The sequence below is a fragment of the Euleptes europaea genome, chromosome 8 (assembly GCF_029931775.1).
Source record: "Euleptes europaea isolate rEulEur1 chromosome 8, rEulEur1.hap1, whole genome shotgun sequence".
Classification (NCBI taxonomy): Eukaryota; Metazoa; Chordata; class Lepidosauria; order Squamata; family Sphaerodactylidae; genus Euleptes; species Euleptes europaea.
This window is the reverse complement of record NC_079319.1, coordinates 53,255,121-53,399,299: the sequence shown is the minus strand read 5'-3', so window position 1 is coordinate 53,399,299 and position 144,179 is coordinate 53,255,121. Positions and strand designations below refer to the sequence as shown.

At 41.4% G+C, this 144,179-nt stretch overlaps 4 protein-coding genes and 1 long non-coding RNA gene across 6 annotated transcripts in view; 3 read left to right on the top strand and 2 right to left on the bottom strand.

Annotated features, from left to right (window-relative positions):
• Positions 1-72,164: 72,164 nt before the first annotated feature.
• YES1 (YES proto-oncogene 1, Src family tyrosine kinase) lies at positions 72,165-89,798 on the top strand. Its single transcript, XM_056854191.1, has 11 exons — positions 72,165-72,434; positions 77,793-77,892; positions 79,748-79,846; positions 81,378-81,481; positions 81,575-81,724; positions 81,927-82,082; positions 82,597-82,776; positions 84,817-84,893; positions 85,590-85,743; positions 86,106-86,237; positions 89,397-89,798. The coding sequence occupies exons 1-11, from the start codon at positions 72,170-72,172 to the stop codon at positions 89,603-89,605; spliced, it is 1,626 nt and encodes a 541-aa protein (XP_056710169.1). The 5' UTR covers positions 72,165-72,169; the 3' UTR covers positions 89,606-89,798.
• Positions 89,799-97,027: 7,229 nt separating this feature from the next.
• ENOSF1 (enolase superfamily member 1) lies at positions 97,028-116,812 on the top strand. Of its 2 annotated transcripts, XM_056854449.1 has the most exons (16): positions 97,028-97,122; positions 97,779-97,887; positions 102,477-102,592; positions 103,576-103,662; positions 105,134-105,160; positions 106,942-107,014; positions 107,476-107,514; positions 108,030-108,112; positions 108,448-108,482; positions 109,759-109,846; positions 112,564-112,698; positions 113,412-113,453; positions 114,021-114,150; positions 114,665-114,764; positions 115,178-115,259; positions 116,700-116,812. In XM_056854449.1, the coding sequence occupies exons 1-16, from the start codon at positions 97,039-97,041 to the stop codon at positions 116,808-116,810; spliced, it is 1,341 nt and encodes a 446-aa protein (XP_056710427.1). In that variant the 5' UTR covers positions 97,028-97,038; the 3' UTR covers positions 116,811-116,812. The 2 variants fall into 2 exon arrangements, with proteins under 2 accessions (XP_056710427.1, XP_056710428.1); XM_056854450.1 differs by lacking the exon at positions 105,134-105,160.
• A 2,984-nt stretch (positions 116,813-119,796) lies between these two features.
• On the bottom strand, positions 119,797-128,199 carry LOC130481684 (thymidylate synthase-like). The gene is made up of 7 exons (XM_056854451.1): positions 128,001-128,199; positions 125,647-125,720; positions 124,010-124,184; positions 123,152-123,253; positions 122,309-122,484; positions 121,867-121,938; positions 119,797-120,011 (listed from the first exon to the last, which is right to left on the bottom strand). The coding sequence occupies exons 1-7, from the start codon at positions 128,197-128,199 to the stop codon at positions 119,874-119,876; spliced, it is 936 nt and encodes a 311-aa protein (XP_056710429.1). The 3' UTR covers positions 119,797-119,873.
• Positions 128,200-135,249: 7,050 nt separating this feature from the next.
• LOC130481685 (uncharacterized) lies at positions 135,250-137,254 on the top strand. The gene is made up of 4 exons (XR_008933483.1): positions 135,250-135,297; positions 135,859-135,988; positions 136,643-136,742; positions 137,155-137,254. It is a non-coding gene; the product is annotated as an uncharacterized LOC130481685 (long non-coding RNA).
• Positions 137,255-141,554: 4,300 nt separating this feature from the next.
• The window catches only part of LOC130481656 (thymidylate synthase-like), an 8,190-nt gene continuing 5,565 nt past the window's right edge, over positions 141,555-144,179 (bottom strand). Inside the window, exons 6-7 of the mRNA XM_056854401.1 lie at positions 143,441-143,512; positions 141,555-141,813 (exon numbers count right to left, since the gene is read on the bottom strand). Of these exons, the coding sequence (XP_056710379.1) occupies positions 141,676-141,813; positions 143,441-143,512 (210 nt within the window). The 3' untranslated portion in view covers positions 141,555-141,675. The remainder of the gene's footprint in view (positions 141,814-143,440; positions 143,513-144,179) is intronic.

Here is a 144,179-nt window from a genome sequence, read left to right as displayed (position 1 = left end):
AATGGCAAACCACCTCCAAATGTCTCTTGCCTTGAAAACCTTATGGGGTTGTCATAAATCAGCTACGACTGGATAGCGCTTTCCACCATGAAGCCTTCATATAAGCCCCTAGGAGTTCTTGTTTGGATCAGGACAGCTTCAAAGCAAAAGCCCAATAAAATATGCTTTCCAAGGGCCACATTTCTGCCACTAACAAAGAAAGAGAAAGGGATAAATAATAGAGAAAAAAGAAAAAAATCTGTGAAACGTTTTATAGGCATTGATTTTTTTTTTTTTTAAGATTAATCTTCAAGGTATTGAGCTAAGTGAAATATTTCTAACCACATTCATCCACAGAGGACAGAAATACTGGCAAAGTCTTCTCAACTGAATAAAGATGTCCTTCACCAGAACATTTCTCTCCTTTGTTTTGCCTTTCTGTGTTGATTCGGTGGCTGCTGCTGAGTTTGTCATTCCACTTAGCAGTGAACCAGAGCCCTACTACTTTAACGAGATAAAAGAGAATCTGAATCACTGAATCCTATAAATATGTTTCTTTCTAAATAAACAAAAGCATTCGTTTCCATTCAGGGACATGGCTGACATCAGTCAAAGTCATAATTTTATTTTACTGGAAGCTTCTTCAGATATTGATGCCATTAGTCAACATCTACCCAACTTGGAAAACTTTCTTGGTTGACAAGAGTACAGCAATGCATTTGTCTGAACGGGTTTACCCACAATCCACTAATGCAATTCTAAAAACACATCGATGAAGGATATGCTCATAGTACTGAGAGACATAAGGGTTAATCACTCCCATCAAAGCAACAAGGGATGGATTAAACAAGTGAGGAGTAAAGCTATTTCCCAGAGCAAGTCAGGAGAGCAACAGTTGCCCGGCCGGGATCCCTTTCTGGTACTGTGCTAGAGAAATTCACCAAACATACAACAAAAGGTTCTATTTAAAACACATTTTTAATATTGAAACAGAACATGCAATATAATAGAAATCACATCAATAGTTTAGATCATATAAGTTTTAAAAAACTGTAAGAATCAATATATCCCTATTACACCAAATATTCATTAAATGAATAAATGGAGATGATTGCCAGAATGACTCTAGATGGTTTCTGTCCTTTCTTAGTTGGAGAAGTGAATTAAGCTTGGGCGTTACAGTAATTTTCCAAGATTTAGGCTGCAATCCTAAGTAAGCCCCACTGAATTAAAAATGACACTTACTTATGAGTAGACCTGCTTAGGATCTTCAGCTATTCAAATTTTGTCAGCTATCACAATATTATTGTTGTGCTTGGCTTACGCCAAAATCTTGAATGGTCCAAGAATATGGTAAAGAGGTCTGGCTGTGACTTTGACTCACCATCGTTTCAATCACTCCTAAAACTATTTTCCAAAAAGCTCTGTATTACAGGAAAATCCCACCATGTATGAAGAAAAATCCTTTTTCATTTGGGAGGATCTCCAATATGTAACTGTTGGTATGGTAAATCTAGTGTGGTTGATGTGGTTATGTATTAGCAATGTAGTAATTTACAAAAAAAAATCTTTTAAAATTAATGTATGGGGGGAAACCTGGAGCATTAAATATACAGAACATTTGACACATAAGTCTGAAATATGAGTTTTCAACATCTTTTCCCATTTCAATTTACAATTGTTGCCAAATTGTAATAGTTACTCTGAACAATGTGATAAATTCGGTAACCTTTTCCATCTTTCAGCTTTTTCTACCCATAATTCAAAGACTGTAACGGCTATTCTCCCTGTTCGTCCCTCTATGGTGTGGAGATATCTAAAGGCTGTGAACGACCTTCAGGTATTTATGCCAGCATTTTCTCCTAAGCCATTCAACCGAAAGGGGATTCACTGAGAAACATAGATCCTTCGGTGGCCTCAGTGTGGTACTAAAATCCATTTTCAGGTTGGTTATTAAAAGTCTGGGAAAGCTCAATGGATGATGGCGAGAAAATACATCCTTGTTTCTCTGTATAATTGCTTTATGAAAGCCACTAAAAGGATCTTTTCACACCACAGTATCTTTCAAAGGACACTTGTCATCGTGAACAGAGAAGTTTTACTGAAATTTTTTTTCTAAGCATTCAGACTGTTCAAATTCTGAAAGACATTCACTTGAACTTATGTTGCTCACTGTAGCCGTTTATTCCTTTTCACAATCAATATGTAGCAGAAACCGCAATAATCATAACTCCATGTTAACAAGAAAATACCTTCTGGAAAACAAATAGCTTACATTTCGCAAATGAGATCTATGTTTGGTGAAGAATAGTATAGTCCCAAGAAGTTACAGCAAAAACTGAAAGTTAATGCATGCATTAATATTAATTTACATTATATACAATTACATTAATTAATATGCCTTAATACAAATACATTTTAAAACATACTTGGACATGTTCATTTCACTGACCATCAACATTTTCAAATGTATATAAACAGTGAGCTTCAAGACTGAGTAACAGCGGCAAGAGTAACAATTGCGTTCAACTGGAAAGTAGAAAACATACCTTCAATTGAGGAATGGCTGGGGAAATTAGCAGATTATGCAGTGGTGGCCAAATTGACAAATATAGAAAACAGAAGGCCGATGGAAGATTTTCGGAAGAATCAGAAGATGTATTTTGAGTATGTTACAAAATAATTTACATGTAGACACAAAAATGTTATTATAAAAATAACATTAGATAATTCTTACTAGACAGACAGACATATATTCATATAGATTTTAATTATCATTAGAGATCATGCTGACTACATAGGTTGTTATATATACATACAATATTAGACAATTTGTTATGAAGAAATATCTGGCTTTAATGATTGCATAGAAATATTGATTATTAGACTTAGTGAGGAGTACTAATATTTCCAGGCAATACAATATTAAATAAGATAAATCGTTTAGATTAAAGGCAGGATATAGAATCAATGTTTATATATCAAAATAATTGTATTAGATGATACAGAATATATTAGGACTGCTCCACTGGTTTTTTGTTTTGTTTTTGAGGAGGATCTTGTTGTAGTCCTGGACTATGAAGAGTGTATGATGTAAGTGAATAATTAGAAAATTATTTTTAAAAAGACTGGGTAGAGATTTAAACCTAGGGCTTGGATTCAGACTATACTGGCAATTTCCACGAGTCCCCCCTTCCCTCTCATGTCACTGCTCAGGGTCCTCAGCCCCCCAGGAGCAGCATTTTACAAAGATCAGTAGGCTGCAGAGGGAGGGAGGAGGCAGGAAATATCTGAGCTTTTGGTGGAAATTTTAGTGCTTATACAGCCCCAGGTCTCCCCAACTCTAGACCAGACCAACGCTTAACTTTTACTGACCTGCACTAACAAAGAGCAGAAAACTCCTTATTCTCCAGGAATGAGCACAGCTGATGGGGTCCATTTAATTAACTGAGGCTCAGGACTGGGTCTTTGAGAATTTCAAACTGCTGGGTCAGTGTCAGTCAGACTTTAACTCTGCCTGGGACTGGAAAAATCACATCCACTAGCTTAAACATAGAGGGATAGGCCAGGGGTCGGCAAACTCATTAGTCAAAAGAGCCAAATATCAACAGTACAACGATTGAGATTTCTTTTGAGAGCCAAATTTCTTAAACTTAAACTATATAGGTAGGTACACTGTTTATTAACTTAATAAACTTTAATTAAAGTTTTAAGTCTTAGTTAAACCATAGGTACACTGAATAAAACTTGATATCATACTTAATAGTGATCTTATTTATTGATAAAAATTAAATTGTAAGTCCCTGCCATTTCCCCCTCCCCGTCCGGAGTCCTCGTCTGGAGGCCTGGTCTACCGCCATAAAAGCCTATTGGTAGACCTGGCCTACGGCTGAGTCCCATTGGGAGGCCATGTCTACCCATTGGCTTTCTTGGCAGTAGACCTGGCCTCCGGAGGCCCGTAGAAGCAAATTGGTAGACCTGGCCTCTGAAGGGGGACTTTTCCCCCTCCTCGGAGTCCAGGTCTACCGCCAAGAAAGCCAGTGGGTAGACATGGCCTCCCAATGGGACTCAGCCGGAGGCCAGGTCTACCAAAGGAAGCCCGCCCCACCCAACAGCTGATAGGGCGAGGGGGGGCAGGAACTGCTGAGCCACTCGCCCAGCAATCGCACGGCTAGAGGGGAGGGGAGGCTTTATCCTCCCAACCATTGAGGGCAAGGGAAAGGGGGACCTGGCCATTCTCCATGGCAGGGGTGGGGAGAGACAGCGCGCCAGCTCACCTGCTCTCTCACGCTCTCTCGCTCTCTCTCTCAGGCTGCCGGCTCCGCAGCCTGGCTGCCGGCGCGAGAGCAGGGGCTCCCAACCAAGTTCGGAGAGCCGCACTCAATGGGCCAAAGAGCCACATGTGGCTCGGGAGCCACAGTTTGCAGAGCCCTGGGATAGGCCAATCTCATCAGATCTCAGAAACTAAGCATGGGCAGTACGTGGATGGGAGAACATCAAGGAAGACTCTGCAGTGGAACGCAATAGCACACCACCTTTGCTGCATCACTTGCTTTGAAACCCTTTACTGGAGTTGCCATAAGTCTGTTTTGACTTGACAACACTTATATACGTAGATCCAGCACACTGCCTACCTTTGTCAACCATATTATAGGGACCCCCTGCACTACCATAACCAGCTGTTTATATGCATCAATATTTCAAAATCACACAATCCCTCTACACACATTCACCGGTCCTTCATTTCCTTTTTCAGTTAGGGTTGCCAACCTCCAGGTACTTCCCAACCTACAGCTGGCAACTCTACAAATAAGCCTAGTCCAACAGCTATAGGACAGCAAAAACATGCAGTAATCTCATTGGGGTGGAAAAAACATGCAGTAATCTTAAGCCCTTGGGCAGCCATTCCACTCTGAACATTGAGGCACTGCTATCATCACTCTCATTTGGATTCAGCTTCAAGTACTCCAATGGTGCTTCCCAGGCCAGTACAGTTCCCTAACCAGTCACCACCTGGGTCTCAGCAGTTGCTGCTTTTTTAACCTAAACCCAAGTTTTCATTTAGTCCATGCCTCTTACACTTCTTTCTCTCAGATGACCAGACGTATATTTTGCTGGGTTTTCTGCAGCAAGAATATTTGAAAAGTCAGCTATAGCTTCTCAAGGATTCACAGAGTAAACTAAGTTCAAGGATTCACCGAGTAAACTAGACATGTGCATAATCTTTCCATCTGGCAGACAGGTGCAATGTTTGTTCCACTATTCCTCTGTAAGTAAATGTAAAAAGTAAGACCCCAGCTCAGTCAAGCACTTCTAAGTGTTTGCTGCAAATTCAGAAAGAGTAACTGTTTTCTTAACAGGTACAATTTTCAAGAGTATCTCCGATACAAACCCTGTTAGAATAACTGTGCAGGGCAGATGCCTCTATCATATCCCCTTCATTCACCTCAGCAGGGCTCAACAAGTGATTCTTTCAATGGATTGAGATTATTACATACAAGAGGGGGGACCCACAAAGAGAGTCATTTTCCCCTCCACTGCTACTTGTTCTCTTCTTTCCCTGGCATTCCCCATAACCTTTCCCCTTTTTCTACTTCCTTCTCTCCTTCCCACCCACCAGCCAACTTACCTTTGCCTGCCCTCCTGTGTTTAGCTTTACCTCCTTTCCTCCTCCAGCAGCCTCTCCCTAGGAAAAGTCTGGCCTAGTTGTGCGGTGCCAACTTAGCCAGGCCCAGTTGTGTGATGAGGAACATGAAAGGACTTGAGGGGGTATCTCACTTTCTCCTGTATTCCCTGCCCATGCTATTTCCTCTTTCCCTCCTCCTGGCAGCTTCCATATCATCTCCTTTCCCTGCTTCCTTCTTCCCACTCACCAACCAATCTACCTATCTGCATTCCCATCTTCAGCTATATTTATTATTTATTTACTTCATTTATACCCTGCATTTCTCCACAATAGGGACCCAAAACAGCTCACATCGTTCTCCTCTCCTACATTTTATCATCACAACATCTCTGTGAGGTGAGTTAGGCTGGGAATGTGTGACTGAAGTCACCTAATGAGCTTTTACAGTAGAGTGGGGATTCAAACTTGGGTCTACCAGATCCTAGTTTGAAGTTCTAACCTCTCCACCACCCTGGCTTTTGTGGGATGGCTGTTGTTGAACAGTAGCAAGTAGCTGGGCCAGGGTGAGTTGGGTGGCCTGCCCCCAATGAGGCCTGCCCCAATGAGGCCTCCCTCAAAGGCCAAAACAGCCCTAACTCCCCCCTTTGCCTTTTCCTGACAGAAACCAAGTCTTTAGAATACTGTTTTGGCTACCTAGCAACAGCCACAGAGTGCATCCATTTCTTAAAGCCACAGTTGCTCCTTTTATCATTTTGGAGGATTTTAAATCTACCCTCATGTATTATTTTTAGATTTTTCTGTAAACCTGTAGCTTTTTTAGGTTTGTAAAAAGCTCTGTCTTTTCTGTCCATGCTCCAATCACCAGATTTAAGTATCCACACATAAGGCCGAGTTGAGAAGTAGATATATTAATGGCAGTCTCCACCCCCATCCCTTTGATTGGAAGCAAGCTGTTGAAAAGTGCTCTGAGGACTTGGAGTAGTTTGGACAGGACACCTCTTCTAACCCGCTCAGACCCTCAAGATATGGAAGATATCCAAATGAATGAAGGAAGAAATGTTCCAATAAGACCTTTCAGTCAGAACAGAATTTAAGACTTCAGTAACCTTTAACTTAAAACATTGTTCTTTGTCAGGTTGAGAGCTGATAACGTCCTGGATGACAAAAGCAGAAATTGTAATTCACAAGCAGTGATCTTTTTCCTAGCTACCAAGATCATGAAACTAATTTATGGCCTTTTACATCTTTAATGCAAGACAGTTTTAGTCATTTCAGCAAGAGATAGATGAGTTCAGTGTGGGTCAGTCCCTTCAGGGCAAGTTGTTAATTAGGAATCCACACAGCTGTGTTCAGGTACAGCATGCATGAAAATACTGTGACGAATGGGGAGTTGTGGCATAAAGAAGCCTCACTTCTGAATGTCATTGTTCCAGCTTTCATTAAAGAGCATAGGCATTACAAAACATAGTAAACCGTTGCAATTTCCCCAAAGACTTCATTGAAAAGTTAGAACTTTGGACCAAAGTTCACTTTCCTTTCACATGTTTGTGAATTGTATTGTCAAATATTGTATTGTCAAATAAACAGAGTCATCTTAGTATTTGAATTTGGATCTGACTTTGACATTCTTTTGAATTTGTCTTTTGTTATCATGTAGAAAGCTACATTTACTGTACTGGCAGACCTTGGGGCCTTTTAAGGTCCATTACATGCAGTGCACATAAAATACCCCAGATAAAATCTATGTCTTTTTTTATCCATGGACAATATTTTCCTTTGATTGAATAGCTTGTCATTAGATATCTGTATTTAATTTATGACAATGATCTAATGTGAATCATTTGGTCAGAAAAAAAGATGCTGGAAAATTAACTATTAAAGCCTTCTACACTTCTGTGGAAAAGAAGATAGCTAAACCCCCATGCCATAAATCCATTACAAACACTTCTGGGTGTTGCAGTAACAAGGTGTGGTATTGGCAAACAATTCTCAGTCCATCAGGACTCTAAATAAAACCTTTGGAAAGAAGTTAAGCTGAGATATTTGCAAGGATGTCTTAGAGAGAGATCTGAAATAGTGTTTGTTTGATGCCAAAGTGCTCAATAAAATCATGCATTCATTCCTTTCCACACATTAAGAAAAGCTACTTGTCTCCCTGTTCTGCAGAGATAAAAAAGATAAACAATTACTCTCTTGTTTTTAAAAATTACTTCCTGAAACAATTGCAAGTGTGGCCAAAGGAAGTAGTCAGCATAGGAGAGTAAGTCCACAGCATACAGCCATTATTTATAAGAGGGACATATGACTGGTATTTTCCCCACAATCACTTCATAATGATTAAGTAGCTTCCAGTAAATGATATCCTCTTCTAGTAAGTAAGTTACTTTTGTGATATCATCATATACCTCTTCACTGCTAGGATATAATATTTGTAAAGAAAATGTATTAGCTCACAAGCCAATTCACCACACAGGTTTCAATTTATTTCTAGTGTAACTCCAATAGTTAAAGTAAAGGTAAACATTAAAAAGTGGAAGGCATAAAGAAAAAAGGACGGAAAGATCCTGACAACCACAGAGAATCAAGGGCCATCAAGAACTGTGAGATTCTGTTTCTTACCCTGGAAAATGATTTGCTATAAATAAAACCATGGAGTTGGTATGGCCATCTAATGCAAACATCTTCACAAAGGTGAATCATCCAAACTTCTCTCTCTCTCTCTCTCTCTCTCTCTCTCTCTCTCTCTCTCATACACACACACACACACACATACACACACACACACACACACAACTGCCAAATTATTAGCAAGTCTCTTCTTTTAAAAGGATGGCACCTGGACTGCTTCGTGCATTTTTGCATAAAGCAGATTGTTTGGATCCTTTCCAATCTGGCTTCAGGCCTGGATATGGAAATGAAACACCCTTGTTCTGATGGGAGAGAGACCCTTGAACATGTCATTTTTGACTGCAAAATTTATAATAAAATAAGAGAAGACATTTCCCTTGTAATAGCTGGCTACCCAGGGAGAACTAGAGCAACTCGTCTTTCTAACATGCTCTCAAATAAGGACACCAAGCTAACCTTTAAAATAGCCAAATCTGGATGGCGAGTTATGAAGACTAGGCGAGCATGGGATGAGTGTTTTTATATTTATATATGGACTGTAACTGTGTTTTATTTAAGCTTAGTTTTTAATGGTTCTCTTATGAGTGTGTGATTATGTTTGACAAGTATTTATTGATCTATACAGCTATTATTCTTTCATTATGTAAAAGTTTTTATTGTTGGTCTTGGACCGTATTAAACTAAATCTGAATCTAAACAGCCTTGGTCACCCTGATGGATGACCTGTGCTTGGAGTTGGACAGAAGGATTGTCACCGGGTTGGGCTGGATGGTCACCAATATGCAGATTACACAATATCTCATGCATCTAGTCCATCCCAGAAACACTGTAGAAATTGTGAACCAGTGCCTGGAGGAGGTTTTGGAGAGGATGCAAGCTAATAAAGAGCAGCTTAATCCTAAGGAGATGGAAATGCTACTGGTGAAGGGAAAATCTGACCTGGGATTTAAGGCAGGTGTCACCCATTCTGGGTGGCAGGTCCATTTAAGGAACAGGTCCATAGTTTGCTTTTAGACTGAGGCCTTCTGCTACATAAGCAGGCGGCAGCTGTGGCCAGGAGTACCTTTTAGTAGCTTCGACTGGTTAGCCAGCTGCAGCCTTTCCTGGGCAAAAAAGATCTGGCCATTATGATCCACACCTTGGTTATATCTAGTTTAGATTACTGCAATGTACTCTACATGGGCTGCCCTTGAAAAGTTTGGAAATTTCAGTTGGTACTGAGTGCTGCAGTGAGGATGTTGACTGAATTATAAGGCTGCCAGCAGGAAGTTTCTGGGGCAGAGCCTGAGGAGGGCAGGGTTTGGGGAGGGGAGGGACTTCAATTCCATAGAGTCCAATTGCCAAAGCTGCCATTTTCTCCAGGGGAACTGATCTCTATCGGCTGGAGATCAGTTGTAATAGCAGGAGATTCCCAGCTAGTACCTGGTGGTTGGCAACCCTACATAATGTGCTATGTGACACCTATGTGACACCAGGCAATGTACACCCATGAAACTTTTAATTAGCATAAGCCTTCCACCCTTATTTTTCTGGGGGACAAGGGAATTGGGGATCAAAGATAACATCTGCATACAGTCCTCAGCTCAATAGTGGTAAACCTATACCCCTAGCTCAGTGATATAAGTATGTATTGATAGATTCACATATTGCTTGATATGCACATGTCATCCTCTCCAGGATATTGCAGATATGCCAGCATGGAAGCCAGTCTGAACATACGTATTACCTTAGAATGATATTAAAAAGGACAATCATAGCCACCAGCTTCTTTTAGCTATTCCTGTTGCTTAATAGAATTGACCAAGTAATTAGCATATCAAAAATTATGAATATAACATGCATTAATTATGTGGGCAGATTTCTTTGTACAAATCTGCCAGTTTAAAATTCCCCCTTCCCATAAAAGACATTACAAAACATTCCATCATCATTCCTTCATAATTTAAAGATGATTATAAGGAATAGGAAATGTGAAATCCTACATTTTGTTGCCTGAAACTCCAATTCCTTCAAAAAGTTTGTTTTTAATTAAAAAAAATGTGTGGAGAAGACATTATTCCCAGGGTAGCATAATATCTGCTCAACTTCTCTTTTCCTCAAGCTATCTATGTAAATAATCTTCATCTACTTTTAGGTAATGACATTTGGATATAAAAGAATGGATTTCCTGTGGGAAGACTTCTATTTCGGATGTGCTATTCAGTTTGGGAAAATAGCAATTGATCAGTGATGGTCAAACCTATAGAAACCTTATTTGACCTTACCAGAAATTAGTCACTCAGCAGTCTCTTTTAAAAATGAAATGTCAATAACCAAGGGACTTTTTGGTATGTGCATAATATGATATTGCTCCCTCTTTGCAGAGCTCAGATCTGACATTTCTCCTCTTCTTTTTCAGATTAATAGGCAAGCGGCGCAGATAATAATACTAGTGAGAATTGCATTAAGGCAGGGACAGAATGTACTGAGTCTTTGCAACCAACACATACACAAAAGTTAAGTGACTAATTAGTAATTTCCATATAGCTGGGGGGCATTCATTGCATGGTGGCTTTGTTTCAGAGAGGAGAGACAGAGGAAAGCAACAACTGAGATCAGAGACTATAGTATAAAATAAATCATGAGCAGCATTTCAGGCTGGTTCCAGAAAGTGCCGCAGTAACTGAATCAGGCATTGATCATAGCTCCAAAACCAACCCAGTGCCCCAGAAGAACCTCCATGTTCATTTTGTTCAGAGCACCTAGAAGGGGAAAGCATGAATCCCATCAGTCTGTGCAGTGCTGTTGATTGCACTGTACTGTAGTGTTTTGAATACATGAAAAGTAACCCAAGAGAGACATTGTGCCACCACCAGCCATTCCTGGGAGTTGAATTGAAAACTACCCATTAGATGGGGGAAACCTCATGGCAAGCTGCTCTATGCATTATTTATTGGAGGAATTCATATACTGCATGCTAAAAATTTGCCTGAGGCAGTTACTCCTGCAGCATGTCGCTGCTGCCACATACAAGCTTTTCTCAGTGGCCTCTCGTGGCTATTTAACATGTACATTGATTCTAAGAGCAGCTCACAAATGTATTAAACATCTGAAGAACTGAGGCAGTGCTCAGTTGACATTTTATACAGGAATACAGAATGTCTCCTGTCTTCTCATCAGGTCTGTAAAATTCAGCTCTAATCCCTTTAAAATACACAGGAACATGATTGTTTTCACTCTCTGTACGTGCAACCTCCATATTCATGAGATGCACATGTACTTTTTAATTGAGTTAGAATTATATCGTATATTTTAAATTCTGTTGTAGAATGTACCATTTGTGAGCATTTGTGAAAATGGGCTGTTTACAGCCCACTTTCAAATATGTCCATATTTGACACGTATGCAATTAAGCATACAGATAGTTTTAGTATTTTTCTAATGCAAATGCACCTATCAGTGACAGCCATGGTTTGGCTAATCTGTGGATATCTAAATCTGCAAATTGGGCCCACAACAGAAAGGAGATTTTTCTCCATGCTTGGGGAACACCCCCCCCCCCCGGTTTGCAGAAAAATCTAAAAACAATTAAAAATGCATTGGGGGTGAAATCCAAACAAAAGTGTCATCTGCAAGGAATCTTAAAAGTATCTATCCAATTACAGTATTAAATATAATGAGGCACATTTTCCCCAAAAGGGATGCTTACGATGCAGAGACATCCCAAGAGGGCAGACAATTTTACAAAGTGGACACAGGAAAGCACAAGAAGTTTCCTTTCCCAGTTCACTCCATTGCCCCTGCTCCCTCCTGTCCTTACAACTCAACTTCAAGAGAATCGCACCTCACTTTTGCGTCCCAACCAACACTTTGAGAACCACTACTATGGGCATTGCATCATGCCTGGAAGTGGAAATACTGGGAAAACTGCAGGCCACTGTTTCCTAACAATGGGACATATCTGCTGCGCGGCACTGAACAAAAGGTCTCTGCCCACTTGCCATTTTGTGCACTCCGCTTTCTCGGCTGCAGTGCAGCATCTATGTTCTTAATGCAGCAGTCTATTCTTATTAAAATGCTTCTTAGGTAAACCTGTTTCCAGACAACTGGAATAATATCTATGAGACAATCAAAGTCTCAGAACCATTTCACAGTTTAATTCCCTGATTCATAATGAATCATCTCTTGGGCCCAGAAGGACTGGAATTATCACTCTGACCACAAGATGGCTCCTGGAAGCTATGAAAGTAGCAAACAAAACCCGGAAAGTACTTAACACAAACTTGGAATAAATCACCAGTCTTTGTAGAAAGCTATTTATATATACACAGGCATCTAAAGTCCTGGCTCAGTTCCATATAATTTTGTTTTAGTCATACCTGTAGGTATTTGCAAACATTACCCTTGTAAAATAATCCCAGATGGCTGGCAATGTTAGTCTGTGGCAGCAAAGTAAAACCAAAAGTCAGTGGCACTTTAGAAGAAGAAGAGTTGGTTTTTATACTCCAACTTTCTCTACCTCTTAAGGAAGACTCAAAGCGGCTTACAATCACCTTCCCTTCCCCTCCCCACAACAGACACGCTGTGAGGTAGGTGGGGCTGAGTGAGCTCTAAGAGAGCTGTAACTAGCCCAAGATCACCCAGCTGGCTTCATGTGGAAGAGTGGGGAAACCAAACCGGTTCACCAGATGAGAGTCCGCTGCTCCAAACCATCGCTCTTCATCACTACACCATGCTGGAGACTAACGTCATTTGTTCCAATATAAACTTTCACAGGTCAGAGCTCACTTCACTAGTTGTATGAAGCGGGCTTTCATTAGGTTGATTCATTTATATACACAACAGCAAAGTGGGCAGGGGAGAGATGTTGCAAAGAGAAGTCGGTTTGAAAAAAAGATCCAGTCAAAGGAGTTACTAGCTCACTTCAGAGAGAGTGACAGCCACTCCCAACATAAAATCTAGTGCAAATTAAGATTATGTAAAAGTAGTTACAGAGGCACAGATGAAAAAAATTAAACCCATAAGGGGTGGGATTTCCAATATATGAGCACTTGGGGAGTAAATCAACTTGAACCTATTAATGGAGGAATGTACTTTGAAAGTTGGCACAAACTGACTGGGCTGGTTCTCTGTGTTCAAGCCACCCAAGCAGCTTCTTGGGGTGGCACAAGGAGGAAGGCGTTGGCAACTTGCTGGTGCTTGGCTTGGTTTCAGCAGTGCAGGAAGAAGTGCAGATGGCAAAAGGACTGAGTGATCTTCCTGGCTCATATGCATACATTTCAAAGAATGTGTTGCGATGGTTACTAGCCTCATTAAAGAAGCCACGTAACCAGATACCCATTCAGTGATTGTGCCAGCATCTGGGACATGGGGCATCCTGGCTTGTGTCTTTCACACAGCCCAAATAATGCACTTTTAATCCACTTTCAATGCACTTTGAAGGTGGATTTTACTGTGTAAACTGGCAAAATACACTTGCAAACGATTGTTAAGGGCCTATTATGCATGGGTACTTGGACTCACGTTCACTCGCTGTCTGACTCGGATATTTCTTGGAATTATGCACGTGTTTTCCTTCCATGAGAAATGAGATCGCTGACAGCCCTAACAATGTTTAGCTCTTCCCGTTCCTCTGCTAATCCGACTTTTCCCTCTAACCTGAGCTCAGCCTGGCTCAAATCTCAGTGTAGATGGGAAAGAAGGAGGAACAGCCAATCATGAAGCAGCATGTAAAGAGGCGGGGATTCAAGTGCTTCCTGCTACCTCGGAGCTCTTTCTGAGCAAAAAAGGGGGGGCTTTTTAAAAACGAGGCTTGGATTTCTCTCCCCCCTTTCAGATTGCTCCATTTTTTGTTTTTTGTTCTTAAAATGCTTTTTTATGCGGCAGTTGGGTTTTTTTTGGGGGGGGGATTATCTTTCACGGCAAAGTGAGCCAATTACAGAGCGGCATTTAAAGGGACGGGGCTTGATTTGAGCCTGGGAGGCTGCCAATGCATAAATTCCCAATAGGAAAGTGTGAGTCCAGCGAGCAACGAACCTCAGGTAAAATGCCCATGCAAAAATGACCAAGGTGCACTGAAAGTGGATTGAAAGTGCATTATTTGGGCTGTGTGAGAGTGCCTGATAAAAGGTGCCTGGCCAAAGTTCCTGAGGTGTACCCATCTAGTTTTGGTTCTGTATATATGTGGGTAACTCCCAAGGAAAAGTTGAGGCCAGCAGGAAAAGAGGAAGACCCAACAAGAGATGGATTGACTCAATAAAGGAAGCCACAGCCCTCAATTTGCAAGATCTGAGCAAGGCTGTCAAAGATAGGACATTTTGGAGGACATTGATTCACAGGGTCACCATGAGTCGGAAGCGATTTGACGGCACATAACACACACACACAACTCCCTAATAATCCTGTTTAACTCTTTCTGGTATTTTCTCATGGGGTCTGGTCCTAGGGCTTCTTGGAGACCACATTTTCCAAACCACCATCTTCAGACCTCACAAAGGAATGCCACAATGAGTTGAACATAATTCTGCACCCATCATTACCTCTCGTTCTGCCACTACCTAGGCCCAACTTGAGCCCCTGAGGTGTTGACAGCACTAAAGGGGCTTGGATTTCTTCAGTCTGGTGGATACCCAAAAGGTAGTGCAAGCCATAGCATATAAATAGTTCAGTGCCTGAGTCACCACTGGTTAGGTCTAAACGGACATCCTACAGTGAGGCCAACGCCACTGTTTTGTCCAGAAGAAGAGTTGGTTTTTATATGCCAACTTTCTCTACCACTTAAGGGAGACTCAAAGTGGCTTACAATCACCTTCCCCTCCCCACAACAGACACCCTGTGAGGTAGGTGAGGCTGAGAGATCTCTAACAGAGCTGTAACTTGCCCAAGGTCACCCAGCTGGCTTCATGTGTAGGAGTGGTGAAACAAATCCAGTTCACCAGATTTAGCGTCCACCGCTCATGTGGAGGAGTGGGGAATCAAACCTGATTCTCCAGATCAGAGTCCACTGCTCCAAACCACCAGTCTTAACCACTACACTAACCTGGGTAACCACTACACGGACCGTGGGTTTTGGAATCCAGGAAACAGTGAAAAGGGTGATACTAGATAAAAGGGGCTAGGAAATCACAGTGTTCTTGAAACTTGAAGGGGAGAGTCTCATTTTTTTTCTGAGAAAATGCTTAGTTTGTTATCCAACATGCCTTTAATTCTCAAGATGACTGGTCGGTTTGGACAGCCACTGCCTTCCCCTTGTGAAGATAGGTGTGCGGTTCATAGGAATCACTGTTTGTAAAAGATACCTATCCTTCCCCAGTGCTAATGCATTTTATGTTGATTGTAATGCAATGACAAATGTCAGGCTGACAGCAGATTCTAAATTGGGGTGTCCTGCTGTACACATAAAGTAACTTAATGCATTTCGATCTCTGAGTGCCTTCAGCGTTGTGGTATAATCTGAGCATATTGTCCTAGCTGTAATAGGAATAGATTAGCAACCGCCACAGTCACAGCAGCTATTACTAATACATTTTTATGTACGTTTCAGCTGGTAGATCACAATTTAGAAAGCATGGGTGGGCAGTTTTCTGCCCTGGCCCACAGGATAAAAGCACATGAGTTCAAAAGACTATGCTTTTTTGTAAATTTCTGCAGAGACAATCACATTCTAATTATAATTGCTTAGTATTAGCTTTCACTTCATGCCCTTTTTAAAACATCACAAAGTATATTCAAAGAAGTTTGTTAAAGTCCTGCTATATGGATCAAAGAACAGCTAATGCAAATACTGGCCAGTCACAGGGAATTCAAGAGTGGTGGGCTTGAAAGGGATAAGGTGCTGCTGGATAGCAATTAAAAAATGTAAATGGGACTATGAGAGAAGGAGATGGAGAAACAAAAAGAGAAATTTTAAAAAGCGCAGCAACAAAATACATTGATTTTCAGGAGGGAAATAATGCCTCAAGCCCTTCTGTTTCAAACAATAAATCCTTAGCTCTAGTACAAAATCATATTCATCCCCTGTATATTGACCAGCACAAGTATGCCTCATTTGGGCTATGGCTTCTACATGATCTTCTCTTTATACAGAAGGTTACTTGATTATTCAAACTGCCATTTATGTACATTCATTTCGGAAGAGCCGCTCAAATAAATAAATAAATGGAGTATGATAATTAGAAGTTTCTAACAAGCACCACCAAATGTATGATTATGAGCAAGTAAAGCACATGCTCGCATGCATTCTGAACATGCTAAAGGGAAGGGAGGGACTTCAATGCCATAGAGTCCAATTGCCAAAGCGGCCATTTTCTCCAGGTGAACTGATCTCTATCGGCTGGAGATCAGTTGTAATAGCAGGAGATCTCCACCTAATACCTGGAGGTTGGCAACCCTAACTTCCATGCAGTCTCCTGGTCCTCCGCAGGGGTGACCACACAGAGGAAGTGCCCAAGTGAACCCTTCCTCCCGGTGATCAGCTGCATTCCAAAATCACAAATATACACATTTTCTCTTGCTGTACTCAGTAGATTGCAGCATTTTTCTCCCAGCCTGCCTGCAGTCAAGTATATGTTACTATACACAGCAGACTACAAAGTGCCAGCATAAAAGCCATTTCCAATTGTGCCTACTATTGTTATATTTAGTAACTGGAGTCGTTTTCAAAATATTAAAGAAGAGCAAGGCTTTAGTACAGATTTAGTTAATTTCTGACTATGTAAATGCACCTTCATACCAACTAGCTCATACTGCAAAAAAAACCCTCAACCAAGAATATATCAGCCGCTGCCACCCTTATGATCTAATTAGACATAAAACACTCGCCTATTATTGTCTGGAGTCACAAGCTTCCTTCCAAAAGTGATTAATGGGCCCTAATTGCTGCTGTAAATTAATAATGCCATAGCTAATGCACAAATGATTGAAAAGAAAGATAAGATGATCTGTGTATTTACTGTTCAAGTATGAGGTTGCTGTCATCGTATTCTCAGAAAAACTGTTTCCTCATAAAAATCACCTGCGAAACAAGTTAGGAACACAATTTACAAAAAATATGTACAGTCATTCTCTAATATGCAAAACTGTAGCATTTCTTCTGAGAAATATATATCTTTAGTTTCAGCAAACAACTTTAGACTTATATTCACATATATTTTAAATTTTGTATTTAAGACAACTATGGTAACATAGGTCCTTTATGCATGGGTACTTTGACTCACGTTGGCCCCTGGACTGACTCTGTTGTTCCTTGGAGTTTTCCATCCCTCACACCCACCTTGCACTTTTCTCGGGTTTTCCCAGTTCTGTTTTGCCACGGATTTAAGTCTGCTCCGAGATCAACCTGGTTCAAATTGTAGCCATTTGTGTGCATAAGGCAATTTCTAGGTTTCCCCTCCTCCTCCAGCCAGCCAGCCAGCCAGCCAAACTGGTGGAGGAAAGAGGCGGGGAGGGAGCAAGTTTTTGCATACTCAAGAACCAAAGTAGCTGCATGGGCTCAATTGAAATACATTACAGAGCAATAACAGTTGCAAAGAAAATGCAGAATGGATTTTCCATTAAGCTCACTTGGCCCAGATAGACTACTCTGGCACTGAATTGACAGCCCCCAAGAGTGGAATGACAGACCCAGGGAAAAGAATCTGTGCTCTGGGACTGCAATGACAGCCCTGGAGTGGAATGACACCCTCTGGGAGTAGCAGAAGTGTTCTGGGACTGCAATGACAGCCCCAGAGTGGAATGATGGTGCACTTTGGGGGCTGTCAATCCAGTGCCAGAGTACTCTATTTGGGCCAAGTGACCTTAATGGAAAATCCATTCCACATTTTCTTTGCAACTGTTTTTGTGCTGTAGTGTACTTCAGTGGAGCCCATGAACGTCTATTGGCAATCCTGGCTAGGACTGGGAGGTTAGCTAAACAGTTCTTGTCAATTATAAATGACTGTCTTGTTGGAGATCTGCAGCCTCTGGCTTGCAAAAGAGGTGGCAATAAGACCACTATTTCAAACTAAATTGTGACCTGGGTATGGGTGGGGTTGCCATTTGTCCACTGACGGTGGGTAAACTCTCACTCTCAAATTAGAGCAAATACCTAGTGACACATCCTCCCCAAACTCAACCCTCTCCATGTCCTCACAATGTCTCAGCATTTACCAAGGCAGCACTGGCACCCATAGGTATGGGACAGAAACTGCCTTAATTGCCCTATTAGATTATATTTAGCTTTCTATGGACAGGAGTGTGTTGATTCTTCTGTCCTTGTCAGTGCTGTAACTGACAGTAGTTTCCTTCTAGGCCACCTGGCAAGTTTGGGGCCTAGCTGATACTGTCCTGCATCAGTTTTGATCTTTCTTGGACAGCAGGTCACAGAAGATATTTCTGGGGGGGGGGGTTATAGTTCAGCCCCTCGGCCATTAGGCTATTGGGAGGGGCCATAGCTCAGTGGCAAAACATCTGCTTGGCACACAGAAGGTCCCAGGTTAAATCCCCGGCATCTCCAGTTAAAGGGACTAGGCAGGTAGGTGATGTGAAAAACCCCTGCCTGAGACCCTGGAGAGCCGCTGCCAGTCTGAGTAGACAATACTGACTTTGATGGACCAAGGGCCTGATTCAGTATAAGGCAGCTTCATGTGTTCATCCCCCACAGGTTTTCATGTTTAAATGAGCCATTAAGAGAAATCATCCAGAGTTTTGGAGCACAGTCTTACCAATATGTCGAAAATACCCATTTAACTCCAGAGAGGTAGTGGAACTACTGTCTAGATGCAGTACAAGACTGAAGTGAAATCAAAATTTTGCAGATAAAGCAGAGATGCTTTGCTTTGGAATTGAGACAGATGGGAGAGTAGGTGTACAACCTGTTTTCAATGTCCCCTGAAACAGCAGGTACTCAGTGTGGAGGTGCTCTTGGATGCTTTGCTGTCAATAGAGAGACAGGTGATAGAGGTACCTAAGAGTGTTTTTTTTCCAGATTGGGTGGGTTCACCAGCTGTGGCCATTCCTTCAAAAAGCCATCTTGGCACAGTCATGCACCCCTTAGTAACATCCAGATTAGTCTATTACAAAACACTCTACACGGGGCTATTGTTGAAGGCAGTTTTTATGCTTTACTTGTTATAATGAATTCATAATACTTTTTCTGTTACAACTACATTGACTTTCATTTTGCAACCAGCCCCAATACAAGGTGCTGGCTGTGATCTTTAAAAAACCTCAGTGGGTTGTATTTGCAATATATACGGGACCATTGAACACATAAAGCTACCTTCTACTGAATCAGACCCTTGGTCCATCAAAGTCAGTTGTCTACTCAGACCTGTAGCGGCTCTCCAGGGCCTCAGGCAGAGGTCTTTCACATCACCTACTTGCCTAGTTCCTTTAAATGGAGAAGCCAAGGATTGAATCTGGGACCTTCCGCATGCCAAGCAGATGCTCTACCACTGAGCTACAGCCCTCACCCCACATTGCCTGCCGTATCAACTTGCTTGAACCTTGAGATCAAAGAAAAACAGAGTTTCACTTACCTGTAACTGTTGTTCATCTGATGGTTCTTCTATGCAGTAACACATTGGGACTGCGCAGGCGCAGGCCAGCCACAGATAAGAATTGTCAGCTTCTAGCAAATTCTAAAAAGAGTGCTCCCCCTCCCCTCGGGGCATGTAATCTCCCCGCCCCTCCGTCACATGACCCAAGGAGGAGGGAGCACTCTTCCCTCCAGTTCTCCAACCTGCTGCCACGGAACCAACCACTTAGACTATTGGGATGGTCCCACAGCGGGGAACGAAGGAGGGAATGTGTTACTGCATAGAAGAACCATCAGATGAACAACAGTTACAGGTAAGTGAAACTCTGTTTTTCATCTGAATGGCTTCTATACTCTCCACATTGGGAGAGTAGCAAGCTCGCTTACCAGGATGGTGGGTGTGAGACAGTCACCGGAACAAGGACTGCAACACTGCATGTCCTACAGCTGCATCTCTCGCTGAATCCACATCCACAGCATAATGTTTCATAAACGTAGAGGGATTGGACCAGGTGGCAGCTTTGCAGATGTCCCGGAGATCTATCTTCGATGAAAAGACTATAGAAGTCGCATCTGCCCTGGTGGAATGTGCCTTGATCATAGGGGGGCATTCCTGATGAGCAAGATCATAGGCGAGCTTGATAGTAGACGTAATCCACCTCGATAAAGTCTGAGGAGAAGCGCGACAACCTCTACAGCTTCCCCCGAAGCACACGAAAAGGTTGTCATCCTTATGAAAGGACTGAGACCGTTGAATATAAAAAAGGAGGGCTCTCCTGACATCGAGGGAATGTAAGGCCCTATCAGCATCCGAGGATGGGTGAGGGGAAAAAACTGGAAGGACAATGTCCTGTGACAAGTGGAATGCTGAGACTACCTTGGGTAAAAAGGAAATCTTTGGCCTGAGGACCACCCTATCTGAATGAAATCTAGTATAGGAGGGGAGTGCGAAAGTGATGATAAATCACTCACCCTCCGTGCCGAGGTAATTGCGAGCAGAAATGCCGCCTTAAACGAGAGTAGAGCCAATTCGTAGGTAGCCAATGGGGGGTCTCATCAGGTGAGAAAGAACTAAAGACAGACTCCACTGAGGAACTGGTGAAGCAACTGGAGGATATAGATTAGTAAGACCCCTTAAAAACTTTTTGGAAAGGAGATGAGAAAAAACTGAGAAGGAGTCAATGTCCGGGTGGAAGGCCGATATTGCGGCCAAATAAACTTTAATGGAGGAATTAGATAAACCCTCATCTTTAAGGAATAACAGATATTCAAACACAACAGACAGTGGGCAATTAATTGGTGAAACATTCATACCCTTAGCCCAATCAGAAAAACGTTTCCACTTTGCGTTATAGGAGTGTCGTGTGGAAGACTTGAGAGAGTGAAGGAGGACCCTAGCTACCCTGTCTGACCACTGCCCTGGGGTAACACTCTCCAGGCGGCTAGCTGAAGGTCAGGAGGGGAGTGGGAGGGATCTTTCAGGAGAAGGATGTAATTCCCCTGCGCAAGTGACATGAGCACTGCGAACCAAGACCTCCTGGGCCAAAAAGGAGTGACAAGGATGGCATCTGTCCTGTCTTGGATTATCTTGGCTAGGACCTTTTGAAGTAGAGGGAACAGGGGAAAGAGATAAAAGAAGGCTCTGTTCCAAGGTATCTGAAAGGCATCCCCCATTGAGCCCGGTCCGGCTCCTGCCCTCGAGCAAAACGTGGGACACACAGCGTTGAGGTGCATTGCAAACAGGTCTACCTGGGGGTAACCCCACTGCTGGAACAATTGATCGAGGCAATCGCTGCCCAAGACAATCTCGTTTGCTTGGTTGGGAAGTCGACTTAGAGCATCTGCTAACGTATTGCTCTTGCTTGCAATATGAATCGCCAGTAGAGTGGCGTTGTGATTTATGGCCCACTCCCAAATATCGGTGGCCTCCTTGGAGAGCAAAACGGACCCTGTGCCGCCCTGCTTGTTTAAGTAATACAGGGCGGTGGAGCTGTCTGTGGCGATCTGAATGTGCCGTCCGTCCAGGTGTCCTGTAAACGAAGACAGAGCGAGACGGATGGCACGGAGTTCAAGCAGATTGATGTGCAACTTAGATTCTGAATGAGACCAAACACCTTGGGAGGTCAGGTTACCACAGTGGGGGCCCCATCCCAAGAGGGAAGCATCAGTGAACAGGAATCTGTTAGGGGATGGTTTTTGAAAAGGTACGCCTGCCAAGGTGTTGACGTCGTGAACCCACCACTGTAGGGAAGAGATCACATATCTGGGGATGGAAAGACGTTTGTATTGTGGGTCAACGTTGAGCCTGAACACCCAAAGGAACCAGTTTTGGAGTGGGCACATACGAAGCCAGGCAAACTCCACTACAGCCATGGTGGAAGCCATGAGGCCTAACAGCTTCTGTATATTGTGCGCCGTCTGAAACCTTTTCTTCGTAAATCTGGTCACCAGTCCCCTAATGGCACAGGCTCTTTGGGAGGGAGGGAGGCTCTGGCTGACCGAGCGTCTAAACATGCACCAATGAATGTTTGGGTTTGGGCAGGAACCAACCTGGACTTCTCAAAATTAACTAAAAGACCCAATTCATGGAGGGTGGATAGAATTAAATCCACTTGCGTGGACAATTCTGACTGTGAATGGGCCACCACCAACCAGTCATCAAGGTAAAGAAATATCACGCATCCCTTGAGGGCCAAGTAAGCCACCACAACTGCGAGACACTTGGTGAAGGTTCTGGGGGGCGTTGAGAGCCCAAATGGTAACACGTTGTACTGGTAACATTTATCGTCACATCTAAACCTTAAATATTGGCGACACTTCTCGTGAATCACTATATGAAAATAAGCATCACGAAGGTCTAGTACCACGAACCACATGTGACTGTCTAAAAGGGGAAGAACCTCTGGAAGTGTAAGCATGCGGAACCTCCTGGTCTTAACAAAGATGTTGAGGTCCTGGAGATCCAGGAAGGGGCATTTCCCTCCGCCCTTCTTATCTACTAGAAAAAAGTGGGAGTAAAACCCATGATTCTGTTGTGAGGGTGGAATCTCCGAGATGGCTCCCTTAGACAGGAAAGTGTGAACCTCTTGAACCAGTAGATCAGGGACAGGTGACAAGGAACGGCCCATGGGCCTATAGGGAGGTAACATGTCAAATTCAATAAAGTAACCAACTTTTATTATTTGAAGAACCCAAACATCAGTAGTGATCAAAGACCAAGTGTGGGAGAAAGCCGACAGGCGGTCACGAAAACAAACAGGCACGACTAGTCATGCCTGCTTTGGTTTGTTAAAATTACCAGGTGACCCTCTCGGACCTCTACGAGCCCTGTTCTTGGGAAATTTCCTATCCTGTTGTGGGCGAGGAAAGGATGGATGGAAGGAAGGTTGGTGAAAGGAACCCTGAGATCTATAAGGACGAGTAGGCTGATTAGCTTGACGACCGAAGTAACTCCTTTTGGCATCGGGAGCCTGATGGGTAATCCCTAGGGATTTGGCGTTAGTTTTATTTTTCTTCAAGTGATCCAAAAAGGTGTCTGTTTGGTCGCTAAACAAGGCCTTCTCTTCAAAGGGAAGGTCCTCGATACGGGCCTTGGTGTCATGAGGGAGTGCAGACTGACGCAGCCAGGCGTGTCTGTGGATAACAATGGCGGAGGCTATGGCCTTGCTGGATGAATCCGCCACATGTCGAGCAGCTGCTAACTGCCTCGCTAGGGACATGCCCTCTGATTGAACAGCTAATGCTGAGGGGCATTGCTCATCAGGAATGAGAGCAATTTGTGGTGATATGCGATCCCAAAGGGAATATTGATATCTTGCCATCATGGCAAGGAAATTAGATATGCGGATGCTAACCGCGGTCGAAGAATAAACTTTCCTGGCGAGGGTATCTAATTTGCGGCCCTCTGCGTCACGCGGTGAGGAGTGAGCTCCCGACCTGTACTTGCCAGGCAAGGCTTCCACTATGACTGAGTTAGGGGGGGATGTTGGTAAAGGAACTCCCCACATTCCTTACAAATCTTGTACAGATTCTCTAAACGTTTGGTGGAAGAAGGGACTGAGGCTGGCTTAGCCCAGTTGGCATGAAGAACCTCTAAAACACTCTTTAACATAGGAAAAACCGCGGGGCCTAGATCAGGATTGTGTAGGATGTCCATTACATCATCAATGGGACCTGTCCCCTCTGGTTTGAACTCAATCTTAAGGGCCTTTGCCATACGGATTAACTGTTCCGCATAAGAACGGATATCCCCAACAGGAGATGAGGATTTAGAATCCCCAACAACGTCTTCCGGTGATGGGAGAGATGTGCGGGTCTCTTCTTCCTCGTCCGAGTCAGGCGAGAAGGAGGGATCGTAATCGGAATGATCAGTGTCCCTTAACATAGAAGGAGACTCGGTTGTAATCAGCTCAGGAAGGTGCTCTTGCCTTGAAAGATGGCAAGACGGTGTACGCCAATGCTGCTGAGGGGACTCTCACAGGAGAACGGGAATGCCGGGGACTGTGAGCGTCGACCGGTGAGCCCGAACTAGCCGATGGGGTCATGTAACAGCGTCAACGAGCATCTCGGCGTCGACAGGAAGAAGACCGATGGAGGGAACTGCTCCGACAACTGGAACGGCTCCAACGACTGGAACGGCTCCGACAGCTGGAACGGCTCCGACGACCAGAACGGCTCCGATGACCAGAACGGCTCCGACGACTGGAACGGCTCCGACGACGGTCCCGACGGCTGGATAGGCTCCGACAAGACAAGCGGCTCCGATGACTAGAGCGGCTCCGACGAGTGGAACGGCTTCGATAGGTGGGTCGGCGCCGACGAGTGTATCGGCTCCAACTCGAGGATTGGCTCCGACGATTGGAGTGGCTCAGACGAGTGGATCGAGTCCAACGGGTAGAAGGACTCCGATGGACGGAACGACTCCGACGAGGAGTACGGTTCCGACGGGGAGACCAACTCCGACAAGCTGATCGACGCCTGTGAGATCGGGATGAAGCCAGACTAGTGGAACGGCGCCGAGAGTTAGAGTCTCGACAAGGCTTCTGGCCAGGTTCAAGCCGGGACAAGCCTTTTGACGAATCCAAGTTAACCTCCTCCGCTGGTTGACGAGGTTCCTCTTGGACGACTTCACGTTGGGACTTTGTTGGCTCCAGCTCAGGCCCCTGGGCCACCGGTAGTGGGGGTTTCATGGGCACTTGAGGCACATCCTTGTAAAGACGAAGGAGGTGCTCCGTAAATTCCATCGAAACCTTCTGGGCCCTGCTCGGATCTGGAGCCGAGGGGGTGGCCAGAGAATGAGGAGGTGAATCCTCAATAGCAATGGTCGGCTGGTCAACCCCTTCAGGGGAGCGGGAGCCACGGAAGGAGGCGCCTTAACCTGAGCTCGGTGCCTTGATGGCATAGAGGGTGATCGGCACCGAGAAGATTTCGGCGACCTCGAAGACGAATGGCGCCAACAAGTCCCCGGTGATTTGGAGGATGAACAGCATCGAGAGGATTTCAGCGACCTAGAAGGTGGATGGCGCCTGGGAGAGTTAGAGTGGGAAACGCGCTTAGATGAACCACGGCTGCGGCCATCTTGTGAGCCCGGAGCAATGAATTTTGCTGGACGGAGAATGACCGAGGACGACTTTTTAGAAGGGGCAGCCCCGCTGGACTTTTTGGCCGGGGCACCCTCCACAGATTTAGCCTTACCGGTCGAAGGGCCAGGCTCTGCAGGACTATCTTGCGGGCAGAGGGACTCCTTGTAAAGGTGGGAGATGAGGCAAGAGGAACGTACCCTCAAGGCCTTGGCAGTAAGTTTACCACAACTCTTTTTTTATAATTTTTTTTATTTTTCTTAGTTCTATCACATACATTTAATTAACATTGTTAACATAATTCTCTCTGTATCTACAGTATATCTATATTATATAGATCACCTAAATTCTATTTTCTTACTTCCCCATCACCCTCCTCCATCTCTTACAGTCCCAGATATCCTCTTTACGATTAGTATCTAATTCATCATAGTTCATTATACAAAATTTTGCTTCAGCTTAATTTAATTACTTAATTTTCTTCTCCCTCTAAGAATGAGGTTTTTGCTATTTAGCAGTTGCATTAGAATAAGTCATAACCTTTTACATTTTTGTCGAAGGCTTTCACAGTCAGAGTTCATTGGTTCTTGTAGGTTATCTGGCCTGTGTAACCGTGGTCTTGGTTACACAGCCCGGATAACCTACAAGAATCAATTTTACATTTTTCATTTTCAGTTCATTATCACAATATACAATCCAGCTCTCCCACTCCCTCAAAAATTCTTCGTTTTCATCCTGATTTATCAACGCAGTCAATTTCGCCATCTCCGCCAGTTCAAACATTTTCAGGATCCAGTCTTTTTTCTCCGGAATCTCAGATGTCTTCCATTTAGCTGCATAAACTAACCTTGCAGCCGTGGTAGCATAGAGCAAAAAAGTACTATGTGTTAAAATATAGTAGGTATAATACTTAGCAACATCATCTCAGGTAATTTAGGGATATTTTGTTGTAATATTAATCTTAGTTCATTATAAATCATATCCCAGTAGTTCTTAGCTTTGTCACAAAGCCACCAAACATGGTGGAATGAACCAATTTTCTCCTGGCATTTCCAACAAATTGGCGACATTGAACCATACATTTTAGACAGTTTTTTTGGAGTAAGATACCATCTATAAATCATCTTGTAGATATTCTCCTTTAACGACTGAGAGAGGACCTTTTTCATATCTCTCGACCAGAGTCTTTCCCAACAGTTCATAGGGATATTATGACCAAGTGTCTGAGCCCATGTTATCATTGTAGGTTTAATTGTTTCTTGTTCCGTATACAATACCAACAGGAGTTTGCACATCCTTGAAATTAAGTGGTCTGAAGTGTCCAATAAACCCTGTTGAAAAGTTGATTTATCTTTATGAAATCCTATTTTCATATCTTGTAAGTATACAGATTTTATTTGATAATATTGGAACCAGGTTAAGTGTTCTTTGACATCCTCAAAATCCTTCAAGACATATTGTCTATCTTCCCATTTTAAAAGGTCCTGATATATAATAAATTGGGATGGTCTTAGTGGTCGTAAGGTTAACATTTCCTGTGAAGAAATCCACAACGGTGTCTTAGCTCCAACAAATGTTTATATCTTAACCATATTTTAATCAATGATGATCTAATAATATGATGTTGAAAAACCATGTGTACCTTAAGTTTATCATACCACAAATAGCCATGCCACCCAAATCTATTATTAAAACCTTCCAAATCCAATAATCGAGTATTTTTTAACATCATCCAATCTTTTAGCCAGACCAAAGCAGAAGCCTCCGCATAAAGCTTAAAGTTCGGTAGAGCAAAACCCCCTATTTCTTTTAAATCCACTAAGTATTTATAGGTGATTCTTGGTTTTTTCCCTTGCCAAATAAAGTTCAACAAGTCTTTTTTCTACCACAACTCTTGCAGGTCGCAGGGACATGGCCTTCCCCCAGACAAAGGAGACATTCCTTGTGAGGATCAGTCTTTGCCACCTTCGCACCACAAGAGGAACATTTCTTGAAAGGAGGAACCTTCTTGGGCTCCATTGCTAGAGACGAAGCTAAACATATTCTCTCTCCGTGGTGGCAGAAAGAGAACTGGAGGGAAGAGTGCTCCCTCCTCCTTGGGTCATGTGACCGAGGGGCGGGGAGATTACATGCCCCGAGGGGAGGGGGAGCACTCTTTTTAGAATTTGCTAGAAGCTGACAATTCTTATCCGTGGCTGGCCTGCACCTGCTCAGTCCCAATGTGGGACTGCATAGAAGCCATTCAGATGAACAGGGCTCTCATGTGGGAACCTGCCTTGTCTGAGGCAAGACTGGCAAGGATTTGTGGTAAGATCTTTTCAGCTGCCATCACCAGGTTGTGGAACTCCCTCAGCCAGGTGAGGATGACTCCATTTCTTTTCTTTTTTTTGCCTTCCTCAAAAAGGTGAAAACATGATTGTTTCAGAAGGCTCCAGAGTTAATGGATCGATTATAGGGCTAGCTGTTTTTTTACTGTGTTTTTATTATGTCCTCTTGTCTATGATTTTTAAACAATATTTTAAAATTGTGCGCAACCTTGGGCTAGGGTTGCTAGGCCTCCTGCTATGGCGGGAGACTTTCCACCATCGCCTCTTATTATCCACCACCACTCAGAGAGGTTGCGTAAGGAATTTTTTTTTAAAAAAAAATTGGCATTGCATGGGGTGTGATGTCACTTCCAGGGAAAACCAACATGATGTCACTTTTAGACATGGCCTGGCCTAACGGGGCCCAAAAGGTGGTGTGCAAATAATGACAATTAATGTCCATTTTAAACATAATTTTATTATTTTCTTATATTTTACTTTATGAGCTGCCTCAAGGAGACCTTTGGGCAAACAACATATTCTATTTATTTATTTATTTTAATTAACCAACTGGGAACTACATGGGTAGCCCATTCCTGAATGGGGGGGGGCTTATCTGGAACTGGCATGAACCCACACTGGCGTAGGTGCCACTTTATCATGGAATAAGTTGGCATCTACACCCGCACAGGAGTAAACACACCAGCGTCCCTGCGCCACTGGCCTGCTGCCAGGGCAGCCACACTGGCAGGGCTTTTTCAGAAGGAAAGCCTGCACCGGCCTGGGGGAAGCATTCCTATGGCATTCCCAGGGGTGGAGCTGCCTTTAGGCAGCTAGCCCAGCCTTTTCGCCCTGGGAACGCCCCCTTGTGCAACGGCGTGGATACACCACCTTTTTGGGGTGGCGCAGCCTCACTGTTCTCAATGGGGCATTTCTCCCTTTTTTCCTATTTTAATTTTGAAAAATGCTTTTTTCCCCTCCATGGGTGCTGGGAAGCCTCTGAGGAGGAGGCATGGCTCCGCCACTCCCAGCCGCCATGGATCTACCCCCCCCTTCAGGATTGTGCTCTTAGTTGGGATCCTAAACAGCTGCCTTCAGGACATCACTTCATCATTAAAAATCAGGCCACCTTTGAATTTAATTTCAACTTCCATTCAGTAGATGGTGCTATATTGTCACTGGTTTAAAGGGCTCTACGGTGTCTTTTAATTCAATTATATGTGATTTTAGCCTCAATTGTTCTTTTTTAAAAAGATTTTTAAACTCTTCCCCCTAAAAAGGGGTATTCTTTTTGTTTGTTTATCTGATGTTGCAGAAAAATACTGAATTAAGACAAGGTGTTTTAAACAATGGTGACACGTTAAGACAGCCCCCCTGTATATATCCATTAAGTGTATATACACTTAAGTGCAAAGATTCATTCTGCTATCTGAAAGAAGTCCTAACAGAATAATTATCATTGAGATACAGAAAGAGGAGTTTCATGGCATATAGGAGAAATGAATTCTTATGTTTTTCCTCTGATTTGTGCTTCACTGCCCTAAAAAAAAACGTAATGAACTTTTCTGCCAATGGATTTTTCCACCAGTGTCAGAAAGGTTTTAAAATACAAGCAGAGATCGTTTCCTACATCATTCCTTCATACTAGTGTTTTGAAAAATAAACTTTTGAAGGTACATTACATTACAACAGTTGCTGCATTTGTGAGGCCATACCTGGGATTTGCCTCCTTAAAGCATTGTGCACCAGAGTTGGCATAATGTTATAACACATTTATTTTCTGTTTTGCGAAATGTATATCCAGCCTTTCTGCCCTTACAAGGGCAGTCAAGCTGGCTAACAATTTAAAAGATATATGAGATATATCACTGACAATACAGCAGTGTTGTCAGCCAGAGGGGTGCAAGAGTGTTGGACTTCGATGTGAGCAACCTGGGGTCAAATCTTTGCACACTTTTGAAGCTCACTGAGTGGTCTTGACAGGGGTGGTCTTAGCCACAGGGCACCCAGTGCAGCTGCCTTGGGCCCCAGACTGGCTGGGTACCCGACTTCTTACAGTCCTGCCTCTCCCCCAATGGAGGAGAGAAGAAGAGCCTCCAGGGCTTGAGCAAGCAAGCAGTAGCTGCTTGCAATTTTAATAAACAACCTCCTGGCTTTTGTACTGGTAGAAGACAGGTTGTAAACTAGGTAAGTCCCCTTCTGTTGCTGTCTTCTACCAGCAGGTGACTTTTTTGTTTCATCTGGTGTTCTCAGTGATCCCTTCTTCCTGCCCTGTTTTTGTCATTTTATGTGCGTGTATTTTATTGTATTGTATATGTATTTTAACTTGGTTTAATTGTTTGAATGACATGTTTTTGTTTGGTTTTAATGGTTTTAATGGTTTTTAAGTTGTGTTTTTATTATGTGTGTTTTATTAGCCACCTTGATGGCCCTGATAAGGGCAGAAAAGTGGGGTGAATAATAAATGAATGAAATCAACACAGCATGCAGAAATTGAAGCAGAGCATTTAGCCATGTGTCATAGGGGGGTTGGCCAGTGAGTGTAGTTATGAAGATTGGGGTATTACACTTGTGTACAAAAGCTGGTGCATGTGGTCCCTCATGTTTGAACATTGACAGTCTCAGATACACAAATGAAGATTGACAGTCACCTAAATGTGATGATCAGCATTAGTAATGTATGGGGAAATATGTATCTATTTTCAGACATTCATGAAAGTAATCTGGGATTGTCAGCAAGCGTACACAATGTCTGCCTTCACCAAATTTTGGGCAAATGTTGTGTGTGACCTTTCATGCAGCTATACACAACCGCCATTTCAAAAGGCAGAATAAGCAATATTTTGTTGAAGGCTTTCATGGTCAGAGTTCATTGGTTCTTGTAGGTTATCCGGGCTGTGTAACCGTGGTCTTGGTATTTTCTTTCCTGACTTTTCGCCAGTAGCTGTGGCAGGCATCTTCAGAGGAGTAACACTGAAGGACAGTGTCTCTGAGTGTCAAGTGTGTAGGAAGAGTAATATATATACCTTTAATACTTTGCAGGACAATGACTCAGCTCAAACCCAACCCCCTTCTGACTATATATTACTCTTCCTACACACTTGAGACTGACACTGTCCTTCAGTGTTACTCCTCTGAAGATGCCTGCCACAGCTGCTGGCGAAACGTCAGGAAAGAAAATACCAAGACCATGGTTACACAGCCCGGATAACCTACAAGAACCAACATTTGAGGAAGTCTGGAAAACGTCAGATATATTCTTGGCAAATATACCACTTAATCCACCCAGAAGAAGTTGTCCAGTGCTTTCCCTAGGGGGGAAGGATTATACACAGGTCTGCTTGCTCATGTGTTCAGTGGGTGTGGATAATATTGTCTTACAAAAATAGAGCATGTATGCAAGGGGAAGTGAAATCCATGCACCTTATCTCTTAGTCCTCCACTATTTCAAAAGTTTACTTTTCTACAGACATAAAGTACAGTTACATTACAGGCTGAAAGACAAATGTTGAAATGAACAAACCAAGGTCAAGGTTAAAGTTTGCTGATTAGGTTTAAACCCCCCCCCCTTCATTTCTGCTTAAAAATAGTCCTCATCCCAGCCATATCAGGATTTGAAAAGTGGGAAATGATAGAGAACTCACATCATGCCTCCACGTACCTACTCTGCAAGGGGAGAATTTAATGGCCTCTAAAAATGGATAGCTTTATCAGAAATTTGGCAGGGATAATCCCCTGGGTAAGGGCTGCAATCCCTGAGAAATTGATCTCAACTGAATGAGGTTTTTAAAAAAAGATTAAAGCCAGGAAAATACTGAGACTTCTTTGCCTTCCTCTAGAATAGTCTTTTTTCCTAGCTGTGTGAATTTGGGAGAGCTGGATCCTCTGGGTGAGGGATCCAGTCCCTGGGAATTGCATCTTGATTGGGTGGCTGGGTAAGGAACCACATGAACAGAAATCTGTTTCCATTTAAACAAATGGAAATGACTATTAAAACTGTTAACCTAAACATACGCCCTTCCAGTATTGAAGAATCCAATCAAAATTAAGAAACAAAAATAATTTACTCAGAACCCAAGTAAATGCATATCTGTACATCACTAGTACATTGACAAAATACACAGAAATCCCAGTCTATCTAGTGCCCTTTATTACTTCATATTGCTGAGAACAAGTAAAAATTATTAAAAGAACAAATGCAAATACATGCACTTCATTTTGGTTGGGGGTATAGACAATGGACTATACCATTGTGTATAGGATATATTTATCTGTTTGTTGCACGTTCCTGTTGTCACTGCATTATTTTCTACAGATGTGGTGCCATTTTTCTGCAGAGTGCAATCTGCACTCTGCATCATGTCCAATATGCTATGCTTGTTCAGATTTCTGTAGTTGTAGTACATTGCTTATTAGAAATCTCATCACCTTGATTGTATTGACTTAGTAAGGTATAGCTACTGCTGTGTAGCTACTGCAAATCTAGCACTCATCCATACAAATTGGATTTCTGTTCCAAGCAACATATACTATAAATACTGGAATTCAATTTGCATTAAACACCTATTAGAACAATAGCTGCTAAGAACAGAGAATATAATAAGAATATAAATTTAAAATATTTAAAATATTGAAATATAAATTTAAAATATTAAGGAACAAATAACCCCAAATAAAATTTCTGTGAGTTTTATGTGGAAGAAGTCACAATAACCTTCTTAGAAATCATTCTTATTCTCTGTGAAGAAATGTAAAAACTGCTCAATTTAGATTCTTCCTTGTGTATAGCTCAGTTCAGGAGGCTGGCTGTAGTAACTAGGGCTGCATAAAGTGACAGATGGTCTCAAGAGCAGCTCTCAAAGGATCTGCAGCTGACTTTGGACTCTTGGTAAAGCTGAGGCTATATTATTAGAATGTTTAAAACAATAACCGGGGGGGGGGGGGCTCAAAGCTACTGCTTTGTCTAATCCTGCTGCTGTCCAGACACCGGCTTTTGCTTAAGTTTTACAGTAATTCAGTCATATTGAAAATTACTCTGATTCTAAAAATATTTACTTGGAAGTCTTTCTCACTAATTCCCATGGAAACTATTTGCAAGTTAACTTGCTTAGGATGATAGTTGTGTGATAATGCACAAGATATCGTCCATGACCTGTTTATGTGTACAGGCTGGGGGTCTCACAAAGAACTGTAAGAATGTGGAACAATTTTGAAATCTTATCCCATTGTCGAATCTCCCTTTCTAGGATGCCCTCAGGAGCTTGAACAGACGAATTCTTATGCACACTTCTTTTATTTTCACTGATTGTTTGCTGCTCTCAGCATTACAAGCATGCTCATTTCAGTTTTTTCTTTTTGACAACTTTTACAAAATTGCATTTGTTCTGCATACGTAGGAGTCTGCCAAGTACACAGAAACCCCTGCCTTGTCGGTGCTTTTGGTGCTTTCATAATCACAATCCATCTACTTTACTGTTAGATGTAGAGATTATTCATCATTATAACAAGCAGAAACTGAAGGATAGTGGGCAGATGGTTGCCAACTCTGCTTGGGAAATTCCTGGAGATAGGGTGGTGCCTGTGGAGGGTGGAGTTTGCAGAGTGAGCACAGCAGAGGTGAGATGCCGTAAAGTCTTCCCTCCCGAGCTGCCCTTTCCTCCAAGTGAACTGATCCATGTATTCTAGACGTCGTTGTAATTCCAGAACTGCAGGCCCCACCTGAAGGGGGGTCTGTGTAGACTGCAGGGACTTCCGGGGAAGGGTCAGAATTAGGGTTGCCAACCTCCAGGTGGTGGCTGGAGATCTCTCACTATTACAGCTGATCTCCAGGCGATAGAAAATGGCAGCTTTGACAATTGGACTCTATGGCATTGAAGTCCCTCCCCTCTCCAAACCCCACACTCCTTATGCTCCATCCCCAAAATCTCCAGGTATTTCCCAACCCAGAACTGGCAAACCTGGCCAGAATGCATTTTTGTGCATGTATTGCATAAATACACATAGGGTCCCTGACAGAAAACACTGAACTATCAAGTGTCAGTGGCTAAGGACAGATTCTGCGCATGTACCAGAGGACTTTTCAAGCACTCCTTTAACTTCTCCTGTAGAAGAGAATGGTATTTTGGTGTTAGCAGAAAGGGGTGGTTTGAACTTTACACCACCTAACACAGCCAAAGCTGTCTCTTGCTTTTGAAACTGTCCCTAGAACAGAATTCTCCTCTGGGCTGTTCATAGCTGCAGTTTTATACATCTAAGAAGTTTGAAGGAAAGTGCTAGTATCAGGTTAGGGTGGTGGCAGAGTCAAAAGTTCACTCCATCTCAACACCTGTGGTTTAGTAAAAGACTTGTAAATTTGTCTATTGAAAAACCTACCGTAACAAATTCACTAAAGGGTTTCAGTTCTATGCACAATTATTTTATTTTGAAGTGCTATGGCATAAACTCTGTTCTCAGTTTGAACCCAGAATAGCTCAATTTTCTTACATTAAAATTATACTGGTTTACGGCAAGTACTTGATATTAATGAGAATTCTCCCAAACATGAAATTTAGGAGTTCAGCATTAGCATGAGAGTTAAAATTGTACCTAGGCAGAGTTATCAACATTTCATAATTGCATAATTTCTCATACTTTTTCTGCTATAAGTAGTGTTTCTAAAAAAGACTAAAACCCTACTTGCTTTACTAGGACTATGTGAATATGTACAATTTCCAGAACTGATTTCTGTAATTTAAACAGAGTTTTTCAGATTTATTTCACGTATTTCAGATTTAACATATGCCAGACTAACAACAGATGCATTACTGCTCTAAGAATCAGTGTGAGGCGCTCATTACACATCCCACTGCCCTTGAAACAAAAACGAACAAAGAAGTGGTTATTTTAAGTAACCATAAGCAATGCTCATGTGCCAACAAACGGAGACAGGATATAAAGAGATAAAGATTAGAGAACAGCAATACCGTTTGCTTTATATATCGTAATCCAGTTTGTCTGCTGTAGTTGTTTGTGACACAAATGTGAACAGCAAGTTGTCTAAAATCAATATGCAAAAAAAGGTTAACATGCTTTTCAACTGTGAACAAAGTGTCACTTTGTTGAAAAGTATCGTTTTTCATATTTTTTTAAAATGTTGGCTAGAAGCCAAATGAAAAGTGAATGTTTTGAATGGTTGCATGGATGATTTGTTTATCAAATCCGTGGTGGCTGGAGCAAATAAAATATTCGGTAGCAGATGCTGCCTGTGCTTAACAAAAGGACATCTACTCTGTTTTCAAGGCAAATTATTAGAATTATTGCTATGAAGTATTTTTGATAGGGATCATTCTTCACTCTTAATAACGCCATTTTAAATGCAAAAGCAACAGTGGTACAACTTTTAAGTCCAGCTAAAACATCTCAAGATATCAAGAGCTAGCACAGCATAGTGCTTAGAGGGTTGGACTAGAATTTCAGAGTCCCAGGTTCAAATCCTCACTCTGCCATAGGAGCCTGTTGGGTGACATAGGGCCAGTCACATACTCTCAGCTAGGCCTTCACCAAAGTGTTGTGGTGAGGATAAAATGGAGGAAAGGAGAACAATGTAAGCTGCTTTGGATCCCCTTTGGAGACAAAGTAAATGAAGTAAAAATAAATAAAATAATGAACCGTCTTCCAAGTTCACAAAAAAGGGAGGCGAGAGGAGAAAATGTCGTGGATGATGTTGAAAGAGCTCCAGTGTGCAGGTAGAAAGGTATAGTGGAGGTGGCATTATGCAAACGTAATTACGTTACAAGGTGCAAAGTATAAAACAATATCAGGCTGTACCGAAAGCTCCGGGGGAAAGCAAAACAATGGCTGGTCAAAGTATTGAACTAGGATCGAGGAGACATAGGTTTGAATCCCCACTCTGCCCTGAAGCTTGCTGGGTGAGCTGGGGCCAGTCAAACTCTCTCAGCCTGACCTACCTCATAGGGTCATTGTGATGGTAAAATAGAGGAGGGGAGACCAAATGCATGCCACCTCGAGTTTCTTAGAAGAAGGGCGGAATAAAAATGTAGTAAATAAATAAATAAAAGCCAGCAATTATTTGGATAAAGATAATAAATGTATTAACCTACTACTGCTTTTGGGTTTTTTCCACTAATGGACAAAACTACCAGTAGCAACTTTTGCCCACTTTAAACAGTAAATGAAGCTCCTAGTGAGCCCTTACTTAAGACCCATTGAGATTACTGGGGGCTTGTATAAAAGTAAACATATAGTTCCAGCATTGAACTAGCTTCACAGGCTAATATGCACAAGGCAGTGTGTAACATCTGGGTAGTAGACTAGGTTATTAGCCTTACAACTGAAAGTCTAATTCATAATTCTAAAACGTCCAAAGTTTTTACCCTTCAAACATGTAATGTAGAAATATTATGTTCCTGAATAACTTGGGTGTTCCGGTCTTTTGTATCACTTATTTTCTTTCCTTTTCAGTACAAATCTTTTAAACTGAGGCATCTATACAAATAACAAGAGGGGGACCTTGCAGGGGGAGGAAATCCTATCCTCCTGCTGGCCCCTGCTTACTCCCCTCTTGTTCTGCCCCTGCTCAACCTCCTACTGAATAGTTGCCTTCCTCCAACCCTCTCCTTGTCTGATCCCTACAACTCCAGTTGTGTGGTACTTGTAATGCAACTGTCTGTGCATGTGCAGATGTCAACAGATAGTGGGGTGCTGGGAATTTAATCCCCTGTATATTTTTAACTTTTTTAACTATATTTTTTTGCAAACCTAGCATTCTTCATCTCTACCTAATCACAGAATGCAATATAAAGCACACTCTAGCCACAAGAAATCAAGTGGGAAAGGATTAAATTAGTTTTATTTCTGTTGGTATATCACAATAGGGTCACACTTTGTCATTTACCATCTCTGCAAATGTGAATGCAAATCTGGTATCTGGCTTAGAACGTTTTTAAAACTTTCGTATTAAAAAAAAAGCCACTTCAAATTATACTGAATGGGCATTCTAGTAGAACTCCAGAGGAAGCTGATTCATGGAAGCTCATGCTGGAATAAATGTTAGTTTTTAAGTTGCCAGTGGATTTCTGTTTTATTATTCTAGCAGAAGCAAATTATTTATTCCAGAGAAGGTACAGAGATTGTCTTTGGGAAATTAATATTTGTATAACCTTAGACCAGTGGTCTTAAGTGTAAGGATGTGTCACTGGCAACCAAGATCAAGTTAATTCATGCCATTGTAGTCCCTATTACGTATGGGTGTGAAAGCTGGACACTGAAAAAAGCTGATAGGAAGAAAGTAGATTCCTTTGAAATGTGGTGTTGGAGGAGATTGTTACGGAGACCGTGGACTGCCAAAAAAAAACCAAATCAGTGGGTTCTAGATCAAATGAAGCCTGAACTGACCTAGAAGTTAAAATGACTAAACTGAGGCTATCGTCACTGGAAAAGGCAATAATGCTAGGAAAAGTTGAAGGCAGCAGGAAAAGAGGAAGACCCAACAAAAGATGGATTGACTCTATAAAGGAAGCCACACCCCTCAATTTGCAAGACCTGAGCAAGGCGGTTGAAGATAGGACATTTTGGAGGACATTGATCCATAAGGTTGCCATGAGTCGGAAGCAACTTAAAGGCACTTAACACACACACACAGGGGTCACCAACACCTTTTCTGGCGCCTACCAAGTGCTTTTAGAAAGTGGGCTGGGTCAGGTGGGGCTTTTCCCAGCAAAGCTCCTGACTGGCCACTGGAGATTCAATTGGCTTTTAAAAATATTGCTTTGGCAGCAGCTGCCATCACAGCACAACAATCTTCACTGTGTGACTGAAGGTAAGCAATTCCCTATATGTTTTAATAATAGTTATGCTCATAATCAAAAAAGCATATAGTCAAATATTGTGTAGTGGCAAAAACATGATTTCTGAAAAAAGTTCATCCACATTCATCACTGAGTTTCTTTGACTTACAGCAAAACACATGCGCACACTTCCTCGCTGGCATTACCAATCTCATTAAAAAGAGAGTCTGCTTCTATTTTTATCAAGAACAGCCTCTTAACCATTCATGCTAATACTACATGAGGGACCATGAGAAAACAAAGCAAAAAGACAAGAATCAGTGGAGTAAAGACTGAAAGGAAGGACTGAAAAGTGCCAAGTCTCTGGCAATATGATAACATTGGTGTCCTCAATAAGACACTTCCAAAATTGCTTGAATTTGTATGACCAGTAATTGCTGACCTGCTCTTGAGTTGATGCTGTTTTAAGACTCAACATTTCAGCAGTCCATAATTTCTGTAGCTGAGTTAAACAAAGGTGAGATGTCTGTTATAAACTTTCTGAATTTACTGTTTTAGCTATTTTGCCAAGATTGTGACCTTTTGTTAGATTAACAAATATATATACACACACACATATCTATCTATATATATTCTTTTACATTCTTTACACTTAAAATGTATAACAGTCAACAAAAACTAAAGCTTTAAATTATTCAAAAATGTGCTTAAGTGTTATTCTTCCATCATTCCTTTCCATGCTACCGATGTTGCTTATCACCTTGATAAGCATTTGCATGCTGATAAACCTCATAGGAACAAATCCAATCCTTTGGAAAACGGTTGCAAGTGTAACCATAGTTGCATATACAACTTCAACCAATTCATAGTGGTGTTAAAGGTAAAGGTAGTCCCCTGTGCAAGCACCAGGTCATTACTGACCCATGGGGTGACATCACATCCTGACGTTTACTAGGCAGACTTTGTTTACGAGGTGGTTTGCCAGTGCCTTCCCCAGTCATCTTCCCTTTACCCCCAGCAAGCCGGGTACTCATTTTACTGAGCTCGGAAGGATGGAAAGCTGAGTCAACCTTGAGCGGGCTACCTGAAACCTACTTCCACCGGGATCGAACTCAGGTTGTGAGCAGAGCTTGGACTGCAGTACTGCAGCTTACCACACTGCACCACGGGGCTCTTGTTAGTGTTAGAGGAAAGTTTTATGGACACCATGGACCGCCAAAAAGACAAGTCAGTGATCTAGATCAAATCAAACATGAACTCTCCCTAGAAGCTAAAATGACTAAACTGAAGCTATCTTACTTTGGTCACATTATGAGGAGACAAGAATTGCTGGAAAAGGCAATAACGGTAGGAAAAGTTGAAGGCAGCAGGAAAAGAGGAAGATCCGACCTGAGATGATTGACTCAATAAAGGAAGCCACACCCTTAGGTTTGCAAGACCCGAGCAAGGCTGTCAACAATAGGACAGGATGTTTGGGAGGTAATTAATTCATAGGGTCACCAAAAATTGGAAGCAACTTGAGGGTATTTGACACACACCTTCATTTGTTGCAGCAGCACCACAATGACAACAACTGAATTTGGGGCACGAATTAGTAATAATTTGAGTATTAACAGTTGGTATTGTTGGATAAACAGCATTCAGCGCAAACATTTGATACAATCTTAACTTTTCTGTTGCGATATATTGGTTGACGTCAATTCGAACCACTACTAATTCTCCCAACCTGTCTCAGCCCATAAAAGAGATGGTTGCCATTCCAGAATGCGCAGCGATCATTCCAAGATGCAGTTGTTGCTAAAACAGAATTGGAGCGGTCGGCGGATAGTCTGACGACGCATGTCGTTCATGTGCCTTCTTATTTTTAAAACACATCTATTCAATCCCACAGTCGTTTTAATCCAATTGGATTGAACGTGCAAACTTTTTCAGTTTTGGGAAACTCAAACTCCAGCTTTTGTTTTAGTTTTGGGAACTCGAGATCCAATGCCCGGCCCACACAACGATCCTAAGCCTTTTAGATGGAAGGAAGCTTTGACTGAAAGCAACAGGACTTCCGGCCGAGTTGGCTCAGGAGCCAGATTTGACGGGGTCGTGTTTATCTCCTCTCCTCGTTTCCTGAGACGTACTGATAGGAGGGGACGGACTTGCCACGCTGGGAGGACGAGAATCCGGTGCCTTCAGAGTTCATTTGAATTAACCGCGTCGTGTAGGTGACCCTGACACGAACTGACGACACCCCGCCGCCCACCCCAGGGCCCCTGTCCCCCAAACAGCGACGCTTCTCGCCCAGCTGTCCTTCCCGAAACTTTGGCCGCATGACGAGGCGACAAGAATTGCTGGGAAAGTCAGTGATCTAGATCCAAAAGACAAGTCCGTGATCTAGACCCAAACCAACACGAACTCTCCCTAGAAGCTACAACGACTAAACTGAAGCGATCTGACTTTGGTCACATTATGAGGAGACAAGAATTGCTGGAAAAGGCAATAACGGTCGGAAAAGTTGAAGGCGGCAGGAAACGAGGGAGATCCGACCTGAGATGCTTGGCTCAATGAAGGAAGCCGCGGCCTTAGGTTTGCAAGACCCGAGCAAGGCTGTCAACAGTAGGGCAGGATGTTTGGGAGGTGATTAATTCATAGGGTCACCAAAAATTGGCTCCCCACCCCCGCCCATCCGCGAATATCGATCTGCCTCATCTTCCTCCCGGGGTTCCAGATCGAGGGATCTCCTCGGCGAGCGGGTGGATCAGGGCCTCGTGCGCGGCCGCCAGGAGGACGGCGCCGTCGGCCGTTGGCGGGCTGTGGAAACGGCCGAGGCGCCGCGAGCGAGCGAGAGCGCGAGAGCCCCGCGCGCCTTCTCCTCAGCGACAGCTGCTGCCTGCAGCCCCCTCCCCCCGCCGCGCGGCTCCTTCCCCGGTCTCCCGCGGCCGCCATGTTAGGTCGGTGAACTGGGCTGAGGGGGACGCGGCCTCCCGCCCGCCCCCTGGCGCGCGTGGAAGTGCCAAGTGCCCCGGCCGCGGCTTCCCGGCTCCTCCCCCTCCCTCCGGCCTGGGGTTGTGACGGAGCCTCTGGAAGTGGCGGCGGCGCTCGCTCTTCGCCCGAGCAAACCCGGCCGGGGCTCATGGGGCGGGCGCGGCGGGGCTGAGCGCGCCGGGCGGGGAGGAGGGGGTCTCTCGCCGGCCCCTCTCGGGCGGCGCGAGTTTGCAAGCGCGGGGGGGGGGGGCTGGAGGCGGAAGCGCGAGCGCCCTCCGCCCGCGCTCCGGGAGGAGAGGGAGTAGCAGCAGGAGGAGGAGGCGAGGGGGGCTCGGCGCTTGCCCGGGAGTCGGCGGCCCGCCGAAAGCAGGTGAGTCCCGAGCGCTTCCCCCCCCCCTGGCCGCCCCTTCCCTGGAGAGCGCTAGGCCCCGCGCGCTCCCTCCGCGTCCCGCCTCCTCCTGGGGCACGGGGCACCCCCCTCCTCCGGTCCTGCCTCTTGCCCCGTGCGTGCGAGTCCGTGTCGGCGGCGGGGCCTGCCCCATCTACCCTCGTCCTTTCGCGCTCCCTCTCCCTCGCAGAAAGTTTTCCAGTAACTCCCTCCTCCCTTTCGCCCATTAGTTTTCGTCGAGGCCTTTTTGTTTTTTAGTCGAAAGCAAGTTTGAGCGAGACCCACCGTGCAGGGTGGGAATGCCTCTTCGCGAGGCATTTTCAGGGGTCTCCCCACACACCCCCTCCTCCCCAGTGCATAAGTAGCAGCCTGGCAGGCGACGCGTCTTCCGACTGTTTGCTACTTGAAGCCTGATAACAACTGTTGTGAACAGAAGGTTCCTCTAACCCCCCCCTCCCCCCGTCCCTTGATTTGATTGACTAGCCCAACAAGTTCCATTGTTAGACTTTGGTTTGGGGAAGGAAGGGTAGGAAGGAGGAAAGGTGGATTCAAGTATCCTGTGTTCATTTTCATTCCCTTCATTTCAGCGTTTTCAGCTTTATAACTCGCTGCTCTTGCTTGGTGCTCGTTTCTAAGGATAGTCTCTCTCTCTCTCTCTCTCTCCTTTGTTTAAGCATATGTTCCTAGTTATCTAAGGGAGATCTGTTGGTTCTTTTTAATGTTAACTTGATTTTGTATGATTTACCGTAACGCAAACTGTATATAAAACCATATATATCTTCAACAAAAAACTATCGCTGTGATTAGAAGTTCAAAGTCATGTAAACAAGGAAATTGAATATTGGAATCTTAGCCCGTCCTTTGGTCTTGATACATATTTACATTATTTGATTACGCACTGTGCTAGAGACTTTGAGCAAGGTTCCGATAACTTCCTGCAGTCCCAAAAAACACTTTCCCGGGAGTAAGCCATTTCTGATTAGACATTCTTGGAGTTGCAGTCTCAGCAGATACACTCTGTTCAGGACTGTCTGGTAGGGCTTACTTCAAGGAAAGTGTTCTTAGGATTGTACTATGAGACCGTTAAAGGCAATGGGCTAGAAAGGTTTAACTCTACTTAGGATGGCACTGTAAACCATATACTTAAAAATTATTTAGGTTAAGGAATACGTCTAATAAAAACAAAGGAGCGTTAGTGATTTGTTGTCAGGTTACGCCTTGAGACACACTACGTGAATAGGCATTAACCATTGTTCCAACACTTTCAAAGCTTTTCCTTTTAAAAGGTGGCCAGGGTAGTTTCTAATAAGTGTCTTGCACATTCGACAAATTTAGAAAGACTTTGATTTTGAAAGCGAACAGCTGTGCAGCACTAGGACCTGTGGGCTGGGCAAAACCTGGAGTGCATGTAGAGTGCTCCTAGGAGTCTGACTGTTCTACCATTGAGAGCATTGCCTTGACAAGTTTAAATATTTACTGGAGTTTCTTAGAAAAACAGTCTGGAAACACTTTGCAACATGATTTTAAAACGAATGAAGAAAATCTTTGCTCATATCAGTACTTTTCCATAATTTTGGCATGGTTTTAAATACTGCATTAATTTAGTAAATTTCTCTAACCTCTTTGGGCCTCAGTTCTGCAGTGCACATGTAAACTTAGTGTATTCCTGAGGAGAGTTACTCCAGTCTAAGCCCATTCATTTCAGTGGGCTTAACTGGAGTAACTCTCCTTAGGAATGTACTGTCAATGTGCTATAGGCATTGTGCGTGCAACAAGACCATCCCTTGAATTCCCAAGCATAGTATTAGGCAGATCTGTATATTTTGTAGAATAAAGTATGTGTTGCTGACTGGGAGCATATTGATCATACAAACAAAGAGATTAGAGAATTCATTGAGTTTTCAGACACCAATGGTACAATGCTGGCAGTTAAGTTTATAAATGTGTATGATACTGAATATTGTATGAGTATATTACTAGCATTGAGACACATGACGCTGCCATACTGATTCAGACCATTGGTCTATCAAGGTTAGTATCATCTGTTGTGACTGGCAGCAGCTCTCCAGAGTCTCAGGTCTTTAATATCACCCACTCCTTGATCCTTTCAAGTGGCGACACTGGTGATTGAACCGGTGACTGTGTGCATACAAAGCAGATGTAAATGCCACTACAGCCATAGCCCATTACAGAGTCAAATCTGTTTGAAATCTGTTGAAAATACATTTTTGTTTTATTTTGTTTACTTTGTTTCAAAGACCTAGTGAATTAAAAACTGAAACTGGTAGCCTGAGCCTTATCCAGTGCATATTTATTCAGAAGTAGGTCCTAATAGGTTTAATGGAATTTACTCCCAGGTGAATGTGGCATCCGTGGACTGCTGAACTGTCACAATAGTTTTATAGTTAAATAGGGATGTTGCAGGCTAAGATGTGCTAAAAAAAAGGTGGCTGTGGCGCTATCCCATAAACTTCTTACCCATTCTTCAAATTTAGGAAGATTTCAGCTTTGAAAGCAAACCGCTAGGAACTGTGGGCTGGGCAAATCTTGGAGCACATGTGTAAGTGCTTTTATGAGTTTGACAGTTATTCTGTTGAGAGTGTTGCCATTCAGCGGAACAAACAAAGGGATTTGTATTTTGGATTTCTGTGAGATGCAGGCTGCTCAGTCTGGATGGCATTCACCTGAGAATTTTTAAGGAACTCATAAGTTAATTTTAGTAAAAGTATGCAGCATCACTAAAACTGGCCTCCTCACAGGACTGGAGGTTAGTCAAGTTAGGTTGATTTTTTTAAAAGGTGACTCAGAGAAGCCAGAAAAGTAACCTTTTGGTGTTTGAGAGTGTCAACAAACATGTCAATAGAGCTGGTCCAGCGTACATCACATAATTGAATTTACAAAAACCATTAGTACTCTTTCAAAGACTCCTGAGTAAACTTAGCACAGGTCTTGACTAACTTTCTTTAGATCTAGGAACCAGCCCACAAATTTGAGCACCAGACCTATACATAACAAATTCAATGTTTTTATTGTCACCATTATGACTTACAGATGATTGGGATTTACAAAAGCTTACACTACCTTTAAACCACATAAGGTATAAACAATGTGCTGTGAAAAATACTATCCATCTGGTGTTCATACATGGACTTACTAAAATCCACTTGTCATTTTTCAGATATTAGAGCAGTAGTTTCAGAAACCACAGCAGAGCAATCAAGCAGTGCATGAAGTGGATTATTGACATATAATGATGCTATATACCAGTAGATCCTCCCTCCAGAAAAATAGGCAGGGAATGTCTAGAATCTGTTTGGAATAAATTTATTTATGCATTTATTAGTGCATCTTTATTCTGCCCTTCTTCCAAGGAGCTCAGACAGCATACATTATAAAGCTCTGTTTTTTTGAACAGGTCTGAAATATGTACCGCCATATATACAAGGCTAAAAGCTATATTTTACATACACAATTATTAACCCATTTCCCTATGAAAAAAATGTTTTAGAGCTCCAAGTCGAGTAATTAAACATCATTGAAGCTAACTAATACATAATAAAATAAGTACTGAGTATAAGAAGACCTTCATATGCACAAGCAAAATTTAACTAGAATTCAACTGTTGTTTTAAGAAAAACTCTGCCTATATTATACATGTACAGCTATTAAACAGTCATTTGGTGAAAGGTGTTTATCCATAGATGCAGTCCTCTTTAACAATAGATGGTGGATTTTTTTTTCTGTCCTAAAGAGAATCTGTATAAAAAGCTTACATAGTGTTTGCTGCTTTACAAATAATCCTTCAAGAGAGCTGTTTTGGCATCTGGAATAGAAATCAGATTGTACCTTTTACTTTTTTCCTCCCTCCTCCAAGCCACATCTCTCCAGCTGACACCTCTTTTGAGCTGCTTTCAGGCAGGAGCCTGCTCTGTTTCCTGCATTACTGGCCACCCATCACTTGCAATGCACCCCTGTTTACATCTGGGGGAGTTGCTGGCACGGGGACAGTGGCATTGAAAAGCTGGCAGTGGGTGCCACATTGGTGATATAGATGCTGTGAAGGGATCATAGAGACCTGGATGGTACCGGGACTTGTTTACCCCTGACTTAGCAGTTATGAGATGAAGGCAGGTCTTTGTATGGATCAATAATTGGCAGAAAGCAAAAGGACTAAAATAAAGCTTTTGTATAGGAAGTAAGTAGGCAAAAGGGCAGAGCAAACATCCTCCTCTGCTTGTCTGCCAGATGAGCAGAGGGGATCCCTTTAGTGATTTGTTTGGTATCCCCATCTCAAAAAGGATACAATGGAGATGTGAAACTTGTAGAAAAGGGCAACCAAAATGATCAGTGGGTAGGAGCATTTTCCCTATGAGTGAAGTACTGGAAGCTTTCTAGTTTAGAAAGAAAGCGACTTCGTTTTGAAGAACACTCTGCATGAATTAGAGAAAATGTATAGAAACATTTTCCCTCATCTGTTCTATTACTAAAATTTGAGGATCATCCCATGAAATTGATTGGCACTAGATTCAGTTTGGACAAAAGTGCTGCTTCTCACAATGTATAATTAATGTGTGGAATTTGCTGCCTAAAGAAGTGGTGATAACCACTGGTTTAGATTATTTTAACAGAGTACTTGACATTTGTGGAGAACATATTGATCAATGAGTGTTAACCACAAGGTGGATAAAAATCAATGCTTTTTTTAAATTAAAACAGATTTTTAAAATTTAAATTGGATTTTTAAAAATTAAATGCTTTTTGAGGAAAAAGCTATCTAAAGATAGTTTTCTATTTAAGATGCATTGAAATAAGGGTTAGTTTTTAATTATGTAGCTTGAGACTGTATATTCATGCAATGTTTAATTTTTTTGGTAAATTAATTAATCCATTCACAGTGTCATGCTGTTCCAAAGGTTTCTGTAAGATTATTTTGGGCAGTTTTTCTATCTAGGAGATGTTATCACAAATACTTGGTTTTACAGTTCTCAAAACTGTGAACTTCTGTCTGCAGAGATAACATGCCTCTTCTTCACTGCATAAATGTTGAGAAAAAGACCTTAATCCCATTATTCCTTTGCAAATCTGTGTACACAGAATCAACCCCTTAAGTGCTGAGTTTCAAGAAGTTCAGTGAATAGAAGATAGTTTGGAATAGATCTGCACAAGGAGCGAAGTGTAAGGAGGGAGGAGCAAACAGTAAAAATGAAAGTGACACTTTTTGAGCAAAATGCCCCACATGTTTTGAGATCTTTTTGTGTATAGCCTGAGGTTTATCATTATTCTCTCCCTGGAGGAGAAAATCTATAATGACAGCAGGCCATAAAAAAGACTCAGTTTGGGAATATTTTAATGAAGTTCCTCCACTTATGGGTAAGGCAGGCATGTGTGCAGAATGCAAAAACTGCAGTAAATAAATGCAAGACCTGGCGACCCAAATGAAACTGGAGATAGTTCACCTCACAATAGTTTCATAATTATCTATGTTTTTCTAATAGTATAACCAAATCAAGTAATTTTTTTGATATAGCTGTAAAACTAATCTGAAAAATTATTATTCTAAAATCGAAACCTAATTATTCTAAAATCGAAACCTACATCTGGTTGTAAATAGTAAGATTATACCAGCAAGAATGAGTCTTTATGTAGAAAACCATGATTTAAATCTAGTCTTACTGACTAGTCTTACTGACTAGTGATTTAAATCTATTTGATTTAAATCGAGAAATATGCTCAGTATGCTTGTTTGCAGTCTGGTGCCGCTGCTTAGAAACCATTGAAACAGTCCAATGACTGTGGTATAAGATTTGTGCATTCCATATGCCCCTCTTTCACAATACATTTCCATTTATTTAGTACATTTAATATGTATAGGGTTTGTGAAATACTGGTTCTGGGGGTATTTTGTTTCAGTGATGTATGTTTAGCGCTGGCATGAATGCTTCCAGCTGACCACAATTCTTTGCTAATGTGTTGTTTTCAAGGAAACACAACCAGGCCTTTACGTGTTACTTGTTGTCTCTGAGAATATTGATGATATTTATACTGATGTTCTTGGTGGTTTCGTGGCAACTAGTTATTTTTCCATTTTATTCCATTTTAAAACAGCCACACATAAAATGGTCAGCAGTTTTACATTCTCAAAAATGTCATTAATTCTTTTCTCAATATGAAGACATATCTCTCATTTAATCCGCAGAATAAATTGCCATCCATTAAATGCTATTGGAGAATTCTTCCTTCCTTTTGATGTTTGTATGGGTTAGGAGGTAGGATTCCCACCATCTCAGCTTCATGTGACTTCTGTTAATTTAAAGATCTGGGCATAAGGAAATGTTCTGCAAGTTTGTGCCTCGTGCTCTGGTTCCTCTGAATTTCCAACTCCACATCCTGCTGTGTATCTGCTTTCCAGTTTTTGCTGCAAAGAGCAGCTTTAGTGTTCCCTTCCCAATGCAGTAGATCACTAGAATGGCAAACAGGGCCATACTGATCTATTCTGCTATGTTGATGGCTGAATGGATCCAGTTTTCTTACTTACTTACTTCTGGGGCACTAGTAGTTGTTCCACCCGTTTTCAAAGAGCTGTTTGTATTATAAATAACTTATATTGAATGTAAGCAACTTCATAATTTATGTATAGAAGCTGCTGCGTTTTGGATAATTAGTATGTTAGGAGAAATTAATTCAACTAAGTATAAAAGGGGTATCTTTCTGTTACGAGTCACAGTCCTTTCTTCTTTTGCAGTATAAAGAATTGGGAGGGGGGAGAGAATTTGGCTCAGGGAAGGGAACTTTGTTCCCTCCCCCCACACAGTCCAAGAAACTGTGCTTTTCTTCTCATAGTTTAACAAATCCTTTGTTGATACATTTGGGCTCATAGAATGCATGCCTAAGGGTGTATATTCTGATATCTGAACTAAATTCATGTCTTTGATGCTGAGGACTGATGTGAGCAAGCAGGAAGCCACTGATTTTCCTTCAAACTAATCCACAATCTAATGGTTTGCACCTGTATGTTTCTCTTTCATATTAATCATCATAGGAAGCATAAGAATAGTTCCTTGGCCAAGATTTTTTTTTTTAGGTTGGGGTGTATGTGTGTGTAAAATTTCCTGAAATGTTGAAGCTGTCCATTGGCATTGACTGTGTATTGTAAACATTGGTACTAGTGTATGGAGCATAAACCACATTGGAATAGTGTTGTCCCCCCCCTCCAAAAAAGCTGTTCTTGGCCATATCTCTGTGATGAACCAGTTGCACTGTTTGGTTTGCAGCATGCATGCCTTTCTGCTCTCCACAGTGTTTCAGGTTTCGTGGGTGCCTGCTAGAGTTGCAATCAGGATAGATCCTCTGGGCATCATTGTTATGCCTGTTACCTAAAGCTGTATGTGTGTGAAAGTATAGAGCTCATGCTATCAGTTTAAATAAATTGCCATTAAAAAACCCTCTCTGTGTATGTATTACTATCAACCAAAACAGCCTTGAACAGAAGAATTTAAAAGTTTTGAGAATGACCTTGTTTAACAGAAAGCATGCAGAAAAGTGGCAAATATTTGAGTTTTACATTCAAAGTAGAAACTCTTACTTGCAGAGAACTGCAGAAACATTTCTTCATGAATAGACTATCCTACCCATAGCAGGGGTTGCAAGACTTTTAGAGCAACTATTCTGAGGGAATAACAATGTAGACCTTCAAATGTTGGAATATGCAAACACTAAACATTGCAATAGGGAACCGTAAGGGGAATTGACAGTAACCTTTGATGAAACTTTTTCTTGATGCTGATCACACACACACACACAAATACACAAATTCTTTCTGGTCCATTCCTAGACTCTGACTGGCAGGGGGTGTTGGTCATCTTTAAGTTAGGTTGAGTAACAAGTTGTTGCAAAGGATATTTTTGGTGCCACACAGATTATATGCTGTTGCTGCTGTTGCAGGAAAAGTGGAGGCTTGAGCGCTGGGGAGTGTCAGGAATATGCCCTTGCTCTGCTACATCATCCCTTTCACCTTCCAGACTCTCCCCTCTCCCTCAGCTCTAGCCAGTGCCTTGTGCTTCAATCTATAGACAAGAACGAAACCGACTTCTTTGCTCTTTCCTCCTCTTTAGAAGCCTGCTGAATTTCACATGCACAGGGAAAGAGCGGTCTTTTAGCATTTGCATAGTTTTAAATCCACTTTGGGGTTTCTGTAGGTTATAAACATAATTGAGGGAGAAATGAAGTCAGAGGAAAAAGGGAGCAAGCTTGATAGCAGGATCTTTTTGGTTTTGTTTTCAAACAGGAGCAGCTACGGTTGGGAAGATGTTCAGAATTGTCATCTGCTTCCCATGCAGTTCTATTATATTTCCATCACTGCCCTAGTGGAAATGAGGCCTGTGGCACATTCCACATGTGGACTTGGGAGAGCAGAAAAGAAAACAAGACAGAGTGGTGATGAATATTTTGAGCTCTTCTTCACCTGTATTAGCATAGTATGCTGGTGTATTACTCCCACTATCTTGGCCTAGAGAGGCAATCTCTGTCAAACAGAACGTCTCCCTGGATACAGCAGAGGTGAGGATCTCCAAATGTCCATGGAGTGCATACTTTGGTACTGGATTGTGGGCTTCAGGTGAGCTTCGGTGACTTCCTTGAGGTTTTCCCCTTCCTCCAGTCCTCTTAGGAGCCGTTCTGCTTGTTTAGGAGCTCGCTCAAACTCCTCCCGCTCATCCAGCTGAATATACCTAACATTGCCAATAGGGTTAGCCCCAGTCATCAACTACCCTGAAGCTGACCAGTTAGGGCAGTCTTTGGCACAACAAGTGAGTTATTACCCGGGTGGTTTCTTTGCAATCATAGAGGCAGCAGAGGGGTTCTTCTTACTGCCCATGCTCAGCTGCTTTGAAGCTGGGCTCTGCATGGTGCTGGTGATGGGCCTAAGAGCAGACTGATAAAGGGGTGTCTGTATAACGTATGTATGCATGAACTGCCTATTGTTGGGATGTCTGAGTTCATACAAGTTCACACAAAACAATAGTTAAAAAGAACTCTTAATAAAAACTTCAAACCATTATATCAGTTTCTGGTTCAACAGACTCTAACTAACCTTGCTTTAATCAAACCATGGTTTCACATAGTGGCTTGGATCCAAAGGTGCCCTTGCAGAAGTCCTAACAGAATTTTAGGGTGAACATGGTCCTATAGTAGGAAGTGGGAGATGGGAAGTGGGAGATGGGAAATTCTCATTGTTTGAGCATAGCTTTGCTTGCAAATTATAGATCCCACACTTTATGACTGCAAGATAACTTTTTAAAACCATGCTTGGAAGCAATGAAATAATAATAACATCCTTTTCACAAGATCACTTCAAGCGAGTGAGTGACTCAAAAGGACTTACAGTATGTCCTGAAGGGGCCGGCAGAACTCTCTTGAGCCACAAGGGAAGTGTTTTTCAAGATTAAGGCCGATTTCTTTAGTATTTTTCACTTCTGCCATTCAGACTTGTCAAAGCACAGACTGTCGGTGGGAAAGATTTCTTTTATTATAGGATATGGTTGAAGAATGGAGAAGTTACACTAACCACAAAAACCTCAGAATAGAATCTAGCTTTACATTCTTGTTTCTGCTGTATGTGGCAAAGGAAATTATATAATGGTATTCTTTGTGGACAATGGCTTTGTTTCTGTTATTTCCCGGGGCAGACACATTTTGCTTAGTTTTTAAAAATATATATATGTAGTTCTGTTGTGTGCTGTGCTGCTGTTTGTTTCAAAAGTCAGAAATAAAAGGCAGTTTTTTGTTTCAATAGACAATTATAGAGAAAGACATAGAAAGTACATCTTAAACTTTTTGTTATAAAAATTAAAATTCTTGTTAAGCTTCTAGAAGTTTGCTGTTCAGAACAAAACATCCTGTAGATCTAATTTGAGTAGTCTCAGAATTAAGTTCTTTGTTACTTTTTCCAAAATAATACCTAAACACATCCTTCATCTGCCAGTATCACTGATCTCGTATAGACTTTAATTGAACAGCACAGTTTACAATTACTTATTCATACACATCTTTATTGGTCCAACAGAGATGTTTTGATCTGTAGCACAAAGGAAAGTTCGTGTCAAATACTGTTCTATTACATGTAACACGACTTTGTTATTTGTACCTATATTATTAAAATAGCATTTTATGGACAATTAAGGTTGGAACTCTTGTGTGATAAAATTAAATATGAAAGCTTGATATGTTTAATATTATGTATGCTCAGATGTTTTTGTTGAAAGTTGAGAATGTATCACCTTCCTTAAGAATGATTTTACTTTAGAGGCAGAGGAAAAAATTAAGAAACTCCAAAAATGTAAATGCAAATCATAATTCTTTTTTCCTTTATATTCATTCATCCTTTATAATTGCACTACCATAATATCTGTAAATATTCATACTTAGTCTGCTGGTGTGTTTGGTTTACATGTTTGATCCAAATTGTATATGCTGTGGAGTGTGATTCTTGGACTTGTACACTCCCCTCCCACACATACATACACTATATAGAATGTCATACATTTATGGCCCATGCATCCCTAAATATGTACTAGCACTCAGTGATACATAATCTACAGGGGAGAAAACAATGCTGATTGTGTAGGTGAGGCATCTACACCAATTGCATATGATGTACGTGTGCTGGATTATATATCTGAACCTGAATCTCTATTACTCTATGAACAGGCCACATACTTCTGGGATGAAGGATCTGGCCCTAATTTGGAGGTTGGTAGTCCTGATGGGTAGTATTGAGATTGGCAGGAATGGGCCACACTATGAAGAATCCCTACTAAAAAATAAATACCTCAAAATACATGCATTAGAAGTGCTAATACAATTTTAGCTGCCAGAGTAGAGTCTGGATTCTTTGTTCGACTCACTTGGTTAAGTATTTGTCAACAAATTACTTTAAAGAAGGCCTATGTGTTGAATATCTTTCATTAAATGATTTCAAGCACAGGTAAGAAAATTAATGTCGTTCTTATATAAGCTCCTAAGTACTTTGAGTCAGAGATAACTTCAAGTTTATTGAACAAATCCAGTAACTTCAGAAATGGAAGTGTGCTGTTACAATGAACACTTTTATCACCAAGATGTTCTGAGTAGTTTCTAATTCTGAGTCTAGAAAAAGAAGAGTTGTTTTTTATACCCCGGTTTTCTCTACCATTAAGGAGACTCAAACCGGCTTACGATTGCCTTCGCTTCTTCTCCCCACAACCAACACCTTGTGAGGTAGGTGGGGCTGAGAGAGTTCGGAGAGAACTGTGACTGGCCCAAGGTCACCCAGCAGGCTTCAGCTGGAGGAGTGGGGAAAACCAACCCGGTTCACCAGATTAGAGTCTGCCGCTCATGTGGAGGAGGGGGGAATAAAATCCGGTTCTCCAGATTAGAGTTCCCTGCTCCTAAACCACTACACCATGTTGGCTCACCATCTGGCTCCAAATTCCTACATCATATTTAACATTAATACATTTATCTTGGAAGAATTTTATAGCTATGAATATTTGCTAGACGTGTAGCATATTGTTACTGTACGGTCTGTAGGCATTACCTCTGACATTGATTAAACAGCCTCATATGTCTGTGAAATTGAAATAATTATGATTAACCAGGAGGAATTATAATTTTAGACTTATTTAGAGCTACAAATGCATGTTTACAAATGCAAACATGCATCACCTGATTTTGTATATTTCTCTAAAAATGCTGGACAAAAAGCAATTTGTTAGGCATCTGTATCTTATTCTACAAATCATATTGTAGAGAATTAGCTTTAATTTGGTAGTGTAAAAATAGCATGCATTTTCATAAAAGAACAAGAAAGGGAGCTACTGAAAATATTTAAATGGTAATTACATTCTCTGATAAAAACTTGTTTTGTTTTTAAACTGTTGCTTAAGTCAAAAGGACATGGAACCTTCAACCTCTTCCGGAAACATTTTTTATTTTGTCCTCTTCAGCTAGCTTCATCTATTGAGAGAGCCACTGTGATTTTCAGAAAACCTTCCTGAAACTTCTTTGTGACTGAAGCTCATTGTCAGTCAACCCAGTCTTCTCCATGCCAGCCAACTGCCCCTTAATGGAGCGATTCAGCTCAGTGAATAGGGCTCATGCGTTAAGGAGACAGTTAGCTAGCAGATCAAGTGCCAAATTGATTTAACTTTGCACAACTGTAAAAGAATTTGCAAAAAGACACTGTTGGCTAATGTAGGCATAAAGTTCCAGCTGTCTGAAAACTATTCTAAATTGACCAATACACTTTTTAAAACAAATGTGTGTGTAATCATTTACAATATACTATTTTTTTGTGCATTTTAAAGCAGTTTTTGTAACAAATCTTATCTATTTTCCTTCATGAACTACTCATGAAGTACTGAAAGTGTACGTAGTTCTTGTTGTCTTAGCTGACCATATGTAGATGTAGAGGTGAAAAATTAAGGGGTGGAGGAGGTGTCTTTTTACTGAAAATACCCACATTTTTTCTCTGATGTCTCTGCTGCTAAAAGAACTTCATAATACCTCCTGGAATTGTTTAATTCTGTCTAAAATAAGATAATCTGGAGTCTCTGTGGAAGACCTGGCTTTAACTAGTGAGGCCCACATTTTTAAAATTGTTAAACAGCGTTTCTTGGATATGGAGTGTCAGACGTTACTCCCCACTCAACCCTTGGTCTGCTCTCCAGCAATGCTGGGCCTCAAGAATTTAACCAACAATATTCCCCATTATTTTCATACGCTGGACATCCCACCCCTCCGCAGAGCCTTCTCTCTTGCTAGGGTTAATGCCTTTCCTTCAAGGATGCTATATGGAAGGTATCAACAAATACCAATCCAGGATAGGACTTGTCCCTGTGATACCTATTCCCTGGACTCAATTGATCATATTCTGTTGGTCTGCCCCTTATATGAAACACCCCATGGGAAATGGTTAAAAAATTGGCTTCTTTCCAAATATCACCTATCTACCCAAGCAAAACGTCAAATTTATTTATTTTATTTTTTTTATTAAGTTTTTATTTTTTATAGATGAAAGGGTACAGGAAAAAAAAAGGGAGGGTAAATCGTTATATATTTATATAAAAACAATACAGTGTTGTAAAGATTTTCTTAATAAAACATAGTTACAAAATACCATTCAGTTATTCTACTTGTGTTATATTAATATTTTTTTATCAAATATTCTAAATTTTTCTTAACCATTAATTAACATAAAGAATAATGCACTACTTGTTATAAATATTTAAACCAACATACTTCATTCAAATTATTTGCAGTTCATATAAGTGTAAAATAACGCCCACTTCTCATCAAATTGTTCTGTAGATTCATTGGATTTTAGGTTTAACTCAAAAGTCATTTTTGCCATACTAGCATATTCTAAGAGTTTTTCTTTCCAGTCTTCTATTTCAGGTATATGAGTTAGTTTCCATGTTCTTGCCAACACCGTTCTAGCTGCGGTTGTAGCATATTTAAAAACATCATGTAAATTCAAAGGCAGGTTTGGTGGCACTATGCTGAGTAAGTAAGATTTGGGATCAAATGTTAACTTCATATCTAACATCAACTGGAGATCTCGATGAATTCTTTTCCAATATATTTGTAATTTTGGACATGTCCACCAGACATGAAAGTAGGAACCGTCTGTGTCTTGGCATTTCCAACAGGCGCCTCTTTTTCCAGGGGTAGTCATCTGGGCGAGCATATTGGGGGTCAAATACCATCTGTAAAATGTTTTGTACCAATTTTCTTTCACTTCTTGACAGACAGTATATTTCATTTCAGAGGTGCAAAGTTTTTCCCATGTATCCATATTAATCATTTCTCCAAAATTTTGCATCCATTTTATCATATTGATTTTCACTTGTTCTTCTTCTGTATCATATTTCAAAAGGAGCTTGTAAATTTTTCCTAATAGGTGAGAGTCATTTTTGGATATTAACTGCTCAAATTCTGTTAATTCACGGAATGGCTGAGGATATGAACAGTCTTTTTGTAAGTTGGATCTTAATTGTAGGTAAGTCAGCCAGTTCAATTTTTGAAATTTTTCTTGAAGTTTGCTCAGGCTTTTGATTTCTCCTGTGGGCTCTATCATTTCATTGTAAGTGAAATGGACACCCGGTTTGGGTTTAACGTTGTCATGGTATGCTTCGGTAGGTGACATTATAGATGGTGGAGAAAAACTTATTCTTTTCTTGTACTTTTTCCACACTTTCATTAACGCTATTTTGACATCACAGTCTTCTGGTGCTTTATCTTTTGGAATTTTTGTTGTAGAATCCCACAAAACTTTGTGGAAACCTTGTCCAAGGTCCGCACGTTCAAAAATGACATGTCTACTTCTGGGATGTTTTATCCATTCTGTGATCCAAGTTAGACAGGCAGCGTAGTAATATAGCTTAAGATTAGGTAATGCCAATCCACCTCTTTTCTTTTCATCTTGTAGCACTTTGAATCTGATTCTCGGTTTTTTTCCATTCCAGACAAATCGGTTTATTTGTTTTTGCCAGTTTTCTATTATTCTGTCAGGGATGTCAATCGGTAAAAATTGAAATAAAAAGTTTAATCTGGGAAGTACGTTCATCTTTATTGTCGATATTCTTCCCAACCAGGAAATGTTCATTTTAGACCACAAATTTAAATCCTTTTCTATTTCTCCTCAGATTTTCAGATAATTTGACCTTAGAAGTGTCTTATTTTGTGAAGATATATTGACACCCAGATATTTAACTGGTTCCTTGGCAATTTGACAACCAAAAACTTCTTTGATATACTTATCTTCATCTGTTGTTGTATTAAAAGTCATAATTTTCGTCTTTGTTTTGTTAAGTTTATAACCGGAAAACTTTGCATATTCGATAATATGGCTGTATACATATGAAAGTGTTTGCCCGGGATTCTGACAGATTAATGCTACGTCATCTGCATAACTTTTGATTTTGTGTTCTTCGTTTCCTATTATGAGACCTTTAATTTTTGGATCATTTCTTATATAATTCGAGAGAACTTCCATTGATAAATCAAAAAGAAGTGGAGAAAGTGGACAACCTTGTCTAGTACCTTTTGTAATATTGAATTCTGTTGACAATGAACCATTGATCAAGAGACGTGCTTTCTGTACCGAATATATTGTGTCAAAAACTTTGAGAAGAGTCCATTTGTTGTAATGTTTTAGAAATAAAGTGCCAAGAAACATTGTCAAAGGCTTTTTCTGCATCTAAAAAAATCATTGCAGTTTTCAGTGATTTTGACTTTGTATATTTGATTGCGCTAAGAACCAGTCGTACATTGTCTCTCATAAGTCTCTTTGGGATAAAACCGGTTTGATCTGGATGTATTAATTTACCAATATATTTTTGAAATCGTTTGGTAATTATAGAGACAAAAATTTTGTAGTCAATATTCAGCAATGAAATTGGTCTATAAGCTTGAGGAAGATGTTGGTCTGTACCCTCTTTTGGGATCAAAGAAATATGTGCTTCCTGCCAGGATGGAGGAATCTTGCCATGTTCAATTACTTCGTTGTAAAGAGAAAGTAGAACCGGAGTTAATTGTTGTTCAAACAGCTTATAAAATTGTGGTGTTATTCCATCCGGACCAGGTGCCTTATCCGGTTTCAAATTATTGATGGCGTCTACAATTTCTTGGGTTGTTATCTTCTGATTAAGGCTCTTTTGTTCTTCTAATGATAACTTAGGTAGATGTGCATCTGCCAAATAAGTTGTTAATCCACACTCTTGTAGGTCATCCTTCATATATAGTTGCTTATAATAATCGACAAATATTCTTTCGATTTCTTCTTGTTTATTGTAAGTTATCCCGTCAGCTTTGGCACCAATTATCTTCCTTTTCTTCTCTTGTTGTCGAAGTTGATTAGCTAAAAAATGACCCGGTTTGTTTGCTCTTTCAAAAATTCTTTGCTTGGCATATCTAATTTTTGTTCTGATCTCTTCTGTTTCTATTAAGTCAATTTGATGTTTGGTCAACTTGATATCATGTAAAATAGTTTTATTTGATTTGATTTGAACTTTCTTTTCCAGTCTTCTAAGATGATCTTGGAGATCTTTAAGTTTCTTCTGTTTGTCTTTTTTAATTTTAGAATTCAAAGCTATCATTTTCCCTCTGATAAATGCTTTACTGGCGTCCCATATGACAAAATCAGACATGTTTGCAGTCTTGTTTAAAATATAAAACTCTTCCAGGTCACGTTTGCATTGTTGAAGTGTTTGCTTTCGCCGCAATATTTGGTCATTCAACCGCCATCTTCTGATCCCAATTCTGCCTCTTAGCAAAGTCAATTCAATTGGATTGTGGTCTGATAGTATTCTTGGTGCAATCTGTATCTTCTCCACACTTGTTATCATGGATCTGGAAGTCCAACACATGTCAATTCTTGAGTGTGTTCCATGACGATTTGAGTAAAAAGTAAAATCTTTTGTTCTTGGGTTTTTCAATCTCCATATATCTATTAAGTTAAATTCTTTCATTAATTTGAGAACATTCTTCGGCAGCTTTCCAGAGGTACTATTATGAGTCTTATCAATCGTTGGGTTTACAACTGCGTTAAAATCTCCTAAAATTATAATTTCTCCTTGATGACAGTCTGCAAGATTCTTGAACAATGTTTCATAAAAAGTTTCTTTGGCAGCATTCGGAGCGTAAATGTGTACTATTGTAAAACAAATTCCGTCTGATCCGTAAAGAATTAAGATCTGGTAACGTCCATCTGGATCTGCTATATGAGTCTTGACGGTCAAAACTTTCTCATTAATATAGGTAGCTAGGCCTCTCTTTTTCACTTGAGCCGATGCAATGTAGGGAGTTCCGAGATGATTTATCTGTAAGATTTTTTCATGTTGTTTTTTGATATGTGTTTCTTGAAGACAAACAATGTCTTTCTTTTGCTTTTTTAGGCTATGAAAGACTCTTTCTTTTATTAGGGGAGTTGAGACCGTTGATGTTCAGTGATACAATCTGTAAATGATTCATAATGAAATTAGAGTCCAAATCTACAATGCAGCTGCTTGATCTAACTTGTCTCCTTCGAAAGTCTTCTTGTGTTTTCTGAGTTCTCGTTTTTCAAGTGGTTGTTTTTTGTCTTTCTGGGTCTGTTGAGACTTACTGGGCCCTGCTTCTGGGGTGTCAGAGTCTTTTGGAATGGAGTCTTCTGATGTTATTAATTCTTCGAGTAAATCTTTTGCTTGAAGTTGGTTGTGAATTATTCTCTTCCCTTGTGGTAGTGAGATCTCTAGAGAATATGGAATAAGCCAACGAAACCTAATTTGTCGTTTAACCAATTCTTGCTTTAAATCGTTATACTCTTTTCTTTTAGTTAGGACACTACCCGGAAGGTCAGCTAAAATCTGTATTGAACTCCCTTCCCAAATCAATGGGTCGTCTCTTTGTGTCCTTAGCAACAAGTCTCTGGTTCTTTTATGAACAAATCTCACCAGTATGTCCCTTGGTTTGTTGTACTTGGTAGCATAAGAGGAGTTAATTCTGTAGCAAAATTCCAAAAGTGTATCGTCTTCCTCAAAATCGTAATTATCATGAAGTAGTGTCCTAATATCTGACTCCAGACTATCTTTTTCAAAACGTTCAGGAACCCCACGAAATTTAATATTTTTGTCCCTGAGCCTCACTTCATGTGCATCAGCTTTGGTTGAAAGATCTTGAATTATTTTCGATTGTTCCAGAAGCTCTGTAGTATGTTGTGTTACTGAAGTCTCTATTTCGTCTTGCTTCTGTTTGATTTTAATAATTTCTTGAGAGTTAAGTTCAAGTTTTCTTCAACCTTCGCAATACTTTGAAGTACCTTCTGCTCTGAGTCTTGTATTGATTTCTGTAGAGAGGTTTTCATATCCAGTATCATCTCCTGGGTACGGAGAAAAAAATCTTGACTTTCTTTAGCCATAACCGGAATCTTGTTTTTTTTCTGTGAGGTCTCTGATGTAGTTTTAAATTTTGCAACGTCAACCTCTTGTTCTTCTTCTTCAGAAACCGTAAATTCTTCTAAGAACTTTTTTTGTTGTTTGCCTTTCAGCTTCTGAGACTGTCGATGTGCAAAAGTTGTAAATCTTTTCCTCATAATAATAAAAGAACCTGAAAAATATCAGTTCAAAATACACGTACTCAAAATTGTGGTTATTATTAACTCTCTCATCCACACAGTATAGTAGGACTATATTTAGAACTAACAGTATAGTAGGAATATATTTAGAGCTAACAATTATTTACTTTTTTATAGAATCAGTGAAATCAGTCAATTTTTATTAAACGATTCCAATCCGGAGGTTACCTTAGATGTTGCCAATTTTCTAGTGGATGTGATGAAAGTTCAAAAAGTCCAAAGTTTGTAATTTCTACTTTTGGAATTTACTGGCCTATGTTTTTATCTTAATGACTGCATATTTTATGTACCTTTGTAACAATTGTAATATTATGCCATTAAAGGTTTTTCAAGTTCAAGTTCATACCCGCATTTTAACCAGTGCTATGGGGGAGCTATATAATGGGCACCAACATCAGTTAGTTTTTTGTGGAATTGATAAATTTTTCATTTGTATATTTTACTTAATATTGTACTGTACTGCTTCTTTTATTTATTGTTGGATTGTACTGTCTTTATGTGTTGTAAGCAGCCCTAAGCCCTACTTTGGCAGGAAAAGGACAGGATAAAAATCTAATAATAAACTAAACTAAAGGTAGAAGGACATACAGGATTGAAACAACTCCCAAATTTCCCTCCCCTCCAAATTATCAAGTCATGCATGTGTCCCTTAAGCTGCAAAGGAGAAAGAAATAGGCATTAAGCGGGGACCATGGTGGTAGAAACGAAATCGTTTTAGCCAGTGCATGACCCCGCTTCTTACATACTGCCGAATCCTGCTAGGGGTGTAGTGTTTCTTGTCCTCCTGTTGAAAGCTTTAGGGGGCCATTGAGCACAAGGACTCTGATCAGGCCATAAGCATATCCAGAGTCCTTGTGGCTTTCTGCTTACAGTCATTGTGCCTGCTGGGTCAGTCATCATGATCATCCCTCCTCTGCCCCCAGATGATTGTGTAAGCAAAAGACCGCCTCATCCCCTGCTTACCTTATTCTTTTGGGCTGTGAGATGGAGGTGACAGATCATTGAAAGATGCCACCCAGGGTTCCTGAAGACACAAGAAACCTGGCAGTGTCTTTCAGTATCTGGTCAGTTCATTCCCCAAGGTCCAAGCATAGAAGATAAAGAGAATAGGGAGGTAAAAGGGAATTGGGGTGGCGGTGTGCCATGGGATGGTTGTTCAGTGAGTGGAGGATGCAGGAATCATGGGTACAGTAGGGAAACGGGAGGTAAGCATGGAAAGGGGTAAATTCCTTTTTTCCCCTCTCCTGCCTGCCTCCCCACTCCCCCGCGCCCTCCTCTTTAACAGGGTTAAACACCGGTTTTCTTCAAAAAACAATACACATCAATGGTGAGAGTAGTTTATATAGTATATTTTTCTTATTCCATGTTAGAGTTGCTTTGGATGGGTAAACCATTCTGCTTTTTATAGAATATTATGGTCTTAATGTTGCCAGAGAAGCACTTCTTCACTACAAGTATATGCATGATTATTCTATTTGGCAACATTATTTCTGAGTAAAAATGCATAGAATCAAGCAGCATATTTCACTGAAAATCAGTGGCAAAGTTAAGCACTGAAATTAGGGATTTAAAATTGTGTGATTTAGGCTGGGTTACGCCTTATTATTTTAGCAGCTGCTGTAGAACAGGAAATAAAAGCCACTGTGGAAGTGTATCATCTCTTATTTACTAGCCAAAGAATGGGAGACATAACCAAATTATGTGTGGGGCTGCTTAATTTTAGTACTTCTTCTTAATCCAAGGACTGTCAGCAGGTAACAGTTTTGAATCATATAGGCGTGTCCATGTCCTTTGAAGGGTTCCTGTGTGTGTCTATGTGTGATAAGTGCTGTCAAGTCACTTCTGACTCATGGCGACCCTATGAATCAATGTCCTCCACAGCATCCTACCGTTAACAATCTTGCTTAGATCTTGCAAGCTGAGGGCTGTGGCTTCCTTTATAGCAGGGGTGGGGAACCTTTTTCTGCCAAGGGCCATTTAGATATTTATAATATCATTTGCGGGCCATACAGAATTATCAACTTAAAATTAGCCTGCTATATTCTTGGGCAGTCCTAGCAGCTCCATAGCTAATGACTCTTCTTCAAGGCAGAAAAAAGGTTCCTTTTCTCGGCAAAACAAACTCACATCCGCCTTGAATAAAGGCTATTGCTGTCTGCGGGAGGGGGCAGATCACCAGTCTTAGATCCTTCTGAGCTAGAGATCTGCCAGGACTCACGAAGGGCCAGACCAAATGCTTTCGCGGGCCTTATACGGCCCCCGGGCCTGACGTTCCCCACCCCTGCTTTATAGAGTAATCCATCTCTTGTTGGGTCTTCCTCTTTTCCTGCTGCCCTCAACTTTTCCTAGCATGATTATCTTTTCCAGTGACTCTTTTCTTATGATGTGACCAAAGTTCAATAGCCTCAGTTTAGTCATTTTAGCTTCTAGGGACAGTTCAGGTTTGATTTGATCTAGAACCCACGTATTTGTTTTTGGTAGTCTGTGGTATCCATAACACTCTCTTTCAACACCACATTTCAAAGGAATCTACTTTCTTCCTGTCAGCGTTCTTTATTGTCCAGCTTTCACACCCATACATAATAATAGGAAATATTATGGCATGAAGTAATTGTACCTTGGTTGCCAGTGACACATCCTTACACTTAAGAATCTTTTCTAGCTCCTTCATGGCTGCCCTTCCCAGACTCAAATCTCTTTCTGATTTCTTGAATGCAGTCTGCATTCAACCTTTTGGTTGATGATGGAGCCAAGGGATAGAAAATCTTGAACGATTTCAATTTACTTGTTGTCCACCTTAAAGTAGAGTAATTCTCCAGTAGTCATTACTTTTGTCGTCTTGATGTCCTGCTTTGGCACTTTTTCCTTTAACTTTTAGCAGTAATCGTTTCAAGTCGTCACTGTTTTCTGCCAATAATATAGTATCCTCAGCGTATCTCAATTTGTTAATGTTCTTCCCTCCAATTTTCACCTCACCTTCATCTAAATCTAACCCAGCTTTCCTTACAATATGCTCTGCATACAGATTGAAGAGACAGGGAGGTAAAATACATCCTTGTCTGTTTCCGAATAGAAACAAAGTAGATAGACGTATGAGTAACAACGGAAAAGATGAAACATGGTTTAAAAATATAGATCATATATAGAGAATACTTCTTTTGAATTTGGGAGTGAGACAGCGAAAGTGATAAATAACAGCTGTCCCAGCAACAGATATAGAGATGCTATCTTTGTCTGGCCCTTCTGATATTCAGAGCTGAAAAGGAAGGAGGTTCCCTTGTAGTATGAAATAAAATACAAGTGCTGGGCTGGGAAGGGATGTCTAAGGCCCTTTTTTAATGCTAATACCAGTTTGTCTGACAGCATGTCTGGAGTATGTGCCACTCCTATGGATCCCAGGAAGGGTAAGGTGTTATACAGAAAGAAGACCAAAAAAAAGTAGGCGGTCACATTGGTTGATAGCATATAATAGCTTTTAATAAGACCAATTGAAATAAGACAATACAGTGTGCAAACATTCAAGTTTTCTAGAACTCTTAATTACTCTTAGTCTTTAAAAACAGGAGGGGGAGATCTCTTGTGCTGCAATCTTAAAGCCTCTTCAGAAGCATCCTTTGTCAAATGCTTTGCTGACTTCAGTGGGCACAAGATGTGGCTGGTATCTGGTAGCATCCTTGGCTTCCTGACAACAAATGGCAAGAAGAACACTTTGCAGAAGAAATGGTCAAAGTAACCATGTCTTTTTCTTCCCCTAAGGCATAGATTAGAAGCTTACGCCAAACATTGCACAACAGTGTTTTACAAAAGCTCTAAATTGATAGGGTATGTAGTGAATCTGTTCTAGATCTTATAAAGTTATAGAAGAATCCTCAAAGGCAAGCCTTTAATTCCACATTTATAACTTATTTTCTTCTTTCACCTGAATAAGCCATATTAATTTGGCTTTACTTTGTCATTCTTGGACCATAAAGCTTTGAAAAATTGCCAAAGAACACTTTTTACTTTAATTATTTTTAATTTTTTATTGTGCAAGATGCCTTTTCTCTGCTATTCTGCCTTTTTTAAAAGTCCTAGTCTGGAATTGCCAATCTGAATCTGTAAATCACTGCATTGCCTCATATAACTAGTGGCCATATAGTCATCTTCATTAAATCAACAATGATTTAATGCTAAGTTTACCATCACACCTGGATTTGAGCAGTGGAACATCAACTTCCTGCTGCATCCAAGCTGTTTAGGACAATGTGTTGTATTGAGAAAAATACGACTTCATAAATGTTCAGTGTCTTTCTTGTTTTTCTGTATATACTTTATTTGGAAGCTACTGCTGGAATTTAGGCTTTGCATCTAAATCAGGAAACAAGCCAGGGCCTGTAAGGAATTGTGGTAGTAGGTAATGATATGAAAAACTCACCCCAGGATTCAGTACTCTTTTAGAGGCTCGAGCAGGCTAATTTCCCAATCACCTACTCCCCCTTTTTCCTTTAGCTTAGTTTCAACATTCCATGCTCCTGGAGCCTTGATTGGGCCATCTTTTCATTCTGCATGCATGAGAAGTTCCCAGACTATGTAGAAATAACTACCTTGTCTCTAGGTGTCCCACTTATTCCTCTTTCATTATCTTAATGAGACTCAGTCACTTTTTGTTAGACATTGTGAGAGGTTGGAAATCCATGAGGAATCCCTGGGGGGGGGGGGAGAGACTGTTCAGAAATATGCCCCCCTCCAATCTTTTCCTCCAAGTTTGTCTAAGTTCTCAGTGGCTTCAGCAGGCTGATTTCCACACATACCTTCTTCCTTCTTAACTCACATTCCTTCTTAACTCCACATCCCATCCCGCCCCCTTTTCTCTTGTTAATTCTGTTTTTTCCCCATGAACACCAGGGGATTTTCCTGAGTGGACAGAGATATCCAACCTGATATCTTCTGCCACACTAAGGCCAGCGGGTTTACTGTTAGATATAGAGGTGAAATGTCCTTGAGAATGGCAATGTTGTGTTAGTAGATATGGAACTTTATATATATCACACAATTTTTCAAAATGTGCACATTTCTTTGCTCAGTAATATCTTTTACATTTTTAAACCACTTCGCCAATTTCCACCAATGTGAATCCATTACCCAAATGACAGTGAAGAGTCATACACCAAGTGTAAATCGGCATTGCTTTCAAATTTTTAAAAATATTACAAACCAGTAGTTAGCATATCATCTCAGATTAATTGTTTACATTGAGGAGTAAGGTTTATTATTGCTTTGTGCCTATGGGTACCTTCCAGTGAGTTTCTTGATACCCATCAACAGATCAGTTTCCCCCATAGCAAGAGCCAGTCCTGGCTTTCCTCTACCTCATTAGAGTAGGAGATGGTCCAGAAGAACATAGGAAGCATATCACATTTGTATCTGCAGGAAACACCCATTCAGACAGCTGCCTCCATTATGTTTGGCTCGCAGCTTCCCAACACTTTGTGATTCCACCCAGTTTACCAAGGCAGCTGCTTGGTGGTTGCCTCCTCCTGGCAGCCATTTTGTGGTGGTGCACACTCAGTGTCCTCAAAATTCTAAAAGTGCCGACAGGCTCAAAAAGTCTGGGAATGCTGTCCAAGGATAGTCATAGCTTACGTTACAACAATCAGTATTTAAAAAAAATCATTTCACTCTGAAATATTGTTATCCCATTACCTGTTATTTAATGGTGCTATATGCATTTTTAAGTTTACTGAAGGCTTCTAAAGAGAACTAATGTCTGTGGGTGAACATCTGTAAGGAAAAGTTTGCATTGAAAAGTAAGGCTTATGACCACTTTAAAAGTTAAAAATGTTTTAGAAGGGTTTTTTAACTTCTTAAATTATAGTTGTGCACTCCATATGTTCTGCATTTTCCCAGCAAAATGACATGCTTTAAAAATGGCTTTTAAGTATACAAGTTTAAAATTAAGAGTTCTTGTGTATAACATTTGGTTATATCTATGGTGCAGCTGCATTTGGAATATTCTATACTGTTCAGTTACTATATCTCCAAAAAGCTGTTGTAGCACTTGTAGTTGTGCTTGAAGGCAGCCTGGGAGTAACCCAGGTTATTTGTTCACTTGATTGTTATATTGTTCCCAAAACTGTTCACAGTTATGTTTTCTCCACACCAAGTACATAGGGGCATACCAAAAGCTAGAGTACAACTGTATTCCAGCTGTATTATACCTACAATAAAATTTGAGCATAAAGTGCAGGGCCTGTAGTGCTTCTGATACATTTGGTGTATGCTTATAACTTTATAGCTGATCACAAGTAACTTAAAGCTGCAGTCCTTGCTTGGAAGTAAATTCTGTTGACCTCACTGGGACTTCCCTTTGAGTAAATATGCATAGATCAGACTACATATTATCATAGTGGTTTAAGCAGGAATATAATTTATTTTAATATTCTGTTTATTTTTGGATCTTTTAAGTTCCAGCTTCATGTAGGCTCTTTCATCAAAGCCTGTAAAGTAGTTCTTGTTCTACAGTGTCTTACAGAATAGTTTTCAAATACATTTTCCAAAACATATTTTATAACCAGGATGTATTTTTCTCAACATAATTATTAGTAGACCTTTTTATTCATTCTCTGAAAGTATCAGACAAAATGTCTCTCACTGAGTGTTAGATCTGTTTTGGCTTAATGGAAAATGCTAACTATTCCAAAGGCAATAGGGATTACTATAGGCAGCAGGCAACAGAAATCACAGTATTGAATAAGCAAAGTAAAGGAAGCACAACAAAAGAAATGTGGAGATGTTTAGACCATACCATACATCTGCGTATAAGCAACCACCAGCATTCTCTTATATTGGTTGGCGTAGATCAGGCAATAAGTCAAGAGTAACAAACGAGGGAGTAACAAAGGAGAGAGAGATCACTCTGTTTTGTTAGTTCCTTTAGCCATTGTATATTCCTTCGCTACACGAGTTAATTAAAACACAGTAGATGATCCTGGAATGGCATTTAATGTATGTAAGAAAGTGGTCTGGTAGCATTAATTGTAAGATTGTAGCAAGAGTACAATAGCTATCTAAGCAATAGCTAAACATGATGGATAAAATAACAATTCATAATAGCTCCACTAACAGCCAAAGCTCTATCTGTCACCAGAGGATGGAATTCAAGGGGGAAATGCCCTCTACTAAAACCTGAGGAGGTGGATAAGGAACCAGTCTCTTAAGAGTTACGGCTCTTTATTTTAAAATTATAACCACTACTTTTCCAGAAACTTGCTGCTCAAAGAAAATTTTAAATTTTATATAACAACACCATATAAATCTGTACTAATAAAACATCCAGAGAAGCCATAAAGCATTACGGGTTGGATCCAACCAACTTTTACACTGGTGAAAAACAAATGGAAACAAAAAGGCTGTGCTTGGGATTATGGGATCTACATGGATGGGGGACGTGGTAAGGATGTGGATTAAGTGAGATGTAGTAGAAAATCTGCTGGATCCAATCCTATACCTCTAATGTCAATTAAAATAAAAATGTCTTTGCCTTCTGTTCCCTTCCTGTATCCGGAGTAGGCAGCCCTCTAGCAGATGGTCGTAATCCAAACCATTTTGCTTGGCATTGCAGCTTTCTTGCTTCACCTCAGGAGTAGGAGCATAGTCAAACGAAGCCCAGGTCAGATCATAACTCCAGCAGTTGTTTTGGACCCAGAATGGTTCTCAGATCTCGTTCTGGCCCCTACCCCCATTTAGTGCCAACTTCATGTGTGGTACTGCTTTCCCTCTTATGACCAGAAATCATGGTTGCTACTTCTGCACCATCAGGCAGACTTGCCCTTTGGCCAGTGCAACCTCATCTCTCTGCATTCCCTTTTATTTGATAGCACACCAGCTTCTTCACAGGTTGATATCGAGTTTAATTGGGCGCTCGGCCAAAAGGGTTGCATATCCGTGTCTTTGATCCTTTTTGAGTAATGCTGTCTAGCAGGCCTTATTCTTTGATGAACAGATAAGACCCAGAGCAGACACACTGATGCTTACACACCCCAAACCCCTTAACAAATGGTAGGGTTCAAAAGGACAAAGGTGGTCTTGAAGATTTATTGGGGCCGAAGCCATTTGTACTGTAATAATTAATTTGACAACATCTTAAATTGTAATTGAAAGGACAAGCAAGGTTAGATAAATGCATAAGCACTGGTGTTTTCTGCCTCCTTCCTTGTTCCAAGCATTAGCTGATAGTTCTGACACATTGTCTTTAACGGTATCTTTTGGTAGGCCAAACAATAATCCTTGAGAACTTATCTCTTCTTACTAAAAATGATGTAATGAATATGCCATTGTCTTAAGGACTAGCTGAAATATCACTTGCCAACTCTGAGACTGCCAGCAAAATTCTGAAGAGTGCTACTGTCGGACGTTGATTTAAAACTCCTTCTTCTACAAGTTCCCTGGGTGGCCTTGAGCAGGTCACTGCATGCCATTATCTGTTCATATTGATGACCTACCTCTTTTCTTACTCCTTGCTTGTATTCTTTCCAAAGATTAGTTGGAAGAGAGGTGCTTGCACAGAATTTTAAATGTAAGTTTAAGTTGCTGTAGAAAATGCCTTGAAATTATCACCAGAAATTTTAAGACGACATTCATACTTGAAGTGTTACAGTGTTGTCAGAGTACTGCTCCTTTTTGCTTGGGTCTTAGATTTCCTCTTTAGTTCAATAAAATATAGGGGTTTTTATGTTTTTGTTTTTTTTACTCTTGTTCTGTCTATCCCCCACCCCGAAATTTAGTAGCAATCGAGGCATGTAGTAGAATCCAAGGGGATTACACTGAAAGCCTGTGTGGGTGTCCTCTGGGTCCCCTTCCATATGTGTGAGGAATAAATGGTCTGCCTATGTGCATGGCTTACATCGTTTGTTCAGTTTATCTATGAAATTGATATAATCTTCCTACTTTTATGCTATTTATAGTACTACAGGCTTTGAATTCTTTTCATCTGGCTGAATTAGAGAAGGATGCAGAAAGTTCTCAAGGGAATCATTCCCAAGAATGTTTGCTTTGATCCATCTCATGGTTATGTCTTCAAACTGTAAAACTGTATATTCATTCAGATTGTACAGCTACCTTATTTTCTTATATACATACAAACTGAAGAGCTCTCAGTCACAGTCCATGCAAGTAGATTGGAGTTTCCGGAAAATACGTCTTAACGATTGGCTCCTATCAACCAGCTGGCATTCAGAGAATGGTCTGTAAGCCCTTCTTTCCCAAAGCATTTTTCTTACATAGCAAGTTGTCTTAGAAGACTTTTAAGGGTCATTTGCACCACATACTTACGTAACTGGAAAATAAATTTGGGCAATTTCTTTTGAAGCATCAGTCTATTAACAAAGAATGAATCCATATTCTCTTCCCCATTTGTGGCAGATTCTTGGGCATCATAGAGACCTGCCAAAGTAAATGGTGGACTGGGAAAGGCTGAATGGGTTAGCAGAATGGGTTAGCAGAATGACTGGGCAAATAGGTGATGTGGAAGACCTCCCCCTGAGACCCTGGAATGCCGCTGCCAGTCTGAGTAGAAAATACTGACTTTGATGGACCGAGGGTCTGATTCAGTATAAGGCAGCTTCATGTGTTCAATCTAAGAAAATAAATACATTGTTAGCTATTCACAGATTACCAGTATTTCACCATCAATTAATTTTCAGACAAAAGTCAGGCCAACAATATTAGTAAGATGAAAAGTCATTACCACAGTTCCCTAGTTTCTTTCTTGATTATAGAATCATATAGAAATGGAAGGGGTTATATAGGCCATCTAGTTCAACCCCTTGCTTCATGCAGGATCAGCCTAGAGCATCCCTGGCAAGTGTTTGTTCATCCTCTGCTTAAAGACTGCCAGTGAGGGGGAGCTCACTGCCTCCCTAGGTTGCTGATTCCACTGTCAAACTACCCTTACTGTAAAAAAATGTTTCCTAATATCCAACCGGTGCCTTTCTGCCTGCAATTTAAACCCATTATTGCGAGTCCTATCCTCTGCTGCCAACAGGAATAGCTCTCTGTCCTCCTGTAAGTGACAGCCCTTCAGATACTTAAAGAGAGCAATCATATCCCCCCTCAACTTCCTCTTCTACAGACTAAACATTCCCAGCTCCCTCAGCCTTTTCTCATAGGGCTTGGTCTCCAGGCCCCTGATCATCATCATCACTTTCGCTCTCCTCTGCACCCGCTCCATTCTGTCCACATCCTTTTTGAAGTGAGGCCTCCAGAACTGCACACAATACTCCAGGTGTGGCCTGGCCAATCCATTGCACAGTGGAACCAGGGCCGGATTTAGGTTTGATGAGACCCTAAGCTATTGAAGGTAATGGGGCCCTTTATATGTCCAGCTGTCCTTTGTCAACAACAAATTGTCGCTGTTTTTTGTGTTGAATATATGCTATATGGTAATTTATGGACCTAATAGGTATCTAAAGCCATTTGCACATAACAAAATATGTATTTTATCAAAGTAATTGTTGAACTGAAATACAATTAAGAAGAAGTATATTAATAGTGAAATAATTATTAAGCTCTAACTTAAAAAGATTTTTTATTCATAACAAACTTAATAATGCAAACATTGGCATTTGGCAAAAACAGAAGTTCCTTTAGAAACACAATTTACAAAGACTCATAATCTAGTCTCTAGAAACTTGCCATTACTTACATCATAGGAGCCTACACAACACAAAACACTGTTGCTGTATGTAGGTTTTATTGTATTTGTTTTTTATCTTATATTTTGGAAATGTACATCCAGTGGGGTTTTTTTTTTCATTTAAATTTTTTGGGGGGGCCAAGAGAGTGGGGCCCTAAGCTATAGCTTGTTTAGCTTATACGTAAATCCGGCACTGAGTGGAACAATGACATCTTGCAGTTTGGATGTTATGCCTCTGTTGATATACCCCAAGATTGCATTAGCTTTTTTTTTGTCACTGTATCACACTGGCTGCTCATATTTAACTTATGGTGCACCCATACTCCAAGATCTTGTTGACACACACTGCTACACAGAAGTGTATCCTCCATCCAGTATGCATGTCCCTCATTTTTGTTACCCAGTTGTAGAACTCAGCACTTATCCTTGTTGAATTGCATTGTGTTCACATCCGCCCACTTTTCCAGGGTGTTCAGATCTCATTGAATTCTATCTCTGTTTATTACTACTCCCAATTTGGTGTTGTCTGCAAATTTAATGAGTAGTCCCTCCACACCCTCATCCAGATCATTTATAAAAATATTGAAAAGTACTGGGACCAGAACCAAACCCTGTGGCACCCGACTGGACACCTCTCTCCATTCAGATGAAATGCCACTGACAACTATTCTTTCAGTGTGGTTCTCCAACGAGTTCCCTATCCACCTAACTATCCTAGGGTCCAGTCCATAGTCCTCTAGTTTACCCATCAGAACATCATGGGGAACCCTGTCAAAAGCTTTACTAACATCCAGGTAAACAACATTGACCGCATTCCCTTGACCCAGTAAACTTGTCACTCGATCAAAGAAGGATACGAGGTTTGTCTGGCAGGACCTGTTGAGTACAATGTTCTTCTTTTTCTAGATGTATATACCTCTTTTGCCTTTGACATTAGTGATGCCAATTAGACATAACCCAAACAACAACAGGGTGTGGGTACACCAGAGTAGTTATATAAACTTTATTATGCTGTTATGGCTCATTATAATGGAGACTGCCCACTTGGTAAATCAGAGTTTTCCAATTTCATAGGTTAATCAGAGTGAAATCAGAAAATAGAATGGCCTGCTGCTGTTTATAATATGCAAACTGTCAAGGCTATCCCATCTTGGTCTAATTTTTCCCCTGTCTTGAACGTGAGACCCTGGAGCAAGCCAAATTTACTCTGGGTTTGGACCACTGAACTCACAGCAACACACCATAAAGCAAAATAAGCTTTATTAGAAAGAAATTAACGAAAAAGATTTTAAAACCAATACAGTTCCAATGAAAGTTTCAAGCGTGCAACAATAATAAATCTAACCTCCTAGATATACTTACTGAATAGGGTTTCTGCAATGCAGGTCTTAACTTCTTAAAGCTTTAGTTAATTTAGTCCAAAACAAGCAGCAAAATCCATAGTAGATACAGCATATGATGAATGCAGGTTCAAGGAATGGGGGAAAAGGCCTAGCAAGATAGACTTCATTATATAGAAGATGCGGGCCGTGGATCGCCATGTTGTCTCCAAAGAGTCTTCTGGAAGATAAGCAGACTCCCCTCCCCCCTCCTATATGTGTGCAGGTGAAACCAACGAGCTAATTAGCAGGCCTGATGGAACAACCTTAGTGGACTAATGTTCTGTGTGGATTACCAACATCTGTTGTTGGCTGAACAGTATGGAGAGAGAAAAATCCTGGTGTTCTGGGGTTGCCCTCCATTCCTCAGGAGGAGCATTTTGAGCTGCAGCAGGCTGAGAGAGGCCAGGAAGTTGCCGCCACCTCCTCCTGTCAGCAGGAATTTTCAGTAGGATTCAAGCCAATATTGTTAAGCACTGTACTGATTGGTATAAATTTTTGCATTTTTAGCAACTACAGTGTGCGTCAGTTTACAACCATTCATAAGTGAAATGCAATAGCTCACTGAAATAGACTATGTACCAACAGTGGTCTATTTGTTCTGCAAAGAGTCTCTAGTGACACAGCCTAACATATGTTGTAGACAGTAAATGTGATCCTCTAAGCTCCTGTGAACACTACATTTTATAATGGCACATGTCTGATAATTGACTCATAATTGTTAAGCCTTTAAAATGAACTCTTGTGTAGCTTATACCTATTTGTTCTGTGGCACAGATATTCAGCATATTGTCTTAAATTCATAAGTGGGCTTGGATTGAAATCTGTTGGGATGTTTTCTCATTAAATTCTGTCTAACAGCAGTATCCATAAATAATCTAAATTTTAACTTTCAGTACTGGATAGTTACAAACCATTCTGCTTGAAAGCACCCTTGAATTAAGTAGAAATAACCATAAAGAATCACATTAAGATTTTGCCAATTCAATTGTCAGGTTTTTGTTGTTCTTTAAAAGTGATGATGCATTTGACCTGCTGAATGCACCTGTTATAATACAGTAGACAGAAAACTTTGACAGTTTGAAAGGATGTTTGAAAGTTAGTTTTATTTGACTAAAAAAATAGATAATCACTGTATTCTAAATGCATGTCTAATGACTGGGGAAATGCTGACACAAAGTGATGTCTGCCTTTTTTTCTACAGAAAAGACCATGGGGTGCATTAAAAGTAAGGAAGATAAAAGTCCTGCTATAAAATATAGACCTGAGAATACTCAAGAACCCATTACCCCCCACGTCAGCCATTATGGATCAGATCCAAGTCAAGCAAACCAGTCACCTGCAATAAAGGGTCCATCAGTTAATTTTAACAGCCATTCTGTGACTCCTTTTGGTGGGCCATCTGGTATGACGCCTTTTGGAGGAGCATCTTCCTCATTTTCATCTGCGCCGTGTCCATATCCTAGCAGTTTAACAGGTGAGCTTTATTTCAAATATAAATGTTACTCAGCTCCTTAATAACCTTGTACTTCAAATCTTGTAATGACGGGAAATTTATTGAAAGCATGTTTTGATAATAGATAAAATATTTTTATTTACTGTACTAAAAGCGCAAATTTTATTTTTTATGGAAACCAAGAGAAATAAAGGAGTCAGCAATCATCATTTATGGAAATTCTCAATCAGCAAATATACAAGATATCTCAGTTTGGTGCTTTCTAATTGGTCTGTCTGTAAAAATATTTTTAAACCCACAAAACTGAGTTCTGTTGGCAGAGAGGGGTGGAGTCTGATTCAAGCCTCAGCAATACAACGTAAAGAGTAATATTGCCTTCTTTACCTTACTGTATCTGAGTATTTGAGATACAGTGTGCAACATGCTGTACAGTCTTACTGTACCTGAAAGAAACAGCAGTTTAAATCAGTGGAGGGAGATTAGCTAAGCCCCAGCTTGAACAATACAGTGAGGAAAGGAGAGATACCCCTTTATTCCTTCCTTCCTGTTATGTCTGGAAGAGTTCCTTTTCTCCCTTGTTGCTTTAAGCACCATGATTTTTACCTGTTTTAACTGCCTGTTCTTATGCAGGGCGTTGCTTCATCCGGAGGATTTTTGTTTCCTGTTTTTTAATGCAGTAGTATTTTTCAGCATGCCTTGACCTGGGTAGGCTAGCCTGATCTCTAAATAAATAAATAACTCAACATACCTGGGGATTTCAGAATATGCTGAAAATCCTGTCAAAGTGGAAGAGTCAAATCATATTCCAAAACGGTTGTGCTACTCCCATGTTAGCCAGAAAGCTAATTGCTATGTCTACTGATGACACCTTTACTAAAAATCTGAGGAGGGATGTGATTTTCTCCTTGAAATTAAAAGCTCTAGTAGATTCCAGAATAGCTAATGAATGTCCAGTCCACCCAGAAAGCTTATGTTTGGCATATATGTGGTCCAAGATGTACTTGTTAGCTGAAAATGGGACATTTTTTGTATACAATGGTAAAAATTTACTCATGATGATGCCAGCATTCCAGCACGGAGCAAGCCAAGTGATGCATGAGAAAGTGCGAGTATGGGGGTTTCATTAACATACCTCCAAGCTTGCACAATGCAAGCTTCATTCGTTAATAACTCTGCTATTTCCCAACCTTCATATTTTTTCTAAATTAAAGGCCTATTTGCTTCTGGAAGTCGCTGCAATCAGGTGTTCGCATTCTCTGTCTCTGAAGTACATGCATGTAAGGACGATTACAGTTTAAGTATTTTGGAGGAACTTCATAAATATTTTCAGAGTTACTCTTGGGACAATTCTGAGGGCTGCAAACTTGTTTCCTTTTAAGCTGAATTGATGTCATTCGTTTGAAGGCACAGCTGATGTGTTGTAGCATAGCTACAGCTATAAAAATTTGTTCATTTCCTAAAATGAGTATTTGTAGCATAGACTGAACTTCAGAATGTTACTAACACATGTCCGAGTACACTGCCTTCCTAAGCAGAATTACACCCCTCTAAGCCCACTGACTTCAATAGACTTCAAAATTTATAACTCCTTATAGGTACACCGAGCAAAGAAATGGAAAAGAGTGGTTTGTGTCTATGGAGAGTTTTTTAATTATGTTTCTTGGCAGTTTACAGCAAGCATCTTCTGCTGAGCTAATATTTCCAGTTTGAACTCTTTCTGAATTAAATTGAATAGAGTTTTAAAGCAAAACATGGGCCTTCTGCATCATGTGCAATATTAAAATGTATATGTTTGGCAACTTTTATGCAGAAGCAGTGCATTTTAAAGAGAGGCTGCAGAGTGGCCATCTGTACAAAAATCAATTAAACTGTGTTAGAATCCATTTTAATACACACAGCACTATTGGTTTTTATCTTTGTTCTTGTACATTTTTACTGAAAGTTATAATCGACACTGGGAGTTTATTTCTGACCCTTGGCAAAATACAGTAATAAATTATCTTGTAGTAACAGCCATTTAGTTTTCTGTAGAATCCTAATGTTAGTGTGATTCCATCTTTTTATATAGATCCTAGTTTGTTTTTGTTTTCAGCACTTTGGATGGGATGGGATAAAAAACCTCAACAATACGTGCTGGGATACACAGTGCTACGTTGACTCAGCCTTCCATCCTTTCGAGGTCGATAAAAATGAGTACCCATCTTGCTGGGGGTAAAGTGTAGATGACTGGGGAAGGCAATGACAAACCACCCCATAAACAAAGTCTGCTTAGTAAACGTTGGGATGTGACGTCACCCCATGGGTCAGGAATGACCCTGTGCTTGCACAGGGGACTACCTTTACCTTTAAGGCATGCTCAGAGGGATTTTTTCCTTTGGATGGCAGATCCCTATGTCATATTACAGACTGTTTTTGAAATACTCCTAGGGAGCTTCTCCTATGGAGAAGCACAGGTCTGAGGCTTGAGTGTGAAGAAGAAGAATATGATGGTTTGGATTCCTGCCTGTTATCTTTTTGGGAATGATTATTCTAAACTGTTAGGAATGTCGATCAGCATGAGATGCCATGTCAGAGATACTTAAAATCATTGTGTTTGGATGCTGTAGCTGTGCGTGTGAAGTGCCGTCAAGTCGCTTCCATGGTGACCCTATGAATTAATGAACTCCAAAACGTCCTATCGTTAAAAGCCTTGCTCAGGTCTTGCAAACTGAGGGCTGTGGCTTCCTTCAGTCAGTCAATCCATCTCATGTTGGGTCTTCCTCTTTTCCTGCTGCCTTCAACTTTTTCTAGCATTATTGTCTTTTCCAATTACTCTTGTCTTCTCATAATGTAACCAAAGTGCGAAAGCCTCAGTTTGGTCACTTTAGCTTCTATGGGGAGTTTAGGCTTGATTTGATGTAGATAAATAAGAATTGACCTTAATTATCTTTTTGGCGGTCCACAGTATTGGTAAAACGTTGCAAACAAATCAGTTGTTTTGCCCCACTCCTTTGAGTGCAGCTTTCACTTCACTTTCTAAAATTGCACGTTCTTCTTCAAAATATACTTCTTGGAAGGAATCTGCTATCCTTTCACCTCTTCTGTATAGTTCTTCAGTGTATTGTTCCCACCTTTTCTTTATTTGTCCTGTTCAGTTAATGCATTTCCATGTTGATCTTTCAGTATGCCTAGCCATGCTTTAAATTTCCCCTTGATTTCTTGGATCTTGTGGAACAGATTTCTTGTTCTTCCTTTTTGTTGTTCTCCTCTGATTCTTTACACTGATTATAATAATAGTTCCCTTTGTCTCTACATACAAGTTGCTAGAACACTGCATTTAGACTTCTGATTCTATTTCTTTCATCATTACTTGTGCTTTTCATCCCTTTAGCAATTTTAAGAGGTTCCTCAGTCATCCATCAAGGCTTTACATTTCTTTTGGCTACAGGAATAGTCTTTGCACATTCTTCCTTGATAATATCTCTGGTTTCAACCCAGAGATGCAGTGGTGCACAGAATAGTGAAATGACTAATATCTTGGGGGGAAATGGAACCTAAACTGCTAAGAGAACTTCTCAGTTCTACTAGCATGCAATATTATAGTGGTAGAATGCTGCTTTCTTACATTAGCAGTAGTCTCTTGTTGACACAAATGTTATTTTTTTCCATCATGCTGGAAAGGAAATTTAAGAAGTGATCCTGTCCTGCCCAGTAGATATAATTCAAGGATAGAATTTTGTGATTTTAAATTGAAATAACTTGGTAAAGAATGTGGGGAAGCATATAGCATTTTGGCATAGTAAAAAAATGTGCTAAATCATAGAACAACAGAAGACTAGCTCCTGAATGGCTCTTCATGTGTTAGAACAAGGTTAGGCATCCTTTATGGACTGGGTGCCAAAAAACTATATCATCTTCCTGTGAAGATATCAGAATGCTAGTGAACAAAACAGTGGGTGGGAGGAGAAACAAGGATTGTACTTAACCAGACGCACTTGTGAGTAGAAACATCCCTGTCTGATGAGTAAAATAGTCTGCTGCATGCCAGGTTTATCTACCCCTGAATTAGGAGATTTTGCCTTTCCCAATTTAGCTTTCTGTTAAAACTAAAGAGGTTTCTTTTAGTAAAGATTAGATTCATTCCATGAAACTACGGGCACAGATTCAAATTTTCAAAATTAATTTGTATTTATTTGTGTTTCTAAGAATTAGGGTTAGACAGGTGTAACACAAAATATATGCTTGTATAGACAATAGTACTTGAGTAATTATCTGGTGAAAGGGCCAAAATCAGATGACATTCTGCCAAATGTTTTCCCGTACATGCAGTAGAGGACAAAATCACACACACACACTCTAAAAACCAGCTCATCTATCTCACCTCTGATACCAGCAGAAATCCATGCATACGGATAAGGTTTGAGTAATATATATACATGCAGATAGTACTTTGTGCAGAAACCTGAGCAGCAGAATTCATTTCCCAGACCAAATCTGCCAAACTGCTTGCATTGTTCAGACATGAATGTATTCAGCCTGTATAAATGCCATGCTCACATGTAGACCTCTGCTAGACTCAGAGACTGGACAGATATGCCTGGTGGGCAGGGATGAAATATCACTCTGTCACAACACACAGGGGGGAAAAATCAGGATATATGTCATGCAGTCTGGACAAAGACAATATGAATTATAACATCACATTATCCCTGCATTTGTGACTATTTAAATAAATGTGGGTCATCCAAACTTCTGCTGTTGTTTGTAGTTACCTTGAAACATTAAAAGTATTAGCATTAAGGATAATAGAACTCATATTTCAGTAGTTAGATCTCATATCTTTGAAGCATAGTGTGTTACTATTTTTGTGAGCCACCCTGTTGCAGCAGTCTTTGATTGCTGGTCTCATGCTACACAAAGAGTTAATTGTGGGGTTTTCTGTAATGTTTGAAATGCATTGGAATGTGTAAACGTGCATAGTAAACATGCAGCTAGGACACTTTACAATTCAGGTGTTTTAAGAACATATCCACCTTGTGTTTTCAGCCATGTCATATTGTAAACTCATGATAGAAACTTGTATTTAATATGCAAAATAGCCCTCACACGCTGTGGCTGGGACTGGCCCAAAGTTTTTTGTTTACAGTGAAAAGGAAAATCAGGCACTATGTTAGTTTGGAAATGTTTACAAAAATTCCTCCCGTATAACAAGTAAACTAAAGACGAGTTCTGATGAAATTTTAAAGTTCAGATTGTACCAATTCTGGAAAAACATTTAGCTTGGTTTCAGAGGAAATGGATGAATTGCTTTTTTTTGTTCTTTGTGTGTATTTGATTTGTACATCTGATATATTTAAGGTAATATTTCAATATAATTGTAAGATCTTTTCTTTTCCTAAGGAGGTGTTACTGTTTTTGTGGCCTTATATGATTATGAAGCCAGAACAACAGATGACCTTTCATTCAAGAAGGGCGAACGGTTCCAAATAATAAACAACACGTAAGTCTTCTTGCCCAACTCTAAGGCTGAACTAGTTAGATCTTTCAGTATGCACTATTTGTGCACTGCTGCTTCAGTAGGGGAATGGAATTGGGGGTGAGCAGTATATTGGCCAAGTTTATGGATGATATCAGATTTTTCAGGATAGTAAAGACCAAGGGAGATTGTGATAACCTCCAGCAGGATTTCTCTAAATTGGATGAGTGGGAAATAGCATGACAAATGAAGTTCATTGTAAGCAAGTGTAAAGTGATGCACTGGAACAAAAAATCCTGATTTTTGATATATACTGATGGGTTCTGAACTGGCTGAGAGTGTGAGGGAAAAATCTTGGATTGTAGTGGACAGCTCAATGAAAATGTCAACTTAGTGTTGTGTGGCAGCAGGAAAAAAAGGCAAACTCCATGCTAGGAAACGAATTGAAAATAAACCATCCAATGTTGTAATGCCCCTATATAGATCTATGATGCGGCCTCATTTGGAATACTGTGTGCAGTTCTGCTCACCCTATCTCAAAAAAGGATATTGCAGAGTTGGAAAAAGTACAGAAGAGGGCAACCAAAATGATTACAAAGTTGAAGCATTTCTCCTTTAAGGAAAGACTAAAGAGTCTGTGACTTCTCAGTTTAGAAAAACAGAAAACATGGGGAATATGATAGAGGTTATAAAATTATGCATGGGGGGTTGGTAGATGGAGAGCCGCCGTGGTATAGTGGTTAACTAATCTGGAGTACCGGGTTTAATTCTCTTACTCCTCCACATGAAGCATGCTGGATGACCTTGGGCCAGTCATATGAACATAAGAAAAGTCATGCCAGACCAAGGCCCATCAGGTCCAGCAGTCTGTTCACACAGTGGCCAACCAGGTGCCTCAAGGAAGCCCAAAAAATGAGACGACTGCAGCAGCATCTTGCCTGTGTTCCACAGCACCTAATATAATAGGCATGCTCCTCTGATACTGAAGAGAATAGGTATGGATCATGACTAGTATTCATTTTGACCAGAACAGTCTCAGTTCTCTCAGAACTCTCTCAGCCCATGTGGAGGCAGGCAATGGCAAACCATCTCCGAACGTCTCTTGCCTTGAAAACCCTACGGGGTCGCCATAAGTCAGCTGTGACTTGATGACACTTTCCGCACCAGAGATATTAGATACAGAGAGCTTTTTCTTCCTCTTCCATAATACAAGAACTTTGGGATACCCAGTGAAGCTGATAGGATAGACAAAAAAAGGAAATATTTCTTTACTGAGCAGTAAAATTATCTGCCGGTGGAGTGATGGTGTGAGTGTAGATCGCTTTAAAAGGGAGTTTGACAGAATCATGGAGGACAGGTCAGGCAATGGCTACTAGCTGTGGTGAGTAAATGGAAGCTCCATGTACAGAGCCAGCAAACTTCTGATGCCAATGCTAGGGGGTAGCATCCTTTATGCCCCATTTGTTGGCCCTACAGGGCAGCTGGTTGGCCATTGTGTGAAACTGTATGTTGGACCTTGTCAAACCACTGGTCTGCTCCAACCGGGCTTTTCTTATGTTATGTTCTTAATAGCGCAGCTCCCTACTATTGGGATGGTGTTGATAAGAAAACGGATTGGCAGGAAGCCCTTGTAGTTGGACCACTGAACGCAGGATGGAATAGGAACAATGCAAACAGCAATTGGGATAGGACCCTATGTTTTTATTGGGAGTTAAAAGAACTTCAAAATATTACAGTAATCCTTAGCATTCCTTCTTCTCAATGTAAATGGTGTCCTACTAGGGCTGACATCCATTTACAAATGCCTATTTAGTGGTTACAGAATGATCCCTTCGTAATATGTTTGCTCTTGTTCAATGTAACTGTTTTTGTTTTCCAGGGAAGGAGATTGGTGGGAAGCAAGGTCTATTGCAACAGGAAAAAGTGGCTACATCCCAAGCAATTATGTTGCTCCTGCAGATTCTATTCAAGCAGAAGAGTAAGATGTTATTGTGTTATTTGTTAGCAGTTTTAACCATAACTTTCCAATAGATACAAGCAGGAAAAAATTTAGGCAGATGTAAGTTGACACCAGTCTAGGTGTCTGTAAGGTTAAAAATGGAATTCACACCTCTTAAGGGATATTGATTGCATTTAAACATATTTTCAGGGATACGTTTGGACATTAGAAATATTTTACATGGTATTTAGGAGGAACTCATTCCAGATCTGCTGTTTGCTGCTGCAACCCTTATCAGCTAATCATAGTCTTCAGATATTGGCTAGAGCTAAAGCATTCATTTATGCCATTTTCACCGTCTTTCAATGTTCTATTTTGAGGTAACAGAGGCTTGCATTGTTCTTACATTCCAAGTATAGTAGCGCTGACTGATCTGTCTGAACTATTTTAAAACTAAAAGGGCAACTCCAAGAATACTGGTGATTCTAATGCTATAGTTTCAATGAAAGGTGTTTTTTTTAAAAAAAACAGCTAGCATGGTTCCCTTCAGTGCTTCAGAATGCAATATACCACATCACTGGCATCTGGTCAGAGCTAATGCTACTTAAGTACTTACAATACACCAACCTCTGGGCTAGAAAAGTACTTCAGAGATCGTCAGGCATTGGGTTTAGTGGATATTCTCCTGGATAGTCAGGTGTTCTTAGATGCCTGCCCTGATCCATGTTGCTAATGTCAATGTCTGTATCCTCCATATTGCCCCAGAGCATGGAGGCAGGAAGGGCATTGAAAGGAGATCTGCATCCGCTAAGTGCCTACCTTTACTAGTTACTGGAACAGATTGCTGCTGCAGGCATTTGAAAATTTGTGAATGATTGGAGCATCATCTGTCAGCTGCTGTGCGAACCAGATCTGAGGATGAGGCGTAGCAAGCATGCTACATATGTCTTTATGCCTCAGAATGGGCCACAGGATTCTCAGCGTTTTGGCCATAACTATATAGCACGAAATAGTACATAGAATATTTTACTTTAAAATTACAATAAACCTATAATTAAACCATGTTAAAAAATGTTTAAAGAAAAAATATGTACAGAGTGGAAGCAGCCTGAGCCTGCCATTCAGATAGCCACTTAGTCTCATCCAAGAGGACTGCCCTTGTCTAGGGAAATTTTTACTTGTTTTCTACAAGCGGTTGACCGCCAAAGCCGTATAACAACTGGTCTTGAACCCCATTCAGTTTTTAAAGTAGTTTTCCATGTGGTAAGGGGGCCACTGTTCAGGGAAACAGAACTACAGTGCCTGTGGGTTGCAACAAGTTGCATTTTCTTTAGATCATAACCTGTATGGAACATAAGAGCCTTTAATAAAATAGGATTGGTTCCAGGTTAATTTAAAAGGAAACGAGATGGAGATCTAGGGGGACTGAGTTCTGCATGAAAGGGTCCTGCCACAATGATGGTCCTGTCAGATGTGTTTTTTAGCACAGTAGCACATCTAGGTCTGCTTTGTAATGAACTCTTTGTGCTGACTATCATAGCAACAGAATATTTTTATTTGAATATTCTAGATGGTATTTTGGTAAGATGGGCAGGAAAGATGCAGAAAGATTACTTTTGAATCCTGGGAATCAACGTGGTATTTTCTTAGTTCGAGAAAGTGAAACTACAAAAGGTAGGTGTGTCTGGTGTTTTTTTTACATTGCAATACAAGAGTCATTTAGAATATGTTGGCAGAAGCAAAACTTTAAACTTTGTCTTTTTCTAGGTGCTTATTCCCTCTCTATACGCGACTGGGATGAAGTTAGAGGCGATAATGTGAAACACTACAAAATTAGAAAACTTGATAATGGTGGATATTACATAACTACTAGAGCACAATTTGAATCTTTGCAAAAGCTGGTCAAACACTATACAGGTAAATCTGAAGTTCTTAAATTGTCGTTTCATATACATTCTATTTTCATTTCCACAACAATATATGTTCCTTAGTATGTATGTTTTTATAAGATTATAAAACACGCTTTTAGTTGGTAAGAGAAACTTGGTAGATTATTTCTGCTTATTTTAATATTTGTGAATATGTAAAAATAAATTTAAGCATTTTTTCCAATCACCAGAACATGCTGATGGCCTGTGTCATAAGTTAACAACCGTGTGTCCAACTGTGAAACCTCAGACGCAAGGTTTAGCAAAAGATGCCTGGGAAATTCCTAGAGAATCCTTACGGCTAGAAGTTAAGCTGGGGCAAGGATGCTTTGGTGAAGTATGGATGGGTAAGTGTACCCAAATGAAGAGACCATAATTCAGAATCCGAATGCATACTTTACATGCATAAGATCCTGGGACCTCCCGCTGGCATTCCCAGTTCATAAAGGAACAGGGCTGAGAAGGACATCTGCTTGAGGCTGGGAGACCTGCTGCAAATCAGGATAGACAACACTGGGCAACGTGCACAAATATTCGTAGGCTAATATGACATAAACTGTTTGTTATAATACTTCATATTTTAAAAGTGGGAAAAGAGCATTTTACATGACAGTTAATATACCTTTTATTTAGGTGGTACCTTATAATTATTTATAGTATACCTTGCCTTACACAGTTTGTTGTTCACATTTTTCTCTAATTTTGCAATTCTAACCCTCCTACATTGTTCATTGGTTCTCTTATGCTGTTTGATTGTGCTGTTTCATATTCTGTAAGCCACCTCGAGTATGAGAAAGGAGGACTATAAAAAGTTAAATATATAAATACTGTAACTAACAGTGTAATGCAATGTTTCTCAAGGAACATGGAATGGAACCACAAAAGTAGCAATCAAAACACTAAAGCCTGGTACAATGATGCCAGAAGCTTTCCTACAAGAAGCACAGATCATGAAGAAATTAAGACATGATAAACTTGTTCCACTTTATGCAGTTGTATCTGAGGAGCCAATCTACATAGTTACTGAATTCATGACAAAAGGTACGGGTTCTTTATTGTGTGGAAATCAAAGATATGTTTGTTTTCTGCGTCATGTTTGTTTGTGATTGCAAACTTGGGTATAGATTATGCTAGCACAATCCTAAGTATACTTTTGCCCATCTGCATCCATTGACATTGATGAACGTAGAAGGGTGTAATTCTGAACAGATTCTAGAAAGTACCTGTATGAGTTTTTGTTGCAGATAATTTGCTGAGAGGCTCTCATCTTCAATTTTTCATTCTTGCCCCAGTTTTACAAATTCTTTTGGAATTCAGCAGAGAAAATATCCAGGAACCCTCTACCACAGGGGTGTCAAACATAAGGCCCGAGGGCCAGATTCGGCCCATTGAGAGCTCTTAACCAGCCCATGAGCCAGCTGAGGCAGCCACCCCACCCCCCACCCCCCAATCTGGGCTGGCGAGGCATGACCCTATTTATGTCACATCCGGCCCTCGCAACAATTGAGTTTGACACCCTTGATCAGGGGTCCTCAAACTTTTTAAACAGGGGGCCAGTTCATTGTCCCTCAAACACTGTTGGGGGGTGGAGGCTCTGCCACTGAGCCACGGCCCCTCCCCAAGCACATGCATGCAAACTCGCATGTGAGCACGCACAGACCCAGGATGGGAATGGGACACTTTGCCTGGGTGGAGAGAGAAAGAAAAATAGAAACAGAAAGAAAGAAAAAGAAAGAAAGAAAGAATAGAAAGAATAGAAAGGAAAAGAAAGAAAGAGAAAAATAGAAAGAAAAAAGAGAGAGAAAGAAAGGGTCATTTGGGGCCGGCGGCTGGCGGATCGCTGCCTCGGATGGGGGCGGGAGGCAGCTTTGAGACAGCGGAGGGGGCTTTTCTCCCCCTTTTTTTACCCCCCCCTCCCCAGAAACAAACTTGCGGCTGCAAATTTTTTAAAGGGGCCGGGTTCAGGAACCTGACATGCCGGATCCGGCCCGCGGGCCGTAGTTTGAGGACCCCTGCCCTTGATCTACCATGTAGATTACACTGACACTGCAGTAGTAGACTGGAAAGGCAGCGTAAAAAATCTAAAGAAATATGATGTCTATATAAAATAAATATTAAGTAATAATGCTACTTGAAACGAGAGCCAATAAATAATTTGGTGCTGTATGAAGGAGCCTGGATTGTGCCTCAGGCTTGTGTGCTCTCCTGTCCCCTGACATGTTGTGATTTCACCCCTCCCTTCCTATTTGGAGACAAATGGTAGTTATCCGTTAAATCTGAACTGGCAACTTACAGATTGTGTTTGCCATCCAAGCAGTTGGGACTGTTGAAAATCCCTTTATTTTCCTTGCTTATTAAGGATGCAGTAACTACTTTTTGTGTCCCTGACCTGGATAGCCCCAGGCTAGCCTGATCTCATCAGATCTCAGAAGCTAAGGAGGGTCATCCCTGGCTAGTACTTGAATGGGAGGCCTAGCAGGGTCATGACGGGTAGGCAGGCAATAGGGAGGTAGGCAAACCACCTCTGAACGTCTCTTGCCTTGAAAACCAGCGGTTGCCATAATCAGCTGTGACTTGACGGGGGGCGGGGGGGAAACACCCTTCTTTTGTACATATCCTTGTAATCTTATATTTTAATAGCCGGCATCACCTTTATCAGTGCAATACTACATTCTCAGCCATATGATAAAGCTGTAGAATCTTTTCTTTTTGAAGACCTATCTTAAATTGTAGCTGTTGCAAATTATCAAGGGTGAAAGAGTGAATAGCATTCTGCTGCTTTGTCTGCGCCTTTCATATTGATTGTATTGAAATTGTGTTTTTGAAATGTGCTTGTGGCAACTGCCGTACAACTATTATTTCAGAGTTGAGATCCATGCAAAATTGTGTTAAATCATAACTGAGTTTAAATTACAGGACTGTTATTTTGTTTTTGAAAGAAATACTTAATGTAAGAGATTCTTAAGTGGAAAGAACATTTCTGAGTGTAACCGTCTATATTATACTCCTTTTCATGTAATGTAATTTGATGTTAAACGTTTCTAGCTAAAACTAAATCATGGCATTAATGTCTTTCTGCAGGTAGCTTACTGGACTTCCTTAAAGAAGGAGAAGGAAAATATTTAAAGCTTCCACAGTTGGTGGACATGGCTGCTCAGGTACTTGTTGAAAACAGTCCTGTTATATACAATGCTGGAACTGAGTAATATGTAGACATAGCTGAAAATAACCATCTAACTATTTATAGTTTTTCATCTAGTGATTTTTGTAAAATAAACTGTTTGCAGTGATTTCTGCCTATGTTTGACCAGAGTATATGCTATTAAATCTAAAAACTGAAACATTTCATATCAGTCTTTTGTTTTCAAAGTGTGACTTGTGTAGCATGGTATAGTGGTTAAGAGCGGTGGTTTGGAGCAGTGGACTCTAATCTGAAGAACTAGGTTTGATTCCCCACTCCTACACATGAGCAGGGGATGCTAATCTGGTGAACTGGGTTGGTTTCCCCACTCCTACACATGAAGCCAGTTGGGTGACCTTGGGCTAGTCACAGCTCTCTTAGAGCTCTCTCAGCTCCACCTACTTTACAGGGTGTCTGTTATGGAGAGTGGAAGGTGATTGTAAGCTGGTTTGATTCTTCCTTAAGTGGTAGAGAAAGATAAAAGATAAAAACCAACTCTTCTTCTAAGCAACAGAACCAAAGCAATCCTGAGCAGAGTTACCCCCTTCTAAATCCATTGAAGTGCGTGGACTTAAAAGGATGTGACTTTGCTTAGGATGTCCCTGTTAGTTACTTAACTATTTGATCAACTGGTCTATGTTTGGTAATATACTTTATTTCTCTTTTTTAAAAGATTGCAGATGGCATGGCCTACATTGAAAGAATGAATTACATCCATAGGGACCTTCGGGCAGCTAACATCCTGGTGGGGGACAACCTCGTGTGCAAAATTGCAGACTTTGGTTTAGCAAGGTTAATAGAGGACAATGAGTATACTGCCAGACAAGGTAAATTTGATATATTTATTGCTCTAGCTAACAAAACTCAGTATTTAGTACCACATCAAAATTCTTCAACATAAATAAATGTTATTTTATATCTGATATCTTAATTCCTTTGGAGGGATATGTGTGTTATCCTTCATTATTTAATTTGCTACAGGTCTAAGTAACAGGACTCTATAAAAGAGTTCATTACTTCAGCACTATTTGGGACTTAAATGACAGTAATATAAACAAGATATTTTAGCAGGAAGGGTCTTAAAAGGCTCATACCCAAATGAAAGTCGAAAGCATTCTTATGACATCATTTAAAAAGTAAATACATTATATTTTGAAAGGTTTCTCTTGTGTCTTATCTCCTTTTTTAGGAGCCAAATTCCCAATTAAATGGACAGCACCTGAAGCTGCACTATATGGCCGGTTTACAATTAAATCTGATGTTTGGTCATTTGGAATTTTGTTAACAGAGCTTGTAACAAAGGGTCGCGTGCCATACCCAGGTAAAAACATAAAATAATATGCCTTCACAATTGTGCTGCTATAATTGGTTATCTTTACATGGTATTATCAGTGTACATGTTATTACTGAACTTTTTTTTTTAAGTCAGGACTAAATTCCTGCAGTTTTAAGGCAGCCCTTTTTAAATAGTTGGTTTCAAGTCTAGGTTATATTTGGCCTTGGTTTTTACGTGTGAAAGAGTTGATCACTGAACTAAAAATGCCAAAGATTTCTGTTGGCAGGACAATCAGATGAATATTAACTGGAATCCAAAGGGCTGCTTGTATAATGGGGGCTTTCCAGCTCTCCTCTGTTTCTATTGCTACCTCTAATGATGAGTCCACCCCAAAAGTTGGTGGACCCTTTGTAGTCCATGGGATTTGAGGTGCAGCCCCCCAGAAGAGAAAAATTTGTATCCCGTCATGCGTGCAATGAAGCACACAAGCAAGAGCCTGTTTAGAACCCAACCCAAAATGGTTGGTGGTGTCAAAGGCACATGAATATGGACTCTGATTTCTGATCCATTTTAAAGAATGAAGTAAATAGCGATTGGTTGACTTAGAAAGTTTATATACTGCCTCCCCAGACACGTGCTTGAGGCAGCTTACAACCAAGACAATAAAACAAAACCATGGAAAGAAGAAAGAACAGCATAAAATTCACATTGATCAGCCTAAAATGGTGCAGGCATAATGATATTTGGACAGATGTAGACCATGAAACATTTAAGAGATAAAAACCATAATTAAAAGTCTAGGTTAAAAAAAAAGACTGTTTTAGCCTGGTGCTAACATGAACACAAGGTAGGTGCAAAGCAAGCCTCCTGTGGGAGGGCATTCCAAAGGCAGGGTGCCACCACTGAAAAGCCCCGTCGCTGGTTGCTACCTGCCTTACCTCTGAAGGTGGGAGGGCACAGAGAACAGAACTTCAGAAGAGGATCTTAATTAGGGAGCTGGACAATATACGTAAAGACAGTCTTTCAGGTACTCTGGCCCCAAACCATTTATGGCCTTAAAAGGTAAGAAGCAGCACTTTAAATTGTGCCCGGAAACAGATGGACAACTAGTGCAGATCTTTCAGCACAGGGGCAATATGATCTTTATCCAGTCTGTGACAGTAACCATGCTTCAGCATTTTGAACCAGCTGGAGTTCCCAAAGAGTTTTCAAAGATAGAGTGCATTACAGGGATGCCAGGGGTTAGCAACCAGAAGAATCAAAATTGTCGTGAGCCTATTTTATTTGTGTTTGAACCACATCAAGTGGAAAACTGTGTCTTTGACTGATCTCAGAGATACCATGAAAAAAAGAAATATATGATTTTAAATACCAATAACATCCTATTTCAGGGTAAGTTGTCCACATAGTTAGGAGGATCACACTATTAAAATGGCTTTTTCAAATCTAGAGCCAAAGTAAACTAGGTAAGGGTCTTCATTCTCTGTTTTGCCCAACAAAAGTAGACATTAAATAAAAGAGAGAATGGGCCATCCAGTGTTGGATTGAAATAATCATAGTAAATTATAAATTACATTTATAATGTTGCAGAATAACTTATAATGGTTATATAGCACCAGTACAGAGGACTTATCACATTTTAGGGGTTTCTACCATGAAGTTGTTTGCTCATCTGAATTCTTTTTTTTTTTTTAAGTGGTGTGATTTTTTCCTGCCAAATTAGATTCTTCTGTGTGCTGAAGCCTATCAAGATGTAAGGCTTCCACACATTTCCCACTCAGCTGGATAGTCATATGCCTTAGTCATCACTACCTAGTGAGGATGAGTGGGGAGTTCATTTCGCAAGCAGTATACTTTCTGTCTTCTCCAAAATAGGTCTTCCCACAAACTGGAGGGTACTTCCACTCATACAATAGAGGAGGGTGGGGCTTTCTTTTTGTGGATTTCCCTGTCATACCCCATGTCTGAAGGTGCCTCTGACCTTCCAGGAGCTCCTTTTCAGATAGCACAGTGGGAAGCAGGACATCCACTCACCGTCCTTCAAACCAATGCGTAGTTCTTCTTGTTTTACTAGTTTTCATGTTTCAGAATATCAGATGTTGTTTACGTGCTTCAACAAATTTCAGTTGGAATTTTGGTAATTTTATTTTGGGGTTTTAAAAAAATGTTCACTTACATAGTGCTGTGTTTCTCCCCCCCCCCCCCCAAAAAAAAATCCCCTTTAGAGCCACTGTGGTGTAGTGGCTAAGAGCAGTGGAGTCCGATCTAGAGAACCAGGTTTGATTCCCCACTCCTCCACATGAGTGGCGGAGGCTAATCTGGTGAACTGGATTTGTTTCCACCCTCCTACACACGAAGCCAGCTTGGTGACCTTGAGCAAGTCACATTCTCTCAGCTTCACCTACCTCACAGGGTGTCTATTGTGGGGAGGGGAAGGGAAGGTGATTGTAAGCCGGTTTGAGTCTCCCTTAAGTGGTAGAGAAAGTCAGTATATAAAAACCAACTCTTCTTCTTTACTGAAAAACCAATATTTCTGATTGTGTGCTATGGGATAAAGGGATCAGGTGGGTGGACACAGTATTTTGATCATCAGTGCATAAAGATAATCTTTTCTCAGAATTTTTTCTTCACTTCCTTCATTTTATTGAGTTGGTAGGCACATGCAAAAATCTGCATAGACAGGCATAATAAAAACACATTTACATTCATTGTTACGGCCATTGGTCAGCATAAAATAACAGTGTAAGTACCTATATAACATTAGTAAAAATAACAATAAAAAGGGAAAATAAAAATACAGTAAAATATAATAAAAACACATGCGTAAAGAACATATCTATAGAATAGGTGTGGATAATTTATATGTACACTAGAGACTGGTTTCACCTTTGAACACAACTGTTTTTAAATTTGAAAAAAAATCAGAAAGTGCTGGCAAAGGTAATGAGTGGAGGAAGAGAGAAAAGTCCTCATTCCATCAAACAGGTTGGTAAATAGAGGAAGAAAAACAGCAACTGGAATATAACAAAGCCCGTCATATTTGTTGATATTGCAACACTTTGGCATATATTTAAGAAGTGAGCAAACTTTACAAACACAGACGTTTGTAGATATATTTCTCATAGGTACCCTTAATCCTAGAACCTCCTTTAACTTCATAAAAAGCTCTTCCAGGTTATTGGATATGTGTTTTTGTAATTTTAGGTATGGTGAACCGGGAAGTTTTAGAACAAGTGGAACGTGGCTACAGAATGCCTTGTCCTCAAGGGTGCCCGGAATCTCTTCATGAGTTAATGAAACTGTGTTGGAAGAAAGATCCTGATGAAAGACCAACATTTGAATATATTCAGTCTTTCTTAGAAGACTATTTTACAGCTACAGAACCACAGTATCAGCCTGGAGACAATTTATAACCCTATAGCCTACATACAATGCACAAATCTGCCAAATGTAAAATATTTTCAAAAAAATTACTTGCTGATTTGAAGGACTCAGAGGAAAGCAAATAGCTGTCATTTGCATGCTCGGCAGCTTAGCAAACTGGAATTCCATAATACAGGTGCACAAAACCACTTTTTAAAGTGTTATGCCCAAATATACTAAATGATGTGATTTTTCCCCCTCCCTTATTGTTTCAGAGTCCAAAGAAAGAATAATTTTTTTAAAAAAATGGGTGGTACAATTAGCATTACCATGACAGTTTGTGGGAGCAGAGCTGCTAATCTTCTTTTCCTTTTCCAGCATTTCATCCATATTATGAAAGACAAAATCAGCAATTACAGAAACCTCTAAATGAAAATGATCAAAGGATAACGAAGCCTATGGGACCAAACAATTCAATTCCAGTTTTATAGAAATATCCTGTGATCAAAATAAAATTGGATTAAAAAAAATTACAGTCCTGATTTGGGGGTTATTTTACATGAATTTAATTAAGGTAGGGGAAATGGGATTTTTAAAAACAAAACTAAAGAGAGCAGACAATTTATGGTAAACTTGATTAAATACTAGACCTCAGTAGTGAAACTGAATAGCATAATGCACTGTGTTAATACTTTATGTTAATGTAACTGGAAAGTAGCATATGGGCGTTACTTTTTTCCTGCATAGCTTAATTAAGAATGATGAAGTAAGTAAAACTATAGTTATGTTAATGGAGTGTAATGTACAAACTTGAAACCAGAAAATGCAATCAGAGCGAACATATGAGTCTCTATAATCTTTTGAGATACGTTCTTTCAAAGAGAAATTTCCAGTGAATCACACCCTAGTTTTACTTTTTTTTTTTTTTTTTGCTTTTTTTTTTTTTTTTTTTTTTTAAGAAGAAGAAACAGATTTGGGTGAGAGAAGGATGTAGCTGATTCTTATGAGTGCTTCCAAGGTAAAATGTCACTAGTTCAGGGATTTGCACTTCTGCTTTTCTTACAGATATACTTGCTTGTGTGTGTGTGTGTGTGTGTGTGTGTGTATACACACACACTCAATGTATTTATGAGGGGAAAACATTGAGTATTTTTGATATTGAGCTAATGATGGCAAACCATTGATGGGCAAGCAGTCCAGCTTTCAAACACTACATTTAGGCTCCAGCTGAAAAAGAGGAGGAATCGAACAGCTGGGGCTGTAAATGCATAGCCCCCCCCCCCTTTTAAAGAAAGCTTGACATTCAGCCAGTGCATCGGTGGGTAGATAGAGGGTAGCAATGGGCAAAGTCTATCTCCCTGTCAAGTAGCAGTTGACTGAGATTTTAGCTTTACAAAAATGGCTTTACAAGGACATCCCTACCTAGTGGATCTAATAGCATTTTTGGTTGCCCATTCAATTAGTGATATGCATTCGCAAGCATTTTTCCACATGCATTGGGTCTAAGTCTATTGGGGCATAGAAGTATGTTCTATAATCTCTGACATATCTAGCAATAAAACCCTATTGGCATTGTGTTAGGATTTACCAACTATACTCTAAATATTGTTTGTTTTGCACTGCAAAGCTTTCTGTGAAAATTATCGTCATTATCAGACAAATCATACAGATGTTGATCTGGTACAAAGATGTAAGTGTTCAGGTAAAATTATGCAATCTTGCTCCATTTTCCCTTATATATCCCTATCAGATCTTGAAAGGGCTTTATGTAGAAAATAATGTATTATGGGATTGTAATTTTTAAAAAAATATATATGTTAAAGAATTGTTAGTTAAAACTGTGTTTTTGTAATAGTGAAATTGAAACAAAATCACCAGAATATTATTTGATGTTGATTGGATTTTAATTAATAAATTGAACAATTTATTGTAATGACATTTGTATAGTAAGGAAACAGAAAGAGCTAAATGAGTTGATGAATGAAAAAAGGATTATATATTTTAAAAAGGTCTGTACAATTAGCATCCATAGTCATTATTTTTGTCTTGTAATGTTTAATTTCAATACTTCCCTGGCAAATAATAATGCAACATCAATACAAACACATTTTTCTATAAATAGTAGTTTGTTTTAAAGTGTAATCGTTTGTCTAAAACATAGTGGTAAAATTGTTTTTCTGAAGTTGATTTAAAAATTAATTTAACCCTAATAACAGAAGTTCATTTTAAAAACAAAAAAAATCTAATTGGTTTCCAAGCTCTTTGTTTTTTGATGCACAATGGTAACATCTCAGAACTTTAGAGGACTGAGTTTTCAATTATGTTGATGTTTTATTCTGGGTTGTTTTAGTAGATTTGAGTAGGATTCAGGGTACAGCTTGAAGATATCATGGTTTAGTTAAAGAATTTTTTCTGGGGTTGTAGGAATTTCTTCAAAGAAAACATGGTCAATGCTGTCACTATGAGCCACTAAATATACTCCTTCCACCCTGCATTAATCATTAAAAAGCATTAATAGTTACTTTGCTACATCTGGGTGTTTGGGACATTGTGTACATTAGCAACAGTCATTATATACTTAACTGGTTTATGGGATATATGAGGTTATCTGGACTTCAGTAAAATGTTATTGCCCCCATTTGCATATCTAGAAGTAATGAGGATACTTCTTCCTCCAGATCAGAGAGAGGTCTGCCTAGACAGTATTATTAATCCCCAACAGAAGGGAAAGTGAGTGATTTACGAATATAACATTGTCCGCACAACTTGCTGCATGTAGATTTTAGGGTTTCCCCCCTGCCCTTTCCTTCTGCATACATCAGCTGTTTTGCTAGATGGGGAGAAAGTTGTGCTCCATAGTGGTTTCTTGTTTGTGCAATGGGTATTTCCACATATGGATTTGGAATTCTAGGCAGAATTAAATAGAAATTTCTGTGTCGAAAAAAATGGATGTTAACCATTTTCTTGTGCAGCTCCCATAAATTTTCCCATGACCTGTGATGGAGAAGTCCCTGAGAGAGTGCCATTGGGTCTAACCTGTAAGCCTCTCTTTCCATGCCCTACTCTCTTTCTAATATAGTTTGGTTGATTAATTGTGTCCAGTGTCTTCTACCACAACTCTTATCCTTCAATCAGTGTTGTACAGCTAGCCCCAGCATCTCCAATGTATAGAAGTGCCACTTTATATTAAGACTGTAGTACTGCTACAATACAGTTTTCTAAACATCAGAAATGACAATGCAAACTTTTTTACATATTTTCAACTACTATGTTTGTTGAATTTTCAACACTTCCTTTACCGTAATTAATGTTTCTCATTTAAGAATGATGTTGATATTTTAATGGAAACTATTGTGTAATTTCTGATCAAAACTGTACAGCAAGACTTGCCCATCAGTTTTGTCGAAGTTATGTTGTGTGGTAACCTTTCACTTTTTGTTCTGTTTTCCTATCATGCTGTGTTCACAAGCTTAAGTATTTTTAATATTTTATTACTTTTGCATAATTAAACTTCCCAAAAATATAATTATTGTGTATATGGCTGCTGTTTCCCAAAAAAGTTAAAACTTGTGTAACGATTTAAAGCAGAACCCTATATTCTTCCATTCAGCAAGGTGTAATTTACTTGAATTTTGTCTTCTGCTTTTCTGGTGGCAGAATTCCAAGAGTGGCCAAGAGATCACTTTAAGACGCCTTCTTCTTAGAAATAGGAAGCAAGTTGTACTGTTTTTGTTTCATTAAGATCATGAAAAATGGTGTTGTCAACTATTATCTTACAATATTCAGAAATTATAAAAGTATTCGTCATCCCTATCAAGTTATGACCAAATACAATCATTGTTAGCTTCTAACTAAATGTTTTAAGCTGAAATGACACTAGCAAACCTTGTTGCCAAATTATTCACTGCAGATGACTTGATTCAAAAATAACACTTTTTCTTAGCTCAGTGAGACAAAAATTGTAAAACAAAATATATTTTTTGTTGTTAACTTCAAGCGATCCTATTTATTATCTGATATTTGCCACCAGATGGGTGGTGGGTGATACAATTATTCTTCTCTTTAAGTTCCCAACAAGTCCTCCAAAAGATTTATAAAAAGCAGATGCTAGATGAAGTGGGTACACGTAACAAGAGCCCCGTGGTGCAGAGTGGCAAGCTGCAGTACTGCAGTCAAAAGCTCTGCTTACAGCCTGAGTTCGATCCCAACGGGAATCAGTTTCAGGTACCTGGCTCAAGGTTGACTCAGCCTTCCATCCTTCTGAGGTTGGTAAAATGAATACCCAGCTTGCTGGGGGTAAAGGGAAGATGACTGGGGAAGGCACTGGCAAACCACTCCGTAAACAAAGTCTGCCTAGGAAACGTTGGGATGTGACGTCACCCCATGGGTCAGGAATGACCCGGTGCTTGCACAGGGGACCACTTTTACCTTTTAGATGAAGTGGGACTTGTTGAGGACAAAAAAAACCAACACCCCTTTTTTGGTGTTACACTAAGGAGATGCCAAATGAGCAGCACTCATTTGCCAACAAATTTTCTACCAATGGAAGCACTGCTGGTGGAAAAGGAAATGGCAGTTTTGCATGGTACACCTCACTGCAGCCGCCTGGATTGTATGGCATTTTGTCTACATGGGTTCCACAACCTTCAATATCTTTGTTCTGGAGGTCTTGCGGGGATGCTTGGGGGAGGCAATATGAGGGGATGGTGTATATTGCAAATGTCATTGCACTCACATTTTGTAGGATCTGACTCATTGATTTCCTTGCACTAAGTCTGTATCCATCAGAGAAAAGAATCATTAGAGCAAACAACATATGCATATCCAATTCTAATGTAACCCATTCCTCTTACAGATTTGCTATAATTCTCAATATCCAGTGGTTTAAGCTGGCATTAATTTGTTAGCAGTGATTAGCAAAAGGATATATATATAGGCAGAAGAGGTTGTATCTTGAGTATCCAGAACAGCCAACAAAGAGTCTGACCAGACAGAAGACTTCAGAGCAAAGCAAGCAGGGCAGTATAAGTGCTAATTTGGGGTGGAGGCCATATTATGGAAAATTGGCTATTTGAATTCATTAGGGAAATGAACACACAGGAATTGCCACCTCCCTTCCTTACAGTAGCTGTAAAGAAATCAACAAGGTGTACCTGTATTATAAATATCCAGTTAAGCAACCGTATTTTCCATATGGAAATAAAACTTTGAATAAAGGTTCTAATATTTTTGGCTCTGGTTATCCTATGGTCTCAGTGTCTGTCTATCCTGTGCTTAAAAGAATGCCAGGGAGTAAGTATAATAAAGTATGTTTTATTTTTAAGGGCAAATGACAGTAGTGGGATGTAAGAGATTAAAAGATAAAACAAGGCCTTTTATGCATGAGTTGTTTGCCTTGGATTTGCCACTCTCTTGATGCATGGTATTAGCATTCAAATACTCGAACCCCCCGCCCCCGCCCCCCCGCAAAGAAATTCCAGGACTAAACTTCCGTGATGCATAATTTCCCCTGCGAAAATGTGAAGAGTCTACTACGTGGCTTGCTACCCCCCTTTTGATTTTTTATGTTCATGCATGTGCAGTAGCAATAAATTGTGAGATTGCTACAAAAAAGACACATTTAGGTGCATGCAAGTCCCTCCCCCCTGCATGTTCTTGTTCTTCCATTGTAACTGAGCCCAGTAGCCCCCCCCCCCCCATTAGCATTTCCTCAGTAATCCTGCACTACCAAACCCACCAAAAAACTTTGATCTGGCAAAGTTCTGAAACTGACCAACACTTGCTGCTGTTCTCCTGACTAGGAGCCCTCTCAAAACCTGGGATACCCGAAGCCTAGCCTCTGCCTTGACCACTGCACTCATCTCCCTGAGCCAAGGAAAGGAGGCGCTCTGTTTTAACTGCCTACTCTTGGCTAGAAAGAAGTGAGAAGGCAGAGAGAAGGAAGCAGAGAGGGGTGAGTATATGGGGATTACCAGGAGGAGGAAAAGAGGAAATAGTGCGGGAAAGGTGATACAGTGGGAAATGAGTCTCCACTTGCACAGTGGGGAACCTGCATGGACTTGCAGCAGTGGGGTTGAGCCTGGCAACTAGCAGGAGGGTTGGGCTGAACCTGGCAACTAGCAGGAGGGTTGGTGTGGTGGGGCATTGGGGGCCATGTAATGTCACTGATGTCACTATCTCACTTTCAGGAAGTAACAATGGGAAGCTTGAGGAATCGCTGGACACTAACCTTTCTCCAGCCGCTGCTTGGATCGGCAGCAGGCAACAGAATCTATCCATTGAGGCCTGGCAAATCTACCAGCCCAGCAACTGGCGCAACTGGGCCAAAGTTTTCCTGGGTAAAGGCTGCCAGAGGTGGGGAAGGAGGGAAAACTGAAGATAGGAGGCAGTAAAGGTGGGTTGGTGGGTGGCTGGGAAGGAGGAAATAGTGGGAGATTTCTCCCCCCCCCTCCAAGTCCTTGTGGGTTCCCGTGTGTACAATGTATAAATCACACTAACAGTGGGAGTTTCCATTCTTGAGTTTGGAGGTGAACAGTTGGATTTTTGTTTTTAAAATGAAATTATTTCAACAGGTCCTCAGGGATAGGATAGCCATTCCTACAGGGTGCTTCGATTTTGACAATAAGGGGATGCGTCTACTATGTACCCGTCTTTTTCGGAAGCCATGCCAATTATGAGACTCCACTGAGGCAAAAATAAACATGCCTCTTGTGTGCGCGCGTGCGTAAAGTGCCATCTGGCAGCACCTTTAAAGGTGTATCTTTATTCTAGCAAAAACTTGCGTGGACTAGAGCTCACATGACATAAGGTATATTTACATATGAAGTTACAAAGAAAACAAAAGATCTCTTCCCCACCCAAATGAAGAGACGGTTGAAAGGGGGAAGTTTTCATACAGAATGACAAGGAGAGGGGGAAGGAGTTCCGCATGCATTCGCTGGGAAGGAGTTCTTCGCAGCATGTTCCTCTTTGGCCTGTTGTTAGCAGTTTTTTCCTACTCCGTTTCATATCAACTTCAACCCTCGCTGGGTTCCGCCTCCTCGCTCACGTATCGTTGTCGCTGTTGAGGGTGTTCTGCCTGGCTTCTTCCTGTCCATTACATTAAGTGCTTCCCCAAAAAAAGCCTTCTAGAGCTCGGGACGCGCACGGTGATGGTCGCGCGCCTGCTTTGCAAACAGCGCCTCGCCAAACACCCAGCGCGCAGCGGTCCTGGGCGCCTGTCCGCCGACGCAAGCCTCGCTCTTCTGCCCTGGGACGGGCTGCCAAGCCCCTGCGTGCCAGGCGCCCCCCCCCGACTCCTCCTCCTCCTCCTGCCCGCCCCTGCCCCGCTGGCTCCTCCTGGGGCCTCTGTCGCCTCCGCTTCCTTTCCCCCTCCAAACGCGCCCACGTGCGTTTCCGCCCCAGTCCACGTCCCGAAGAGGCTCTCCGGGGCTGGAGGCGGGCCTCGGTGGCCGCGGCCCCTTCTCGGAGCCTCTCTGCAGCCATGGGGAGAGGCCGGATCACGGGGCTGGCCGTCCGCGACGTCCGCTTCCCCACCTCTCTGGCCCGCCATGGCTCGGACGCGATGGTAAGCGCGGCCGCCCCTTTGCGATCTGTGCCGATGGAGGGCTTCCAGTAAGGTCAAGGTCCCCTGTGCAAGCGCCGGGCCATTCCTGACCCATGGGGTGGCGCCACATCCCGACGTTGGCCAGGCAGACTTTGTTGATGGGGTGGTTTGCCAGCGCCTCCCCCAGTCCTCTCCCCTTTACCCCCTTCACCGACCTGGGAAGGCTGAGTCAACCTTGAGCCGGCTACCTGAAACCAACTTCCGTCGGGATCGAACTCAGGTTGTCAGCAGAACTTGGGCTGCAGTACTGCCACTTACCACCCTGCGCCATGGGGCTCCTTGGGCTTCCAGTAGGTCTGATTTAATGGGACACGCAGAGGTGCTGCTGCAATAGAGCTTTCTGCATTGAGATGAAAGCTCTATTGGGCCAAGTGGATTGTGGTGGGCTCAGGTTATCTCAAGCTCCCTCTCCAAGATCCCAGGGTGTCTTCACATTTTACATGCTTTGCACTCTAGTCATTTTGACATGAGAGAGAACACCTCCCCCCCCCCCCCGCCACTCCTGCCACTGCCGCCAAACTGTAGGCAGTTTTGGATATGCAGATGATCTTGTGTTTAGGCTGGACCTCTTTGTGTAGCTTCTGCAATTTTGGAGGTCTTTCTTCTCTCTCGTTTAGCATCCTGACCCAGATTATTCAGCAGCCTATGTTGTGATAGAAACCGATGCTCCTGATGGACTGAAAGGTTATGGTTTGACATTTACGCTGGGTAAAGGCACTGAAGTGGGTAAGTTGTTCTGCTGTCGCTAACTTAAACTAGATGTAAATCACCATAAATCACTATGATAACATGAGTCTAACATCTGGAAATGGTCTCTCTAAGGTGAGCTGCCATACCAGCAGCCTGCAAATGGAGTTGTATTCTTGAACTTTGTACAAATAGGTTACCCATTGGAGCTGCAGTTCTGCAAAACCATGGAGAAGGAGCAGCATGTTAATCTCTCTGGTCCTGGTAGTACAGTAGGTTAACAGTCAACCTCAAGGGACGGGCTGTGGCTCAGTGGGAGAGCACAAACTGCATGCAGATTCAGAGCCCTCTTTTCCCAGCTAAAGGATGTCAGGTGGCCGGGCTAGGAAGACCTGGAAGACTGGGGATCTTGTCTGTGGCAATAATACCAGTAATCTGAATTAGTACAAAAAAGATTCATGTGCTTCAGGGGAGGGGCTGTGGCTCAGTGGTAGCGCATCTGCTTGACATACAGAAGGTCCCAGGTTCAATCCCCAGCATCTCTACTTAAAGGGATTAGGAAAGTAGGTGACGTGAAAGACCCTTGCAAGCCGCCGGTCTGAGTAGACAATACTGACTTTGATGGACCAAAGGTCTGATTCAGTATAGGGCAGCTTTGTGTGTTCATGTGCTTGTAGGTCCCTTGCTAAGCTGCTTTCACTTTCTGTTGTGTTACACTGAGATTCTCAGGACTGGTATACACGACAAATTCCTGCTGTGCCTGGAGGCTGACAGAGAGTGTTTTACCCAGAATGGTGCCATGTAAGGTGTGTAATATTTAAAAGTCTTTGCTCTTGTACATCAGCCCATGGTGATGCTAGCAGTCACCAGTATGTGTAGCACTAAATCAAAGTGCTGCCCACATGGGAGGCTTTGAAACATGTTACCCATTTGCTGAGTGCCACCATTAGCCAAGTGCTTTTGTGGCTGTCTCCACCTAGTGGCTGTAACTTTTAAATCATCCCTGTTTCTTTGGGCTTAATTTGGGGCTTTAGTAGTTTAATACTTACCCCCCCCTTTTGGTTGCACACCTTAACGTGGTGAGGGGGGGTGTCAATGAAGCTGGGAGCAATACCAGTAATCTGAATTAGTGCAAAAAAAGGGGTCTAGACTCTGTCAAGAGGCTAAACTCCCAGCTGAGTCACTCAAGGCAGAATTGTCCACCCCCTTCAGGGATCAATGGCTGCATCAGTGGAAGAGAACAGGCAGTTCCAGTGGTGATGGTGGGGGGGTGGAGGAATCCTTGAAGGGTAGCTACTGGGCAGCAGTAGTAGTAGTGAAAGGTGACAGGTGGAGGATCTTTCATAGACAGCAGGGGCTGTGGCTCAGTCCCCAGCATCTCCAGTTAAAGGGATTAGGTAAGTAGGTGATGTGAAAGACCTCTATCTGAGACCCTGGAGAGCCACTGCCGGTCTGAGTAGACAATACTGACTTTGATGGACCAATGGTCTGATTCATGTGTTCAACAGCAGTGCCACTACAGCTAACCCTGGTTAGTACTGAGCAGAAGAAGGCACTTTTGACCAACCCTTAAGCTAAAATGAAGAAACTGAGGCTATTGTATTTTGGTCACATTATGGAAAGACAAGACTCATTGGAAAAGACAATAACGCTAGGAAAAGTTGAAGGTAGCAGGAAAAAAGGAAGAGATGGATTGACTCAACCAAGGAAGCCACAGCCCTCAGTTTATAAGACCTGGGCAAGGCTGTTAAAGGTAGGATGTTTTGGAGGACATTGATTCATAGGTTCGCTATGAGTCGGAAGGAACTTGACAGCACTTAACTCATACACACATGCACACACAGTTTAATACTTAAGTATTTACCACCTTAGGAATGTATACTGCCCAGTGTCTTACAAGGACCCAGTTCAGTAAATTCAGAGCCCACTTCCCTCTGGCATGTTCTTCTCACAAACTTTCTTAGTTCTTTGTACATTCAGCCTATGTTCTTGGTCATTATTGATAGAGCAGGAACATATCACAGACCTGTAGAAGGTACCCACAAACATCCCTGTAAGACTATGTTTTTTTGAAGTATGAGAGATTTGAAACAGATAAAAAGGAAGTATTTCTTCACACAACGCATAGTTAAATTGTGGAACTCCCTGCCCCAGGATGTGATGGCTGCCAACTTGGAAGGCTTTGAGAAGAGAGTGGACATGTTCATGGAGGAGAGGGCTATCCATGGCTACTAGTAAAAATGGATACTAGTCATGGTGCATACCCATTCTCTCTACGATCAGAGGAGCATGCCTATTATACTAGGAACACAGGCAGGATAATGCTGCTGCTGTTGTTTGTGGGCTTCCTAGAGGCCCCTGGTTGGCCACTGTGTGAACAGACTGCTGGACTTGATGGACCTTGGTCTGATCCAGCATGGCCTTTCTTATGTTTTTATGGATACACTATAGGTGCTTTTATAGAGAATTTGCACTCCCATTTTATTTTGAGAAATATTTATCTGCTTTTATTGGAGATTTGTATGACTGAGCTATATTCATCCAACAATCTGCTTTACATTTCACAGAGTAATTGGGAAATGGGCATTTACTGCAAGTGTTACTTTCAAACAGAATAAGGATTTGTTTTATTTACTAGCAATATGGGTATAAAAATGATAGCATGAAATTATGCAAATACCAACAACATTCAGCTGAAGGTGTTTCCACAAACATAATCAAAAATTTACTGCTTTTATCTTCGTGTCATTTTGGATGCTTCCCCCTCCCCCGTTCAAAACAAACATCTCCCATCTGTTGTGTTTTCTGCTCTGTACTTCAAACCTTTGGTAATCTTGACACTCCTTTTGATCACAGCATAATGGTGACAAAATCATAGGGTGGGATCCAGCCAGCTTTTCTATTGTTAAAAAGGGAGAAGAGGATTTTCTATGGCCATCAAAAAGCTATACTAGAGATCATGGGCCCTGCATGGACAAAAAACCATATGGGACATTAGATGTGGTAGACAGGAATTAGGTACAATGGAATGAAGAAGCTTGCTGGATCCAGCCCACCATCTGCTTCATACCGCTGCCACATCTGAGCTTAGCATCACAATGCTGCTCAGCGATACCCCTAATTGAATCATGTGCCTTGTATGTCTCTTCGATATTCTTTTCCACTTCTCTCACTTGGCATGAAGGGAGTTTGGCTCTTATCATTCCATATAATGTTTACCTTTACTGAATCCCTTTCTTAGCCCACTTCTACTAGAAATGTATTAAGGTGATTAAATTACTTCAGAGTTTTGCTGTTTTCTTGCCAAAAATGAATAAGTGCTTTTGGCAACTTAATAATAGAAAGTCCAACCCTGCTGCATGTGAATGGAAATAATTGTTCCCTAGCTCTTGAGTCCACTTGATTAATCGAATGCATAAGAGGACCTTTCCAGTGGTTCCCCCTGAGCTGTGGAACACCCTGTTTTCAGGAGATTCACTTTACCCGTTTTTATAAAAGATCTAAAGAGCTGAATGTTTTTTATTTGGGATACCTCATTTGAGCTCTGTTTGTTTAGACTTTTATCTTTTTAACTGCTTCTATAGAATTATATTAAACATGTCGCATATTGTTTTATTTTTATGTTTTTTTATTATTTACATTGGTTTGGAATGTTAAAATGAAGCTCATACCGTTTTGTAGAAAAAAACATAGTTACTCCACCTGCATGGAATAGAATTAGGTGCTATGGGAGATCTCTGCCTGAGACCCTGGAGAGCCACTGCAAGCCAGTCTGTACTAACCTCGATAGACCAAGTATCTGACTCAGGATAAGGCATCTTCACATATAATCAAATATTTCAGATCAAAAAGATGTCCCTCAAAGGAAGATCTGGTTTCAGCAAACTTATGTTGAATTTTTAAATTGGGTTCCAGTTGCTTATGTGAAAGGCAGTTTTATAAACATTTTAAAAAATTAAACAGAAAACACTTAACCAGTGAAAGTCATAACTGCAGCAGTACCATATTCAGAAGAGTTTACAAGATAACCCAAATTCTGCACCAAGAAAGTTACATGGACTGAAATTAAATGCCTATTTTTCATTGTTTATTTACTTTATTTATAGCCCGCCTTTCTACTGAGACTCATGGTGTAAAACAATGTAATCCAATAGTATGAGATATCTAATAAGCAGTGCAGGATAATACATACTATATCTTTAACGCTGCCATTGACTACAGTGGAAACTTCCATAACAGGGAGTTATGTGTCTCATTTAAATCTGTAGTCAAAAGCAGTTAGCTGCCCTTGCTCTAATTTTTCTAAGATATATTTGAACATCTACTTTATTTATTACATTTTTATCCCACGCTTCCTTGAAGGACCTCAAGGTCCCATAACTTTTCAGATTTTTCTGCAAACTGGGAGAGTATCCCACGTTTGCAGGAAAATCTGTATAGCGTCCGTGCTTTCCCGATCCACAGATTTAGGTATCTGCAGATGGGGGTTCCATGTTGCTATTAGATATATAGATGTAAAGTTGACAAGAGAGGTGGATTTTGTGGACTTGTACGAAAGCACCCACACCATCTGACAAATGTGTGGAATGCAATGACAATCTTACTAAACACATTGGTCTATTTTGCAGTTGTCTGTGCAGTCAATGCACTTTCCACTCATGTGGTTAATAAAGACTTGGATGAAATCATCAGCAATTTTCGAGGGTTCTACAGGCAACTCACCAGTGATGGGCAGCTCCGATGGGTAAGATATTGTACAGCATTGTAGAATAAGGAGTAATGGATGAATGTTAAAGGTTTAACCATATAATTAATTTTCTTATGTTAATGGTTGTACCATTGGAAAGTATCCCTCATTAGAGCAGGAAGTCCAACAAGCCAAAGGACACACTGTGGCAACCAAACATGTTAACGTTGTTTGACTTCTTGTATTCCTGTGGAAAGAAAATGTTCCCCTCCTCTCCGCCTCCTGTTAATGACTGATTCTTATTCCGTAAATGCTCACTGAAGGCATATCCTGTGGAGATCCCAAAAATTCAAGAATATTCCTAGGAGGATTTCTAAGTGGACACAAGATATTTTTATTTATTTACTTGGAAACATTTATATCCCATCTTGCCTTCTAAAAGCCCAAGGCAGCTAGCAATATCCCTAACATTAACATCTCTCATAAAACTCATTAAACCATCTACACACAGAGAGACAGCTGATATACCCAAAAAAGAGATGCCATTGAATTTTCAAATCTTCTGACATGAAAGATCTCAACAGTCCTTCTGAAGAGAGCAGGCAGTCTTAGCGATCTCTGGAAGGAGCTCATTCCATAGCAATATAGAAAAGAAGAGGCATTTGAACAGGCCACGTCCAGCTGTGCCACTCAGAGAAGGCATATTTTAATTGGAGGAGCATAGTTGGTGCACAGGTCATACAGGGAGAGATAGTCTTTCAGATTTGTGGGTCCCAATTAATGAAAAGCTTTAATAGTAAGAAATGGCACCTTGAATTAAGCCTGGTTGCAAAAAAACAGTTTTTTAAAAGACATAATTTGGTGGATGTAGCTCAATCTGGTTAAATGTTCTATTTGTCTTCAAGCGCAGGCCCACATAGTGTGCGGTACAGTAATCTATGCTTGTGAGAACTCAGCAGACTTCAGTGTTGTGGGTGCCTGATCACACAAATGAAGCTGTCTCTTTTATAAGTTAATCCACATGTTTGTTTCATCAACAGATTGGTCCAGAGAAAGGGGCTGTGCATTTGGCCACAGCTGCCATTCTGAATGCTGTCTGGGACTTGTGGGCTAAACAGGAAGGGAAGGTAATTGCTTTGAACAAATGGATAAGAATATCACCTTGTGCAGGGTTCTTTTGTACCTTCCAACTATTCTTCGGCTTGGATCCATCAGTGCTCAAAAGGAAATGTAAACAGACTTGGTATAGTTCTCTGTGTGCAAGATCTTGTGCAACACTTAGTAATTTCCTCCCTATATGTATTATAGGGTCCAGAGATTGGTTGCACAAGAAGAAATACAAGTGAGGATACAATAAGTTTGACAAGAGCAAGCAGCTACCAGTCTTTTCCTTGCTTCTGCACTTGCGCAAGAGCTCTAGTGCAAGCAGAAATGGTGTGCTGGTTCCAACCCAATTACTCTCCAGGATCAGAGGAGCATGCCTATTATATTAGGTGCTGTGGAACACAGGCAGGATAATGCTGCTACAGTTGTCTTGCTTGTAGGCTTCCTAGAGGCACCTGATTGGCCACTGTGTGAACAGACTGCTGGACTTGATGGACCTTAGTCTGATCCAGCATGGTTTTTCTTATGTTGTTATGTTCGCACAGTTGGTTTGATCAAGAAATAATGTCAGATTTGTAATTTAAACTTCTTATACACTTTATTGGGAAGGCACCATTTGAAGTCATATTTCAGTCTGTTTTTCCATGCTACATATTATTTTGTCGAAGGCTTTCACGGTCAGAGTTCATTGGTTCTTGTAGGTTATCCGGGCTGTGTAACCGTGGTCTTGGAATTTTCTTTCCTGACGTTTCGCCAGCAACTGTGGCAGGCATCTGAGAGACACTGTCCTTCAGTGTTACTACTCTGAAGATGCCTGCCACAGTTGCTGGCGAAACATCAGGAAAGAAAATTCCAAGACCACGGTTACACAGCCCGGATAACCTACAAGAACCAATACATATTATTTGTTTATAAAATACAATTTTAAATAACATTGCCAGCGTATTTCTGTCCAGATTCTATATTTATTTTGTCCAGTGAAACAAATAGACTTGTTTCCAAGTAATTGGCACAATCCTACCCTTGCCAAGTATATGTAGAGAGTAAGCATTGGTTGCTGTCAGTGTACCTGGAAATACTAGAAATCAAATAATGGCAGCCTCATGTACTTTCTCTGCTTCAGCTCCCAGGAGCTGCACAAGTATAACCTTCCAAGGTGCCCAGCCTTGCAGAGCATGGCAAGAAACCCCAAACTGGCACTCAGCTGACCAGGCCCTTTTACTGAACCTATTTGTGTCTGAAGAAGAGACATGGATCCTCCAGTTGTTAAATCCAGTTCTGTATCAAAGGCAACCTTCAGGACATTTCAGACTAATTCCTAGTTTCCAAGTGTTGATCAGGCCCACCGTGAGCTTGAAAGAAAGGAAAGGGAGAAAATAAGTACCCAATTGTAATCTGTTTGGTGACCCTAACAACTGCTGTATGTGTTCAACAACATGTGAAAGTTTCCTGTAATATAACAGAAGCATAGATTGCTTGTTTCTTTTTTTTAAGCCTCTTTGGAAGTTGCTGGTTGACATGGTAAGTAAAAGAACACCCTTATTATTGATTTATATTCCTGGCGTACTAGATTAAAAGCAACAATCTTAGTAGGTATGGAACCATGATTCAGCAGTACATAGTTTGTATAGTGCTTCTAAAGGTAAAATGCTTTGTAGACTGCAGTTTACTGTATTATTCTTGTGGTCTTCACTTCCTGAATTGTCATGAGGAACTGCTTCTACCTTGAACTACGGCCCATGGATGTCTGCAGAATTAGATGAAAGTTGACCTTCCTACTGATATTAAAAATTCATTTCTTTAAAGTGCAGTAATAAAGAGATGCCACGATCTTCAAGATTAAAGAGGTCTGAGGATTGATTGTGCCTGCTTCTGTTCTTAAATTAGTTAGTATGTAATTTGTGATCTTTAAACATTTAAAGCTTTTACAATGCAGTCCTATACAGGGCCACTAAGTCCATTAATTTCAATAGACTGGTGTAACTCTGCAGAGGAGGGTACTGATAATAAAATGTGAAGAAAAAGTAAGTAAGACATTAAATTGGGGGGAAGGTGTTTTGGCCCTCAAAAAGTGGTAAATGCAGATGAGGAGACACAATGGTTGCTACATCTCATATTATACAACATGCACATTTTGACATTGATTGTATTTCTTGATTTATCGAAAAGCTATCTCATAAAGCAAGCTATCTGCGGAGTAAAACTTTGTCATTCTCCTTATAGTTGTAGCACATACCTGTCTCCATACACTGCATTCATTCCTCAGTGTACATTGTCTTTAGTAGAGTCCGAGATCCACAGAGACCAGGTTGCAGTCAACTAATCCTTTGTTGATACTCCCAGTTTATGCACTCTCCCGTTGATTACAATTCTATTTTCCCAGTACCACCACCAGGACAGTGCCACAGAGCAGTTGCACATTTTAATGTTTATGAGATGGTATCGCAAATAATAAGTAACATTTTCAAACTGGTCATCATATCTTGATTTCCACTACTAAAATGTGACATCATTTGCAGAAGCTAAATGTACAACCTCCTACTTTAGCTATGCACAGTGATGAAGAGACATATGACTATGACTAGTGGCCCTTGATCGGGTGTTCATTATCAATTCCCATCACACATGAAGCTGCCTTATGCTGAATCAGACCCTTGGACCATCAAGGTCAGTATTGTCTATTCAGATTTGCAGCAGCTCTCTAGGGTTTCAGGCAGAGAGGTCTTTCACATCGCTTACTAGAGGAGCCGGGGATTGAACCTGGGACCCTCTGCTTGCCAAGCAGATGCTCTACTACTGAGCTACACCATCTTCCTAACAAAAGACACAGCCACCGAATTCAGTGGGATCTGGATGAAGAACTGCATTGTAGTTGCACATCTATGGTGGCTGCATATGCAGTTCCCAGTTCACCAAGGAACTGACTCATGGAAATCTGATTTTGCAGACACATCTCATCTTCTAAATTGTATTGACTTATGTGGAAGACTTAATATTCTGTCTTTCTGTAATAATATAGAAATGAACTTGCAACACGAGATTAAAACCAAGACAGAGATAACATTGTAATGGAAAACTAAAAATTCCAAATGAAAATATATGAAGCTATAATACAGAACTAAAAAATCGAACACCAGCAACCACCGGGATAAAACCCTCATTAAAAAGCTATAGTCAAAGAGGTGTTAAAACTATAAAACTGGATTTGGGTGAGACAGTTGTGCAAAAGTCATTCATGAACTTGGTAAAGAGGTATTTTGTTAGTCAAGCCATACAACATCTAACATCTCTTCCTTTTCCAGGATCCTAAACAATTGTTATCTTGCATAGATTTCAGATATATTACTGATGCACTGACAGAAGAGGAAGCTTATAGTAAGTTATGTTACAGGAATAAAATTTATATTGGCCTATTTCAGCCTAATCTGTTGGCCTCTCCAAATAAAAAATTTGGAAGTGTAATAATCAACAATTTTTATCAATTGTTTTTCCTTAATGTAGTTTCACTTATAGTAATTTTTGTACAACAACCTTATAAAGTAGACTGTTATATCCCCATATTGCAGATGACAGTGGAGGTGGGGTGGAGGGGGTAAAGGTTTAAAATGGCTTGTTGATGCCCAGTGAATCCATAACTAAGTTTAAGTTTGAACAGAGAAATATAGTTCGTAGCTCATGCTGTTAACCTCAGCGCTTCAGCAACTCCAGAGTACCCACTCTCTAAGTATGTGCGTGGTTAGTGTAGGCCATTCACTTTTAATATACTCTACTACAATTTTTCTTTGTAAGAGTTACCTTTTGGTTTATGGTTGTAATTTCTCTTTCCACATGACTAGCAATACTTCAGAATGGCCTGGTGGGGAAAAAAGAAAGAGGTAAGCAAGAAAGCACTTCTGTGCTGAGAGTTAAGCGTTTTGCATCCTAGAAGGCTCATTGGAATCTGGTGGCTGATTTTCCACTTGGTGCACAGCAGGACACATTCTGTAACTGAAGGCTTTTGGAAATCATACAAACCTCCTGGCTGCTTTATCAATTAATTGGTTTGATTTTTATCCTGCCCATTTTGTAAGGAGCTTAGGATGCTGCTAAAGCTCTCTTATTCTGTTTTATCCTCTCAATAATCTTGTGAAGTCGGTGGCTTAAAGTCACCAAGTGACAGAGTGGGGATTTGAACCTAGGCCTCCCTGGTAATAGTCCAACACTAACCACTACACTATCCTGGAAAAGCAGTGGTAAATCACCCTGTGGAATACCAAGGCTGTCATTTGTTGTAAGGGTCTTTCCTGACTGTTGTTGTAGTGCAGTTGTTGTAGGGAATACACCTGTATTTTCCCAAAGTTGTTGCCCGAAAATTGCATTTGACATCTGGTGACACTTTGTATCTTTGTAGAAGAACAAATGCTAAAACACGGCTACCCAGCTTATACCACATCGTGTGCCTGGCTTGGCTATACGGACCAGCAACTAAAACAGGTTGGGCTCTCCACAGTCATCAAGACCTCTCCTTTGATTTAACTGTTGAAACGGTTAGCAAACAACCAGTTTAGGCATTACCATGATATGGAGAGAGTGGACAGGGAGAAGCTTTTCTCCATTTCTCATACTAGAACACGGGGTCATCTGCTGAAACTGGAGGGTGAGAGATTCAAAAGGCTTTTCCACAACCGCCTTATCTTATGGAAGAGTTGGACCCAACGTATTATGCACCTGTAAAACATGGTGCCCTTAACAGCTTAGCAAATGCAACTGAAAGCTTTGATCACTGTGTGCACTTACTCTATGTATAACTGCTGTAACTTTCTTGGCAGCTGTGTACGGAAGCTCTGAAGGATGGCTGGACCAGGTATAAAGCAGTTGCTGTACTGAAAACTTCACTTCCTCGATGTGCAGGAAAGTCACGATAGGAAAGGCTGGGTTTTCAAGGGAAAATGGGGTGGGGAAAGAGTGCACTCAGGCCTAGGGCTACTGACCTGCATCTACAATAGGTTGTAAAAATGCTGTTGTACGTGCACACCTTCCACCAGGAAGAGAGTGTTTGGGTTGTTCTCAGCTTTGACAGTGCCTTTCACTGATGAGGTGGAGGGGGATCAATTGGGTGCCTGAATTCAGTCTTCCTACTCCTTAAACAAGTAATCAGAAAGTATTGCCTCTTGTTCCCCATTGCATGTGATACACAGGCGCATGTTCCTATTCCTCAGGTCCTGAATGCAGCCAAGAGCCTGCTTTATATATAGATTATGGATTGCCCTTGCTGGATCAAGGCATAATACTGCAGTCCAGCGCATAGTGATCCATGTTCATGTCACACTGGGACTTCTATACAGGCGGCATGATTTCACTTGAAATATTTCCCCACCAACATGTTTATAAAGCTTGTTACTTATGCTTAAGTAATACCGAAATACAGAGCTACCAACAGAACCTTAAAATAACCCACATGTCTGTTAATAACAGAACATTTTGCATCCCTTCTTGGACTTAAAAGAGCTATGGATTACAAGCATACTCTAGAGCTTGTACTATCTAGTGCTTAAGTACTATCATTGTCGAAACCTAATAACTACTGCTTTCCTTATCTGACAAAGTGAGGCTACAAATAAGCCCCCTCTACTGCAAGTCCCAGCGATTCTGACAGCCAGGTCACTTGTTGCTACAGCATTCAAGGTCCTATTCAAGACTGAAGTTGCAGCAGTCCTTGTCACTACTGCCAGGCTTTTTTGGGGGGAGGGGGGTACAGCAGGGGATTCTTTATGAACATAAGGTTTCTAGACTGTAACATGTTCCCCCTGTGGAGGAAGACCCCTGATGACATACTCATAAGCATGGCGAGTCCCGTAGCCCAGAATGGGCCTAATCTTGAAAAAGCCGTGTGCCCAATCTGAACTGAGTTTAAATTAGTTTGTTTTAGGTGGACATGCTCCACATTCTAGGAAAGCACAACCATCACTAATTCTTTTTTATGCTTTTACAAATGGGATTGTGTAAAGTTTAATTTTTAAAAAAATGATCATATGTAATGCTTTCCAGGCTCATGAAGCTGATCATAGAGAGCAAACCATTGATTACCTTTTATACATCTTTTGAGTAATTTATACATTTTATTGCAAATATGTCTCTAGGTTCAAAGTGAAAGTTGGAGCAGATCTCCAGGATGACATTCGGAGGTGCAAACTTGTTAGAGAAATGATTGGGCCTGAAAATATACTGGTATATATGTATGCATAAATTAATCTAAAGTGTCATTTTAATAGAAATGTATGTTGTGTATTGTCTGTCATGTGACATCAAAATCACTGATGTGCAGCTGATGCTGATGCTTTTTGAAATGGAAGTAGACCAGCCATCTCTCTTATCACTTCTTTTGCGGGACGGGGCATTAAGTCACAGCTGATTTATGGCGACCCCGGTAAGGTTTTCTAGGCAAGAGATGTTCAGAGGTGGTTTGCCGTTGCCTGCCTCTGTGTCATGACCCTAGTATTCCTTGGAGGTCTCCCATCCAAATACTAGCCAGTGTCTGGGCTGAGAGTGTATGACTGGCCCAAGGTCATCCAAGGTCATGCAGATTTTAACCTGGGTTTCCCAGGTCCTAGTCCAACACCTTAACCATTACACCATGTTGGCTCTTATCACATTACACACTGTCAAATTTGAAGTCATGATTTCAAGTTTAGAGTCTACTGTAATGAGCCTGATTTCAAGTTTAGAGTCTACTATAATGAGCTTGGCTGCTCTATTTGCCAAAATACTTTCTGAATAAAATGTTTATTTTTCAAATTATGACAAGGGCCATTAAATTCAAGTTATTTAGAATAGGAATATAATTTGGGGATCAAGTGTTTCCTACATGTTAGACTCTCAGTCATGGCAGTGTCAGAAATTGATTTTCCCTGGCTTTTGAGGAGTTAACAAAGAATATAAATGTTTCTCGCATCAATCCATACTGCAATAAAGGTTATAGCAGATTTAGCTTACTAGGAAGTACAGTTCATTGAACTGAGCAGGACTTCATTTCCAAGTGGAACAGTTTCTGATTGGAAACTATAGCTCAAATCCATAGGCACTTTGCTTGTCTTATCTAAGCTCTTCCGATTTCCCTGAATTCAATAGATGTCTTAAGAGGAACCTTCAGATTTTGCTATGAATTTTGCTGTAGGTGAAATATTTGTGGCATCTTTTTAGCTTTCTAGTTAGTTGTGTGATTATGTTTAGACATACAAAAACCTGTGTCACTTCAACTATTTATATTACTTTGGAGATGACTCTGACATACTTGCCTAAGAACTGGAAACCAGGACATTTTTTTAGCCCTTGCTGCAGCTGTGCTTCTTGCAACAGGGGGTCCTAGCAAGTCCCTCACTGTTGAAATCAGTTGGTCCCAGCCCTGGGCCTCTTCTGTTGCTGCCCTGGCTGCTGCAGTAGAGCCATCCCAAAAGGGCAAGGCAGGCACCTACCCTCAGGGCCTTCCTGTGAGGCTGTAAGACAGAATTCTTTAAAACATCTGTATTGCTGTGATGCATTGGGAATGCAGTATTAAAAATCATCAGGAACTGGCACAGAAAAATCATTTCCTTATGTATGATAGTCCTTTCCCTTTTATTATTAAGCTTGTGTGACCAAAGGTCTCAAGCTCAAAACCAATATACCACAACAGATCAAAACAGTCAAACCAGCACGGCATGACAAGACCCAATAAATAAATAAATAATACCAGATCAATTAAATACATACACCTCATAAAGTCTGTGACTGGATCTATATAGTCTCTCATAAATCAAAAACGTTTTAGGGAGATCACTATTGTCAGATATTTTGCAACAGCTCAGATTGTTTCTGGATCAAGTTCTGCTAATAATAACGATACCACTCAGGACTCGAGAGGGAACTGATATCTAGAAAATAGGACAAATCACTTTTTCACATACTCTAGGTATCAATCTTTATTAAAACAGTCATCGATTATCATGGCTCTTCACAATTTCCCACTGAAACCCTTAGTATTACATTCTAACCGCAGGTTTACACAAATTGTAAAATACTTTTTTGCACAATTATTATAATTATTTATACTACCCATTAAAATTGTTGGCTTACCGGCGTTCTCAGCAGCTTCTGATGGATTCTACAGGCCGCCACACAAAACTTTGCTGTTCCTGCTGTAACCTGTGGATTTTCATCTATAAGCAACATTTTAGTATACCCCAGACCTGAATGGCTGGGATTCCTACTAAGCCAGGGGAAGATAAGCTTAGAACGAACCTCTTGGTATAGTGGACAGCACAGTAGAACGTGCTCCGTTGTTTCTATTTCCCTTAAAGCACAAGGACATACCCTACCCTCCAAGGGAACCTTTCCATATCTCTCATCCAAAACTGCCGAGGGAAGAGCTTGGCATCTAGCAAGGGTGACATACTCCAGGTGTGCATGAATAGTCTCTTGAGGAAACCAGGCATCCTGACATCAGGAGTCAAACATATGTGCCGTTGCATTGACTGACAGAGCAACGCAGAGCCTCTAAACCCTCTTTATTATTTGTGGAAGCCTTGCCGTTCCCAGTTTAAAATATTCTGAAAGAACATGACAACAAGTGTGTGACACAATATGTTAGCCATTATTTTTTCAGCTTCTATAACAAGCTAACAGGAGTCCTTTGTATGTCACAACAAATTAGAGGTTTGGTTTACAAAAATGTTTGATTCTTACAGTTGATTGCATTTTTCTTACTTTAATGGATCTTAGCAAATGTTGGCTAGCAGATGCTGCATGATCATATTGTTTAACAACTCAGCAGGAAGATGCTAGACTGCCTCATAAGAGCTTGGCTCATATTCTTGACGCTTTCCATTTTTCTCAAATCAACATTATGGTTGTTATAGCAATGCACTCAACAACATCACAGAATGAATTCAATCTGTAACTATTCTCAGATGCTGGATGCTAACCAACGGTGGGAAGTGGAAGAAGCTATAGAATGGGTTGCTAAACTAGCTGAATTCCGGCCACTATGGATCGAAGAACCAACTTCCCCTGACGATGTTCTTGGGCACGCAACCATTTCTAAGGTTAGCGGGCTTGTTTTTGTCTCAGTGTGATGCCAGAGTTGCTATACACCAGAGAACTAGGATGATTTATAGATGAGGGGGCGTCCTTCAGAAAGCTCAGGCTGAATGAGTTGTCAGCAGTCATTTCAAACAGGCTTGCCACGGGATCCTGTCTCATGCGTGGCTTGTATTTGATTAAATGTAAATGAGTAACACATTTTTGAAAGCTTTAATAAAAGCTGAAAGAGTAATACCGTCGTGCATGGGCCAACCAGCAAAGATCCCAAAATGTATGTGACTCACCCCCTTTTTAACATACTTGGATTAAAGTTCAAATTATATTAGAAATATTACACTAGCCAAGGATTCGTCATCAAAACTTATTAGCACTCTAGTGGTCCCACATGTACATTGTGGCCGAAGTCCAACATGGAGTTTGGCGTTCTTAAGCTTCAGTGATTTCAGTGGGACATTTGTGTGCATAAATAACTAAAGTGACTTGAGTGTGTCCTTGACGGCAGTGCACACCCACTTGTATAACTGTTCACACCTAATTGGTTAAGAAAAAAAACAACAACCCCACAACTCTGCTAACACTTAATTAGTTTTCCTTCAGTTTTCTGCTAATGGTGTAATAGTCACGGAAACATGATGTTTGGGTTTTCTGCAGTGAATAACTGCATTGGGGAGAACTCAGAAACTTGTGCCCATTTATGATCTTTCTTTCATCTTAGGCTTTGGCCCCTCTAGGGATTGGTGTTGCAACTGGAGAACAAGTAAGTGTATTCCCCCTTTCTTATAACTTGATGTTTTGGAAGCATCACAGTGACTGTTGCTGAGACTGTGGAATTAGTCATCGTTTCCTACCTGCCCACCACATCTCTCCTGCACATACTTATTTATTTGGCCAATGCAGCAAAGTTTTGTGGAGATCAGCCCATTGGAGGACATTGCCTCTTCACTGATTCCACAGAATCAAAACAGTAGTTGTCTCCATTGTCATGGCTGCTAGAAAAAGGAAAGCTGCAGTCATGTAAGTGCCGTCTCCCCATATATTAAGATGGGCTCAGCTAGACTCGCCCCAAGCAATCACGTATTTGCATATATTGTGGCATGAGGGAGACACTTCAAGATTCTTTAATAGTGTATATGCTGCATAAAAGATAGGAAGGATTCGTGCAATTTGTTCATATTGTCCGCACAAGCAATGTTTCCTGCTCCCTACCTATCTGCATTAGACATAATAGCATATACCCACGAGGTACTCCATACTGCCTTATGTTTTGCTGATGCTGCATTATGATCTTTGATGAGAACTGGGGGCTTGTTTTCTTTGTCTGCAGTGCCATAACAGAGTGATATTTAAGCAGCTCCTCCAGGCTCAGGCCTTGAGCTTTGTCCAAGTGGATAGCTGCAGGCTGGGAAGCGTCAATGAAAACTTGTCTGTGTTGTTGATGGCCAAGAAGTTTCAAAGTAAGGCTCTTGAAAATACTGCAGTATCACTTAAAGCCTCTCTCTCCTGGAGCAATCATGTTAGTTCATGACTTTGTGTATGTTGCTTTATTTTATATAAACTCACAGAGTTTAAGGGGCCATATGGGCCATAGTCCAACCCCCTGCTCAGTGCTGGATCAGCCTAAAACATCCAGCCGCTGCTTGAAGACTGCCAGTGATGGGGAGCTAACCACCTCCCTAGGCAGCTGATTCTACTGTTGAACTTCTCTTAAATTCCCTAATATCCAGCCAGTACCTTTCCGCCCATAATTTAAACCCATTATTGCAAGTCCTATCCTCTGCTGCCCACAGGAACAGCTCCCTTCACTATGAGCCATTATAATTGATGTGGTTAGGGAGACAGAGCTTTTTCAGCAATTGCTTTTTAAAAACAGAAACAGGAGGCATGAATAAGCACCAATGAGTAACTTAAACACCCTAATTTTTTTGTCATCAGTGAATATGGACTTGGTATCATGTTTTTCCCTTTCAGTTCCTGTTTGTCCTCATGCTGGAGGAGTTGGGCTTTGCGAGTTGGTGCAACACTTGATAATATTTGACTACATTTCAGTATCTGGTAGCCTTAAGAACAGGTTAGTAATGTCTCCGTTTTTCCTATACTATATCGCAATTCCAGTGAGGGATCTAAGGTTTTGATATTTATAATCCAAGCCTAGGTTTCTGTTGTTGGATGAAAACCAAATTTGTCTGTAACTAAATGCTACTGTTTCTTGCAGTAAGTGAGACAGTGTTGGTGATTAGTGGTCTGATAGAAACCAGGAAGACTCCAATTCAAAGCCCCACCTTGGGCTAGTCACTCCCTCTACCCTAGCCCACCATGTGGGTTGGTTGTGGGCATAAAATAGAGTCTGCAGCAATGAGGTTCTTTAAAGAAAAGGTAGAGAAAAGTTCTCATCCGCTGTAAATTCTGGATGCTTGTAGCAGGCAACCAGTGATAAAGGGGAAGTTGTACAAACCTGAACATGCTATTTATTTTCACCTGTAGGATGTGTGAATACGTAGACCATCTGCATGAACATTTCAAGAATCCTGTAGTAATCGTGAATGCATCCTACATACCACCCCAGGTATTGCTGGCATGGGCAAGAACAGGTCTTGTGCTGTTTGTGGGCTTGTTACATAGGTTTTCCCAATGAACATCTAGTGGGGCTAAGGAAGGTGCAAAAAAGAGGACCGGATCTACCTAACCTAGTGCGTGTACAATTCTTTCTCTTTGCATTATTTTAAAATGTAAACCCCACACATACAGTGTTCTCAAGGGCGATCAGAGGAGTTTCTATAGATTTTGGATCAGATTTTTTTAAAGCACTGTTTTCTAGTGTTTTCGAAAACTACAGTGTTTGGCCATCTCATATTTATGGACTGAACTATTGAAGTGGAGGTTCTCTTTCAAAATTACTGTCCTGTTACATTCTGCTTTGTTGATAGCATCAATCAATACATCCAGTCTAAGTAATATGAACCCAAATGCAGTGTAAATGCAGTATATATTTAGCAGAAACTGCTGCAACTAGTTCAGAAGTTAATGGAAATCCATTTCCATCTCCTTCACCTTGAATTAAGGTGGCTTAAGTCTGCCTAAAACCATAGGTCAGAACAGTGACCGAAGAAGTATGCAGCCTCAAGGTACTCAAGGCTGTAATTGTATGCATTAGCACTGGAGCGTATGGTTAGATTCAGGGAAATCATCGTGTTCTGTTGTTTGAAATTAACATGGCATCATGCTAACGTATTAGAGTTTCACTAGTCTGATCTCATCCGATCTCAGAAGCTAAGCAGGGTCGGTCCTGGCTAGTACTTGTATGGGAGACCACCGAGGAAGGGGCTGTGGCTCAGTGGCAGAGCATCTGCTTGGCATGCAGAAGGTCCCAGGTTCAATCCCTGGCATCTCCAGTTACAGGGACTAGGCAAGTAGGTGATGTGAAAGACCTCAGCCTGAGACCCTGGAGAGCTGCTGCCGGTCTGAGTAGACAATACTGATTTTGATGGACCAAGGGTCTGATTCAGTATAAGGCAGCTTCATGTGTTCAGGAATACCAGGGTTGCTATGCAGAGGCAGGGAATGGCAAACCACCTCTGTTGGCCTACTGGGTTGCCATAAGTCCTCTGCAATTTCATGGCGCTTTACATGCACAATCTAGAGCAGTTTTTTCCCATTTGAGGCATCTGCATGCTGAGTCCATTGCTCTTGACTTCAGTACATTTTGTGGGAAAGGTAATGTGACTTCCAAGCATTCCCAGTTTGTTAATTTGGATTTTGACTGTCATCACCTGTCTCTGCAGGGTCAGGTGATTACTTTTTGAAAACTAAATTATATAGGACACAACGGTCAGTAAATGTTTAGGGAAGTTAATTTTAGTGGAAACATTTTCTATTTAAGTTTCACCTTTTTGGACGTCTTCGCTCTTTCAACACATAAAATGCTTGTAGGAGCAGAACAGAATAGTCCTCTTCTTCTAGCTATAGTAATATGTTTAAATTCAAAGTGTTTCTTCATTCATAAAAGGCAGCTGGATATTCCACTGAAATGAAAGAAGACTCGGTAAGGAAATACCAGTTTCCACAAGGAGAAGTCTGGCAGAAGCTCCTTTCTGATGATAAAGTACTGCTGAAATAGACTTTTGAGGCTGAAGATTTTGGAAGTTTTGAGGCTGAAGATTAAAAAACCCAGAGCTGTTTTTGCTGAACTGCATGAGGATTTCAGATTCAAATGACTGCTTTTATGTAAGCTGGAGAAAACTTTCCAAAACCAAAATAGATTACAGTCCTAATTATAGAATTTTTGATCAGTTTCAGAATAGGACCTTTTAATACTTAAGCTTAAAAGGTGCATGATTCATCTTTCCTGGCATTAGTCCAGAAACTACAGGATTATATAATGAAGGAACTTACTTTTGATTGTTCCTGATTCCTGTATTCAAAACTTTCAAGTAAACTAGCTATATAACCAGATGCTATGTATTTTCTAGTGTGTGCACACTTGCAAAAAAGAGGTCAAGATTCTTAAGTAGAATCAGAAGTACCTAAATACTTCAGACATGTGGTAGCTTGAAATTCTAGCTGCAGCAAAGGAAACATGGGTTGTAGGTTTAGATCTCTTCCAATGGCCTGGTTGTGGGACTGAAACGGTCTCGATCACTTTGGTGGATGACTTGTACCCCAGGAGATAGAGGGAGTACAACTTGATTCTGCTGGACCTCTCAGCAGCTTTCAGTACCATCCATCACGGTATCTTTCCGGACCGCCTAACTGGGCTGGGATTCGGAGGCACTGTTCTGCAGTGGACCCGGCCTACCTGGAGGGTAGTTTTTAGAAAGTGGTGCAGGGGACAGTCCTTTGAGGTCCCACAAGGTCCCATCTTGTCCCCTATGCTGAGTGAGGTCATCCAGCGATTTGGGCTGTGCTGTCACCAATATGCGGATGACACCCAGCTCTGTTCACACTTCCAGCTGATCACATGGGGGCTATCGAATTTCTGAACCTGGAGGGCATGTGGACTAATCAATTGAAGCTTAATCCCAACAAGGTGGAAAAGTTACTGGTGAGCAAAAGGTCTGATCCAGGATTTTAGGTGTCACCTTTCCAGGATGCAGGTGCACTCCCCTTGAAAGAACAGGGCCGTAGCCTGCTCTTGGACCGAGGCCTATCACTGGATAAGCAGGTGGCAGCTGTGGACAAGAGTGCCTCTTACCAGCTTCAACTGGTTAACCAGTTGTGGCCTTTCCTGGGCAGAAAAGAGCTGGCCATTGTGGTGCATGCCCTGGTTACGTCTTCATTAGATTACGGCAATGCCCCGTTGAGAATTGTTCAGAAACTTCAATTGGTACAGAATGCCGCAGCCAGTGTTGACTGGAGTGGGTCGTACAGACCATATCACTCCAGCCTTGGCCCATCTGTACTGGCTCCGTTTGTTTCCAGGCACAATTCAAGTTGCTGGTCTTGACCTTCAAAGCCCTATGTTGTTGGGGACCAACATACCTGAAGGACCTCTCACTCCCTTATGAACCTGCCTGACCATGATGGTCATCTTCAGAGGCCCTGCTTCAGGTGCCAGCCTTATGAGATTAGGCAGGTAGCAACCCAAGGGGGCCTTCTCAGTCATGGCACTAAAGCTTTGGAACCCCCCCCCCCTGGGAGATTAGTCTGTCCCCTTCTGTTGCCATCTTCTGCCACCAGGTGAAGACTTTTGGCACTCTCAATGAGCCCTCATTCCTGAACAATGTTTTAATTGATGTTTTTATGTATTTTAACTGTTTAATTGTTTTAATTATTTATGTTTTAAATTGTTAGCCACCTTGATGGTCCTCGTAAGGGCAAAAAGGCGAGATTCAAATTTTGTAAACGAATGGGGGACAATAAACAGGCTCAAATGAGATTTACATCAAGGCCTAAAAAGGGGATCTAGAACCAAAGCATGTCAACTGCTTTCCTTGTCACAGGAAACAAGGTTCACCTAGCAAACTGAGGGGGGGCACACAATATGTATCTTATGGTGATAAAAGCTGGCACTATGTAAATGTAAGGTATATAATTACAAGTCCATAATAAGGGAAAGACTACATCTGAAAACACACAAATGCCATGATAATGCCAAAGGTTGAGATGAGTCTCCTCTTGCAGTATTATAGGTGTGATGATCATCTGACTCTATGAAACTCCTTCCTGGGAACATGGCCTGCTAAGTGGCAATAGGATGTTCTTCTCAAGCTAGCTCAATCACTGGGAAATCTCCACTGCTTTTGAAAGGAAAATACCACTAGGTGTAACGTCTTCTAGCCCTGCTGTGGTAAAAGAACCTATTTTACCTATATTTGAAGCTACTTATAGTGATTTAGAAAAAAAAGTTACTGGTGGTACAAAGAGATAGATCGTGATGGGTAGCCGTGTTGGTCTGTCACTAGCGGTAGAAAAGAGTAGGAGTCCAGTAGCACCTTCAAGGCTTCAATTTCTGGCAGGGTATGAGCTTTCTGAAGAAATGAGCTGTGGCTCATGAAATGTCATACCCTGCCAGAAATTTTGTGAGTCTTGAAAGTGCTTCTGGACTCCCTACTCTTTTCTACTGCTGGTGGTACAAAGTAATTAAAAGCCAACCAAATGAATACTGCATGGCACAAATGGTGCCTTCTGTACTACTAAAAACAGGACATCCTGTTTTTAAAAGTGTTTTTTATTTTATAGTATTTTTTGCCCATCTTTCTTCCAAGGGAACCCAAACTATTGAAATTGACATTCATATAAAAGTGGCAAAATATATTATACACAGACCTTGAATTTTTGGTACTAGAACTTTCAGCTCCTTCCATCCTCTCCTTGTTTTAGGATTTTGAAGACTTTTAAGATTGGGAAGGTGCACTAATATATTACTGGGTTCACAGAAATCACAGTACTACTGTACAAGTGTGTGTAGTTTATTAGTTGGTTCTAGTCAGCCTTGAAAAATACTTTTACAAAAGCTATACAACCTTGCAGCACAGTGGTGAAAAATCTGCATAGAGAATCTACATCAGATGTACAATACAGTGTATATATTTTATCTTGAGACTCATACTCTCCATGAATGAAGGCCAAGGTAATCTATCATGAAAGTTAGACCCTATTTTGCCCTTATGGACATTTTGAATACTTACAACATTTAAAACAGTGTTGAAAAGATTAAGAAACACTCCTTGAAGCAAGTCCATTATACAGCCATTTCCATTTTAATAGCTGGATGAGGATTATAACCTTCTATTTTGAAGTCATCCGGTTTGAAATCATCGATGTTTTCAACTTTGCGAATAATGCTGATCTTGGGAAAAGGTCTCGGTTCCCTCTGAAGCTGAAATTTAGGATAAACATGCTGGGATTATTCCATTTTGTTATTAAGCGATTGTTAAACCGTAATTGTAGATTATGCACAAGTAATATTTCTGTGTAACTAATTAGTCAGAAGTTGCATGTGCATGGAACAAGTATCCTTTGCACGAATAATTCCATCAAATGCTCTCCTACAATAATTACTTTACTACAGGTTTATCTTCCCATATTACATCCTGATGTAAAGTTATTATGGAAACAGGTGTTGCTAAAGATAGCTTTGAGCAGATGCCATCTATGTTGTGTAGACTGTAGTCGTTAGAAACATCCACAGCACCAATCAAACCACATAAAACCCTTCATAGCCTCCTACTTGCAAATAAGGAATTTAACCTATCCAAATCCTTGCACCAGAGTCCACAGCACTCCAAGGAAATTAACAGAAGCCCCCATGTTATTTTGCTGCACCCTGACAATTCACAACATTATATATGCAGGAAGAAGGCAGTTTCCTTCACACCCGTCTCTTAATCAGTGACTGGGGAGTTCTTCTGAATTATGACACGGTATTAACAATTTTAACTATTGAGCTTGCTATAACAATTGGCCATTGGATCAATGTTGCATTCTGCAGAAAGATGCAGTGTGAGCAAAGCCTTAGACCAAATTAAATCTGATGCCAGTTTAGAGTGGTAACCTGCAGTACTGCAGTCCAAGCTCTGCTCACAACCTGAGTTTGATCCTGACAGAAGTCAGTTTCAGGTAGCCGGCTCAAGGCTGACTCAGCCTTCCATCCTTCCAAGATAAAGGTAAAATGTAGATGACTGGGGAAGGCAATGGCAAACCACCAAACATAGTCTGCCTAGTAAACATCGAGATGTGACATCACCCCATGGGTCAATAATGACCCGGTGCTTGCACAGGGGACTATGTTTACATATTTGTCGCGTCAGGCGGGACTGTCCCTGTTGCTGCTCCACCTGAATGAACCCAACCCTTTACAGATAGGGTTTCCTCGGCCTCAGACCACTCAGCGGAGGAGGACGACCCTTCCTCCCCTGAGCTGGCCAGCTTGCTCTCTCTCTCGCAGCCGAGAGCGTGATTTGCCAGCCATCCTCATCGGCCTCCACCCATACCGTTTTTATACCCCGCCACCACCGGTGCTTCCCCATTCGCCTCCATCCGAGGCTTTTTCTAACCCCTCCCTCTTCTGTCTTCCCCTGCCCTGGGAATCCCGCCTGCGGGTGTGGGCCCCACCTCTGCCCGGCCCGAGCTCTTCCGCCCGTCCTGAGCCAGTCAAGCTCTGGGCGGGTCTTCGCGTCAGGCACCTTGCCTCCGCGCCTGCTCCCTCCCCCATCCCCTCCGCGACCTTCCCTTGGTCGCTGGGGTGGGAGCCTCGTCTGCTGCCCGGGTGCCCCTGGCCTCTGTGGTCTCCCTCCCTCCTGCCAGCCGATGGGCTGGATCTCCGGCATCCTCCCGGGGCCCCGGCTCACCCCCCGGCCCAGGCGCCCTGCAACGCTGCCGCGGACGCTGGGCCACGCTTGCCGGGCTTGGTCCGCCCCCGCCTCTCTCCCTGCTCGCCAGCTGACGAGCAGGGCTGTTGGCGGCCGTGGGGGGCCTCCGCCCCGTTCACCGGGGCACGTGTGAGAGGCTCGGGCCTGCCTCTGCTGGTTGCCCCTCCTGGCTCCTTCCCCGGTGAGTGGGGTTTCCTTGGGGTTTTCTCCCCCCTCTCGCGGGTTGTGGCTGGGGCAGGGGTTCTCGGGCCATCCCGGGAGCCCGGGCGGGAGGGCGATCCGGGACAATATTGTTATGGGGAAAGGGGAATACTGCCTACAGTGGTACTAAAATGCAAATAAGCAAACAGCCTAAATGCTTACCTGCATTTTCAAAGGTTCAATATGGTTTAGGTATATATGAGCATCTCCTAATGTATGAACAAAGTCTCCAGGCTGTGGAAAGTAACACAGCATTAATATCTTAAGTGGGGGGGGGGAAGCAAACAAGACTTTGGCTATGGATTCTAGTAAGCTTAGGTTTATTTAGCTCTGTTGGTGTGTCATAATTCCATCTCCCCTCCAAACACACAGCCCTTGCCCAAAGAAGGATCCTGCAGTAGCTAAGCTACATACTACTAACTCTGAAAATGCATTGCAATAAAAGAGTAAGAATCCTGGTTCACTGTCACAAGAAAGGCACAATGAAATTAGGACTGCAGCTTCCTTAGATGATGATGATCCCTAGATGAGCACTGTCTAGAGCAGCAGTTCTCAAACTATGCCATAATTTGTAGCGGGGGGGGGGGAAACAAGAGTCTTGTACCTTTAAGCCTGTGACGTGAGCAATCATCAGTGTGAGCAGCGAATAACTGGCAATATTGAAGGGTACTCCCAAACCCATGTCTCCCGAACGCAGATACACCTGGCAGGAAAGTTCACCATTTAAAACGTAGAACTGGCAGAGAGCATGACACGGAGGTAGGGCCATCGCGGAGATATCTGACAAGCAGGAAGAGAAGGAGGCATCATAAAAGTTCAGGTAATAAAACCAAATGGTAAAATTGAAAAATAAACCAAATGGCAAAATTCCACCAACACTGTGATCTTATGGATCTCCCACTGTTTTCTAAGCTAACAATTACAATTTCTCACTGCAGTGACGTGCCACTATTAGCAAGCAGCCAGTAAGCACACCAATGTTCTTAAACTAGGTTGTTTAAAAAACGGCCTCATTCACTTGAACTTGTAGTGGCAATTTGTAAAGAGATCTTCCAGAGTCAACACAGAGAATATCAATAAGCTTCAAAAGAGGCTTTGTACACATTTCCTGACCTGGATGGCCCAGGCTAGCCTGATCTCATCAGATCTCAGAAGCTAAGCAGGGTTGGCCCTGGTTAATACTTGGATGGGACACCGCCAAGGAATACCAGGGTCGCTATGCAGAGGAAGGCAATGGCAAACCACCTCTGTTAGTCTCTTGCCTTGGAAACCCTCCTGGGTTGCCATAAGTCTCCCATAGCTTGACGGCACTTGACACATATGAGTATGCATTTCTCTGTCATAGATTACAAGGCATATAAGAACCAACATGGAGCCAGATTACAACACAGGATAGTTATTTTACTGCTTAAGAACTATTATCAGACACCATTATGCCATGCTATACCTTTGGGATTCCATGCACACATGATTATTCTTCTGTTATCTGGATTATTTCTGATTGTATCAATTACCTGCTGCAACTGATCTACTCCTTGCCCTGTGTAATCTGGAAAAAAGTGCAAAAAATGGCTTTTTATGACGATCTATAAAATTGACAAACCAAGATAAACGAACCACTTTTTGGAAGAAATATATATATGCACTGGCAATGGGAACACAAGTGATGGTGGTATGTAGTTTTTTTTTCTGAAGAATATTTATGTACCCAACCTTTCTCCCAACAGTCTAGCCCAAGGATGGGTGACAAAAATAATCTATTAAAATTTTAAAATAATTACAATATGTTATTAAAACAGATAATGAAAACAGCTAAGCTAGAGGGACAATGTTGACAGATATGGGATATCTATATTCAGCTAGAAAATGTGCAAGACATCTAGGGATGCACACCCCTCTTTGTTTGAAAAGCAGGAATGAAGATAATGCAGGGATATAAGGGGGGAAAGGAGATTCATAATTAAATACAAGGATAGAATAATAGAGAAACAACATAGAACTACAGAGGTTGCTATGGGGACAGAGTGATAGAAGCACTCCCATTTTTTCCAATGCCTTCTACAGATCATCTTTCTTACCCCAAAATTAGTTATGCTATGCTGTGTCCAAACATATCCTTTTGCTGAAGAAGCCACATTCTGCAATTCCCTTCTCTCCCTACTCCCTCACTGTTCTAAGACTGCTTACCTCTTACCTCTCATCCACACTTCATTGTACTCCTTCACAGTATAAAATGACTATGAAATTAACTCTACCTTGAGAACTGAAGCTACTTCACTAGAGGAAGTCTATTTTTCTTCCTCACCTGTATTCATATCTTTGTATTCAGCTCCAAAATGTCTCCATTGGAAACCATAAACTGGACCCAAGTCCCCTTCCTCTCTAGAAAAGAATCCCTGCTTGTCTAAGAATTCACGAGAACCATTGGCATCCCAGATCTTGACACCTTTTGCAGAAAGCTCTTTTGCATTTGTAGAACCCTGTGTGAAGAAGAAGAGTTGGTTTTTATATGCTGATTTTCTCTACATTTCAAGTAGAATCAAACAAGCTTACATTCTCCTTCTCTTCCTCTCCCCACAAAAGACACCTTGTGAGGTAGGTGAAGCTGAGAGAGTTCGAAGAGAACTGTGACTAGCCCAAGGTCACCCAGGTGGCTTCATGTGTAGAAGTGGGGAATCACACCTGGTTCTCCAGATTAGAGTCCACCACTCTTAACCACACCACCACACTGGCTCTCTGGGATAAGGAAGGAAGAATGGCTAGTCAACAGTGTCCATCACAAAGGATTTTGATCCATTTAAAAATGTCTAAAACATTATTTAATTTCTGGTTAGTGAGGAGGTGAACTTCTGCCCCCCCAAAAAAAGCACTGATAGTGAAATACATAGTTAATATTGTCAATATCCACAGCACCTTAAAATTTGCCAGGATGTGTTATAAGCACTGGATCTTGGCAAAGCAGTCATACAACTGCATGGAAGTTGCAATTTGAGTGGTGACAGTTTGACTCAACACTTGTGATATTTTAATATGGCAGGTGCAGATTCTAAACCTACACTGAAATAAACTGCTACAAACATTTTTATTCAAAAGTGAACTGCTTTTTACCTCAATTATACTTTTTGATGTTTAAAATGTGTATTAATTGAAGTTATTTACTGAAAAGTTCAATTTAACCACATTTTTAGATAAAGACTATATGCTGCTGTGCAGAAATGAATATAAGATTTCTCAATAACGAGCTGTATTTTACACACCAGAGTCTCAGAGACACAATTATGGTATCATACCTGAGGGTTTCTACTTTCCATAGCAATTTTCATTTAAGTTTACCACAGTGGTGGTTAAGGGAACTTGGGGGTGGCAATTCAAAAATAGCAGAAGGAAAGGAGATTCAATAGCCTCTCGTCTCATATGCCAGTCTTTCCGTTGAATTTCCAGACCCAGCAGCTAAATTCCACAGAAGGGGGGGGGAAGTCTATTTGAAAAATCACTGGATTACATGCAACAGGTGGTTCCACCCTTAGTTCCTCTTAAAAACAAGTATTTTAATGTTTTCCTTTAATGTTATAAGACAGCTCTTGAGACGTCCAGGTACCATAGGTCATTAGGCTATTGGGAAGCCAACAACTTGCTTCCTTTCGGATTGCAGCCTAGCAGGGGAAGATAAAAATTTCCACCTTTCCTTCCATGATCTTTTAAAGCAATAGGACTTCTTATACCTTTATAACTTAAACAGCTTGCGGGGAGGGGGGAGTTAGAGGAAAAAAAATTTCTCCCAATTCCAGTCAATCCTCCCAAAGGCACAGCAGTTTAGTACTTTAAAAGGGAAAAAATGCTCATATTTCTTATGCCCCCAGCCACTTGTACACAAGTCTGAGCAACAAAGTAATTAACAGTAATAGTCTAAAGTACTAGAATATTATTCACCATATAACATACCTTAATAAACCAAAGTAGTTCTTCAACTACTCCCTTCCAGAAAACTCTTTTAGTTGTTAGCAATGGAAAGTTCTCTGAAAACAAGATGTTAAAAGACAGGAAAACATATGCTATATGAAAAAATCTCATTCTTCAGTATAAAATTACAGCAATGAAACTAACACCTAGCCTGTTATTTATATGGCAACTCTACTGCAAAATACCACTTAATTTAGCAGGAAAACTCTACCTGCAGAATTTTCTTTTTAAAACATCACCTTACACTGAGATATAATTCAATGCCTCCTTCTACCACCACTGACTTCCAATGACAGAAGATGGAAGCAACCACAGAGAGCTGGTGAAAATATCAAAGAATTATTTCATTCTGATAAGGGGACTGAGCTTCTTTCGCTGCTGAAACACCAAAACTAAAATAGACGAGTTATAAAAAGCAGTAATCTTTTATATTTTACACATCGCTGTGGCCTTTATTTGCGATGGGAATGATGATGTGGCTTCATACCACAGTTCCCTCCAGCACCAGCAGCTAGGAGGAGCCTGCAAATAACCAGCTGTAAGTGTAGGGTTGCCTGTTCCCTTTTTGCCATGGGCGGGGAGGTTTTTGGGGAGGAGCCTGAGGAGGGGAGGGGCTTCAATGCCATAAAGTCCAATTGCCAAAGTGGCCATTTTCTCCAGGTGAACTGATCTCTATCGGCTGGAGATCAGTTGTAATAGCAGGAGATCGCCAGCTAGTACCTGGAGGTTAGTAGTCAAAGAACACGGTTGTAGGGCAATATTAACACAATCAATCTCAATATTATAACATCAGTTAATATTTGTATTATAACATACTATATTTAGTAACCCAGTTGTTATACACTGTTACGTTACACTATTTATATCATAGTGCAGCAGGGCACAAGTGTATTGTGAGTCAATAATTATGTCCAAATAAAGTCCATGAAAATAAAGTCAACAGAAAAATCTTTGTTTCCTTGTTTCTTATTTGCAAGGTTTCCTTTTCTTCCCCCCTTCCCAAGACAGTCATAAACTTCACTGAATGATGCTGGTTAAATTAAAAACAGACTACAATTTTACAGATTGTACATAATCTACAGGACATCGCGCTTGGCTGAATAGTGGTCCCAGTTCCCCCCCCCCTTGAATCCTTACATCCCCCCCTTGCTGGGAACCCATGCTTTAGAAGGCGAGCTGCAGAAATGCACCCTGAGCCCTCCCCTTAAACGTCGTTTCCTTTCCTTTTATCCCTTAGAATCTCCTTGATCAATTGATCTTGAGCAGCATATATCTAGTGTTGGAGGGATATAAGGACTGAAACAAATCTTGCCACTGACAATGTAGCCTTGGGGTCCCTATCACTTAGTAAAAAAGGCATTATGTCAGTCACAGAGGCATTGGATTTGTATATTAAAAGGGGGGAAATATAGTGCGATCGAAGTTCCTCGTAAAAGCGGCATTCCAAAAGGTCATGGGCTAATGAGTCAATAGAGCCAGAAGAGCAAGGGCAGATCCTGTCTGAGTATGGTATATTCAGAATTCTGCCCTGCATAACCGTAGAGAGGTTAGCATTCAATCTAGTTAAACAAAAGGCTCTAGAAAGACGAGGAGTTGTCAGGTAATATGTATAGGCAGGCAGACCACGTGGAGGGGGTATTCCGAAGAACTGGGATGAACAGACGAGCACGAAAAGTAGTGCTGTTATAATCGAGCTCTTTAATGCGCTTTTTAATTTTGGCAAAAGCTTCAGTTTTCCCAAGATCTGATAACATATCCTGCGAGAAGCCCAGCAACGCCAGTTTCTCATCTAAGATTTTTTGCCATGAGGATTTGAAAGGGTCATGCTTCAGAGAAGCTAGGAACCCCTCAGTGCTAAAGCACAGTTTAAGGTGTAGTTTAAAGGCGGCCAACCACGCCCTAGCTTCAAGTGACATTTGGCCAAACTCGGAACGAAGAGTAACGCCAGCAACACATCAAGGGGCATTTAGGACTGAAGCAGTTGACGATCTATAGATTCATTGATGACTGTAATCCAGATGGCAACACCAAAGAGGATAATTGGGGTAATTTTCAGGTTAAAAACCTGAATAGCCCCTGGAATATATTTGCCATCTTTGGTGTGAAAAAAGTTGACAATAGCACCAACCCCAGGTTTAATTTTGTTGGACACTGCTTTTTGATGGGCATTCCAATTTAGGTTATGGGAAAACAGAATGCCAAGGTAAACAAACTCCTTGACTTGGTCAACCTCAAAGCCATCTAATACCCAGCGAAAAAGAGGCATTTTTCTCGGGTTCAGGCGGGCCAAGGGCCGGGCCTCCCCCTGGGAGGAAGGGCTGCCTCCCTTCCCTCACCTCGGAGGCTGTAGCGCGCCTGCATCCCGAAGACGGAGAGGGTGCCGGTGCCGGTGCGGTCCTCCTTCCGGTGCCCGCGCTGCAGGATGTGCTCGACCTGCTTCAGGTACTGCAGCTCCCCGTGAGGGGACGGGGCGGCCCCGAGAGGCTCCCCCGGAGGGAGCGCCGCGCACGGCTTCCCTGCCACGCCGGCGGGCATGTCGGAGCGGCGCCCGCCTGACCAGCAACGGCTCCTCGACCCGCCAGTTTGGGATTTGGCGGGACGTTTCGGGACAGCCAATAGGAGAAGCCGAGGGGCGGGCCCCGCTGCCGGAACGGGGCTGTTCCCGCCTGGCCCGCCCGCCCCTTCCTTACGGGGCCTCTCTTCTCTGGGCGGCTGTCAGGGCCGCTCTAGGAGATTTCGCCGGCGTTCCTTCGAGCGCGCGTTTAGCGGAGCGGCTCAGCAGTGGCCTCGCTTGCTCTTTCCCTCGGGTTGCCAACTCCCGGTCTGGAGACAGCGGACCATGCATGCACGGGAGCTTTGGCTTTGCCGCTCCCGAGGGGCCCGTTTCCCCCCTCCAAATGACCTAAACCCCCAAATCAGCCCTCGTGCAGAGTTGAGAGAATCCCGATGCGGGAAACGTGCCTCTTCTAGAGAGCGGCAAAGCCAAGGCCAGGCCTCCCCTGCCTTAATGGCCCATTCGAGGGTGGAGCCTGGGGTTTCGGGATGGGAGGATCCTCGCGGTAGGGTGAAGTGCCAGGCAATTCGCCTTCCAAAGCAGCCGTTTTCTCCAGAAGTGGGATAAATGTTTTAAATCAGTAAGTGGTTTGTGTAGCCTGAAGGCCAGCTGTAATTCTGGGGGATCTCCAGCCCCCCACCTGGAGGTTGGCAGCCCTAATTCCTGGCACCAGCATGCCCTGAGATGGGGCAGCTGCCGAGGCCCAGAGCTTCTGGCAGAGGTTGCTGGCCCCAGCTGAGCCCCACCCTGCTACCCAAACACCCTCCTGCAGGGGTGGGGAACCTTTTTTCCACCAAGGGCCATTTGGATATTTATAACATCATTCACGGGCCATACAAAATTATCAACTGAAAGGTTAGCTGACCAAGCCCCAAGCAGGCAGCTGCCCCAGATGACCCCCCCTCCATGTGGGCAAGCAGGCAGGCATCCAACTGGTGATTCACTTGCCCACCTGGTGGCACAGGATGGTCTGTTGCAACAGCCAGGTGTAGCCGTCCAGCCGCACGCCAGAGTTGCTCCTGCATGGTTGTATCCTCGCGGTCACCCCGCCGACTACTTTGGGGCTTTGCTTTGATTATGCTTGCATTTGCCGACCTTCAGAGGATGCCTCGCTCTCCCCATGCGTTTCCGCGCATTTTGCCTGCGTTTTCTGGATTCGTAGTTAGGCGGCATCCAGAAAATGTGGGGGAAAACCACGGGGAGAGCAAGGTGACCTCTGGTCATCAGAAAATGCAAGCATTATTAAAGCAAAGCCCCGAAGTAGTCAGCAGGGTGACCGCGAGGAAACAACCATGCATAAATGGCCTTGGAAAGAGAAACAGAGGATGTGACATCCTTGCTCTTCTTTGATTGCACTGTTGAAACGGTTACCAAACAACCAGTTTAGGCATTACCATGATATGGAGAGAGTGGACAGGGAGAAGCTTTTCTCCATTTCTCATACGAGAACGCGGGGTCATCTGCTGAAACTGGAGGGTGAGAGATTCAAAAGGCTTTTCCACAACCGCCTTAACTTATGGAAGAGTTGGACCCAACCTATTATTCACCTGTAAAACATGGTGCCCTTAACAGCTTAGCAAATGCAACTGAAAGTTTTGATCACTGTGTGCACTTACTCTATGTATAACAGCTATAACTTTCTTGGCAGCTGTGTACGGAAGCTCTGAAGGATGGCTGGACCAGGTATAAAGCAGTTGCTGTACTGAAAACTTCACTTCCTCGATGTGCAGGAAATTCACGATAGGAAAGGCTGGGTTTTCAAGGAAAAATGGGGGGGGAAGAGTGCACTCAGGCCTAGGGCTACTGACCTGCATCTACAATAGGTTGTAAAAATGCTGTTGTATGTGCACACCTTCCACCAGGAAGAGAGTGTTTGGGTTGTTCTCAGCTTTGACAATGCCTTTCACTGATGAGGTGGAGGGGGATTAATTGGGTGCCTGAATTCAGTCTTCCTACTCTTTAAACAAGTAATCAGAAAGTATTGCCTCTTGTTCCCCGTTGCATGTGATACACAGGCGCATGTTCCTATTACTCAGGTCCTGAATGCAGCCAAGAGCCTGCTTTATATATAGATTATGGATTGCCTTTGCTGGATCAAGGCATAATACTGCAGTCCAGCACATAGGGATCCATGTTCATGTCACACTGGGACTTCTACACAGATGTCATGATTTCACTTGAAATATTTCCCCACCAACATGCTTATAAAGTCTGTTACTTATGCTTAAGTAATACCAAAATAGAAAGCTACCAACAAAACCTTAAAATGAATCACACATCTGTTGATAACAGAACATTTTGCATCCCTTCTTGGACTTAAAAGAGCTATGGATTACAAGCATCCTCCAGAGCTTGAACTATCTAGTGCTTAAGTACTATCATTGTCGAAACCTAATAACTACTGCTTTCCTTATCTGACAAAGTGAGGCTACAAACAAGCCCCCCCCTACTGCAAGTCCCAGCGATTCTGACAGCCAGGTCACTTGTTGCTACAGCATTCAAGGTCCTATTCAAGACTGAAGTTGCAGCAGTCCTTGTCACTACTGCCAGGTTTTTTTGGGGGGGAGGAGGGTACAAATATGTCTCTAGGTTCAAAGTGAAAGTTGGAGCAGATCTCTAGAATGACATTCGGAGGTGCAAACTTGTTAGGGAAATGATTGGGCCTTAAAATATACTGGTATATATGTATGCATAAAATAATCTAAAGTGTCATTTTAAAAGAAATGTATGTTGAGTATTATTGTCTGTCATGTGACATCAAAATCACTGATGTGCGGCTGATGCTGATGCTTTTTGAAATAGAAGTAGACCAGCCATCTCTCTTATCACTTTTTTTTTGGGGGGGGGGGGCATCAAGTCACAGCTGATTTATGGCGAACCCGGTAGGGTTTTCTAGGCAAGAGACGTTCAGAGGTGGCTTGCCATTGCCTGCCTTTGTGTCATGGCCTTAGTATTCCTTGGAGGTCTCCCATCCAAATACTAGCCAGAGTCTGGGCTGAAAGTGTATGACTGAACCAAGGTCAACCAAGTTTCCATGGCGCGAATGCAGATTTGAATCTGGGTTTCCCAGGTCCTAGTCCAACACCTTAACCATTTCACCATGCTGGCTCTTATCACATTATTCACTGTCACATAAAACCAATACACCACAACAGATCAAAACAGTCAAACCAGCACAGCATGACAAGACCCAATAAATAAATAAATAAATACCAGATCAATAAAATACATACACCTCATAAAGTCTGTGACACATTAAAATAATATGTAACAATGGGTCTATACAGTCTCATAAATCAACAACATTTTAGGGAGGTCACTATTGTCAGATATTTTGCAACAGCTCAGATTGTTTCTGGATCAAGCTGCTAATAATAACGATACCACCCAGGGCTCGAGAGGGATCTGATATCTAGAAAATAGGACGAATCTCTTTTTCACATACTCCAGGTATCAATCTTTATTAAAACAGTCATCGATTATCATGGCTCTTCACAATTTCCCACTGAAACCCTTCGTATTACAGTCTAACCACAGGTTTACACAAATTGTAAAATAGTTATTTGACAATTATTTTAAACTGTTTATATTACCCATTAAAATTGTTGGCATACCGATGTTCTCAGCAGCGTCTGATGGATTCTACAGGCCGCTGCGCTAAACTTTGCTATTCCTGCTGTAACCTGTGGATTTTCATCTATAAGCAACATTTTAGTGTACCCCGGACCTGAATGGCTGGGGTGCCTACTAAGCCAGGGGGAGATAAACTTTGAATTAACCTCTTGGTATAGTGGACAGCACAGTAGAACGTGCTCCGTTGTTTCTATTTCCCTTAAAGCACAAGGACATACCGTACCCTCCAAGGGAACCTTTCCATATCTCCCATCCAAAACCGCCAAGGGAAGAGCTTGGCATCTAGCAAGGGTGACATACTCCAGGTGTGCATGAATAGTCTCTTGAGGAAACCCGGCATCCTGACATCAGGAGTCAAATATATGTGCCGTTGCATTGACTGACAGAGCAACGCAGAGCCTCTAAACCAGTGGTTCCCAACCTTTTTTTGACCAGGGATCACTAGGACTTTTTTGTTCGGTGCAGGGACCCCAAGGTTCAAAATAAAAATTCCGAGAATTTGAAAATAAACTTTAATCATAACTGTTAGTTAAACATTAAACTTAGAATAATATTTGAATGTTTTTTTATAATAGAGAACTTTTAATTGAAAATATTAATTTATGGGTTTATAACTTTGTTTCGTGGACCTTAATTTAGTTCTCGTGGACCCCCGGTTGGGAACCAGTTCTCTAAACCCTCTTTATTATTTGTGGAAGCCTTGCCGTTCCCAGTTAAAAATGTTCTGAAAGAACATGACAACAAATGTGTGATACAATATGTTAGCCATTATTTTTTCAGCTTCTGTAACAAGCTAACAGGAGTCCTTTGTATGTCACAACAAATTAGAGGTTTGGTTTACAAAAATGTTTGGTTCTTACAGTTGATTGAATTTTTCTTACTTTATGGATCTTAGCAAATGTTGGCTAGCAGATGCTGCATGATCATATTGTTTAGCAACTCAGTAGGAAGACGCTAGACTGCCTCATAAGAGCTTGGCTCATATTCTTGACGCTTTCCATCTTTCTCAAATCAACATTATGGTTGTTATAGCAATGCACTCAATAGCATCACAGATAGGGTTGCCAGGTCCCTCTTTGCCATCTGCGGGAGATTTTTGGGGGGGAGCCTGAGGAGGGCAGGGTTTGGGGAGGGGAGGGACTTCAATGCCATAGAGTTCAATTGCCAAAGCGGCCATTTTTCTCCAGGTGATCTGATCTCTATCGGCTGGAGATCAGTTGAATTAGCGGTAGATCTCCTGCTACTACCTGGCAGGGTTTTTTTATCTTAAGAAATTGGCAGCATGAAGGCTCACATGTAACTGATAAGCAATGCTGGAAGTTCAAAAAAAATATTTTTTACTGAGAGGCATTGACTTCATGCCGCGGCAAAACAAACCTGCTGCAATACACAATTTAACAAGCAATGCTAATACAAACAATACTGTAACAGTCAGGCATATACAAAGGAAAAAACAAAGGCAGCAGTCCAATTTCAAAGTGTGCCCCAGTCATGTAGAATACCCGTAGGTAAAAGTCCAGGGCAGTGTCACTGTCTTGGCAATGTTGAATTGTAAGAACAAAGCAATACACAAGTCATAAGGTCCAAATATAAACAATTAGGAGATAACAAGGAGGATGTGTGACCAGTCTTGCGCGTTTCGAAAAGCTTCATCAGCTCATTCCATAATTAATAGGGACTAGCAATCATTGAACCCAGATTGAGTCATGTATAACTGGTAAATGACCGTCATGCCAGGGAATTGCGTTCTATGTACCAATTGTTTAGTTATGCATTCCTTCCTTCTAGAGTTTAGTTACGCATTCCTTCCTGGCAGTTGGCAACCCTAATCACAGAATTAATTCAATCTGTAACTATTCTCAGATGCTGGATGCTAACCAACGGTGGGAAGTGGAAGAAGCCATAGAATGGGATGCTAAACTAGCTGAATTCCGGCCACTATAGATCGAGGAACCAACTTCCCCTGACGATGTTCTTGGGCACGCAACCATTTCTAAGGTTAGCGGGCTTGTTTTTGTCTCAGTGTGATGGCAGAGTTGCTATACATCAGAGAACTAGGATGATTTAAACACGAGGGGGGGGTCCTTCAGAAAGCTCAGACTGAATGAGTTGTCAGCAGTCATTTAAAACAGGCTTGCCACGGGATCCTGTCTCATGCGTGGCTTGTATTCGATTAAATGTAAATGAGTAACACATTTTTAAAGGAATTCACAGTGGGTAGCTGTGTTAGTCTGTCTGCAGTAGTAGAAAAGAGCAAGAGTCCAGTAGCACCTTAAAGACTAACAAAAATATTTTCTGGCAGGTTATGAGCTTTCGTGAGCAACAGCTCACTTCTTCAGATACAGCTAGAATGTGCAAGACTGGTCACACATCCTCCTTGTTATCTCCTAATTGTTTATATTTGGACCTTATGACTTGTGTATTTCTTTGTTCTTGTAATTCATCCCATCACGCCTGCTATTCACATTTACATACTGTTAACATTTACATACTAATGCTTGTACTAATTCACTCTCCTCTACTTAAAGACCCTGACCTGGATGGCCCAGGCTAGCCTGATCTCGTCAGATCTCAGAAGCTAAGCAGGGTCAGCCCTGGTTAGTATTTGGATGGGAGACCACCAAGAAAGACCAGGGTTGCTGTGCAGAGGAAGGCACTGGCAAACCACCTCTGTTAAGTCTCTTGCCATGAAAACCCCCAAAAGGGGTCGCCATAAGTCGGCTGCGACTTGACGGCACTTTACACACACACACTGAAAGACAGATGGATTCCCATTCTAGCTGTATCTGAAGAAGTGAGCTGTGGCTCACGAAAGCTCATACCCTGCCAGAAAATATTTTTGTTAGTCTTTAAGGTGCTACTGGACTCTTGCTCTTTTCTACTACATTTTTGAAAGCTTTAATAAAAGCTGAAAGAGTAATACTGTCATGCATGGGCCAACCAGCAAAGATCCCAAAATGTATGTGACTCACCCCCTTTTTAACATACTTGGATTAAAGTTCAAATTATATCAGAAATATTACACTGGCCAAGGATTCGTCATCAAAACTTATTAGCACTCTAGTGGTCCTGCATGTACATTGTGGCCGAAGTCCAACATGGAGTTTGGCGTTCTTAAGCTTAAGTGATTTCAGTGGGACATTTGTGTGCATAAATAACTAAAGTGACTTGAGTGTGTCCTTGACGGCAGTGCACACCCACTTATGTAACTGTTCACACCTAATTGATTAAGCAAAAAAAACAACAACCCCACAACTCTGCTAACACTTAATTAGTTTTCCCTCAGTTTTCTGCTAATGGTGTAATAGTCACAGAAACATGATGTTTTGGTTTTCTGCAGTGAATAACTGCATTGGGGAGAACTCAGAAACTTGTGCCCATTTATGATCTTTCTTTCATCTTAGGCTTTGGCCCCTCTAGGGATTGGTGTTGCAACTGGAGAACAAGTAAGTGTGTTCCCCCTTTCTTATAACTTGATGTTTTGGAAGCATCACAGTGACTGTTGCTGAGATTGTGGAATTAGTCATCGTTTCCTACCTGCCCATCACATCTCTCCTGCACATACTTATTTATTTGGCCAATGCAGCAAAGTTTTGTGGAGATCAGCCCATTGGAGGCCTCTTCACTGATTCCACAGAATCAAAACAGTAGTTGTCTCCATTGTCATGGCTGCTAGAAAAAGGAAAGCTGCAGTCATGTAAGTGCCGTCTCCCCATATATTAAGATGGGCTCAGCTAGACTCGCCCCAAGCAATCACGTATTTGCATATATTGTGGCATGAGGGAGACACTTCAAGATTCTTTAATAGTGTATATGCTGCATAAAAGATAGGAAGGATTCGTGCAATTTGTTCATATTGTCCGCACAAGCAATGTTTCCTGCTCCCTACCTATCTGCATTAGACATAATAGCATATACCCACGAGGTACTCCATACTGCCTTATGTTTTGCTGATGCTGCATTATGATCTTTGATGAGAACTGGGGGCTTGTTTTCTTTGTCTGCAGTGCCATAACAGAGTGATATTTAAGCAGCTCCTCCAGGCTCAGGCCTTGAGCTTTGTCCAAGTGGATAGCTGCAGGCTGGGAAGCGTCAATGAAAACTTGTCTGTGTTGTTGATGGCTAAGAAGTTTCAAAGTAAGGCTCTTGAAAATACTGCAGTATCACTTAAAGCCTCTCTCTCCTGGAGCAATCATGTTAGTTCATGACTTTGTGTATGTTGCTTTATTTTATATAAACTCACAGAGTTTAAGGGGCCATATGGGCCATAGTCCAACCCCCTGCTCAGTGCTGGATCAGCCTAAAACATCCCTGACGAGTGTTCATCCAGCCGCTGCTTGAAGACTGCCAGTGATGGGGAGCTAACCACCTCCCTAGGCAGCTGATTCTACTGTTAAACTTCTCTTAATTTCCCTAATATCCAGCCAGTACCTTTCCGCCCATAATTTAAACCCATTATTTCAAGTCCTATCCTCTGCTGCCAACAGGAACAGCTCCAGCTCCAACAGGAGCCTGCATAGTGTAGTGGTTAAGAGTGGTGGTTTGGAGTGGTGGAGTCTGATCTGGAGACTGGGTTCGATTCCCCACTCCTCCACATGAGTGGCAGAAGCTAATCTGGTGAAACGGGTTGGTTTCCCCACTCCTACACATGAAGCCAGCTTGGTGACCTTGGGCTAGTCACAGCTTTTAAAAACAGAGAAACAGGAGGCATGAATAAGCACCGAGTAGCTTATACAAAATTTTTTGTCATCAGTGAATATGAACTTGGTATCATGTTTTTTTCCCTTTCAGTTCCTGTTTGTCCTCATGCTGGAGGAGTTGGGCTTTGCGAGTTGGTGCAACACTTGATAATATTTGACTACATTTCAGTATCTGGTAGCCTTAAGAATAGGTTAGTAATGTCTCCATTTTTCCTATACTATATTGCAATTCCAGTGAGGGATCTAAGGTTTTGATATTTATAATCCAAGCCTAGGTTTCTGTTGTTGGATGAAAACCAAATTTGTCTGTAACTAAATGCTCTGCTGTTTCTTGCAGTAAGTGAGACAGTGTTGGTGATTAGTGGTCTGATAGAAACCAGGAAGACTCCAATTCAAAGCCCCACCTTGGGCTAGTCACTCCCTCTACCCTAGCCCACCATGTGGGTTGGTTGTGGGCATAAAATAGTCTGCAGCATTGAGGTCGTTAAAGAAAAGGTAGAGAAAAGTTCTCATCCACTGTAAATTCTGGATGCTTGTAGCAGGCAACCAGTGATAAAGGGGAGGTTGTACAAACCTGAACATGCTATTTATTTTCACCTGTAGGATGTGTGAATACGTAGACCATCTGCATGAACATTTCAAGAATCCTGTAGTAATCGTGAATGCATCCTACATACCACCCCAGGTATTGCTGGCATGGGCAAGAACAGGTCTTGTGCTGTTTGTGGGCTTGTTACATAAGTTTTCCCAATGAACATCTAGTGGGGCTAAGGAAAGTGCAAAAAAGAGGACCGGATCTACCTAACCTAGTGCGTGTACAATTCTTTCACTTGGGTTTATTTTAAAATGTAAACCCCACACATATAGTGTGGTCAAGGGTGATCAGAGGAGTTTCTATAGATTTTTGATCAGATTTTTTTTAAGCACTGTTTTCTAGCGTTTTCGAAAACCACAGTTTTTGGCCATCTCATATTTATGAACTATTGAAGTGGAGGTTCTCTTTCAAAATTACTGTCCTGTTACATTCTGCTTTGTTGATAGCATCAATCAATACATCCAGTCTAAGTAATATGAACCCAAATGCAGTATAAATGCAGTATATATTTAGCAGAAACTGCTGCAACTAGTTCAGAGGTTAATGGAAATCCATTTCCATCTCCTTCACCTTGAATTAAGGTGGCTTAAGTCTGCTTAAAACCATAGGTCAGAACAGTGACCGAAGAAGTATGCAGCCTCAAGGTACTCAAGGCTGTAATTGTATGTATTAGCACTGGAGTGCATGGTTAGATTCAGGGAAGTCATCGTGTTCTGTCCTTTGAAATTAACATAAGGCATCATGCTAACGTATTAGAGTTTCACTAGTCTGATCTCATCAGATCTCAGAAGCTAAGCAGGGTCGGTCCTGGCTAGTATTTGTATGGGAGACCACTGAGGAAGGGGCTGTGGCTCAGTGGCAGAGCATCTGCTTGGCATGCAGATGGTCCCAGGTTCAATCCCTGGCATCTCCAGTTACAGGGACTAGGCAAGTAGGTGATGTAAAAGACCTCAGCCTGAGACCCTGGAGAGCTGCTGCCGGTCTGAGTAGACAATACTGATTTTGATGGGCATGCAGAAGGTCCCAGATTCAGTCCCCGGCATCACTAGTTAAAGGGACTAATTTTTTTCCCCCCAGTATATGGTAGCTTCATGTGTTCAGGAATACCTGGAGTTGCTATGCAGAGGCAGGCAATGGAAAACCACCTCTGTTGACCTCTTGACTTAGAAACCCTACTGGTTTGCCATAAGCCGTCTGTAATTTCATGGCACTTTACATACACAATCTAAAGAATTTTTTTTTCCCATTTGAGGCATCTGCATGCTGAGGCCATTGCTCTTGGCTTAACTGGAAGTTTTGAGGCTGAAGATTAAATACTCCAGAGCTATTTTTGCAACTGCAAATAGTTGTTTTTGCTGAACTGCATGAGGATTTCAGATTCAAATGACTGCTTTTATGTAAGCTGGAGAAAACTTTCCAAAACCAAAATAGATTACAGTCCTAATTATAGAATTTTTGATCAGTTTCAGAATAGTACTTAATCTTAAAAGGTGCATGTTTCATCTTTCCTGGCATTAGTCCAGAAACTACAGGATTATATAATGAAGGAACTTACTTTTGATTGTGCCTGATTCCTGTATTCAAAACTTTCAAGTAAACTAGCTATATAACCAGATGCTATGTATTTTCTAGTGTGTGCACACTTGCAAAAAAGAGGTCAAGATTCTTAAGTAGAATCAGAAGTACCTAAATACTTCAGACATGTGGTAGCTTGAAATTCTAGCTGCAGCAAAGGAAACATGGGTTGTAGGTTTAGATCTCTTCCAGTGGTTGTGGGACTGAAATGGTCTTGATCACTCTGGTGGATGACTTGTACCCCAGGAGATGGACAGAGGGACTGCAACTTGATTCTGCTGGACCTCTCAGCAGCTGTCAGTACCATCCATCATGGTATCCTTCTGGACTGCCTAACTGGGCTGGGATTCGGAGGCACTGTTCTGCAGTGGACCCAGTTCTACCTGGAGGGTAGTTTTCAGAAAGTAGTGGCGGGGACTGCCCCTTGGGGTCCTGCTAGGTCCCATCTTATCCCCTATGCTGAGTGAGGTCATCCAGCGATTTGGGCTGTGCTGTCACCAATATGCGGATAACACTCAGCTCTATCGCACACTTCCAGCTGATCCCGTGGAGGCTATAGAAACTCTGAACCTGGAGGGCATGTGGACTAATCAACTGAAGCTTAATCCCAACAAGGTGGAAGAGTTACTGGTGAACAAAAGGTCTGATCCAGGATTTTAGGTGTCACCTTTCCAGGATACAGGTGCACTCCCCTTGAAAGAATAGGCCCGTAGTCTGCTCTTGGACTGAGGCCTACACTGGATAAGCAGGTGGCAGCTGTGGACAAGAGTGCCTCTTTTCAGCTTCAACTGGTTAACCAGTTGTGGCCTTTCCTGGGCAGAAAAGAGCTGGCCATTATGGTGCATGCCCTAGTTACCTCTACATTAGATTACGGCAATGCCCCACTGAGAATTTTTCAGAAACTTCAATTGGTACAGAATGCCGCAGCCAGTGTTGACTGGAGTGGGTCGTATGGACCATATCACTCCAGCCTTGGCCCATCTGTACTGGCTCCATTTGTTTCCAGGCACAACTCAAGGTGCTGTTCTTGACCTTCAAAGCCCTATGTGGTTGGGGACCAACATACCTGAAGGACCACTCCCTTATGAACCTGCCTGACCGTTATGGCCCTTCTTCAGGTGCCCCTGCCTTATGAGACTAGGCAGGTAGCAACCCAGGAGGGCCTTCTCAGTCATGGCACCAAAGCGTTGGAACTCTACCCCCCCACCACGGAGATTTGTCTGTCCCCTTGTTGCCATCTTCTACCAGTAGGTGAAGGCTTTTGTTTCATTTGGCGCTCTCAATGAGCCCTCATTCCTGAACAATGTTTTAATTGATGTTTTTATGTCTTTGTATGTATTTTAACTGTTTTTAATTGTTTTAATGTTACATGACAAAATAACATTAAAATCAACCCCAAAGGTGTATGTTTGAAATTGTTAGCCACCTTGATGGTCCGCGTAAGGGCAGAAAGGCGAGATACACATTTTGTAAATAAATAGGGGACAATAAACAGGCTCAAATGAGATTTACATCAAGGCCAAAAGGGGGATATAGATCCAAAGCATGTCAACTGCTTTCCTTGTCACAGGAAACAAGGTTCACCTAGCAAACTGAGGGGGGGGGGGCACACAATATGGATCTTATGGTGATAAGCTGGCACTATGTAAATGTAAGGCATATAATTACAAGTCCATAATAAGGGAAAGACTGTATATCTGAAAACACGCAATCCCATCTGATAATGCCAAAGGTTAAGATGAGTCTCCTCTTGCAGTATTATAGGTGTGATGGTCATCTGACTTTATGAAACTCCTTCCTGGGAACTTGGCCTGCTAAGTGGCAATAGGATGTTCTTCCCCAAGCTAGAACAAGCTCTGGGAAATCTCCACTGCTTTTGAAAGGAAAATTCCATAGGTGTAACTTCTTCTAGCCCTGCTGTGGTAAAAGAACCTATTTTACCTATATTTGAAAAGAGCAAGAGTCCAGTAGCACCTTAAAGTCTAGTAGCACCTTAAGAGTCCAGTAGCACTGCTCTTTTCTACTACTGCAGACAGACTAGCACGGTTACCCACTGAATTACCTATATTTAAAGTTACTTATAGTGATTTAGAAAAAAAATTACTCACTGGTGGTACAAAGAGATAGATCGCTATGGGTAGCCGTGTTAGTCTGTCACTAGCAGTAGAAAAGTAGGGAGTCCAGTAGCACCTTCAAGACTCACAAAATGTCTGGCAGGGTATGAGCTTTCTGAAGAAGTGAGCTGTGGCTCACAAAAGGTCATACCCTGCCAGAAATTTTGTGAGTCTTGAAGATGCTACTGGACTCCCTACTCTTTTCTACTGCTGGTGGTACAAATTAAAAGCCAACCAAATGAATACTGCACAGCTCAAATGGTGCCTTTTGTACTACTCTTAAAGGACATCATATTTTAAGTGTTTTTTATTATATAGTATTTTTTGCCCATCTTTCTTCCAAGGGAACCCAAAGCAGTATTAAAATTGACATTCATATAAAAGTGGCGAAATATATGAAAGTAGCGAAATATATTATACACAGACCTTGAATTTGGTACTCGAATTTTCAGCTGCTTCCATCCTCTCGTTTTAGGATTTTGAAGCCTTTTAAGATTGGTAAGGTACACTAATATATAACTGGGTTCAGAGAAATCACAGTACTACTGTACAAGTGTGTGTGTTTTATTAGTTAGTGCTAGTCAGCCTTGAAAAATATTTAATTTACAAAAACTATACAACCTTGCATCAAAGAGGTGAAAACTCTGCACACAGAGAATCTACATCAGATATACAATACAGTGTATATATTTTATCTTGAGACTCATACTCTCCATGAATGAAGGCCAAGGTAATATATCACGAAAGATGGACCTATTTTGCCCTTATGGATATTTTGAATACTTACAACATTTAAAACACTGTTGAAAAGGTTAAGTAACATTCCTTGAAGCAAGTCCATTATACAGCCATTTCCATTTTAATAGCTGGATGAGGATTATAACCTTCTATTTTGAAGTCATCCGCTTTGAAATCATTGATCTTTTCAACTTTGCGAATAATGCTGATCTTAGGAAAAGGTCTCGGTTCCCTCTGAAGCTGAAATTTAGGATAAACATGCTGGGATTATTCCATATTGTTATTAAGCGATTGTTAAACCATAATTGTGGATTATGTACAAGTAATATTTGTGTGTAACTAATTAGTCAGAAGTTGCATGTGCATGGAATAAGTATCCTTTGCACAAATAATTCCATCAAATGCTCTCCTACAATAATTACTTTACTACAGGTTTATCTTCCCGTATTACATCCTGATGTAAAGTTGTTATGGAAACAGGTGTTGATATGGAAACAGGTGTTGATAAAGATAGCTTTGGGCAGATGCCATCTATGTTGTGTAGACAGTAGTCGTTAGAAACATCCACAGCACCAATCAAACCACATAAAACCCTTCATAGCCTCCTACTTGCAAATAAGGAATTTAACCTATCCAAATCCTTGCACCAGTCCACAGCACTCCAAGGAAGTTAACAGAAGCCTCCATGTTATTTTGCTACACCCTGACAATTCACAACATTGTATATGCAGGAAGAAGGCAGTTTCCTTCACACCTGTCTCTTAATCAGTGACTGGGGAGGTCTTCTGAATTATGACATGGTATTAACAATTTTAAGTATTAAGCTTGCCATAACAATTGGACACTGGATCAATCTGATACCAATTTAGAGTGGTAACCTGCAGTACTGCAGTCCAAGCTCTGCTCACAACCTGAGTTCCATCCTGACAGAAGTCAGTTTCAGGTAGCCGGCTCAAGGTTGACTCAGCCTTCCATCCTTCCAAGATAAAAAGGGAAAGTGTAGACGACTGGGGAAGGCAAGGGCAAACCACCCCGTAAACATACTGTATATACTCGTGTATAAGCCGAGTTTTTCAGCCCAAAAAAAGGGCTGAAAAAGCCGAACTCGGCTTATACACGGGTCAATACGGTAGGAGAGGGGAGGAGGGAGGGAGGAACTTACCGCTGCCATTGCCGCCTCGCCCGGGAGCCTTTCTCCTGCCGGCAGGGGCCTGGAGGGGCCGGCAGGAGGTCCCTGCTGGCCGCTCCGCCGCCGCCCGGGCGCCTTTCTCCTGCCGGCAGGGTCCTTCCTTGGCCGGCAGGAGGCCCCTGCCGGCTGCGCCGCCGCCACCCACGCGCCCAGGCGCCTTCCTCCGGCCGGCAGGGGCCTGGAAAGGCCTCCTGCCGAACCAGGAAGGCCGCGCCGCCGATTCGCCGCGTCTCCCGGTAAGTAGGGTTCAGGGGCTCTTCCCCCTCCCCCCCTTGGATGGCACTGGGGTTGGGGTGGGGTGGGGCGGGAGGGCCTGGGAGGCCGGCGGGAGGGCGACCTGGGGCAGGGGCCCTGCGCTCTAAAATGGCGGCCGGCATTTTAGAGCGCAGCATTGCCGGTAAAGGGAATTTCTTATTGACCCTCGGCTTATACGCGGGTCAATAAGAAATTCCCTTTTCTGGCCTCAAAGTTGGGGGGTCGGCTTATACTCGGGTCGGCTTATACCCGAGTATATACGGTAGTCTGCCTAGTAAACATCGGGATGTGACATCACCCCATGGGTCAATAATGACCCGGTGCTTGCACCAGGGACTCCCTTTACATATTCAGTTATGGAAAAAGGGAATACTGCCTACAGTGGTACTAAAATGCAAATAAGCAAACAGCCTAAATGCTTACCTGTATTTTCAAAGGTTCAATATGGTTTAGGTATATATGAGCATCTCCTAATGTATGAACAAAGTCTCCAGGCTGTAGAAAGTAACACAGCATTAATATCTTAAGTGGGGGGGGGAGCAAATAAGACTTTGGCTATGGATTCTAGTAAACTTAGGTTTATTTAGCTCTGTTGGTGTGTCATAATTCCATCTCCCCTCCAAACACACAGCCCTTGCCCAAAGAAGGATCCTGCAGTAGCTAAGCTACATACTACTAACTCTGAAAGTGCATTGCAATAAAAGAGTAAGAATCCTGGTTCAGTGTCACAAGAAAGGCACAATGAAATTATGACTGCAGCTTCCTCAGATTATGATGATCCCTAGATGAGTACTGTCTAGAGCAGTGGTCGGCAAACTCATTAGTCAACAGAGCCAAATATCAACAGTACAACGATTGAGATTTCTTTTGAGAGCCAAATTTCTTAAACTTAAACTATATAGGTAGGTACACTGTTTATTAACTTAATAAACTTTAATTAAAGTTTTAAGTCTTAATTAAACTATAGGTACACTGAATAAAACTTGATATCATACTTAATAATTATCTTATTTATTGATAAAAATTAAATTGTAGGTAAGGTCTCCATAAAATTAAATCATGACAATGACTGACAAACACTTAATGTGAACAATGGCCTTGCATCTCCCCGACCCCCACTGACTTCTCGGCGGCCGCCCTGGCGCATCCCGGCCGCCTCGGC

Excerpts from the sequence above, each read along its gene's own strand:
- ENOSF1 (XM_056854449.1), top strand. The coding sequence starts at position 97,039 with ATGGGGAGAGGCCGGATCACGGGGCTGGCCGTCCGCGACGTCCGCTTC. Across the intron at positions 97,888-102,476 it reads GGGTAAAGGCACTGAAGTGG|TTGTCTGTGCAGTCAATGCA; the intron begins GTAAGTTGTTCT and ends TCTATTTTGCAG. Across the intron at positions 109,847-112,563 it reads TTGGGCCTGAAAATATACTG|ATGCTGGATGCTAACCAACG; the intron begins GTATATATGTAT and ends AACTATTCTCAG.
- LOC130481684 (XM_056854451.1), bottom strand. The coding sequence starts at position 128,199 with ATGCCCGCCGGCGTGGCAGGGAAGCCGTGCGCGGCGCTCCCTCCGGGG. Across the intron at positions 124,185-125,646 it reads AACTACTTTGGTTTATTAAG|GGTTCTACAAATGCAAAAGA; the intron begins GTATGTTATATG and ends TTCTTCACACAG. Across the intron at positions 120,012-121,866 it reads TTGAACCTTTGAAAATGCAG|CTTCAGAGGGAACCGAGACC; the intron begins GTAAGCATTTAG and ends CCTAAATTTCAG.
- YES1 (XM_056854191.1), top strand. The coding sequence starts at position 72,170 with ATGGGGTGCATTAAAAGTAAGGAAGATAAAAGTCCTGCTATAAAATAT. Across the intron at positions 79,847-81,377 it reads GATTCTATTCAAGCAGAAGA|ATGGTATTTTGGTAAGATGG; the intron begins GTAAGATGTTAT and ends TGAATATTCTAG. Across the intron at positions 84,894-85,589 it reads TGGTGGACATGGCTGCTCAG|ATTGCAGATGGCATGGCCTA; the intron begins GTACTTGTTGAA and ends CTTTTTTAAAAG.